We start from the raw sequence: 137,567 nt of genomic DNA, 5'->3' as shown, positions 1-137,567 counted from the left end.
ACTAGCACGTGGCAGAGTTGAGATTTAAATCAAGAATTGTGTGATTCCACCATACACAAAAATAAACTCAAAATGGATTAAAGACCTAAACGTAAGGCCAGACACTATAAAACTCTTAGAGGAAAACATAGGCAGAACACTCTATGACATACATCACAGCAAGATCCTTTTTGACCCACCTCCTAGAGAAATGGAAATAAAAACAAAAACAAATGGGACCTAATGAAACTTAGAAGCTTTTGCACAGCAAAGGAAACCATAAACAAGACGAAAAGACAACCCTCAGAATGGGAGAAAATATTTGTAAATGAAGCAACTGACAAAGGATTAATCTCCAAAATTTACAAGCAGCTCATGCAGCTCAATATCAAAAAAACAAACAACCCAATCCAAAAATGGGCAGAAGACCTAAACAGACATTTCTCCAAAGAAGATTTACAGATTGCCAACAAACACATGAAAGGATGCTCAACATCACTAATCATTAGAGAAGTGCAAGTCAGAACTACAATGAGGTATCACCTCACACCAGTCAGAATGGCCATCATCAAAAAATCAAGAAACAATAAATGCTGGAGAGGGTGTGGAGAAAAGGGAACCCTCTTGCCCTGTTGGTGGGAATGTAAATTGATACAGCCACTATGGAGAACAGTATGGAGGTTCCTTAAAAAACTAAAAATAGAACTACCATACGACCCAGCAATCCCCCTACTGGGCATATACCCTGAGAAAACCATAATTCAAAAAGAGTCATGTACCAAAATGTTCATTGCAGCTCTATTTGCAATAGCCAGGACATGGAAGCAACCTAAGTGTCCATCGACAGATGAATGGATAAAGAAGATGTGGCACATATATACAATGGAATATTACTCAGCCATGAAAAGAAATGAAATTGAGTTATTTGTAGTGAGGTGGATGGACCTAGAGTCTGTCTTACAGAGTGAAGTAAGTCAGAAAAAGAAAAACAAATACCGTATGCTGACACATACATATGGAATCTAAAAAAAAAATGGTTCTGAAGAACCTAGGGGCAGGACAGGAATAAAGACGCAGACGTAGAGAATGGACTTGAGGACACCGGGAGGGGGAAGGGTAAGCTGGGACGAAGTGAGAGAGTGGCATGGACATATATACACTACCAAATGTAAAATAGATAGCTAGTGGGAAGCAGCTGCATAGCACAGGGAGATCAGCTCAGTGCTCTGTGACCACGTAGAGAGGTGGGATAGGGAGGGTGGGAGGGAGATGCAAGAGGGAGGGGATATGGGGATATATGTATATGTATAGCTGATTCACTTTGTTATAAAGCAGAAACTAACACACCATTGTAAAGCAATTATACTCCAATAAAGATGTTAAAAAAAAAGAATTGTGTGATTCCAGAGGCCAAGCTTGTTGTTAAATCCTTTGGGGAGACCAGGTAAGATGGGTCCTGTCCTTAAAAGAGCTTCTAATCTGGTGGGAGGGGCAGGTAGGCCCACAAATTAGCATATGAAAGTTGTAGTAGGTATGACCTTTTCACCAGCTTGGAGGTACAAATGTCACTTCCCTGTAACCAAGTTAATTGCTCAAACAGCCACATACCCAAATTAGTAGCCAATCCAATATTGCACTCTCTCTCTCAAGCCCCTCCCCCAAATTGTATTCAAGAACCCAAGGGGCTTACTAGGTCTGAATCGGTCAGTCCTAAATGAAAGATAGACACATGACCATTACCACCTGCTCACTACTGAAATTAGTCACTGCAAGGGCTGGAATGGTGGCCTAAGATTACCACTCTTTATATTCCTGTAGCTGATTTGTACTCATGGACTCGGCCTTTGTCCCACAGGGAGTCCCCATGCCAAGATAGTTCCAGCCTCAGGCACGTACCGCCAAACCTGCTATGATCAGATATGGCCATAGCAGTATTTCTGGTTCCACATGTTATTGTAGAACCTGGCCATACCTCCCACCAAAAGGAGGAATCTAATTCTCCTCCCTTTGAGTGCGGGCCGACCTTAGTGATTTCCTCATATCAAATTGGATGCAGCAGAAGTGAGCTGCATGACTTTTGAGGTTAGGTCAGAAAAGGCAATGTGACTTCCACCTGGTTGCCTCACTAAGCTTGCCCTCAGAACCCAGGCACCATGCTGTGAGGAAGCCCGGGTCGCACGGAGAGGCCAAGTGTAGGTGTTCCACTGATGGTTCCAGCTATGATCTTGGCAGACAGCCAGCATCAACTGTCAGACATGCGACTGAGCCAGGCTTCAGGTCTTCCAGCCGAGGTGCAGTGGAGCAGCAACCCTCTGTCTCTGCTGAGCCGCGATGGAATTGACGACTCACAGAATCCATGAGCATAAATAAATGGCTGTTTTTCCGCTTCCAAGTTTGGGTATAATTTGTTTCGCCACCATTGCAACAGGAACCCCACATAACACCTGTGAGAGTTTCAGTCCTGGCATTGAGATAGCCAGTCCAGATACTCCCGACTTCGTTGTTCTCAAAGGCCTAGTCAAAGGTCACCCTGTAATCATTCTGACGCCTCCTGGGGAGAATTCCTCTGTTTCGCCTCTATTTTGATGTAATGTTTGTCATATTGTATTAAAGCTACTTGTGTCTGCCTCCCAGGTTGACTGTGAGCTGTCTTGGAGGACGGGCCCACGTTGTATTCTCTCTCTCCACTGGCACCTAATATGTGGCAAGGCTACCAGCTCCTTCTATACTCACCGCATGGGGCATAGACTCAAAATTCAACCCCTTTGTACAGTATCACATAACTTCAGTGTCTTTGTTTATATACACATGTATGTATCTTTTCTTTAAAAACAGTTCCTATATCTATCCATACAATGAAACATAATTCAGCCCTGGAAGGAATAAAATTCTGACACATGCTACCACGTGGATGAGCGTTGAAGACGTTAAGGTAAGTGAAATAAGCTGGACACAAAAGGACAAATGCTGTATGATTTTACTTATATGAGGCACCTAGAGTAGTCAGATTCATAGAGACAGAAAGTTGGATGGTGATTGTTGAGGGCTGCAGAGAAAGGAACGGGGGCTTAGTGTTTAATGAGGAGAGAGTTTCAGTTGGGGAAGATGAAAAGAGTCCTGTGGATGGATGGTTTTGATGGTAGCACAACAGTGTGAATGTATTTAATGACACTGAGCTGTATGCTTAAAAATGGTTAAGATGGTAAATTTTATATTATGTTAATTTTACAACTTAAAAAAAAGATTTCTATGTAGCCTGTTTTTTGAATATCACCAAGAAGATATGAGACCCATACCACAAATTTAGCCCTGGAAGAAGCAATAGAGATGCCTTCTGGGCAGTTTCATCTCTTCCTCGCAAGCCTTCCGTGAAAGAGCCACACGAGAGAAGTCACGTGCACACAGTGGGAGCCTCTTCCCTTTCCCATCATGTGCCGCTCAGAGCCTTTGGGTTAAAAGTTCAGCCTGTGATCATCCCCATGTGCTTCCCACTCCTGTGGCTGCAGCTCTGCCAACAGATTATAACTTGGCAGAGCTCATAAGGCACTCGTCTCACCCTCCACATGCTCTTCCTGGACATGGCAACACCAGTTTTGAAGTGGAGTGCCTAGTGTGCCTGACTCCTTGGCTTGAAGGAAAGAACACTGAACCAGGAGGTAGAAGGCCTGGATTCGTGTCCCAGGCCTGTGCCTCACCGCCTGTGTGACCTCACAAATCATTTTACAACCATGTTCCACTCTCTCTCTCCCCGAGTGACAAATGCATTCTGAATTATACACCCATAGAATGTGTGCTCGCCTACCCTTCTCCCTAGATGAAGACTATTAGTCATTCATTCTCACTGTGAATCAGTTTAATCAGATTGCAAGAGGGTGTTGGACAGTTTTGCCGTAGGGAGAAGGCAGGCCTAGAAGAGGTCACAAGGGAAGGCAGCAGAGAGGCCAAGGGGAGTCTTTGGTAAGCACCATGGCACTGACCTGGCTTCTAGCAATACAGAAGAGGAGTCAGGAGCCAGGAGTCTGCCAGTCAAGTTAAACTACCTTTGCAGTAATACAGGAATATATCATGAAAACAAAGGGGTACCTTTGTAAGGTAGAGGACTGGTACCCTCCCTAAACTGAGTTTGATGTGTTAAGGAGAGAAAGGGGAGGATCTGAGACCTCTCCCCTAGTTCTTGATTTTCTGAGATCACAGCTGTATCTCTTAGGATTGGGTTCAGCCTAAAACTAGTGGCTGAAAATACAGAAGTTTATTTCTCAAATAAAAGAACCTTAGAAGTAAGTCCAAGGGCTGGTGTGACAGCTTCATGGTCATAGGGACTAAGGCTCCCTTCAGCTTTCCACTCTGCCATCTCTAGGATAGACTCTTCATCCTTGTGGTCTAAAATGGCTGCTGGAGCTCCAGCCATCACACCATAGTTCCAAGCAGCAGAATAGAAGAAGAGAGGATGGTGCATATGCCACCTCCCTTCCAAGACTTCCCAGAACTTCCACCCATTACTTCAGCTTACTTGTTGACTATAACTTAACCGAGCTACAACCGAGTCTGACAAATGTCTTTTAGCTGAGAAGCAATATGCCAAGTGAAAAACTGGGATTCTCTTAATGTGAGAGAGAATTGGAGAGTGTATTTGGTAGGCAGCTAGGCCCTGCACCACAACAGCCTAAAAGGCAACAGCGGGCATGGTTACTAGGAAATCTAGTTCATTCAGCCACACATTCCCTTAGCATTTATTGAGGTGTCATAATGCAACAACCACTTTTACTTTAAAACTTTTAGCTCATTTTCATGTGTAGAAAGATACCAAATTTGTCTGTCCTATTCATTCAGCAAAATTTCCTGAATGCCAGCAAATGGCAGCATAGCACTGGAGAGGAAGAGATGAGTAAGATACAGCTTTTGTGCCTTCCCCTCACTTCATCACTACTGCTCCTGCTGCGTAGATTTGCACCGCCTACCCCGACTCTCCACTCTCATGTGCTGAAAACAGCTGTGACACCACCACCCCCCACCCCCGCTGCAGAAGGAGAAATATTGTGGGGGAAGAGAGGAGGTCATGACATTTTAGGCAACACTGAGAACCCAGAAAATATGGAATGCAGTGTGAATATCTATTGTTTCAAACTGAAGAGAGCTGTTTCCCTGAAAGGGAAAAAGTTAAATTTAGTACTAAGAATAGAGCAAGAGAAACATAGGCCCAGTGCCTTCAGCTGAGAAATGAATTTCATTAGAGTCACAGTTATTGTCTATTGTCCCCATTGGTTGTTCTAGTCGGGCTGAGATCTGATTTCCACTTCAATTCTCACAGTTGGCATTATTATTTCCCTTTGTGTAACTTTTGGGAAAAAATTCAATATGAATCAGATTTTGTTTTTAGTTCCCACCAAAGAGAGACTTTTCTTTTAATAGAATGAGAACAGACTCAGATCAAAATACATCACAATGGAATACCTTTTCAGAGTACTGTTGAGTCCTCTGCCTTTTATTGTTTCAGAGTCTGCAGTTGCACGACTGTTCTTGTCCTAATTTAGAACGGAGGGCACCTGCTGCCCAAACCGTTTGACTTTCTTTAGCTCAGCCTTCCTTTTTTAGTTTTTTTTCCCCCATGATATTTATGAACCCGAGATTTATTACTGGATGCTTCCCAGTCAAAGGAACATGCAAAACTCTCCAACTTCAAGGGACCACCCAATTTCCTGATTCCCAGTCTTTCTTGTTCTTACAAGTTTGGATCTTCAGCCTTCTCAGATTTGATCCATGAGTGATCACATCATCTTCCAAATTTTCTTCCTTTAAGTTACCCAGATTCTGTTTCTGACATTTGAAACCAAGATTTTTAAAAACTTGTCATAAAAACCACATAACATAAAATTTACCATCTTAACCATTTTAAAGTGTACAGTTTAGTAGTAGTAAATATAGTCACATTGATGTGAAAAAGATCTCAAGAACTTTTTCATCTTGCAAAACTAAAACTCTGTACTGTTGGGGAGGAAGAAATTTTCCTTTGCCCTCCTAGGTTTTTCTGGCTGGTCTAAGAATTAAATTGACATGAAAAAATTAATAGGAGAAAATCAAACAAAAGTTTAATAACATGTATACATGGGAGAGACCCAGGGAAACTAAGTCACTTCCCAAAACGGCCTAAGCCCTCACCTTGAATACCATCTTCAGCTAAAGACAAAAGAGCATGTTGGGGGTAGTGGTTTGGGACTTCAAAGGAGAGGAAGGCAATTCATAGTGAAGGTGGAACCATAAGCAAATGTTTCATAAACAATGTTTGCTGGGCCAGGCAGAGACAGTGGGGTACATAGTAGACTCTGATCTCTCTAGGCCCTGCTGAGTCTCCTTCATCACACCTCGCCCACGTTCTTTACAGAGATCTCTGGTGATAGCTCTATTTGGGGAGCAGGCCTTTTACCTAAATTCTTTTAGGCAGTTAGGCGGCAGGTCAGAGGTTCATTCCTGAGTCTTGGGCCTTGGTTGTTTTCAGCTCGAAATAATCCACATGCCGAAGAGACACATTTTGGGATGGCAAGTTTTGCTCCCCTATAATACCGATTAAACGACAACTCCCTGTTTCTCCCTCCCCACAACCCCTGGGAACCTCCATTCTGCTTTCTGTTTCTATGAATTTGACTAGATAGATACCTCATATAAATGAAATAATATAGTATTTGTCTTTAGTGACTGCCCTTATTTCACTTAGCATAATATCCTCGAGGTTCATCCACGTTGTAGCATGTGACAGGATTCCTTTTTAGCGCTAAATAATATTCCACTGTATGTATGTACCACATTTTGTTAATCTGTTCATACATCTATGGACATTTGGGTTGCTTCTGCCTCTGGGCTATTGTGAATAATGTTGCTATGAACCTGAGTGTACAGATATCTCTTTGAGACCTGCTTTCAGCCATTTTAGATAAATACTCAGAAGTGGGATTGCTGGATCATGTGGTAGTTCTATTTTTAACTTTTTGAGGAACTTCCATACTGTTTTTCTCTTTCAGTTTTAACCCAGAGATATGTAAATCTTAATCTCTTCGCAGATTCAGAAGTGTACATCAAGGAAATACCAATATTTTTGGCAGACACAGAAAAAAAAGGTGGAGCAGAATTTATATCAAATTGAAATGATCAAAATGAAATTGTAATGAAGTCACAGCAGTGAACGTTTCATTTCGAGATCAGACTTGAAAATGTATCTTCATTTTCAATCTGATTTTCACTTCTTTATACGATTTTTTACCTCCTCTCATTAAACCTCATTTTACTTTACTAGAATGAGTTCTCAGAGACAAAGAGGAGTTACAGATCACTTTTTTCCTCATCTAGCGCTGTTTAATTGTTAGGTGAAATAAAACTAGACAGAAACTAAAGCTCCCGCATGTGCATCATTACATAGATATTTTTATGGCTAAAGTTACATGAGCTTTTGGTCAGATGGAGGTAGCAATAAGTGTGATGTCAAGCACCTTTACACCAGATTTCTCTGATTGTCGTTAAAACACACACACACATGCAGGTCCCATCTCTTAAACAGTCTAACTTCGAACATTTTTGGCGTTCAAACTCAGCCTAAGTGGTGGTGAGCAAACCCAGCATGACAGATGCCAGCCGTGGAACTTTTCCTTTATACCCTTTTCTCCCAAACATCTGAAAGAATGGGAAAATTAAAAGGTGGTTTTTTGTTTTGTTTTTTTAATTTGGCCACACCGAGTGGCTTGCAGGATCTTAGTTCCCTGACCGGGGTTTGAACCTGCGCCCTCGGCAGTGAAAGTGTGGAGTCCTAACCACTGGACCCCCAGGGAATTCCCTAAAAGGTTTCTTTGATGCCCAGATTTCTTAGAGTAGAAACTCTCTGAGGATATACCTGCGGTGGAGGGTGCTAAGCTAAGGGGGATGGAATCAGAACTATGGATTCCATCTACCTCAAGAAATTCCCCGAGACTTCCCTGGTGGTTCAGTGGTTAAGACTCAGTGCTCCCAACGCAGGGGGCCCGGGTTGATCCCTGGTTAGGGAACTAGATCCCGCGTGCCCCAACTAAAGATCCCGCATGCCCATGTGGCAACTAAGATCCCGCGTGCTACATCTAAGACCCAGAGCAGCCAAATAAATAAATTTTTTTTTTTAAAGAAATTCCCTTCTTTCTCTGAGCAGCTGCCTTGCTTTCTAAGCAATTTTGAGGGTAGTGGTTCTTGCCCTTAACCACACATTTGAATCACCTGGGGTGATTTTTATTTTTTTTTATTTTTTTAATTTTTTTTGTTTACTTGTTTATTTATTGTTGGCTGTGTTGGGTCTTCGTTGCTGCGTGCGGGCTTTCTCTACTTGGCGAGCAGGGGCTACTCTTTGTTACTAAGCGCGGACTTCTCATTGCGGTGGCTTCTCTTGTTGCGGAGCACAGGCTCTAGGCGCGTGGGCTTCAGTAGTTGTGGCACACGGGCTCAGTAGCTGTGGCACACGGGCTTAGTTGCTCCGCGGCATGTGGGATCTTCCCAGACCAGGGCTCGAACCCGTGTCCCCTGCATTGGCAGACGGATTCTTAACCACTGCACCACCAGGGAAGTCCCTGGGGTGATTTTTAAATGTCCGATGTCCAGGCTGTACTCAGACCAATGACATCAGGTTCTCTGGGGCAGGCAAGCAGGGGGAACCCAGTCATCAGTATTTTGTAAGACTCCCCAAGGCTGGGAACCACTGTGCCAAAGAGAAAAAGCAGATTGCTACTGCTTTCCTCTCAGCACCATGATTTGTAAATTTACCATTTTTATTAAAACACAGCACACAAACTTTCATTTCAAAGTTGAAGTACCATATAATCTGTGATATTTACGGTCTGAAAAATATAAGAGCAAGTATCCTTCAAGGATTATTCTCTCTACAAGAAAGAACAAATGGCTAGCGGGTACATAGTGCAGGTCAGTATATCTCCAAATTAATTTCCATTAAAAATCATTTTTCTATCTTATGAATATTTTCCCTAACTGTGACTTATGTCTTATTTCTCACATTTGTATAGAACTTTATACTTTTCAAAGAGCTCCAGGTCTGCTCTTCCTTGGGGTGTCCACTTCTGGGTTCCCACACTATTTGCTTCTTGTGGTTCTAGTGAGTTTTGAATGCTTGTGACTCACTGGAATGTTTACCCTTTTAATTCTTTTTCACAGTCGGCCTCCTGGTCTCCTTCTACCTTTGATGTTAACTGGCTAACACTGTGGTTCATTTCCTGTTATTTGCAACTTTGGAATTAAAAGCATAAATAAAGTCAAAGAAATGAAAGGCCCAGGTCAGCTATCTTGTTAAGGGTCACAGCTGTGGTTCTGGAAGGTCCCAGTCCAACAACTGGCTTGTCCTCCCTCCCTCCATTCCCCAAATGTAGGCCTCTCCTGCAGAGACAGTTAGTAAGGTTGGCCAAAGGCACTCTCAGAAAATGTGTTATCTTCATGAACAGTTAGTTTTTTCTATGCTGAATCACATACTTTGTTGCTTGGGAAATGTATTTGATGAAATTCAAGTGGATAATTTGTCCAGTTTATTCAGCTTGTAAGGCCTTGTCTTTGAACATCCTTTATCCCTGAGATAACCAGGAATAACAAGGTGGTGCAAGTTTGCTTGTTGGTTGCGGGGGGGGGGGGGGGGGGCGTGGCGAAGAGGAGGCATTATGGGCCATTCGTTTTCTTATACAGAATTTGGAGTCAGAGGTACTTGCGTTCATTGCAATTTATAACTCAGTTCAAAATTCCAAGGTCATAAACTTGAACATCCACCTCACAGGTCAGGTGTGCAGATTAAATGAGATAATGTAAGTTCTGCACCATAAATGCTGTTTTTTAAGCAGCCACCTAGTGTGCTCAGTTATTAGAAAAACATTCTGGTTTTAGTATACTTTCTGTCACAAGAAAAGAATTGAACAAATCTTAACTACATTTCCTTGTTTCTCGGAAAAAAAACACAACAACATAACATGACCTGCTACCAAGCCATTTAGGACCTAGGTGGGGAGAAGAGCTACCCTCGTGGGGTAGATTCAAGAATATGAGGCAACCTATAAATGGGGAGGCTGCGGTTCATGGTGGAGCGTGAGCTAAGAGTTCAAGGGGAGGAGGAACATGTCAAACCCAGCGCTTGGCTCTGGCTCCCACAGGCCTCGGTGCATCTCACAGCAGGTGCTCCCCCAAGGCGAGGACGGTGGCAGCCAACAGCCCCCGGCTACAGCCTCTAGCCTGTGAACTAGTGGGAGCTGTGGAGCCCGGGTACACCCAGCCCTGAGCCAAGTCCTGGGGTGATGGGAGCTTCGAGAGGAGCGGGCATCCTGACTGATAATCTTACCAGGACACCGGGACCATGTAGGTGGAAGGGGAGTTCTGCTAATGAACAGGAGGAGGGAGATGGGGAGTGGGCTGGGCGAAAGCTAGAGCCTCTGCAGGCCATGATATTTGCACTTTTGATTTTTTTGCTTTCTAGACAGAAAACAAAAAATCTGGACCATTCCATAAAAAAAACCAGAAACCAAACAACCTTATATGTAGTCCCCCTGTATTGTCTACAGGATGCTATTGGTACATTAAGGTCACTGTCATACCAACGCCTATACAGACACTTCAAAAAATGTTCAGTATGGTACTAGCCTCTCTTCCCTGCCACTCAGCACAATTTCTCTATGATTTCTCACCACCCCTCTTTTTTTTTTCTTCTTGTTTTTTTTCTGCTTGCAAATCATGTGATTCTATTTTAAAATGCTGTCTCTTTCTCCTCATGTTCCTTATCCTGTAGACTTTTCACCATATCCTCTTTTGGACTTTTTCTCAAACAAAACACTAATAATGAAACACTTTGCAAAAAGTTGTTAGGATGTTTGTATGCAATGTATACTGAGAGAACTGGGGCTCTTACCCCTGGAGCCACCCCAGGGTTCCTGCTGAGAGTCCAGGTGGGAGAGTATAGATTGTGATGATGACAGGATTCTATTTTACAAGAAGAAAGAAGTTAGGTACGAATCCAACCGTATCAGCCACAAAAGCTTCAGAAATGATCTTCCATATAAAAGACTCACATGAAAAGATAATTTTTTTCAATCAGAACAAATAATCCCCTTCTAAACCTTTAAATAATCATGAAGACTTATTTGAGATTTTTCCTGGTTTATTTTCAGTACTCAAATAGTAAAGGCAAAGGTTTATCTGAGTTTTGAAGATACTGTTTCCTTAACAGGAAATGAAACTGCCAATGTTCCACAAAGCAGACAAAATGCATAATTTGATGAAGAAATCATGCTGATTCACCAGAAGAAAATGGTCTTAATCGTAATCAACTGAACATTTGTGTGCAAGTGTTTTTAAAATTAAGTTGCCTTAAAAAATCAAATTGCTCTATAGACAAAGTCATGTCCTGGTATGATTCACAATTTAAAATGCATTTTAAGAATTTCTGACTTACATGCTGATTAGGAAACGTGAACATCACAACCATTTAACACTTTGGGGTAGGGTGGTTGGAGTTGGGAGTGGAAAGAGAAGTCACTGGAAAATTTCAAGAGCAAAGCGATGTCAGGCCATGTATACTACCTTTTATTTTTTTGTGAGTCTACATTTTTTGGTGAACTGTTTATATTTTTGCTTTGACCCAACTAGAAAATTGCGTTGCTTTACACACTGTCAAAGTTTTGTTTTGTCTTAATAACTACTTTGTTAGCTGATTATTTAGTTTACCTTACAGTCTTCTAAATAACTTCTAAAATCATAGCTTGTAATTTTTCCGATATGTGATTTATCACTTTGCTCACCTTATACCCACGACTTTCTATAAGAGTAATCGGAAAGCAACATACTAGAATTCCCAGCCTGTCCTTTACCACTAAGAGTTTCCTTGTGACACGTCCCAGCCAATGAAATGTAGATGGAAGTGATTAGAGAAGGCTTTCTTTTTTTTTTTTTTTTGGAGATGGCTTTCTACAGAATTTTTTTAAAAAGGCCGAGCTGTTTAAGGACAGGTTGTGTATTTTACCCTCTGCCTTCCCCCTTTCCCTGCGCAGAAAGTGGACACATTGCTTGGAGGTGCCGGAAGTGACATTTAAGCTGATTGCTGAGGAAGAGTAGGAGTCTATAATTAGGTGAAGGGGAATGGAGATCTTCAAAGAAGGATGGTGCCCTGCCAAGAAATAATATAATACAGAATTTTTAAAGGATTGGATATTGGATGTGTCTATCTTGGAATCATTAAAAGCCTGCTCAGTGGGTGAGGGGCTATTCCAGCTCCAGTGGCAGAGTTAAGGCCACAGTTGGGTGAATAGAAACAACAAAGAGACAGTTTTCAACTTCAAGCTAGCTGAACTTTTTCACAAATGGAGCTTTCCAACAGTGCTTTGAGCTAGCATGTAGGGTAGTAACTTCCCCAGCACCGAATGTGTTCAAGCAGATGCTGACTGACGCCCACCCAGGAAGAGTAGAAGTGGGAGTCCTGTGTTCATGCAGTGATTGTACTATTTCAGTTTCGTTCAAGCATTTCTGGTCAAAAGAATTTTGAACAACTATGTACCCCTCCATGTATTTCATCTTTTAAAAATTTAATTTTCAAATTTTCTCTTGTACATTTTGAATTGACATTTTATATTTTTAAAATCATAGGTTAAATAGTTGCAAAGAACATGATTTCTGATGTACTGTACATTATGCACATACTTTAAATCTATTTTTATTGCTTTGAAATCTCAGCACAGCTCATTTAGCTCATTCAGTTAATGGAAAGTGCCTGCTGTACACCTAATGGCACAGCCAGTCCTCATTGTCAAACCAATCAGCCAAAGCAAACTAACTTTTAAAGAATTGTGCAAAATATTAACCCTCTCCCTGCTCACCAACCAATGGTGGACCTAAAACTGACATGATTCTTGCCGTTATGAGCTTCTGTTCTAATGAGAGAGACAGATCTTAAAGAATTTCACAGATAAACAGCAAGTCACAAATGGGAAGACTGCAATGAAGGAGGTGTTAGTGGAATGTATACTAGGAGGTGGTCTGGGAGGGCTTCCCTGAGGAAGTGACATTTAAGTGGAGAGTTGAGGAAGAGTAGGAGTTAATTAGGTGAAAGGGAATGGAAATCCTTAAAGAAAATCTGACTTTATTTTTCAATTCAAATAAATGTTAAATATTACCTCACTTCCACTTCTAATGCTTAGATAAAGCAGTTTGTCACCTGGATAAAATAAGTTGCCGTTCCTCTCAACTTGTTTTTTAACCAAATGATCTCTTTCTCAGATCTTGAGAGAGAAAACTGTCCCAAACGTCTAACGGAATTTACAGTCTCTTCTGGGATGTAATAAACAATCATGATAAAATGCTTGAGCCAGCAATCTCGTGGAAATTTATGGTCGTTTCCCCATCCCCCACCCCCCACCCCCCGCCCCTGCCCGGAGCCAACTGACTGCTGACACTCTTTAACCAGTAGTTCCTTTATTGTACCACTTAGATCTCTACCAAGAGAGACACTTTGAATTGGCTTGCTCAGGAGCCTCTTTCTTTGTGGAGTTTGAAATATAAACCTTGGTTTGTGCTCCTAAGCAATCTGAGAAGCTGGTGAAGGGGAGCAGAATATCCCTCCCCCCAAACATGCCTCTTTGGCATGACGATTATTTTAGGCTGATTATTTTTAAGAACTAGCAGACACAGGAGAAGCTCTGAAAATCGAGTAGAAATTACCCTTTTGTAAGAGACGTTTACACTTATAAGAGAAATATCCGTTTGTAAGGGTGTCTCCCTCTGTGTACCAGGAGAAAGAAAATGTCTACGTCTCTAGAACCTCTTATCAGTGGAGAAGACAACTTAAATCTGCCATACCCTTTACTGTTTACTGTGCTTTTTCTGGTAACCATCCGTAACTGGCTCTCCTCTCCCCTAACATCTTTCTTTTGTCTTTAGCTAGAGGTGGTATTGAAGGTGGTGCCTTGGGCCATTTTGGAGCATTAGTTTTCCTGGGTATACAGGAGGCATACATGTTGTTAAACTTCTGTTTGTTTATCTCCTGTTAATCTGTCTTTCATTATAGGGAGATCTCAGCCAAGAACCTAGAAGGGTAGAGAAAAAATTATTTTTCCTCCCTGACTCTGGCTTAACTCTCAGGGAACTTCCCTCAGGAGCTATACATTGCTGAATTATTCCTTGGTTTGGTGCCCAGAGGTTTTTACACTTTGAGGTAACACACTCTGCTAAGATTCAGGGTAGATGAGGGATACATCTTTTTGTATTCAAGTGCAAGGACTATTATGGACGGGGAGATGGTCAAGAGGAACCCTTGTTACCTCATGGGCACTGTCAGGCAGATTATTTCCAGAAAGAGTACATATGGAATTTGAGGTTTGGAAAGCAAGTTCCTAAATCTCAGTCACCTGGAAAGTTCTCATATACTTCAAATGGCAAGTATTTCCCAGTTTGAAGGCCTTGAACTAGTAGACTCCTCTGTGCTAGGGGCAGAGGGTTATATAAATGACTGTAGAGAGTGATTTATCAGAGGTCATGTCAAAAGATTATTCTTAGGGTTTGGGGACAGAGGCCCCTGCGGCAGCAGCCTGCATCTTGTCGAGTATCCTCAAAGCCCAGTCTTCTCAGTGGCTGCTTTGAGGACAGAGTGATTATTATTCAGTGGTTATTGTTGCAGAAAGATCATGTTGTGCTTTAGTTTCTGAAATGCAGGCCTTGATGAAGGAAACTAGAAAGAAACAAAAGTATTCTGTTTCTCCCCTAGGTGTTGGAGCATATGAAACCTAAGGGTTTGTTTTAAAAACGAAGTCTTAAACAATTAGCATTTGACCCAAAAGATGGTGTATTTTTCATTGGAAAAAATAATATTTTTAGTTTTGTCTTATCACTTGTAAATAAATTTTCATTTCCTGTCTCAATCCAAATCTCATTCTTTCCTACAAGCCATTACCAGGAAATACCTAGGTTTTAAAACATACACTTTGCTTTTTCCCACTGAGTTTTAACTAGAAAGAATAATAAACTTCATGAAATTCAAACCTAGGACAATACACCCAGAAAAATACTAACACAACAACCTGGGTTGCAAAACTTGTTTAGCAAGTTTCAGCTGGAGGTTAATTAAAACCTGCCTGGAAACCTCTTAAAACACAGACAGGAATGCAAACTACACACACCACCACCTAGATTCTTCCCTCTGGAACTTCCTCCTCCCCACTTCCCTGGATTTCGGTGGGAACATTTCCAGAGAGTTCCATCTGGTTGGACCCAGTGTCCATGACCAATAAGATTCTGCTTGTCCCATCCCAGGGGAGGAGCGGTAGGAGGGTGGGTAGGCAGCTCTCCCGCCCCCTTAGCAGTTATAACAAACAGCCTGCTACACCACTCCTTAAGCTTTTAGCTCCTCTGGGAGGTGGGGTGGGGACTGAGGGATTGTAAGAATTTCCTCCGCTGTTTCATGTTTTAAGTCAACATGTTTCAAGATACAGAGGAGTTAAGTGATGTTGTTCTGGACAAGACAAGAGAGCACAGAGAGAGCTCAGAGCAGAACAGGAAAAGGTAGAAATGCTGCCTGACGTTTGATCTGCCTGTAAGAGACTACTGAACTGGCCGAACGTTCTAGAATATTAGCTGTATATTCTTTCAGAAGTTCCTCAGGGTTACCGCTATTATTTCTTCTGTCCAGGCTTGTTTAGAGTGATTGTCAGCTAACACCCCATTGGTGGATAAGCATCTGCGAGATGTGCAGGAAACAAGGCCGGGGTGTAATTATAACATAATGCTGTAACAACATTGCACAAGGCTGCCTCAGTACTGTATGCCAGAGTACATCGCCACCATCTCACTGACAGGCATTTGGATGGTGATTAGTGTTGGATCATGTCCTGGAATCAGGCTTGAAGCCAGAGAAACTGGAAAATTATTTTTGTTTTTCAGTTCCTTGGAGGCCCGTGTGGAAAATTTAGGCGAGCAAATTTTTGTTTCTAGTAACAGAACTTGTATATAATTTGAGGAAGAGAAAGTGAAGTGGGGTGGTTCCTGAACCACTTGCCTTGCCTTGAAGCTGGTCCTCTGCGGAAGAGCCGCATTTTCTTGCAGAGCTGGCTGGGAAGCGTTGCGGCAGGAAGCAGTTGGTCTCAATCCCACCTTCCCCCTGGCTCCTCCACACCTAACGTAAGCACAGGCAAGACCTTTTCCAGGTGACAAAGAAACAGTCTGAGTCCCAAAGCACCACCAGTATTAATGACTCAAGGCCACTGTGTACAGTTAAATTAGACAGTGAGTTGTGGTTTGTGAGGTGTGTCTGGGGCCCAGCTGTCCAGTTCAAAGCTCAACCCCATTGCCTTCTGGTTGTATAACACAGAACAAGTTGCTTCACCCCCTACACCCTACCTGTCTCATACACAAAAGGATGGCTTTGTTTTAAGGATTAAATGACATAATCCATGTATAACATGTGGAATGTAGAAAGTGCCCTATAATTATCCGCTTTTTTTTTTTACTTTGTACATATACAAGGTATATAGTTCTTTTTATTAAAATAGAGACATAAAATTAAAAAGAAAAACACAGCAGGGTCCTCAGGAGGATCTTTTTTTTTTTTTAATCACTCATCAATTTTATACACTCCACTTTTTTTTTTCCCCAATTAAATTCTGACTCTCAAAGTGGATGCCTGTTACAGGTAAAGCATGACATTAAAGTTGATTCTCTCTTTCCGTTTCCCCCCAAAACTGGGGCTGGTTGATTCCATTTATTTAATGAATGTTTGTTGAATGCCAACTGCGTGCCATGCGTGGAATGAGGCCCTGAGGATATAAAGATTATGGGACACGTCCCTGCTCCTGGGATGTTGACAGTCAAGGAGGTCAAAGAGTGTGGATCAGCTGCTTTGAGAAGGGCCAGCTGTGTGGTAGAGAAAGCACACATTTGTGGAGGCACAGACCGGGTTGACAGCCTGGACCCACACCCCCTGCCGTGAATCCAAGTCGCTCAACCTCCCTAAGCTTCCATTTCCTCATCTTTGAAATGGGCCTGATTCAGTGGTGTGCTGAAGCCTGCTCCTACTGGCTTGGGAGAGCCTACTACTGTTAAATATTCGGGAATTTTGCAAGCCAGTTGTTGAAGCCTTTGGTAGCTTGAAATCAGCCTTGGTGGAAGTATTTACACGCTGTTAATCAGCAAATTCTACAAATCAAGGCTCCTCCCTAACCCCAGCTGGTTCACTGGCACACCACAGGAACATGTGGGGGGAGGAAAAACTTGACCTTTACCCTCTTGCGGTTTTTGGCTGGGCCTGAGAATTTAATTAATATAAAACAGACTAACAGGAGAAAAGCACACAAATTGATCAAATATGTTTTACAGTGACATGGGAGCCCTCATAAGGAAATGAACGCTCGAAGAGGTGGCAAACCTAAATGCTCTTCTAACAGATTGGACAAAGGGGCGATTGTGGAAAAGTAACTGAAATAGATGGGAGGCTAAAGGCAGACCTTGACTCCCAGTGGAAGAATATTTCTTTTTTCCTGGTACAGGGGAGGCATCTTTCACTTGGGAGTGTTATGTCCTGTTTTCAGAAGGAAAAGGGGAGATGAGAATGCTCTTCTTGGCATCTGCTGTTTTTCGAGTGCCTTTAGCTCAAAATAATCCTTATGCCAAAGTGGCATATTTTGGGGTGGCATATTCTGCCACTGTTGTTATGAAGATTAATGAAATAAAATCATGGTATCTACCACATAGTAGATGCTCAACATAGGGTTACTCTAAGTATATCATATAGAATATATATATATATATATATATATTTTTTTTTTTTTTTTTTTAAACTGTAGTACTTGTAGGCATGTGAAACCAGAAATGGGGAAACTGGAAACCATGGCTTTTTTTTTTTAATTTATTTATTTTATTTATTTATTTATTTTTGGCTGTGTTGGGTCTTCGTTTCTGTGCGAGGGCTTTCTCTAGTTGCGGCAAGCGGGGGCCACTCTTCATCGCGGTGCGCGGGCCTCTCACTATCGCGGCCTCTCTTGTTGGGAGCACAGAATCCAGACGCGCAGGCTCAGCAGTTGTGGCTCCCGGGCCTAGTTGCTCTGTGGCATGTGGGATCTTCCCAGACCAGGGCTCGAACCCACGTCCCCTGCATTGGCAGGCAGACTCTCAACCACTGCGCCACCAGGGAAGCCCCATATAGGATATATTAATCATGTACATCCTGCACTTCCGTATTCATAATCTCATTTGCAACTCTGAGGTAGTTTATTTTTAGTCCCGTAAATGAAGAAGAGCCAAGATCCAATTCAGTTTCCTTTGACTCCAAGTGGAGTGTTCTTTCCACCAGACCCAAACTGCCCCTGGACAGACCGTGTTGCTCTGCAAACAAGGATCATTGTCATTGTGGATTTAGCTGTTTTGTAACCACTTTTGTTGTTTTTGTTATTGATTCACTGAATGAAAGAAAGCGGGATACGCCCCGAGGTGGAAGAAGACAGCCCTGGGCCACAGCTGGTGGAAGGCTCCCTGAGCTAAGCTGGAGGTGAATGGCACCAGTCTGCTGTGCCCATGTTATTTATTGTCAGAACAGAGCTGTGAACACTGCTTGATCCCAGTAAATGTTGCTTCCCTGGAAATCTCAGAAGCTCGGAATTACCTAGCCATTGATGTCAGGTCTGGGGTAGGAAATGTACAAGATGAACCTGGGACATCTTAAAAGCGAGGAAGCTAACAAAGAAAGGCTTCTGCAGTCGTGTCGGAAGGACTCTGAAGCCAACTTGAAGAAGCTCTCACTGGACAATTAGAGCAATCCGAGCTTCAATCAGAAAAATGATGGCAGGAAATTAAGACACAGGAAATATTTAAAGTCCACGAGTTAATAAAGATACTTGGGGGGAAAAAACCGAATTGGGAGATGCTGGGGAAGCCAGTTCATTCTTTTGAAACCCAGTAAATAAAAAGAATCAAGCATGTATCCTGCCTTTGCTGGGTGAACTGTACTTCATGGTAACGAAATACAATATAGGAGAAAGTTCTCTTTATAGAAGTATTTTAGCTAAGAAATGAAGAAGGAATGATAGAGTGTCACAGTTTGAAACTCCTAATGAATCAGTGCACCTTGGTATTGACATCATCGGCTGCATCACAAAAAGAGACAACCAAACATTATATGCCTCTTGGTGGAAAAAAAACATATCTATGAAATATTCTTGCTGAAATATCAAGACTAAATCTGTCCAAATTGGGGCTTAATTGGTAAAGTCTTACCTCTGATGCCGTTGGCCTTTTTTTAACCAATCAGAAGCAGGCAGTATTGCATTATGGTCACAGCAGTGTTTCTCAAACTCTAGTAACACAGACTCCTTTTACAGGAAAGACTTCTCACAGTGGTGATTGAAATTATTCTTATTATATTTACTTACTGTAGACATACAACTAGATGTGAACATTTGATGTTCATAGCTCCTATACAACTGTGAAACCATATACATTTACAAGTCAAATCAGACAAAACTACCAAATGAATAAAATTTAAATGGGCAACACTGATTTAATGTGAGGGAAGATATTTTGCTGAAATGAAGTTGCTGCTTGCAAAGGAGCGTGGTACTGATGGCTGTTTCCGGTTGCAGCACCGTATGCAGTTGGTTGACACAATTCTCCCACCATTTTTCTCTAAAAACTCTCCAGGAGGTTCTCCCTCATGCAGCGTGATGTGACTTCACTTGTTCTTTGCTTGTTAATGATGTGGTGCCAAGGTGAGCAGCGTAAACACAGACTGAAATGGTTGTCCTCACAGTTGTGACTAGGATTCGGTTAAAAGGTGATTATCTACATCAGTGGCGATCAACCCTGCCTTCACTTTGGAATGCACATTAAGATATAATTAAAGATTCTATCCGAGTGGGGCGTTAGTATTTCTTAAAATCTTTCTAGGTGATTCTAATGTGCAGCCCGGACTAAGAACTACTGATTTCAATGATCTAGAAAATGCTTATACAGTTGGCCCTCCCTGATCTGTGAGTTCCATATCCGCAGATTCAAGTAACAGTGGATGGAAAATATTTGGAAAAAAAAAATTCCAGAGTCCCCCTCGGATACTGAGGGACAACTGTACTTATTATTCTTTAGAGTATAATCCAAAAGAAACACCAAATTCAGTCATTCTTATGGAGAATATGAGGTCCTCTGAGAATATGGCAGTGAACCCCCAGGGATTTGAGAAATTTTGTTTGGAGTTTGATTCCCAGGCCTAGTTGTGTGGCCTTAGGCAACTTAACCTCTCTGAGGGTTAGTTTCTCATTATAAAAAGAAACAAATAGTAGCATCTACCTCACACGATGTTTGTGAGAATTAGATGACATAATAACTATACAAAGTGCTAAATGCAATGCCTGGTTCCTGGTGAGTACTTACTAAACGTTAGCTCTTATTAACTATTATGTTGATAACCGCGTGGAAGCTACTAAAACATTTGCTGGGCAGATGCGAGCCACAAGAAAGAAAGGTGTTGGGGGAAGAGGGTGCTGGGAGAACCTTGCAAGGAAGGGCATTTGGTGGCCTTTGATAGATGAGGCATAAAAGGCAATGATGGTAGGGGTGGGATGGACTCAATAAGGGTGTGGGCCTGTCAGTCTGGGTTGTGGGTGACAGCTGACTAGCTTGAAGCCCAGACCGGCAGCACAAAGAAAAGGGATGAGAATAAAGCACAGAGTCACCCTGAGATGACAATCCACACGAAGAGATGATGAAGCAAGGAGACGAAGATGAGGCCGGTCTCGCAGACAGAATCCTGGGAGCGGACATGGCCACCTGCAGACTCTGAACAGGAGGCCTGGCCTGCCCAGAGCCACTTGCCTCAAGGAGCACAGGTAAGTGCCATCATTCTAGGCCCTGCTGGGGACTCACAGGACTGGGTAGAGTGGGTGTTAAGACATTAATAAATCATTAGATTTCTTCTGAATTGTTGCTTGTGCATTTCTGTGAAAAAGACTCCACTTTCTTTCCCTAGAAAGGCTGCCCAGTGGAATCTAAGCAGTTGATGACCTTGGGCTCTGGTTTGGAGCATGACAGAAGGTGCCTCTACTGTTGACCCTGTAATCAGATTGGCGGCAGGATGTCTTGTAAGCCTATGTGTGGATAAACCCAGCTACTTCCTGTTTTAATACTATCAAAATTTTTGATTTTATTATTCTTTAAGGGAGCTAATAAACTTAGCAGGTAAGTTATTTTTTTTAACTACACAGAGAAAACCCCAAAATATTCTTATGTAATAATTGGCAAGTTCTTAGGCCTGAAATACTGTTCTTCCCAAATGATTATGTCAGGCATAATATTTTAGTAAAATAGTAATTTCAAAGTTATTTTTACAGAGGTGTTGCTTACCTGGACTCCCCCTGCCCCCCTTTTCCAGGTTTATCATTGTTTATTATTTCCTTTCATATAATTTCCCCGGAACATGTTTTCTTACTTGCCTGGTGATTTCAAGCTTTATGCATTTGTTTTTATAGTTGTTTTTAAAGAGGTATCTTTGTAACAGAGTTGAACATTCAGTGGGCTGATGCTGTGGTGTTTCAGCTTCTAAATTTTAAACTCAAGGGACTTTTTTAAAGTGGATACAAAAACTTCCTAAAAGCTTTCATGGTGACAACACTGGGCCTTTAGGGCTAAGCTCTAAGAAGTATGAGAAAACAAAGAGTTACATTGTAACTCACTTGGTTAATCTAATTTATTCACATATTTAACCACAGTCAGCATGTAGTTGTTTTCCTCAAAGAGGCCCACTTTCCAAAACACAATTTTCAAAATGTCTTCTTTCCCCACAGAGCTCCTTGTGTTTAGTTAACCCTTTTTATGCTTGCCAGCGTTTGTCTCCTATAGTTACTAGCCTGTCTAGCAGGACTCTGCTTGAGAATGGACTCTATTTTCATGACATGCTCTCTGAGCTACCAATAAATCCCAAAGCACTCCTGTTAAACACAGTACAGGATCCTGCTTGTTTATATGGCTGCCTTCTAATTTAGGAAGCCACAAAAGACACTGAAACCAAGGGATGCAGGACAAATCACCCTTTGAGTGAGGAGCCCAGTATTTCTTTCCTGGAGAACACAGTAAGAAGATACAGAGTACTGCTTTTCAGTCATCTGACGATTTCTTTTGGAAAACATTAATCTTGGAAATCAGTACAGTGGTTAGTAACTACCATTTTCATTATTGTGGGAATTAGTGGGTTTAGGAATTTAGGTCAGTGTCATGAGTAATAAAGGAGTTCACCTATCTAAAACTGTCTCCTCCTCAGCCCTCTTTGAGAGTTTCATTTTCAGTCCTGGAGAAAGCTTCTGTTTACTTCTCCCCTAACCCCCAGCAGTTTTAAGCCCTCCTATTGTTTCTCCGCTTAGAAAACTATGTGTTAACAGTTATCAGAAACTTGCCCTCCAAATAGGATGCTAATTTCCCTGATTGGTACCTGTGTCCAACTCCAGCCTTTTAGTTTACAAAATTCCTTTAAAAATGTGGAAGTTTTGTTCCTGCCTAACTAGCAAAGTGATCTACTTTCTCTTCAGAATAGTATTTGTGTGTGGGATGAGGTTGTTGTGGGCAAGATGTTTTTTCCCCCAATTTCCAGTATTTCAGAATCCCATTTCCACCTCTTTTACTGGTGTAACAAATGGGCTTTTTCATTGTGGGCCTTAGTTTCTAAGCTCTTGAAAATTCTGTTGGGTTAAGTGTAGTGTCATCAATATAAAGTCATATTTTTATATGTTGCTACATGTAAAACCTTGGGATTCAACTGGCTTCTTTCTAGACATTGGGAATACCAGCACAACACAGCTCCTGACCATAAGACACTTTAAACTGGGTTAAAAGCTCTTTTTAAAAAACTGTCAACTTACCATGTTTCTTGGGCATTTTTACTTTGCACTCAACAGCAAGAAAAATGTCTAAGAAATAAAGGATCAGTAAAAATGCTTACACCAAACAATTAAATCAAAGGGTAGTTTATTAAAAAAGAATCAAAACAGAAACTCTAAGTACCAGTGTGTACATTGTACACATTGAAATGACTCACAAGAGTGGAGTTTTTTTCATAGACATTATCATACCACCTTGCTGTTCATTAAAGATGTTCAACAGAAGTCTGACTCCAACGTGCATACAAGGATTGCCATCTTAAACAGACCTTTCTTCAAACATGCAACAACGCCACTGGTAATAAAGCTTTGGAATGGGTGCTCATTCTATCATTTCACTACAAATAGGATAGAAAGCAAGGTAAGTTGAGAATTTATTCTAAAATAGAATGGAAGCTGTCATTGTCTACACCAGCACTCCTCACTCCTCTGCTGCCATTTTTAGCAAGTACTCCTTGTCGATCTTGAAGAGTCTCCATCCCTCTTCGCTGGACAGATCAGAAGCACCTCTTCTTTTGTAGAAGTTGATAGATGGTTCATTCCACTCTGCTACCAAGAAGTGCATGCTGCTGCAGCGACACTTCATCGCAACCTGTTACGCAGGAGAGGAAAACACAAACTCAGTGACATTTCACCTGCTTTCCAAGACCCAATTTTGATTCAGGCGTTAAAATAATCCAGTAACCCTTACAAATTTGGAAACCAAACACCAAGACATACCTGGCTTAGATTCTTCAGAATTTCTGATCCTATGCCAAAGCCTAAAAAAGAAAGAGAAGTACAATTTAAAAGGTCATTTTAAGGACTTCAAGCCCTGATTTCTCTTTAGAGCAGCCCCCCTGAACTCAACCATACCTCTATAATCACTCATCACGAAGAAGTCCTCAAGATACAACAGTTTGCCAATCCATGGGTCATAGGTAAAATAGTACATGGCAAAACCAACAATGCTGTGTCCTGTAATAAGAGTATCACATGAGTTATGGATGAAAAACAATCCGTCAAAGTTGTAGCTGCAAAATCAGAAGTCTATCATAAGTTTTTAAAAAACATACATGCATGTATTACAGAAATAAATAGCCAGTGGGCCGGACTGTCTCCTGACTTTTATGCTAGTGCAATCCAGGCCACTGTTGGATGATCTCACTGTTCTTAGAACATGTATTTGCAAAAAGCACACATTAGAGCTAGCTGAAGCCAGGCTAAAACTGTGGACTGGCCACTCTGCAATCTGCTGGATCTCACACTCAGGAAGTGAGAATGCTTTCATTACTTGCCAGAACGAAAGTGCTATGGTCTTAAAACTAAACACACACATTATTCACATCCTATTGATATACTGGTATCTTGACTTGGGATTAAGTCAGGTTTACACGGCAGTTCAGAATAGTTAAGTATTTGTAGTTTAGAAACTCTGCTTCCTTAAGGTCAGGACATCAGGCCAAAAGAGCAACGTTTAATTTCAGAACTTGCCTTCCAATTCACACATTTTCGATTTGTTCTCCCCAGTGTTTAAGCCGGAAGAAGTAGAGGTACCCAGGTGTGATGTAACATCCATATACCTCTGGAAAGTACCTCATCACTTACATTTTCTGCTCATTTTTTCTAGTATGAGGAAATGACCTCAGAAAAAACCTTAAGCACCCCCCACCGCCCCTGCCCAACAACTTCCCTCTTTAGCTCTGTCTTCTGCCCATTCAACAAGGACCAGGAAGGAAAAAACAACAACAAAGAAAAAACAAAGAAAAAAAGGAAAAAAGCATCTGACTCCTTCTTTACGGGTGTCTGTAATTCCAATTGGAGGCAAAGGTTTCAAATTAAACTTTCTAGCCATTTTATAGTCCTTTGCAAACAGGAAGTGAGTACAATGGAGCTTCTGATCTACCGTGTTTTAAGTGTGTGATAATAGGGCCTTACCTCATTTATCATGATCATCTACTTTATTGTGTAAAGGATCTTTTAGTTACCTCCCCGCCCATCCATGTACACGGAAGGGCCATGTACATGGCGAAGCTAGAGACTGTAACCTGAAGATTGGGACAAATTAAAGAAAAAAATGTAATTTAACACAAATACAAAAACGGTTACGTTAGGGTCAAACAAGAACCATTTACGAAACTGAATTACAACAAACGACTTTATACCTAACTTTTCCGGGTCTCCACAGCACTGATAACTTAAAGAGCTCTTCTAACCCGCCCTATTATTAAGTGCAGCACATCTATTTTCTTTTTCTCAGTAGTTTGAACACTGGCTGGCTAGTATTTCTGGCCAACTTCTCAGTAAGTAACTTCAGCCTGTGTTGTCAGTGCTTCTACAGAGCAGCCACTACGTCTTGCACAACACTCGGTCTCTCCGGCTTCTGGAAGGAGAGGGCGATTACCTTCTGGAGTCACGTGCTCCTTGGGCACTTCTGCAACCAGGCAGTGGTAGAAGGGGTGCTCTCCAAAACCATCCTCTAGCAGATCTGCAAGAAGAGGCAGCAGGGACAATGTTGGCCTCGATGAAGGTGGCAGGCACCGGACGCTCGTCCCCCGCCCCGCCACTAATGCGTTACCTTTTTCAGTTAATATTACTTGCTCTTCCATGTATTCGTATTTAGCCAGTTCCTGGGTTGATGTACACAAGAGAAAGGAAGACAAGCAGAAAATTAAGTGAGGCCCCGGCCCGGCCAGCTCGGGGGAATGGGGTGGGCTGGGCGGGGATTCATTCCCAGAGTCTCGCCCAGAGCGGCGCGGCCGGGCCGGGGCTGGGGGAGGCAGGCGGAGAGGGGGACCTACCGGGGACAAGGACCTCACCGCCCGCCGCAGGAAGAGCCCCTGCCTCCCGCTACCTTGATCAGCCGCAGAATGTCACTGCAGTCGGCGGCGGTGGCCGGGCGGATCACGAATTTAGCCATTTTCTTCTTTTGCTTTTCTTCCCTTTGCGGACCAAGCCCCTGTACTTGAACAGCAGGAGGAGGTGGTTCCTCATTCGTCTCCCGGGAGCGTCCTCTTCCCAGTCAGGATGGCACCATGACCCGGCGAACCTCGGCGAACAAAGTAAGAACACCACCTAACTAAAGCACCACCCGCTCGCTTCAGCCGCCCGGCTCCGCTTTTTAGTGCGAAGAAGCCCCGCCCGGGGCCGTGAGGCGGAGGCGCCTCGTCCAATGAGACGCCTCGCCCAATGAGGCCGCGGCGCCTCGTCCAATGAGGCCGCGGCCGCCCCCCCTCTTCCGGGCACCTCCCTCTCTTCCGGCCGCCCGAGTGAACCCGGCCCGCGCGGGCGGGGGAGCGGGCGGTGAGGCGCCTGGTGCGGCTCTCTAGCGGCGACCTCTAGCGGCGCTTGGTGGAGCCTTCCTGAAAGCCCGACCTCGGAGCCTAAGCGTCCCCTAGTAACCTTCGCAAAAAGGAAGAGAGGGGTTCCCCTTTTGGCCCTGGACCAGTGACTTTGCTGTTTCTTCCTTGGAGAGACCTGGCTTTGGGCGATGGGGGGATAAGGGGATTGGAGCAGTGGCTCTCGTAGGGTGGTCTGAGGGGCCCTGTGGGTCCGAAGATCCTTTCAAAACTAGTTTCATAGTAATGGTAGGATTTCGTTTCCCTTTCTTACTCTCACTGAAATTTTCCAGAGAACTGATGTGTGATGACGTCATCGCTCTCATGACTAAAGGAATGTGTGCTTGTATTGTGTTTTCTAGAATTTCCTAAGGTAAGCTACTTCGATTCCTCGATGATTTTTTCCCCCCTCTGCTGGTAATTTTTAGAGTTAACAGAATATCTTCTTTCTTACTTTTTTCCTTATTTTTTCTTAAATTTCTGACCTTCCTTGTGGAAACACTTTCCTTCTGCCTGAGGTACACTCCTTCATACTTCCATTTAGTGAAGGTCTGCTCTTGGAAAATTTTTGTTTTGCTTGTCTAAATATGTCTTTAAATTCATCTTAAAGTTCTTGAAGGATTTATTTCACTGTTAGCGAGTTTGAGGTTAGAAGTTCTTTTCTTTCAGCATATTGATGATATCTGACTATCTTCTGGCTTGCATTGCTGTTGAAAATTGTTATATTCCCTCCTTGCTCATTCCCTGTGCTTCTCCCCTCTCCCCTTTAAAACTTTTTATTTCGAACCAATTACAAATTTACAGGATGTGTGATGACATCATTGCTCTGGTGACTAAAGGAATGTGTGCTTGTGTGTTCTCATGTTTTCTAGAATTTTTGAAGGCAAGCTTTTCGGATTTTTCAATTATTTTTAAATGTCCTGAGAGTAAAATGTTTGAGAACAGTCGGATTAGAGTATAGCTCTTCCTGGATTATACCCAGTGGAACAAGTACTCAAGCCTCTTGCAGATAGAGGGTTTTTCTGTTTGTTTGTTTGTTTTTTTTTTTGGCTTTTTACAAACCACCTTCCCAGACAGGTCCTCTGAGGGCCCTACTTTGTCTGGCCTGCCTGGGTTCTGGAAGGAGTCAAAGAGAAAGCATAAAAGGGGCCTGCAGTGTTTTCAGTCTATAGGTTGGATTATCACCAGATGACTCCCCCAACGTTCAACAAGTAATTCTCTGCCTTTGCTCGCAATATCCTGTACGTAGAAAAGAAAGCAAAAGTAGCTCCTTCGTTACCCTTCCCACCCTCTGGGGGTATCATGCATAGTGAGTCATTGGGAGAATTTATGAAATGTGTTTCTCAAAGATCTTTAAAAATAGCATTGATTCTTGTCTGCCTAAAGCCACTTCAGGTAGTGTCTTTCCTGACACCATTGCACACAGATGACCATACATAGGCCCTTCCTGCCTCTGCTTTGTTCTGTTTTGTGGGAGGACCCAGGAGAGCTTGTTACAGAGTTACTGCTAACAGTAAGTAAGAACTAGGTGACTAAGCACTAATAATAGCTGCCTCCTTGAAGCAAAAACAAGGTCGTTTTCAATGTGGGCTGCTTAGGTTTTTAGAATAATGATTGTTTCATTAAAACACACTATAATTTTTTTCTATTTATTCTGTTTTTCCAGTTTAAGTTTCATGCTCTTATGCTTCACTTTGCCATTATGACATGGAGAGCCCATTCTGAAAGACAGGTGGCTAAAAAAAAGCTCATTGTGATTGTGTTTTTTGCACATGTAAAAACTTAGAACCCTAAGAAATGTGAATTTTCTTTATGAATCAAGTTAGGTTTTTCTATTGTCAGAAGTAGATAGATGCCATGGAGGACCAACATTACCCCCTCTTGATACTGGAATTTAAATTTAAAACTGCATAAAAAGGGGTTAACTCCCTAGCATTTGGAAAACTTTTATTTGGCTAATGAGTCAACAAATCAACAACTATTTATTGACTCTTATGCTAGGTACTTGGGGGTTATAAACGAGGACTAAGTTTTGAAACGAGCCCTCAGGGCATACAGTTTACTTTGCAGATATGTTTGTAGTTTACTACAACAGAATTTAATCTTTGTGAGAAAGATAATTCCTATAACTGAAGAGGTCTGAGTAGGGGGAGAGTAGGAGGAAAGGAAACAGCCAAGGGACATCGTGGGTGTTTTACATTCATTGACTCCTTTAATATCAACTGTCCTGTGAAATAGCTAATGTTAGCTCCATCTTTGCAACAGAGAAAACCAGAGGCTCAGAGGGCTACAAAATTGCAACAGCCAGGAAGTGGTAGAGCTAGGAAAGAAGGAATTCTGTTGATTTCCCTGCCAAAGTGAAGCTGTCCAACTTGCCCTATTAAACTATTATGGAAGGTGTCATAGTTTTTTTTTTTCTGTTTATAAAAATAATGCATATTGATTAAGAAAATATAAGTGCAGAAATACAAAAAGGGGGCTTCCCTGGTGGCGCAGTGGTTAAGAATCTGCCTGCCAATGCAGGGCACACGGGTTCGAGCCCTGGCCCAGGAAGATCCCACATGCCGTGGAGCAACTAAGCCCGTGCGCCACAACTACTGAGCCTGCGCTCTAGAGCCCGCGAGCCACAACTACTTAGCCCACGTGCCACAACTACTGAAGCCTGCACGCCTAGAGCCCATGCTCCGCAGCAAGAGAAGCCACGACAGTGAGAAGCCCGCGTGCCACAACGAAGAGCGGCCCCCACTCACTGCAACTAGAGAAAGCCCGTGTACAGCAACGAAGACCCAACACAGCCAAAAATAAATAAATAAATATATTAAAAAAAAAGAAATACAAAAAGTTAATAAAAATAATCCCTATTAGTAGGTTGATTTCCTTCCAGTCTTTTTTTCTATGTACATATACATGCAGGGCTGATATTCAGTTGGTATATACAGTGTAGTGGATTAAAATAACCACAAATTCATTGTAGCTCCTCCCATCAAGAGGTAGAATCTAGGACTTTGCTGGTGACGCAGTGGTTAAGAATCCGCCTGCCAATGCAGGGGACACGGGTTCGAGCCCTGGTCTGGTAAGATCCCACATGCCGCGGAGCAACTAAGCCTGTGCGCCACAACTACTGAGCCTGCGCTCTAGAGCCCTTGAGCCACAACTACTGAGCCCGTGTGCCACAACTACTGAAGCCTGTGCGCCTAGAGCCCATGCTCCACAACAAGAGAAGCCTCCACGATGAGAAGCCCACGCACTGCAATGAAGAGTAGGTCCCGCTTGCCGCAACTAGAGGAAGCCCGTGTGCAGCAACGAAGACCCAATGCAGCCAAAAACTAAATAGATAAATGAATAAATAGATAAATGAATAAATAAATAAATAAATAAGAGGTAGAATCTATTTCCCCACTCCTTGAATTTGGGCTGGCTTTGTGACTTGCCTTGACCAATAGAATACAGTAAAAGTGGTGGTGTACAACTCCTAAGCAAGACCCCAAGAGATCTTAAAGCTTCTGCTCACACCCTCTTGGAACACTGCTGCTGCCATATGAAGAAGCTTGAGCTAGCTTCCTTGAGGATGAAAGACCTCATGAGGAGATGCACAAGTGAGGCCAGATGCGTAAGCGATGCCACCTTGGACCATTCAGTCCCAATTGAGCTGTCAAATGATTGCAGCCACACAAGTGACCTTAGGCAAGACCAGCAGAAGAACCCCCTCGCTGATCCCAGTCCATGTTATCAACCCACAGCATCATGAGTCAATAGAATTGTTGTTTTAAGCCACTAAAATTTAGGGTTCTTTGTTACACAACAAAGGCTAACCGAAATCAGACGGCCATTTAGGTTGTTTACACCTGGCTTCCATTCTGATTGGTTGTAGTGTCCATTCCGACTGGTCTATGCTTTGCAATACTCATTTAAAAATATTTTAAAAATCACCTTGTGTGGGTTGTACGTATGTAATAACAAAATATTGGTATCATGTATCTATAATGTCTATCCTGCAGCATAGTGTAGTGGCTTCTTATCTACTACAGCTTTGGACTTAGATACTCCCCATCTGTGTGATTGTATCAATACTTAACCTTGTTAAGTCACCATTTCTTCATCTGTAATTAGTAAATAATAATAGTACCCTTCATATGGTTAATTGTTGTGAGTATTAAATGAAGTAATACATATAAAGTACCCAGTGGGAATTCCCTGGTGGTCCAGTGGTTAGGACTCTGCGCTCTCACTGCTGAGGGCCTGGGTTCAATCCCTGGTTGGGGAACTAAGATCCCACAAGCCTCGCAGTGTGGCAAAAAAAAAAAATACCCAGCATAGCACCTGGCATAATTGTTAGCATTATTACTATTAATAGTATAGAGTATTTCCCCATGTCACTAGGTATATTTAAATTAAAAAATATACATAATGGCTCCTTAGAGTTCCATTGTGAAATTTATTTTACCATTCTATTGTTGAAGATGCAGGGCTTTTTCCCAACGATAAATAATACTTTGTTTTGTTTTGTTAATAAATGTATTTATTTATTTATTTATTTATTTATTTATGGCTGCGTTGGGTCTTCGTTGCTGCGTGCGGGCTTTCTCTAGTTGTGGCAAGCGGGGGCTACTCTTTGTTGTGGTGCGCGGGCTCCTCATTGCGGTGCCTTCTCTTGTTGTGGAGCACAGGCTCTAGGCACGCGAGCTTCAGTAGTTATGGCTTGCGGGCTCAGTAGTTGTGGCGCACGGACTTAGTTGCTCCACAGCATGTGGGATCTTCCCGGACCAGGGATTGAACCCGTGTCCCTTGCATTGGCAGGTGGATTCTTAACCACTGCGCCACCAGGGAAGTCCCTAATACTTTGATAAACATCTTTTTACCTAAATTTTAGCCCAGGTTTCTGATTGTTTCCTTATGTATATTCCTAGAAGTGAAATTACTAGATGAGCAGAGATGTAATTTTGTTGATCTGGAGCCAAAGAAACACTCTAAAACTTCAGGTCCTCACTACATGAAAGTGTAATTTGAGATGACTCTCTAGGTGAGCTTGCTCTAGCTTGAATTATCTAAATTTTGATAACATCTGATAACATCTGGGTTCCACAGTTGTAATAGAATTTGAGTCTTTCTCAGAGGGTGGTTTTCTTGCTACATATCACAGATGGGTGATAACCTGTGAGAATGATCAATAAATAAATACAACCACCTCCAGGAAAACACCTGGTTTTGGGCCAAGATTTCCTTTCTTTTTTTTAATTTATTTTTTATTGAAGTATAGTTGAATTATGGGCCAAGATATTCTTTTCTTTTCTTTTCCTTACCTTACCTTACCTTACATTTCTTTTTGAGAAATTATAATTTAGGACATGGAAAGCTGTTTTATCTTTGGGGTAGACCATCAAAAGTGGAAGACTTCTGTTTATAAATGTAAAGTATTACATGACTTTAGGCTGCAATTAAAAGAGCCAGGTCAGCAATAAGTGAGGTGTTAATCAGGCCTCTTGTTTGCAAGTGATTGCCACATCTTACTCTTCCGCCATCTTGAAGGTCTCCATAGTCTTTATTTTAAAGTCTGTTTTGTCTGATATGAGAATTGCTACTCCAGCTTTCTTTTGATTTCCATTTGCATGGAATATCTTTTTCCATCCCCTCACTTTCAGTCTGTATGTGTCCCTGGGTCTGAAGTGGGTCTCTTGTAGACAGCATATATACAGGTCTTGTTTTTGTATCCATTCAGCCAGTCTGTGTCTTTTGGATGGGGCATTTAATCCATTTACATTCAAGGTAATTATTGATATGTATGTTCCTATTACCATTTTCTTAATTGTTTCGGGTTTGTTATTGTAGGTCTTTTCCTTCTCTTGTATTTCCTGCCTAGAGAAGTTCCTTTAGCATTTGTTGTAAAGCTGGCTTGGTGGTGCTGAATTCTCTTAGCTTTTGCTTGTCTGTAAAGGTTTTAATTTCTCCATCGAATCTGAATGAGATCCTTGCTGGGTAGAGTAATCTTGGTTGTAGGTTTTTCCCTTTCATCGCTTTAAATATGTCCTGCCACTCCCTTCTGGCTTGCAGAGTTTCTGCTGAAAGATCAGCTGTTTACCTTATGGGGATTCCCTTGTATGTTAATTGTTGCTTTTCCCTTGCTGCTTTTAATATTTTTTCTTTGTATTTAATTTTTGATAGTTTGATTAATATGTGTCTTGGCGTGTTTCTCCTTGGATTTATCCTGTATGGGACTCTCTGCGCTTCCTGGACTTGACTATTTCCTTTCCCATATTAGGGAAGTTTTCAACTATAATCTCTTCAAATATTTTCTCAGTCCCTTTCTTATTCTCTTCTTCTTCTGGGACCCCTATAATTTGAATGTTGGTGCGTTTAATGTTGTCCCAGAGGTCTCTGAGACTGTCCTCAATTCCTTTCATTCTTTTTTCTTATTCTGCTCTGCAGTAGTTATTTCCACTATTTTATCTTCCAGGTCACTTATCCGTTCTTCTGCCTCAGTTATTCTGCTATTGAGTCCTTCTAGAGAATTTTTAATTTCATTTATTGTGTTGTTCATCATTGCTTGTTTGCTCTTTAGTTCTTCTAGGTCCTTGTTAAACATTTCTTATATTTTCTCCATTCTACTTCCGAGATTTTGGATCATTTTTGCTATCATTACTCTGAATTCTTTTTCAAGTAGACTGCCTATTTCCTCTTCATTTGTTTGGTCTGGTGGGTTTTTACGTTGCTCCTTCATCTGCTGTGTGTTTGTCTGTCTTCTCATTTTGCTTAACCTACTGTGTTTGGGGTCTCCTTTTCGCAGGCTGCAGGTTGGTAGTTCCCGTTGTTTTTGGTGTCTGACGCCAGTGGCTAAGGTTGGTTCAGTGGGTTGTGTACACTTCCTGGTGGAGGGGGCTGGTGCCTGTGTTCTGGTGGATGAGGCTGGATCTTGTCTTTCTGGTGGGCAGGACCATGTCCGGTGGTGTGTTTTGGGGTGTCTGTGGCCTTATTATGATTTTAGGCAGCCTCTCTGCTAATGGATGGGGCTGTGTTCCTGTCTTGCTAGTTGTTTGGCATGGGGTGTCCAGCACTGTAGCTTGCTGGCCGTTGAGTGGAGCTGGGTCTTAGCGTTGAGATGGAGATCTCTGGGAGAGCTCTCGCTGTTTGATATTACATGGAGCTGGGAGGTCTCTGGTGGACCAATGTCCTGAACTCGGCTCTCCCACCTCAGAGGCTCAGGCCTGGCACCCAGCCAGAACACCAAGACCCTGTCAGCCACACGGCTGCTAGTGTTGGAGGGTCTCCTGCAGAGGCGGGGGGTGGCTGTGGCTCACCGTGGGGACAAGGACACTGGCAGCAGAAGTTCTGGGAAGTGCTCCTTGGCGTGAGCCTTCCCAGAGTCCGCCTTTAGCCCCACCAAAGAGCGGGGTAGGCTCCAGCTGTGTGATTTTGGACAAGGTTCTTGCATCTCAGTGTGCTTACCTGTCAGATGGAGTTAATAAGAATAATTTCCTCCTCCTAAGGTTGTGAATATTAAATGCTGCTGTAAAGCCCTTTGTAAAGTACTTAGAATACAGCACTTACCCTCTAAATGTTTACTCCTTTCTGTCTACTTGGTAGAATAAAGACTGTAACAATTTTTGGATTAGGAAGAATAACTGTGAATGGTCCAATGCAGAGAGAGAAGGATTTGTCCCTAAATCAGTTTTCTTCCTGCCTTTACACAGGGATCATTCTCTTATTCATTGACCTTTGTCATGAAGCTTCACCTTTCTCATGAATAATAAGTGTGCAATGATTCTGTTAACATTTGCCAACCAATGAGGGAACATTGCTCCAATGATCATAGAATCAGGAATCATCACAGAAGCTGGTAATCACAGAGGCTGGGTAATCAGTATTGTAATCCCTATTGTACTCTGCCTGGAGTTTTTTATCTGCCTAGCCAGACATCATGTGGACAAGGTCAAATCCAGAACACATTATGCAGGATAAATTATTTACAATCCTGTCTCTAAAAGTGGACCTCATCTGTGGCCTAATTAACATTCTAACTATAAACCACATGTGGAGATCTTTTTTAAAGAGGTAGGCTTAGTGAAAATAGGAGAAAATATTGAAAAAGCATTATGCAGAACATATTGATTCACACAACTTTTTTTTTTTCCCTTCTCCTTTTTACAGATATTTTAACGTTATACCAAATAGAGGGAAGTTATGCAGTTACAGTGCTTAGAATCTGGGCAAGACAGCAGATAGAACAATGTCCCAAACTTTCTTTCAGTATCTAGTCTCTGAATCCATGGTTAAAAACAAAAAGCTGTTAGAGAGCTGTGAATAGTGGTTAAGTACTCTTCATTTACCTTCAGCATTCTATAACAATGAAGCTCAATTTACAATTTTATAATTCTCTTACTCAGCTTTCCGAATGTTCCACATTTGTTGAAAACTACAAACAAACATATCCAAGAATCCCAGTGAATGCCAAGCAGCATAAACACAAAGAAAACCACATCAAGGCACTGCAGAATCAAATTTCTCAAAACTAGTGATACAGAGAAAATCTTAAGTCTAATCACTGGTTTCTCATCAAAAACAATGCAAACCAGAAGATGGTGGAACAACATCTTTAAAGCATTGGAAGAATGCTTTCAACCCAGAATTTTATATCCAGTGAAAATGTCATTCAAAGATGAAGGCAAAATAAAGACATTTCAGATAAGCTAAAGCCAAGAGCATTCATCACTAGTGACCTTGTACCACAAGGAATGCTAAAAGAAGTTCTTCAGGTTAAAGGAAAAGGATACCAGATGGACACAAGAATCTATGCAAAGGAATGAAGAGTACCAGAAATGGTAAATGTGTGGGTCATATAAAAGACATTTTACTTGTTTTTAATGTCTTTATTTTATTTTTATTTTTTTTAACATCTTTATTGGAGTATAATTGCTTTACAATGGTGTGTTAGTTTCTGCTTTATAACAAAGTGAATCAGTTATACATATACATATGTTCCCATATCTCTTCCCTCTTGCGTCTCCCTCCTTCCCACCCTCCCTATCCAACCCCTCTAGGTGGTCACAAAGCACTGAGCTGATCTCCCTGTGCTATGCGGCTGCTTCCCACTAGCTATCTGTTTTACGTTTGGTAGTGTATATATGTCCATGCCACTCTCTCACTTTGTCACAGCTTACCTTTCCCCCTCCCCGTATCCTCAAGTCCATTCTCTAGTAGGTCTGTGTCTTTGTTCCCGTCTTGCCCCTAGGTTCTTCAGGACCATTTTTTTTTTTTTTTTAGATTCCATATATATGTGTTAGGATACAGTATTTGTTTTTCGCTTTCTGACTTACATCACTCTGTATGACAGACTCTAGGTCCATCCACCTTACTACAAATAACTCAATTTCGTTTCCTTTTATGGCTGAGTAATATTCCATTGTATATATGTGCCACATCTTTATCCATTCGTCTGTTGATGGACACTTAGGTTGCTTCCATGTCCTGGCTATTGTAAATAGAGCTGCAATGAACATTTTGGTACATGACTCTTTTTGAATTATGGTGTTCTCAGGGTATATGCCCAGTAGTGGGATTGCTGGGTCATATGGTAGTTCTATTTTTAATTTTTTAGGGAACCTCCATACTGTTCTCCATAGTGGCTGTATCAATATACATTCCCACCAACAGTGCAAGAGGGTTCCCTTTTCTCCACACCCTCGCCAGCATTTATTGTTTCTAGATTTTTTGATGATGGCCATTCCGACCAATGTGAGATGATATCTCATTGTAGTTTTGATTTGCATTTCTCTAATGATTAATGATGTTGAGCATTCTTTCATGTGTTTGTTGGTGATCTGTATATCTTCTTTGGAGAAATGTCTATTTAGGTCTTCTGCCCATTTTTGGATTAGATTGTTTGTTTTTTTGATATTGAGCTGCATGAGCTGCTTGTAAATTTTGGAGATTAATCCTTTGTCAGTTGCTTCATTTGCAAATATTTTTTCCCATTCTGAGGGTTGTCTTTTCGTCTTGTTTTTAGTTTCCTTTGCTATGCAAAAGCTTTTAAGGTTAATTAAGTCCCATTTGTTTATTTCTGTTTTTATTTCCATTTCTCTAGGAGGTAGGTCAAAAAGGATCTTGCTGTAACTTATGTCATAGAGTGTTCTGCCTATGTTTTCCTCTAAGAGTTTGATAGTGTCTGGCCTTACATTTAGGTCTTTAATCCATTTTGAGTTTATTTTTGTGTATGGTGTTAGGGAGTGTTCTAATTTCATACTTTTACATGTAGCTGTCCATTTTTCCCAGCACCGCTTATTGAAGAGGCTGTCTTTTCTCCACTGTATATGCTTGCCTCCTTTATCAAAGATAAGGTGACCATATGTGTGTGGGTTTATCTCTGGGCTTTCTATCCTGTTCCATTGATCTATGTTTCTGTTTTTGTGCCAGTACCATACTGTCTTGATTACTGGAGCTTTGTAGTATAGTCTGAAGTCAGGGAGCCTGATTCCTCCAGCTCTGTTTCTCTTTCTCAAGATTGCTTTGGCTATTTGGGTTCTTTTGTGTTTCCATACAAATTGTGAAATTTTTTGTTCTAGTTCTGTGAAAAATGCCAGTGGTAGTTTGATAGGGATTGCACTGAATCTGTAGATTGCTTTGGGTAGTAGAGTCATTTTCACAATGTTGATTCTTCCAATCCAAGAGCACGGTATATCTCTTCATCTATTAGTATCATCTTTTAATGTCTTTAAAAGATACTTAACTACTTAAAGTAAGAATAACAACAGTATATTATGGGATTTATAACATTTGTAGAAGTAGAATTTATGAGCACAAGAGCACAAAGAATGGGGGAGATGGGATGGACGTATATTGTTATACAATTCTTACATTATATGTTAAATGCTATAACCTTTAAAGTAGACTGTGATAAGTTAAAGTTGTATATTGTAAAGCTCAGAGCAACCACTAAAGTTCTTAAAAAGGTATAACTAATAAGTCAATAGAGGAAATAAAATGGGTTCATAAAAAATAATCCAAGGGAAGACAGGAAAAGAGGAAAAAAGGAATAAAGAACAGACGGGACAAACAGGAAGTTTGGGGACTGCTGTTGTTTCTGATATCTTATACCTATCAGGTAAGAAATCACCAAAGGAAACACCTAAAACATCTTATACTTACCTCTCAAAAATGGAATGAAATAAAGAATAAAGAATAAGTAAGTAAGCATGATATCCAGATTCCCACAAATGGAATTCAGTAGCTTTTGTTGATAACATCAACTATATTCTGATTCATTCAGCATTGAAATCAGTTTCTGTTTATCATGATAAAAGAGATTATTTTGGTTCAGAAGTGCCAGCAACCTGGCACAACTTGGAAAGATTTGAAAGAAGGAACAGATCAGGCAAAGGAGTGTTGGGAAAGGAGACCTGAGGTGCTCAGTGCTGTCACATTGGGTAGTGGCATTAGAAATCAGTGCGATTAGGATAGGCTCTGAAAGTGAAATTTAAAATCGAGCAGAGATATTCAAATTGTATCCTAGGCCAGTTAATATTTGACTATAAACTGACTGACTGTATTAACATACCTAAAGAGAAAAGGTATATCTTATAACAACCTTAATCGTTGTATCAGTTAGGAATGCTTTTGACTACAACTAACAGAATAACCTACTTAGAGTAGCTTAAGCCATGAAAACTTAAAAAATTCAATTAGAAGACTGGAGGTAGCCAGTTTCAGGGCTAGTTCAGCAATTAACCATGTTACAGAGGAACTGGGCTTTTAAAACCCTTCCACTCTGCCAATTATTCTCAACTCATTTCTTGAACATAAAAGGGCTGCAGTAGCTCCAAGCATCATTTCCTCACATCAGCATCCTAAACAGGGAGGAAAGGTCAGGAGCTAAAATCTTTCTCTGGCTGAGGCTCTGTCTTTTTATCTGGAAAGCAATATCTTTACTAGAATACTCCAGAAGTCTTCCCTTTATGTCTTATTGGACAGTACTGGGTAATACGGCTACCCATGGCTGCAAGGGAGGCTGGGACAGTGAGTATTTGGCACACGGGAACAGATGCTATGTTTGGCCAAGATGAATTGTGATTCGTTCTTTGAGGTTGAGCACATTGCTGCCCCGAACAAAATTGGGATGCTCTTAGCAAGGAATTAGAAGGGAATGGCTGTAGTGTAGGCAACTAAAGGTATCTACTAGGATCAGTCCTGGAAGCATAGGAAAAGAATCTCAGATGCCAAAATTGGCGCCTCCTGCTCTGGCACTGTACTGGAACCAGAATACCCTGATGCAAGAACTCCAGTAGCTGAATCTTGAGATCAGTCTTTGCATACTGTGGAGATGGATACTTAATTTTCTCCTTATTCATTCATTTAATTGATTTTTATTGAATCAGGTGTTGTTATAGACGCTGGAATTTTAGCAGTGGAAAAATCAGACAAAAATATCCTCATGGCGCTTACATTCTAGTGAATGTGTCTTAGCTGAATGCAACTGATTCCTTGCTTATCAGTAAATTTTCTGATTACAACCGGGTTTCTCATGGCCCCCAAGCAGTCTCACATCTCATTATGAATTAATAAATTGATATTCTTATTTCACGTATCAGTCTCTTGGTTGATGTGAGTCTTCCTAAGGACATAGATTCACCTTTAGTGAAGTGACAACTCAAGTTTCTGACTTGCACATCTCAGGGCTAGTACCTGAACCATGGTAAATTCAACAGGGCATTTCAACCTTGTGAGCCATTGTGGAAGACAGAGAGCTACACAGCTTTCTCCAGTTAATAATCCAATAGTGCATGTTTTCCCTATTTGGAATGTTTAGGCTTATTCATATGTGTGAAAGGGATACAAGAAGGAAATATTAAATTATAAACATTGAAATTTATCAAAAAAAAAGAAGTCCTGACCTTGAAACTGTGATTTGTGCAATGTATTATGAATGAATTGGATTCAGATTCATCCTCAGGGGCTTCCCTAGTGGCGCAGCGGTTGAGAATCCGCCTGCCAATGCAGGGGACATGGGTTCGAGCCCTGGTCCGGGAAGATCCCACATGCCGTGGAGCAGCTAAGCCTGTGCGCCACAACTACTGAGCCTGTGTTCTAGAGCCCGCGAGCCACAACTACTGAGCCCACGTGCCACAACCACTGAAGCCTGCACGCTTAAAGCCCATGCTCTGTAACAAGAGAAGCCACCGCAATAAGAAGCCCGTGTGCAGCTACGAAGAACCAACACAGACAAAAAAAAAAAAAAAATTCATCCTCAGAGGATTCAAGGTTAAAAAAATTTCCTATTCATGGACATTTAGACTGTTTCCTTTTTTCCCTCCCTGCCATTTCAAACAATGCTATTATGAACATTCTTGTATATGTCCTTGAGTACAGGAGCAGTAATTTATAGGGTACTTGCCAAGGACTGGAATGCTGGGTCAAAGCATATAATATTTGGGTTCAACTTTATAAAATAGAGCCAAATTGTTCTCCAAAGTGATTCTGCCATTCACAACTTCTACTAGCAGTGAATGAGAGTTCTTAGCGCCCTCCATCCTCACCAACAGTTGGTAATTTCACTTCATGGTTTTTGCTTATCTGATGGGTATAAAATGGTATCTTATTGTGGTTTGAATTTTATTAATGTGATATTGATCTTTTCATATGTTTATTGGCCATATATTTTTTTCTTCTATTGAATTGCCAATTCAAGCAAGTTCAGAATTTTTATATTTTCATGGTGAATTTTTCCTATTCTCACGTTTGTGCCTCTTTATTTTTTTATTTTATTTTATTTTTTTTAAGTTTAATTTTATTTATTTATTTATTTATTTATGGCTGTGTTGGGTCTTCGTTTCTGTGCGAGGGCTTTCTCCAGTTGCGGCAAGCGGGGGCCACTCTTCATCGCGGTGCGCGGGCCTCTCACTATCGCGGCCTCTCTTGTTGCGGAGCACAGGCTCCAGACGCGCAGGCTCAGTAACTGTGGCTCACGGGCCCAGCCGCTCCGCGGCATGTGGGATCTTCCCAGACCAGGGCTCGAACCCGTGTCCCCTGCATTGGCAGGCAGACTCTCAACCGCTGTGCCACCAGGGAAGCCCGTGCCTCTTTATTTTTATAGTGGTTTTTTATTTAAAGTACATTTTTATGAAATAAATAGAGCTAATACAGCTTTTTTTAAAAATTAATAGCTACTTTATTTATTTATTTATTTATTTATTTAGCTGTGTTGGGTCTTCGTTTCGTGCGAGGGCTTTCTCTAGTTGCGGCAAGCGGGGGCCACTTTTCATCGTGGTGCGGGGGCCACTCTTCATCGCGGTGCGCGGCCCTCTATCGCGGCCCCTCCCGTTGCGGGGCACAGGCTCCAGACGCGCAGGCTCAGCAGTTGTGGCTCACGGGCCCAGTTGCTCCGTGGCATGTGGGATCTTCCCAGACCAGGGCTCGAACCCGTGTCCCCTGCATTAGCAGGCAGATTCTCAACCACTGCGCCACCAGGGAAGCCCCACAGCTTTTTTTGGGTAAGTATTTACCTGATATGTCTTTTCTCCCAATCTTGACTTTAACCTTACTGTATTATACCAAGAACAGGCAAGTAGGAATGGTCCACCCCAGTTACAGAAAATAAGGGCCCTGTAGCCCCAGTACCAGGTTGCATCTGGTTTTGAATTTCATGCTTGTTTCTGTCCCCTTATCACTTACTGTTTCCATGGTGGACAGGACCAAGGGGTGGATAAGGATGATATGTATGTAAGGATCTAGCCAATAAATGAGACAGACTCAGATCCACCTGAAAGGATCAAATTAAATAGTAATAAGTTCTGAATCTATTTTTGCCAAAACACAGTGGAAAGGAAAGAAGTAGAAATAGAGTTTCCTTATTTACTGGCTTGAGATAGAAAAGAGTCCTAGATTAGGAAAATTAACATTCAGATATAGGATTCTGAAATGACAAATTTCAAAACATTTTGTTTACAGTATGTTGGGGAGCCATTTGATGATAACACATCCATTAAGTTAGAACCATGTGTCATTACTTTATAATTTACTAAAGTAAAAATTAGATGTAGAATACATTTGTCCACATGGGGAAACAAACCAGAAAGGGAGAAATATTGGCTGAAGGCTTAGAAAATGCTGAATATGTACATGAGAGGGGAACTTGAGGATTATGATTTGAGGCCTTGTGATCATCTAGTTTTCAAGATGCCGTCTCATTTCCCAGTTTGGTTCCTCTGACTGTGCAGAATCCCCTGATTCCAGCAGCGATTGCTGTTGTACATGACTGGGATCATGAGTCTACTTCCTCAGATCTACCCGCATCATCAATTTTTCGGGGCAAGTCTGGGGTATAAGACTATGCTCTCTGGTGAAGGACACCATTCACTGCGCGTCTGGTAATAGCTATTTGGGAAATTCTTGCTAGCCATTTTGATTTTTGGGAAAGTTACTTAATGCCTGTAAACCCTGATTTTTCCTTATCTGTAAAATGGGAATAATGGGAATACCGATCTCCTATGGTTGTTGTGAGGATTAAACAAGATAATTGAGCAATAAGTTCTCAATAATATAATATTATCCTTACTGCTATTCCCTCTTTGTTCAACAAATATTTATTATATATTTTCAACATGTTAGGCAGTGAGGTAAGTATTCAATACATGGTAGCTATCATACTGCTATTTAGCCATTTCATCAATCCATATTATTATATAATTACAGGGTATCAGGCACTGTGCCAAGTTTAGGAGCCAGTAAATAAAGACAGAACCTTCAAGACTCTGGATAAGCTTTTCTCGTTCTACCAATGGGAATCCTCTTCTCCCTTATGAGTTCTTTGGAATTCTTCAATGATATCTTCTCTTCAGTGAAAGAGATCACTGTCAGATGCCTTCCTACAATGTGCCACGTTCTGGCTGACTATAGGATGGAAGAGGGGTATAAAGGATGTGAAAAGCCTTTGCCCCATATACGCAAGTGGCAGATAACCTGCTCCTGATGGCGCTTTTGCTTTTGCTTCTCCTTTCCTTTCCTTTTCCTATTCCTATCCCTTTCCCTTTCCCTTTCCTTTCCCAGAACCTAGTGTACTAGGGAAAAAGTTCTGCCGAAGTACCAGGGGAAAAACTCTACTGTAACAGGAGAAAAGAATATAGACACAAAGCAACACAGACCAGAAGAAAGTAGTGGACTTGTCTTTTTACAGCCCACAGGGGAAACGCAGCCCTTCAGACTTCTTCCACTCCATAGCCTTCAGCTGGGTGTCAGTCATCCAGTTCCTTCTGGATGAGACAGGCCAGGGGTTAGAAAAGGACTGAGGATTTCCTTGGGCTTGAATCCTGCAAGTAAGTAGAAGAGGGGAGGAAAGAAAGAGGCCCTTACCATGGTTACAAAAAATCAGACCTTTCCCACTGCCAACATTCATGTGCTTTCAGGCGTTGTAATGTTACAGAGTTGCTGTCTCTTTCCCTACTAAATGCCTACTTCTGTTAATCAGGCTTTCCTAGAAGGTGCCAGACCCCAAGAATAGGGATGAGAGAGGGAGGAAAAAATCCTTTATGGCAATAAGAAAAAAAGTCATTTTTAATTTAAAAACATCTCAAAGGGTTTAGATTAATGCATGGATAATAGATCGGTTAAATTAAATTTAGGATGCTGGGAGGCTAGCTTTTGAGGTTGACATTTACATGGTCCTCCCATATAATAAATCATCCTTTTTTTTTTTTTTTTTTTTTTTACTGTGATGGACTCAATCTTTAATTGGATGGATTGTGAATATGATCTATAATGTGGACCCTTTTGTTTTTATGTTATGCTCTTATGGAAGGTTCTTTAAACGCAATGCAGCTGGTTTTTGAAGGCTGGGTTGGGACTAAACCAGCCTTTGAAGGTGGGAGCATTGCTTACCATTCCTCTCCTTCCATTACTGCTTGAGAGCTGGTTTCCATCATCCAATCAGTTAAATCTTAACTAAATATTGAGAATTAACTTTGTGCCCAGACTCGAAATTTAAAAGATGACTCCTGCCTTCAAGAAGCTTACAATATCATTGGAGTTCCATGATGGACACTTTAAATAATTAAAGAAATAATACAAAGCAAAGTATAATTAAGTGATAAGTTGTCAGATACAGACTTAGTGAAATAGAAATGTAGAGAAAGTAAAAGTTAATGATTACAGGAGTCAGGAAATCCTCTTAGAAGAAGTAGGACTTCAGTTGGGCTCTGCGAATCCAGGAAGGGAGGAAATGAAGAGGGTACGACATGAACAGACCAGAGAAAGAAACCAGAAAGTTCAGAGCCTCACTCAGCTTCCTCATCTGGGAAATGAGTCAGGAAGCCAGACATGAGCCCCTCTGTGGCAGAGACTGTCGTTTTCCGTCTCGTGGCTCCAGCATCAAAGCAGTTTCTCTCATAGAGTAGGCACTTGATAGGTGTGTCTTGACTTGAACAAACATGACATATGAAGGCGATGGTTTGGAGATTTGTCTACCCGGGGCCAAAGTTCATGTTAGCAAGCAATGAATCTCCCTCAGGAATCTGGGGCTTGGCTCTGAACCATCCTGAGAGAGTCACATTACTTCTCCCTGGGCGTGGAACTAAGTCCTCTGAGAATGCAGTGAAACGGATGTCTTGCTTATGCAACTCATTTCCTCTGAGGACACATAACCCTGGTTGCCTCCAGCATAAGTTTCATCTGGGTTGGGGGTGATGGTGACATTGGCAGGTTACTTAGGGAACTTTCTTGCCAGGAGATGAGCAGCTGGGCCGTTGGTACATTGATACCTGGCCACCTTCCATGGATGCCTTTAATTAAAATGACATTTTATTTTTTTAACGATTTATTTATTATTATTATTTTATTATTTGATTTTATTTTTGGCTGCGTTGGGTCTTAGTTGTGGCGTGCGGGCTCTTCATTGCGGTGTGTGGGCTTCTCTCTAGTTGTGGCATGCAGGTTTTCTCTCTCTAGTTCTGGCGCGCGGGCTCCAGGGCGAGTGGGCTCTGTAGTTTGTGGCACATGGGCTCTCTCGTTGAGGTGCGTGAGCTCAGTAGTTGTGGTGCATGGGCTTAGTTGCCCCACGGCATGTGGGATCTTAGGTCCCTGACCAGGGATCGAGTCCACGTCCCCTGCATTGGAAGGCGGATTCTTTACCACTGGACCACCAGGAAGTCCCTAAAATGACATATTTTAATTAGCCAGGTATGTGTGATAATGTGAGACAGAAGAACAAACAAACACATTCCCATTTAATTATTTGGGAAGCGTTCTTAGCCTCTTTATAAAAAGTGTATTTATGAAACTGGAAAATTCAGTTTGGGTTATTTAGTCTCTTTTTCTCTAAGGGAAGAACTCTCAAATGTCATCTTCTCTTGTGGCTCTACAGGCCACTATCCTGTCTCCTCACCAAGACTCCTCCAACACTGCATACCAGCAGAATGCATTATTTATATTGCTTCCTCTGAGGTCTTATGGCACATTATTCATTGGAGCAGTTATCAGAGTGCATTTGATCACATTTCTGTTTTTTCCTCTCAGGGTGGTGGATTCCTGGAGGTCAGGAACTCTGTCTGTTTGATCTTTGTAACCTTAGCACCCAGCAAAGCACCTGGCCTATAGTAGGTGCTTAATAAATGGATTAAATTAATATATTGGCTCTACTGATTTTTAAAATAAATTTATTTATTTATTATATTTATTTTTGGCTGGGTTGGGTCTTCATTGCTGTGCGTGCGGGCTTTCTCTAGTTGCGGTGAGTGGGGGCTACTCTTCGTTGTGGTGCGCTGGCTTCTCATTGCGGTGGCCTCTTGCTGCAGAGCACAGGCTCTAGGCGCGTGGGCTTCAGTAGTTGTGGCACGCGAGCTCAGTAGTTGTGGCACACGGGCTTAGTTGCTCCGCGGCATGTGGGATCTTCCCGGACCAGGGCTCGAACCCGTGTCTCCTGCATTGGCAGGCGGATTCTTAACCACTGTGCCACCAGGGAAGCCCTCTATTGATTATTTTTTAAGAATTTAAGATAGAATTCATCAGAAAAATTCCTCCTATTCATTATCTTGACTTTCTCTGAGACTGTAAGAGCCTCTTGGCCAAGTAAAAGCCATCCCCAGAACTGGTTTGCAGGGGATTCTGAAATGATTTCTCTCCAAGAGCCTCCAGGAAAGAAAACAGACCTGCCAACACACCTTGATTGTAGCCCACTGAGTCGTGTGTCAGACATCTGACATCCAGAACTGTAAGATAATCAATCTGTGTTGTTTTAACCCACTAAGTTTGTGGTAATTTGTTACAGCAGCAATAGGAAGCTAATATAGTGGATGAGGAAAATACTGTCCAAATCACATTGTTCAGGAATAATTCACTCTTGCTGTATCAGGAGTATTTTGCATATTCCTCAGTTAATGTCATATTATATTGATTTGTTTCCGTGTTCTCGCTCTCGTAGGCTGTGTGCCTCTCCTGGTGCAAGACTGTGCTTTTTTCATCTCTGTATTCTTAGTCCCTCAAACATCATTGAATCTCTGTGTGTTTCTATGGTGACAAAGGATGAAGTAGGGAGGCACATGGGGCGGAGACCTGATGATGGTGGCGTCAGCATTAGGGAGGGGAAGTGCGAGAACTGGCGGGGACCGGATTGGCTGATGTTAGTTCTCAGTGGTGTGGGCTGGCGGGGCTGGAAGGCAGAGAATCTGCAGGTTCACTGCAGGCGTGACGAGGAAGCGCTCAAAGCAGCTTGGTTTCCGTGGGGCTCTCGGTCTGGGAATGATTGAACAGACTTATGAGTCTCCCGCATATGCCTCATCAGTAGTGAACCCCTCTCTGATTCCCTCCCACCCACTCCCTCACCCAGAGTGTTTCTCAACGCTTATAGTCCCAGACAGGAAGGCACAGACTTCAGTTAGAATTGGAGCAGCTCCAATCACTAAAGTATTCAATTTGGGCTTCCTGCAAGTGACACTGTTTCCCTAGTTTCCCAACACTAGATTTCAGTACCTTGAGGGGCCCCGAATGTGCCCTTTAATAGCAAAACCAAACTCTGGCAGGCTTGGCCTGAGACATTTATTCTAGTACATTAAAGCAGATTGCTCTCAGTGTGTGTGTGTGTGTGTGTGTGTGTGTGGTTAAAATTAAATACAAAATGGAGACTGGACTTGAGAATTCCCTGAGCAGACAAAACCATTTAAGCCAGTAAGCTCAACTAAATCTAGCTTATTTCATGGACATAAATGAAACTTAACCTAGGTTATTTCTTGTAAATGCCTCTGACAGTCGTAAAAAAAAAAAACAACCTTAAGTCATGGTCTTTAAAATGGTATGAGATAATCAGTTTTAACCAATCCCCTGCCATCTGGAACCCCCCATTGTAATAACCAGTCATTGTAAACATTAATAACTTTCTCATTTTCACTTTATAAGCCTTGCTGTAATTTAATGCCTGTGACCTTCATATCCATCTTTGAATCTGGAAGCTCCCAGTTCCTAACTGTTTTTATATACACAACAAACTCTTACTAAATACTACTTATTGATTTGGTGGTTTTGATTGTGTTATTTCTGGATTTTTGACAGTTTTCTGACATCAGAAGTGGGATCCAAAGAAGATCCTCAACAACTCTGAGGCCAGTGAGCAACCACGTGCTGGTACCCACTGGGCCCATTGAGCTCACCACTGTCTTGCCAACCTTGCAGTCAGCCTGAATGCTGCTCTCTTTGCATGTTGAGCTCTTGGAATTTATTGTGCATACCTGTATTCTGTTTGTTGAAGCTTCTTGGTAAGTCACCCTTCTGTCTGAAAGGGGAGAAACTTGTGATTCCCTGGGATTTAGGCAATGGTATGATTACTGAGCTCCTCACAGATTGTTTCAGGGAATCTAGAGGAAGAGATAGATAGGCTCCACCTCATCTAAATCTCATTCTCCTCTTCCCTTAAAAACTCTTGCTTCTTGTATGTATACCTACTATGGACCAGGATCTTGTGCCTTTCTGGCAAAATGGGTGAACTTTATAAAGGATAATTTGGAATTGTAGTGGCCACTTCGGGGAAACTTTAACGTAGATAAGATAGTCCACTTTACGGGGTGCCCTTGAAAAGAGGATTGCAAACCTCTCAGAGACGATGGAAGATACTCTTTGATTTGTATGCAGAAGTTTCTAAGAGACAAAGTGACTCTAAAAATAGCTTCTCTAAAAGAATCCTTACAGTGCGCGCATGTGTGCGCGCGCGCGCGCGCACACACACACACACACACACACACACACACACACACACACACACAATCTTCATTAAAAAACTTTGGCCATCTGAGCAGGTAACCTTAACTTAGTCTGTCGGCCAGCAGAAACACAATTTGGATCCAGATTCTTTTGAGTTTTGTATTATTATACCTGAGATATGGCTAAAATTAAAAAATGAAAACTATAAGACCTTTGTGTCTGTCTACATGTTTATGTATATCCATATATGTATGTATATTATATATATACATATATGATATTTTTTTTGGCCACCCCGTGCAGCTTGTGGGATCTTAGTTCCCCAACCAGGGGTTGGACCCGGGCCCTCGGCAGTGAAAGCCCCGAGTCCTAACCACTGGACCGCCAGGGAATTCCCATATATATATGATATTTTTTTAATAGATCTTTATTGGAGTATAATTACTTCACAATACTGTGTTAGTTTCTGTTGCACAACAAAGCAAATCAGCCATATGCATACACATGTCCCCATATCCCCTCCCCCTTGAGCCTCCCTCCCTTCCTCCCTATCCCACCCCTCTAGGTCATGGCAAAGCACTGAGCCGATCTCCCTGTGCTATGCAGCTGCTTCTCACCAGCCAACTATTTTACATTCGGTAGTGTATATATGTCGATGCTACTCTCACTTCGCCCCAGCTTCGCCCTCCCACCCCATGTCATCAAGTCCATTTTCTATGTCTGTCTCTTTATTCCTGCCCTGCAACTAGGTTCATCAGTACCATTTTTGCTTTTAGGTTCCATATATATGTGTTAGCATACGGTATTTGTTTTTCTCTTTCTGACTTACTTCGCTCTGTATGACAGACTCCAGGTCCATCCCCCTCACTACAAATAACTCAATTTCATTTCTTTTTATGGCTGAGTAATATTCCATTGTATTTATGTGCCACATCTTCTTTATCCATTCATCTGTTGATGGACACTTAGGTTGCTTCCATGTCCTGGCTATTGTAAATAGAGATGCAGTGAACATTGTGGTACATGACTCTTTTTGAATTATGGTTTTCTCAGGGTATGTGTCCAGTAGTGGGATTGCTGGGTCATATGGTAGTTCTATTTTTAGTTTTTTAATGAACCTCCATACTGTTTTCCATAGTGGTTGTATCAATTTACATTCCCACCAACAGTGCAGGAGGGTTCCCTTTTCACCACACCCTTTCCAGCATTTATTGTTTCTAGATTTTTTTTTTATAGATTTTTTGATAATGGGCATTCTGACTGGCGTGAGGTGATACCTCATTGTAGTTTTGATTTGCATGTCTCTAATAATTAGTGATGTGTAGCATCTTTTCATGTGCCTCTTGGCTATCTGTATGTCATCCTTGGTGAAATGTCTATTTAGGTCTTCTGCCCATTTTTTAACTGAATTGTTTGTTTTTTTGATATTGAGCTAGCTCCATGAGCTGTTTGTATATTTTGGAGATTAATCCTTTGTCTGTTGTTTCATTTGCAAATAGTTTCTCCCATTGTGAGGGTTGTCTTTTTGTCTTGTTTATGGTTTCCTTTGCTATGCAAAAGCTTTTAAGGTTAATTAAGTCCCATTTGTTTATTTTTGTTTTTATTTCCGTTACTTTAGGAGGTGGGTCAAAAAAGATCTTGCTGTGGTTTATGTCAAAGAGTGTTTTTCCTATGTTTTCCTCTAAGAGTTTTATAGTGTCTGGTCTTACATTTAAGTCTTTAATCCATTTGGAGTTTTTTTGGTGTATGGTGTTTGGTAGTGTTCTAATTTCATTCTTTTACATGTAGCTGTCCAGTTTTCCCAGCACCACTTATTGAAGAGGCTGTCTTTCTTCCATTGTATGTTCTTGCCTCCTTTGTCATAAATTAGGTGACCACATGTGCGTGGGTTTATCTCTGGGCATTCTGTCCTGTACCATTGATCTATATTTCTGTTTTTGTGCCTGTACCATATTGTCTTGATTACTGTAGCTTTGTGGTATAGTTTGAAGTCATGGAGCCTGATTCCTCCAGCTCTGTTTTTCTTTCTCAAGATTGCTTTGGATATTCGGGGTCTTTTGTGTTTTCATACAAATTGTAAAATTTTTTGTTCTAATTCTGTGAAGAATGGCATTGGTAGTTTGGTAGGGATTGTGTTGAATCTGTAGATTGCTTTGGGTAGTATAGTCATTTTCACAATATTGATTCTTCCAATCCAAGAACATGGTATATTTCTCCATCTGTTTATGTCATCTTTGATTTCTTTCATCAGTGTTTTATAGTTTTCTGAGTACAAGTCTTTCGCCTCCTTAGGCAGGTTTATTCCTAGGTATTTTATTCTTTTTGTTGTAATGGTTAATGGGAGTGTTTCCTTAATTTCTCTTTCTGATTTTTCGTTTTTGGTGTATAGGAGTGCCAGAGATTTCTGTGCATTAATTTTGTATCCTGCAACCTTACCAAATTCACTGATTAGTTCTAGTAGTTTTCTGGTGGCATCTTTAGGATTTTCTATGTATAGTATCATGTCATTGGCAAACAGTGACAGTTTTACTTCTTCTTTTCCAATTTGCATTCCTTTTATTTCTTTTTCTTCTCTGATTGCTGTGGCTAGGACTTCCAAAACGATGTTGAATAAGAGTGGCGAGTGTGGACATCCTTGTCTTGTTCCTGATCTTAGTGGAAATGCTTTCAGTTTTTCACCATTGAATATGATGCTTGCTGTGGGTTTGTCATATATTTCCTTTATTATGTTGAGGTAGGTTCCCTCTATGCCCATTTTCTGGAGAGTTTTTATCATAAATGGGTGTTGAATTTTGTCAAAAGCCTTTTCTGCATCTATTGAGATGATCATATGGTTTTTATTCCTTAATTTGTTAATGTGGTGTATCACATTGATTTGCATATATTGAAGAATCCTTGCATCCCTGGGATAAATCCCACTTGATCATGGCGTATGATCCTTTTAACGTGCTAACGTGCTGTTGGGTTCTTTTTTTTTTTTTTTTAATTTAAATATTTTATTTATCCCTTAACCAGAATTTATGAAAATTTTACTTTCTTTGTTTTACTAGAAGCAAACTCATCAGTAATATTTTCAAAATCAAGTTCTAGGGAAAAAAATGAACCTTTAAAAAGTACATTTAAAAAGAGTATGTAAAAATATTTGCAAATGAAGCAACTGACAAAGGATTAATCTCCAAAATTTACAAGCAGCTCATGCAGATCAATATCAAAAAACCAAACAACCCAATCTAAAAATGGGCAGAAGACCTAAAAAGACATTTCTCCAAAGAAGATATACAGATTGCCAACAAACACATGAAAGAATGCTCAACGTCATTAATCATTAGAGAAATGCAAATCAAAACTGCAATGAGATATCATCTCACACCAGTCAGAATGGCCATCATCAAAAATCTACAAACAATAAATGCTGGAGAGGGTGTGGAGAAAAGGGAACCCCCTGCACTGTTGGTGGGAATGTAAACTGACACAGCCACTATGGAGAACAGTATGGAGGTTCCTTGAAAAACTAAAAATAGAACTACCATATGACCCAACAATCCCACTACTGGGCATATACCCTGAGAAAACCATAATTCAAAAAGTGTCATGTACCACAATGTTCATTGCAGCTCTATTTACAATAGCCAGGACATGGAAGCAACCTAAGTGTCCATCAACAGATGAATGGATAAAGATGTGGCACATATATACAATGGAATATTACTCAGCCATAAAAAGAAACGAAATTGAGTTATTTGTAGTAAGGTGGATGGACCTAGAGTCTGTCATACAGAGTGAAGTAAGTCAGAAAGAGAAAAACAAATACCGTATGCTAACATATATATATGGAATCTAAAAAAAAAAAAGGTTCTGATGAACCTAGGGGCAGGACAGGAATAAAGACACAGACGTAGAGAATGAACTTGAGGACACAGGGAGGGGGAATGGTAAGCTGGGACGAAGTGAGAGAGTGGCATGGACATATATACACTCCCAAATGTAAAATAGATAGCTAGTAGGAAGCAGCCGCATAGCACAGGGAGATCAGCTCGGTGCTTTGTGTCCACGTAGAGGGGTGGGATAGGGAGGGTGGGAGGGAGATGCAATAGGGAGGGGATATGGGGATATATATGCACATGGCTGATTCACTTTGTTGTACAGCAGAAATTAACACACCATTGTAAAGCAATTATACTCCAATAAAGATGTAAAAAAAAAAAGTCTTATGTCTGATTTAGCATTTGACACAATAATGACAAAATAAAGATGTTAAAATGAAAAGTAAAAAGCAAGCTTAATAAAATTTTATAGAATTAATATTAAAAAATAATCTCTAGAGTAGGTATCATTCCTTGCCTAAGTGTAAGCAATGTAAGAAAATATTACAACTAAAAACATTAAATAATCCCCCCAGACTAGATTACCTCTGTAGAATTCAATAGAGAAATCCTGACAGAGATTGAAGTGTACAAAGATAAGGAAAAATTATTTTTCTTGTCACATGAAACCCAATCTCTCACTCACAAAAACGTTTACTCTTGTCGTTTTTGTCTACCAAGAGTTTAATAGAGTACAATGTTAATCTAACAAAGCATCTCACTCCAGAAACAGGGTTGACACTTAAAGAGGCAAGTAGAACGAAGGGCTGTCCTGCAGTGAACCACTTCCCAGGGGCCGCAGCACTCGGCTTCTTCAGGACAGTCTTCTCCATTTTTCACCTAGTTCTCAGGGCTCCTGGCTCTCTCTGTCTCCCTGGCAAGCCTGTCTGCCCTCAAGGCCATATCCAGTCTCTCCCTTGCTCCTTTCACTTTCCGAGACTGTCGGCGAATATCTGCATATGTTACTCGTTGCCTGCAGAGGGTCTGTGGGAGGAAGAGACCCAATCCTGGGATCATCTCTGCCCCGTCTGAAAACTGGGTAGTGATGGCTTCAGGGCTGGTGTGCAGAGACCTGGCACCAGCACGGCCCAGGGATTCATCTGCACCACGCAGGGCAATTACTCCGAAAATAATTGTGCTGTCCAACGTGCTGAAAAGTTCTCCTTCAGGGCTGTAGACCTGGAGCCCCTGCAGTCTCCTGAATGCACAGACTTGTTGGGGCTTCTCCAAGGTCCCCTCGCATTGACGGCGCCTGACCGCATTGTCAGGATGAGAAGTTATCTTTGTGACTGGCCTCCTGAAAACGCAGCTGGTCAGCCTCATAGGAAGTGCAGTTCCGTCACGATGTCTCTGCTTGGCCTTGGCTAAATGGTCTTGTCTTTTCTTCTCCAACGTCTCAAGCATCATATTTCTTTTGCGCTTCCCCAGAAGAGGCTGGCTTGGAAAACTGGTCCATTCAGGTTCCCCCATCTTTCGAGAGCTGTCCTCAGACCCACCCCTGAGATGCAGACAGCCTGTGTCTTGCTGGAAAGTGCAGTCCGTGCTGTTGGATTCTGTTTGCTAGTATTTTGTTCAGGATTTTTGCATCTATGTTCATCAGTGATATTGGTCTATAATTTTCTTTTTTTGTGATATCATTTACTGGTTTTGGTATCAGGGTGATGGTGGCTTTGTGGAATGAATTGCTCCCTCTGCAATTTTTTGGAAGATTTTGAGAATGATTGGTGTTAGCTCTTCTCTAAATGTTTGATAGAATTTACCTGTGAAGCCATCTAGTCCTGGACTTTTGTTTGTTGGAAGATTTTTAATTACGGTTTCAATTTCATTACTTGTGATAGGCCTGTTTATATTTTCTAATTCTTCCCTGTTCAGTCTTGGAAAATTGTACCTTTCCAAGCATTTGTCCATTTCTTCATGGTTGTCCATTTTATTGGCATATAGTTGCTTGTAGTAGTATCTTATAATCCTTTGTATTTCTGCAGTGTCAGTTGTGATTTCTCCTTTTTCATTTCTAATTTTATTGATTTGCATCCTCTCCCTTTTTTTCTTGATGAGTCTGGCTAAGGGTTTATCAATTTTGTTTATCTGCTCAAAGAACCAGCTTTTAGTTTTACTGATCTTTGCTATTGTTTTCTTTGTTTCTATTTCATTTATTTCTGCTCTGATCTTTATGATTTCTTTCCTTCTACTCACTTTGGGTTTTCTTTGTTCTTCTTTCTCTAGTTGTTTTAAGTGTAGGGTTAGATTGTTTATTTGAGATTTTTCTTGTTTCTTGAAGTGAGATTGTATTGCTATAAACTTCCCTCTTAGAACTGCTTTTGCTGTGTCACATAGGTTTTGGGTCGTGTGTTTTCATTGTCATTTGTTTCTATGTATTTTTTAATTTCTTCTTTGATTTCTTCAGTGATCTCTTGGTTATTTAGTAGTGCACTGTTTAGCCTCCGTGTATTTGTGTTTTTTACAGTTTTTTTCCTGTAATTGATTTCCAATCTAATAGCGTTGTGGTCAGAAAAGATGCTTGATATGATTTCAATATTCTTAAATTTTCCAAGACTTGATTTGTGACCCAAGATGTGATCTATCCTGGAGAATGTTCCATGTGCACTTGAGAAGAAAGTGTATTCTGCCACTTTTGGGTGGAATGTTCTATAAATGTCAGTTAGATCTATCTGGTCTATTGTATCATTTAAAGCTTGTGTTTCCTTATTTATTTTCTGTTTGGATATCTGTCCATTGGTGTAAGTGGGGTGTTAAAGTACCCTACTATTATTGTGTTACTGTCGATTTCTCCTTTCATGGTTGTTAGCATTTGCCTTATGTATTGAGGTGCTCTTATGTTGGGTGCATAAACATTTATAATTTTCATATCTTCTTCTTGGATTGATCCTTTGATCATTATGTAGTGTCCCTCCTTGTCTCTTGTAGCAGACTTTATTTTAAAGTCTATTTTATCTGATACGAGTATTGCTACTCCAGCTTTCTTTTGATTTCCATTTGTATGGAATATCTTTTTCCATCCCTTCACGTTCAGTTTGTATGTGTCCCTAGGTCTGAAGTGGGTCTCTTGTAGACAGCATATATATGGGTCTTGTTTTTGTATCCATTCAGCCAGTCTGTGTCTTTTCGTTGGGGCATTTAATCCATTTACATTCAAGGTTATTATCGATACGTATGTTCCTATTATCACTTTCTTAATTGTTTTGGGTTTATTTTTGTGGGTCTTTTCTTCTCTTGTGTTTCCCTCTTTGAGAAGTTTCTTTAGCATTTGCTGGAAAGCTGGTTTGGTGGTGCTGAATTCTCTTAGCTTTTGCTTGTCTGAAAAGCTTTTGACTTCTCCGTCGAATCTGAATGAGATCCTTGCTGGATAGAGTAATCTCGGTTGTAGGTTTTTCTCTTTCATCACTTTAAGTATATCCTGCCACTCCCTTCTGGCCTGTAGAGTTTCCACTGAAAAATCAGCTGATAACTTATGGGGATTCCTTTGTATGTTATTTTTTGTTTTTCCCTTGCTGCTTTTAATATTTTTTCTTTGAGTTTAATTTTTATTAGTTTGATTAGTATGTGTCTTGGTGTGTTTTTCCTAGGGTTTATCCTGTATGGGACTCTCTGCGCTTCCTGGACTTGATTGACTATTTTCTCTCCCATGTTAGGGGAGTTTTCAACTATAATCTCTTCAAATATTTTCTCAGGCCCTTTCTTTTTCTCCTCTTCTTTTGGGACCCCTATAATTCGAATGTTGGTACATTTATTGTTGTCCCAGAGGTCTCTGAGATTGTCTTCAATTCTTTTCATTCTTTTTTCTTTATTCTGCTCCTTGGCAGTTATTTCCACCATTTTGTTTTCCAGCTCACTTATTTGTTCTTCTGCCTCAGTTTTTCTGTTATTGATTCCTTCTAGTGTATTTTTCATTTCAGTCATTATGTTGTTCATCTCTCTTTGTTTGTTCTTTAGTTCTTCTAGATCTGTGTTAAACATTTCTTGCATTTTCTCAGTCTGTGCCTCCATTCTATTTCTGAGATTCTGGATCATCTTTACTATCATTACTCTGAATTCTTTTTCAGGTAGATTACCTATTTCCTCTTCATTTATTTGGTCTTCTAGGTTTTTACCTTGCTCCTTCATCTGTGATATATTTTTTTGCCATGTCTCTTTTTTTTTTTTTTTTTTTTGTGAGTGGGATTGTGTTCCTGTCTTACTGGTTGTTTGGCCTGAGGTTTCCAACTCTGGGTTTTGTAGGCTATTGGGTAGAGCTGGGTCTTGGTGCTGAGATGAGGAACTCCGTGAGACCTCACTCCGATGAATATTCCGTAGGGTCTGAGGTTCTCTGCTAGTCCAGTGGTTCGGACTCGGAGCTCCCACCACAGGAGCTTAGGCCCAACTCGGCTCATGAACCAAGATCCTGCAAGCCACCTGGGACGGCAAAAAAACAACAACAAAAAAACCAATAACAAAGTAAAATATAAAATTAGACTAGGAAACTAACAGATATGTTATGAAGAATATAAAAATAAAAATATAGATGAATCAACAACCAGAAAGTACTACAGTACCACAATAGTAAAAAAGAGGAGGAGGGGGAAAAAAAGGGGGGGAAAGGCCTTGGCTGTGGAGGGCAGGGCCTAAGCAAGGGCGAGGTTTGGGCGGTGGGCAGGGCCAATGCTCAGGACCCACAGGGCTGGAAAAGGCCCTGGGGGCTGTGGGGATTGGGGCTTAGGATCAAGGAACAGAAGGGGCCCAGGTGTGCCCCCCACCCCTGGTCTCAGAGGGCAGGGGACCTCACCTAGGAGCCCAGCAGGCTTCCTGGGCTCTAGTGGGTGGGGTAAACGCCCTCCTCTCCTGCTTCTCTGGTCTGGGAGGGCCCCTACTGCCTGCTTCTCCTGATCTCCCTGGCCTCCCTCCTATGCCCTCAAGAACCCACGTGGTCTGGAGGGGGCTTTGGAGGGCAGGGGATCGCCCTGGGAGCTCAGCAGGCTCCCCGGCCTGAGTTGGGAGGCAGTCGCCCTCTGCTCCTCTCCTGCTCTTCCTGGAGAGTCCCTCCCACCTGCCTCTCCTGATCTCCCCGGCCTCAGGGGCACTGATCCTGTCTGGCCTCCACTTCTCCTCCCCCCTCAGTCCCCCTACATCCTACTGGTTCACTTTGGGGTTCCTCCTGTCTCCTTGGGGGTCTCCCCACCAGCAGCCGGCAGGCGCCCTAGTTGTGGGGAGACGCTAACTCTACATCTTCCCACACTGCCATCTTGACTCCGTCCCTGATATTTTTAAAAGAATTCTACTTAGTTGGCTTAAAGAGAAATAAGTGCATGTATAAATTAAATATTCCTAAAACTCTCAGAAATGCAAACTCTAATCCAACTGTTTTCAAGTTCACATGATCAGGATAATCTTTGTTAAATAAAAGTTAGTTTAAGTTTGTTGGTTTAATAAAAACAGACGTGTCTTTGGAATTGTCAATATTAAATGTAATGCAAACATATAACTTTTTCTACCTTGGTTTATTTGTCGAATAAGCTCATGCTATCTCTATGTTACAAAATAACTTAAGATGATGGCTAGCTGTTTGATGGCTAATCTAAGCATAATTGTTAAAAACAAGTAATTTAAATAAATGTAAATAAAAGTTTATACTAAGCTAAACTAAATATTGAACATTTATTATCTAGGTCATTTCCAAATAAGATAATTTACTGAGACATTGATCACTAAACATAAATTTAAATTTATTTATTTTTCTTAATTTTTACAGAGACAAAGATATTTGGGTCTATTAATAAATATGTCTTTTGCCACATTAAAACCACATTAAATATATTGTACTATGAAAAACCTGTTTCTAAAAAGTATAAGTTTTTATAATTATGTATTTATAAATTTGCTAATTTACTATGGGGTGCTAATATATGATAGATAGTTCACTATTGCCTGCTTTGTAATTTTCACTGGAAAATAAAGATTACTCATAGTTAAAATTTATAATCAATATGTAAAAATAGAGCTACTAGAAACAATAAAGAGTGAAGGAAAACAACTTTGTATACAAAGAAAGGGAATAAAATTGGATTTAAAAAATATCAGTACAGATTTATTTCATTTCTTCATAAAAAACAACTCCATAAAATATCTGAATAAAAAAAGAACAAACAGTTTTCAGTAAGTGTTTGCATATTTTTTCTACATACTTTCTTCTCCCTTCAGATTCCAAAAACAGAGTAGAACTGAGACATTCTTAATTTTGTCACAGCTACATAGCCTTTAATTCTGTCAACAGAACTTCTATCCATTCTCCATAAAGCCCCTAAATATCTAGCATTAGGAAATTAATAAACTCATGGGTCTAAACCCGAGGATACAAACCCCTAACAAGTGCCAAAGCACTCATTCATTATTGGACTGGCTCTTCCGTTTCCTTGCTAAGGACGTAGAGGTGTGTTCTACATCCTGAAAATAATAGACTGAGTTTACATGGCATGGATACAAGCAATAGTTACTGCACAAGTGAATAGGACACAAAACCACCTGAGCTGGTTGTTTAGTGTATTGTAGGGCGAGGAGCTGATGTCTGGTTTTCTCTTTCCCTCTAACTCTTCTCTTTGACAACCAACAGCACATGAACATTATTTGTCAGACTATTCTGCCCTGCAGTTTTTCACTTTGATTCAAAGAAATGAAAACTGACATTGCTCTCCCTCACATTGATTGGAAGAAATCAGTATAATAGTGAAAATATTGCTGATTCTAGGGATATGGAACATCAAAGTGATCCTTATTATGAGGTTTGAACTTGTAATTTTTAAAAATTGAAGGATAGTTGATTTACAATAAAATGTATTTTCATATGAGGAGTATGCAAGGAATATAGGATGTGTTTTTGTTAAGGAGAAAGAGAGTAATGTGTAAAATAAAATGACTTTTTTTTTTTTTCAGAAGAAGAAAGGAAAAAGAAGAAGGCAAAACCTAAATGGATATAGAAAGATGCAAAAGGTTTGTGGAAGAGAAATTTTATGTTGTGAGGTCACAGCTGGCTAAAATTGAATAGATTTATTTACAAGGATTTTTAAAATGAGCTCAGTAATGTACTGATACAAAACTAGAGTTTAATTTTCTCTCTGTTAAAATCACAAAATTTCTTAGGCTATTGGTCTGTTCTTAATAAAATATTATAAAAGGTTTTTCTTTACCTTTAATGTAATCTGCCTAGGAAACAAGGATTCTGTGTCATGGGAAATATTTCCTGTGTTCCACATTGTCTTTATCAGATCTTTGATTAATTAGGAAAACTGAGTCTTTTCAATTTTAAGAGCTAGGGTTTTTTACAACTATATAACTTTCTATATTTGCCTTTGAAATCTTTCAGTTATCACTTTGGTGAACAGATAACTAAGTATTATGTCATAGTGACTTACACTCCTAACTGATCAAGGGTTTCAAATCTTTTGACATTTTTAACAAACTTCCCCAAATCAAATTCTGAATGAAGTCTTTTTGATCTCAAACTAACTTTGGAATTTTCCAGAGGGCCCCTGGAAGTTCTGAAAAAATTTGCTCTTTCTCCTTACAAAAGAGAAATCTCAGTTTATTTAGGCTTATTTGATATTAAATTACATGGCAAACATTGTCAAATAAAAAGTAATGTTTGACCTTCTTAGGTTATATTTACATAGTATATATTATTAATATGTGTTCTAGAAATTATATGAAATTCCTAAAAACCTGATATGTCCTTGTATAATGTTATCAGTCAAAATTCCAGTTATTATTTTATAATATTGTATGTCACAAAATAATAATTTGGGCATCATTTTTTGGTGAATTCTCACTAGATCTTTAACCATGGATGTTTTTAAGTCTTTTGTCACAGTTATTGTTTTACTCTTGATTCCTCTCTGAAAGCATTTGTAATCATCTACAGGCAAAATGCTTCATCTTCAAAGAGATTTATGGAAAAGATATTAACAAGTACTCTAGAATACAGGTTTCTGATAACTTTAAGATCATAACACCGAACTGGGTAAGAATTTCTAAGACTCTGCTGGAAAAGTGATTGATTCATAAAGCTACTAACCCAAGATGAAGCAAAACAAAAATTAATTACAGGAGACTGAATGAACTGATGAAGATGATTATAACTTTTATGACTTCATTTTAAATATTGCTGGTTGTTTAATGTTTTGTTTTCCAGATTTAAAGGACTCCTTTTGCTTCTCTCTTTTAAGCTATTAATATTTATAACTTGACAGCAATTTGAGAAAGTATACTTTTGTAAACAAAAGTTGAAACATTTATCTTTTTCTCCCTACCTAATCCCTCCAGAATTCAGAAACTCTTATTAAATACTCCTCTTTTCATGACAATATATGTATTTATATAAACTCAATAAGAATTTGTTCTTCTTGTAGCAGGACACAATTAAACAAGTCCTTAGCTTGGCTTCTTAGCCTAAAGAGACTTTAAAGGTCTAATCTGAAATTCCTTATTACCAGACAATTTTAAAGAACTAAAGTTGACTTTATGGAGCCAGTAAAGCCCCTTGGATATTACCAAGGCTTTGACCAAAATGTCATATTTGAGAATCTGCATAGAATTACTATTCTTACTACATTTATGTAAATAATCTATCCAAGTTTAATAAGATGACTTATAAACAAATTAGTTTCACTATAAATATCTTTGATAAAAGTGGGATGAGGGGCTTCCCTGGTGGTGCAGTGGTTGAGAATCTGCCTGCTAATGCAGGGGACACGGGTTCGAGCCCTGGTCTGGGAAGATCCCACATGCCACGGAGCAGCTAGGCCCGTGAGCCACAGCTACTGAGCCTGCGCGTCTGGAGCCCGTGCTTCACAACAAGAGAGGCCACGATAGTGAGAGGCCCGTGCACCGCGATGAAGAGTGGCCCCCGCTTGCCACAACTAGAGAAAGCCTTCGCACAGAAACGAAGACCCAACACAGCCAAAAAATAAATAAATAAAATAAATTAAAAATAAATAAATAAATGTTTAAAAAAAAAAAGTGGGATGACTATGGAAAAAATTGTTTCACTAGAAAACTATGGTTATCGTGGTATCTCTCCTACCAGGTAAGTATAGAAAAGTATGGTGTATTCGTTATCAAATTCATCAGGATTAGATAACCTGAAGAACTCAGTGATCTAACTTCCCACGTCTATGATGATGATGCAGCTGTTGGTAACAGCAACTACATGACCCTCCATCCTGTTGACTCAACTATTGGAAACAATGAATGTGTGATTCTTTAGCCTGGCTGTATCAACAGTGGTTACCAAGAGTAATGCTAAACTAGTTGGTCACACTCTTAGCTTGCTGAGATAATGACCGGAAAGGGGGGGAATTGCTAAACATAAATACAAAAGGGAGACCAAACCTGAGGGTTCCCTGGACAGACAAAACCATGTAAGCCATGGAAGCAAAACTAAGTCTAGATTATTTCATGAACATAAGCAAAACTTAGGTTATTTCTTATAAATGCCTCTGACAGTCATAATAAAACTTAAGTCATCTTCCTAAAAATGGTATGGGAGAATCACTTTTAACCAATCTCCTGCCATCTGGAACCCCCATTGTAATAATGAGTCATTGTAAACGTTAATAACTTTCTCATTTTCACTTTATAAACTATCCTTTAATTTCATGCCCATGAGCTTCATATCAGTCTTTGAATTTGGAAGCTCCCAGTTTGAGAGCTAAATACTATTTATTGATTTGGTGGTTTTAGTTGTGCTATTTTTGACAGTATCTATATATCTATATCTATGTCTTTATCTATACCTATACCTCCTCAGGGAGATATATATATCTCCTCAGGGAATTTTTACAGGAACTGCTAGGGCCAGGGTGAGGGAGATGGAGGAGCCTGAGCAATACCCGGGGAATAATTGTGGGTTATAGTAGGAACTGGAGTCAAGGAAGAAATGGCCACTTTGAAGAGCCTTTTTAGGAGTAAAACAAGGATCTTTCTTCTCTCCAGGCTTGGTTTTTGCATCTCCACAGACGAGGCCAGACAGAAGCCATATGTGGTGTCCTGTGCAGCGTGCTAATGAGTTACCTATATAAACAGAACAAAGCAGTCTAGCAATCCCATAAAGATCACATATAACGATAAACCAGCTAGAATAATGTCACTGTTTCTGAAGATAAAGTCAACTAATACTTTTTTTTTAAAATTAATTAATTTATTTATTTATGGCTGTGCTGGGTCTTCGTTTCTGCACGAGGGCTTTCTCCAGTTGTGGCAAGCGTGGGCCACTCTTCATCGCGGTGCGCGGGCCTCCCACTATCGCGGCCTCTCTTGTTGCGGAGCACAGGCTCCAGACGCGCAGGCTCAGTAACTGTGGCTCACGGGCCTAGTTGCTCCACGGCATGTGGGATCTTCCCAGACCAGGGCTCGAACCCGTGTCCCCTGCATTAGCAGGCAGACTCTCAACCACTGCACCACCAGGGAAGCCCAAGTCAACTAGTACTAATGGCACCATCCTGTCTTTGTGTGGCCCCATCTCCAAATAGCACAAGATACAAATTTATACCCGAAAACATGTTATGTAAATTCAAACAACCAGCATGATTTTAATGTCTATAAAATACACAAATCCTCATTGTAAAGTCAATTTTGAAAGCTTGTGGGCACTCTGAAGCATGTGCTTTTGCAGAGATAGTGAAGTATGTTGATAGCTTTGTTCCCTCTATGGCAATGCATCCTGGTGCAGCTGTAATTGTATCAGAGGTACTTGCTGATTTTCCTTGGGCTGAGGAATGGCAGGGTTGGCTCCTACGCTGGCCCAGCTGAATGGGCTGCCTTGGGGTCTGAAGGGAGGCTCTATTTCCCAGCTGGGATGGTAGCAGTTGGGGTGGTGTGAAAAAAATGATGGAAAGTGGGTGGGCAAGAGAATGGAGAGAAATAGGATGCAGAGGGAGGAACGAATGGAAGAGAACTGAATTTGTTGGAGAAAGTGTATGAAGTGGGAAGGAGGGTGGCCGTGACAAGGTGAAGAATGATCAGAAGATTAGGCGTGGGTAGGAGAGTTGCCCACTGAAATTTTACCTTTTAAGTCCTATTTTATTGAAAGAGACATCTTTATTGAAGAGGACACCCTGAAATGAAGATGTCCTATCCTGAAGAGACCCTCTGATCCCATGTCACTAATAGTATGACATGTTTTACATGTTTGCCATTTTTAAGCAAGAGGAAATTGTTAGAGGAAAAAGAGCATTGCTAAAAACATAAAACCTTTCAACACTTGAATTTGATGAGCAGTCATAAAGGTGGAGCTGAGGAAAGGTAAGGAAAGTGATAAAAAATTACCACTGTTTTGAAATTGCCTAGCCTGGGTTTTACTTCTGTTGGAACAAGTGGGTATAATACTAAGCATTTTCATGTAACAGCTCACTAGTCTTTCAGGTTTAGGGGGAAAATCACCTTTCCATTGTTTCCTCCTCCCCCTCACAACTTTATTCTAGATCCTTTTGTATAATCTCTAGTCTGGGAAATAAGCTATTTTTTAAAAAGTGGTTTCTCTATCCTAATGAAATAATAGCATGAATCAATTTGTTTGAAAGTTGATGACATAGTTTTCCAAGAACATTTTCTACCTGAATTAGATATCCAAAAATATCTATGGTTTAGCAGCCCAAGGATGCTTGCTAGATACTTTTCACTCTTAATACTAGGTTGAACTGATAACGTATTGTTAGGTTTTGTTATTTGATATTATTCTTCTACTTGTAATAATAATGACATTGATAATGTCTTATGTATCTGTCAGTGTATGATGAGGCGTCTTTGATTTTTTTTTTAAATTTATTTATTTATTTTTATTTTTGGCTGTGTTGGGTCTTCGCTTCTGTGTTAGGGCCCTCCCCAGTTGCGGTAAGCGGGGGCCACTCTTCATCACGGTGCGCGGGCCTCTCACTATCGCGGCCTCTCTTGTTGCAGAGCACAGGCTCCAGACGCGCAGGCTCAGTAATTGTGGCTCACGGGCCCAGCCGCTCCACGGCATGTGGGATCTTCCCAGACCAGGGCTCGAACCCGTGTCCCCTGCATTAGCAGGCAGACTCTCAACCACTGCGCCACCAGGGAAGCCCGCGTCTTTGATTTTAATGATACATTTGATACCATTTCTGTTACCCTGAGACCATTTCAGAATAGAACGGAGAAAAACAACAAACAGGTGGGGTGGAGAATCTGTTATTCAGGACAGTGATTCTCACCACCATACAACTGTTGCATGTTTCCTGGCCTGATTTTGTGACCACTTTCCTTTCTATCCCTGCTGTCCAAAATTTGGTATAGCATATACCACACTTACAACCCCACTACCACCACACACACAGAAATCAGGGTTGCTAAGCTGTTTTAAGAATTTTACGCATGCTGCCAATTGAGATAATTGTAGACATGTGGTTGAATGCTGGGCTGGCTGGGTTTTAGCAGGGGTTCCCTGAGCTTAGAACTAAGGTAAGTGGACTAAGTGATGAGATCATTTTTTTTCTCTTTAAATAACATCTGGGACTTCCCTGGTGGTGCAGTGGTTAAGAATCGCCTGCCAATGCAGGGGACACGGGTTTGAGCCCTGGTCTGGGAAGATCCCACGTGCCGCAGAGCAACTAAGCCCGTGTGTCACAACTACTGAACCTGCACTCTAGAGCCCGTGTGCCACAACTACTGAGCCCGTGTGCCACAACTACTGAGCCCACGTGCAACAACTACTGAAGCCCGTGCACCTAGAGCCCGTGCTCCGCAACAAGAGAAACCACTGCAATGAGAAGTCCCTGCTCGCTGCAACTAGAGAAAGCCCGCATGCAGCAACGAAGACCCAACACAGCCAAAAAGAAAATATAAAATAAATAAATAAATAACATCTGCAGTGGGACATCTGTGGGGTTGGTTGCTCTGTACTCCTTTTCTAAGGAGTGCTCTACATCCCCCTCTGAGAGGCTACTTATGGAAATAGCCATACTAGTAGATCGTGACCTGTCCATCGGCCTGGGTAAGGAGGTTCCTGGTAAGTCAAATGGGCCAATCACATCACCTTGCCCTGCTGCCACAGTTGACCAGTCCAGGGGTGTGTATCTGATCCCACCTGGGCCAATGAATCTCTTTTCAGGACTTTTTGTATTTGGGATACAGATTTTTGGGTCAGTCTCCAAGCATGTGGATGTGTCTGTGACTGTAAAATGTAAAATTCAGGAGCTGCTTTGGCCATGTGGAGGAAGCCATTATTCAGAGAAAAAAGAATGAAGCCAGTATGCAAAGTAAAGCAAAGATAAGTGATGGAGAAGAGGCATCTTCATGGCATTGAGTCCCTGGTTCTAGCTGTTCCAGCCCAATTGACACTGTTTATACCCTGATTATACACTGATGAGAATGTGTCTGGCTGGAGGTGACTTGATTGCACAAAATTACAAGCTACCCCTACCTATCATTACACCATCTACGTAACCTAAAAAATTCTCTTGAACTTAATTTTTTCCCCTGAACCTACTATTGCCTCAACCGAAAGTTCAAGTAAAAACCAACCAAAAAGTATAATTCGATAAAATATTTATTGCACTGTGTTAGGTGTGGTAGAGTATAAGGAAGTATTGGTACCAAACCAAACCTGGGTCTGCTCACCTGACTCATGGTAAAGCCAATCTACTGACACCGGGTTGTGGTGAAGGATAGTGTTTACTGCAAGGCGCCCAAAGTGGGGTCAAGCAACAAGATAGGGCAGCTCATGCTCAAAAGGCCCGAACTCCCTGATGGCTTTCAGGGAAGGGCTTTTAAAGGCCACATTACAGGTGAGGATTGTAGGGGGCCTGATCAGCTTGTGGACATTCTTCTGATTGGTTGGCGGTGAGGTAACAGGGTGGAATTTTGGGAGTTAAACGTCATCAACCTTCTGGTTCCAGCTGGTCTGGGGTCTATGTGCTTGTGGGCAGCATGCAGTAAACTTCTCCCACCTGGTGGGGGCTTCAGTATCTGCAAAACAAATCAAGGATGTGGCTCAGGATATTATCTATAGCTCTTGAGGAGGCGCTAAAGGTCCTTGACTTTGCTTTATGGCTAAATTATTATTATTTTGTCTTGCTTGACTGTTTTTCCTTTGTTTCTGTATCTTCTCACTTCTCTGATTAAATTTGCTTCATAGAACTTGGGGAAGGCCTAGGAGGCTAAAGCTTTTCTATAAACGAGAGGCAGGAGATATGGTGGGGGAGGGGGGAATCTGTACCTGGGAAGGCCCTGTAGGGTCCTGCTCGGTTTCAGTACAGCTGCCACAAAACAAAACAAAACCGTCACTGAAAAGGTATGGACAACATGAATAAAAAGGAAGGTGAGATCCCTGCAGGCCAAAAGGAGAGTCTTCTGGATGTGGGACTGATAAAAGCAGGGAAAGTTAGGTGGAGAGGAAAGAGAAAGCCAAAGACCGTGCTCCATTTGTAATTCATAAAGTGATTTTTAAAAAAAGCCAGCTTAATTAAAATAGACAAATTTTTAGTAAGCATGGGGTATCAGAAAAAGCATACGATATCAACCCTGCCTTTTAGGAAATTACCATCTTCAAGGACAAAGCAAGACGGGCATGTATTCTGGAAAGATCCCCCCTCATTACCTTATTTTATTTCCTCCTTAGACCGCTTTATCACGTTTGAAACGATATAATTTGCTAACTTGCTTGCTGACTTGTTTTCCTTCCCTATAACGTAAGCCCCCTAAGGGCAGGGAGTTTTGTCTGTTTTGTTGCATCTCCAGAATCTACAGCGTCTTGCGCACTGCAAACAGCTGAATAAGAATTCGTTGAATGAAATGGAAAATCAGATTCTAGGGTAAAAATCATCTTAACTTTTTGGCCTTGAATCTCTCTGGGCGGGCCAAGATCTCCAACTGTCAAACACTAGGGGGCAGACCGAAATTAGGAGAGGAAAAATTTTTTCCCCTTCGGGTAAAGGTTTTCAACCTTTGCTTACGTTAGCATCACCTGGGGCGCCTTTAGACATCCTGAAGACCAGGCTGCACCCTTAATTCAGAATCTCCATAGGGTGGGGCCCAGGCATCGGTATTTTGGAAAGCTGCCCAGAAGATTCCAACGTGCAGCTAAGGGCCGACCGGGAGCCAGGGCTTGGGGGTGAAGGTCGCGCAGCCTTCAGCGAAGCGGGATAACGGAGACAAGCTCCAAGGATGCGGCTGCACCTAGCCTCTAGTCACACCCCAGCGGTGCCGCCTGATGCATTTAATCAACAATGGGGGAGAGAGACTAACTCCAGCTTCTCGCCAAAGAGTGGGCCTTCATGCGCGGCGCGGCCCCGCCCCCGGGCAACGAGGCCCCGCCCCCGCCCGCGGCCGCGCTGCAAGGGTGCGGTCCTGGGGAGCAAGGTCTAGTCCGGATCCCGCGATCCCTCTCCCGCCTTCCATTGCCCCAACTTCCCTCCGCCGACCGGCGCGCGGGTCCCGGGTCTGTGGTCACGTGTGCGGCGGCGGGCAAGCGCCATGAGGCGGGCGGCGCTGCGGTAGGTAGCCGGGGGCCTGGCGGGGCGCGGGCCGGGGGGCGCCCATGCCCGCCCTCCGCGCTGCTAGCTGGCCCGGGCGGAAGGAGCGGGCCGCGGAGGGCGAAACTAGTGCCGGGGCTTTTGGGCAGAAAATAGGGCCGGGTGGGGAAGGGCGGCTGCCTACCGCGACCCCGCCGGCCTAGGGTGGGGCCCCGCGCCCCCCACCTTCGCGTGTTCTGGCCCGGAGTTTGATGTTAAAAGCGAAGCGGCCCTTTAAGGGAGGAAGTTGGGCGTTCCCTGAAATTCCTATCTCTTTGCTCATCAGGGGGGTGGTTTGGAGTTAGCCCCTTGTCGGAAAGCTAGTACTTAGGGTTGCACGTTCCTTTTCCGGCCCTCTGCCCTCCTTTGCAGAGCGTTTTAAAGGTTGAGTGCTTGACTGACTTGGACTCTGACTTAAGTGTGTTGTAATGTGGGTAGAGATTGCAGGGCGCCTTTTGGGCTTTCATGACCGCAGGACTGTGTGACCAGGGCCCCTGGTGCTGATTGCACTTTACTTTTACCGAGCAGCAAGGCCTGTAAGGCTAGGTGGGGGAGTGGTTTTGATTGGGCCCCTTTGACAAGGAGGATGCCTTTTTGGGTAAGTCATCATCCCAGCTTGTCCAGTTAAGGCGTAGGGCTTTAGACTCCAGGGCATGTCTGGCTCTCCCCCAACCCCCTTCACCGGAGCACTCCAGCTGTTCCAAGTTCTTTCTGCCTGGTTGGGTCCCAGGGGGCTCACCCCTGTTGCAGCTTCTGAATTCATCCCGCTATAGGTATGCCAGCCCCCCTGGTGTGGCCCACAGTGGTTCCGAGTGACAGTGATCCCCAGCAGTTCTCTTGGGGGCCCTGGATCTCTCTCATTGTCCCTGTGGACCTTGCTCTCAGTTGAAAAAGGTTCTCTGCGTCTCTCTGTCTCTCTCATTCTCTTATTTACTTTGTTATACTGTTTGAAGATGGGTTGAAGGTCATTACAAGAAGAGCCACAGTTGGATTTAGCTTGCATTGGACATGATGTGACAGGCCTTCTACAAGCTCCAGGGTTTTGTTCATGTGTCTTCTCCGAGGAAACCTTCCTTGGAAGTCCTCTGTCTTTGCCCTGAACTCCTTATAAACCTGTGGCTCATTTCCTTTGAGTCCTGTTGAACCTTAAGCAGGTATTCCATTAGTGTCTAGTGACAGAAAGAGTACATAAATGAATACAGACTGTCTGACATGATTAGGTTATTTGACTGGTGGGCAATCTTTGTACTTCTTTTTTCCCCCAACTCACAAAAGAGTCATCTGAATTTGTTTAGTCTCTAAATTGAGGCATTTCCCCAGAGTGGAGGGCATATGAGTGGCATTGCCTGTTTTGGTACTGAAAACTCTTCCCGGACACCCACCCTAAGCTTGGAACCCAAAACAGCTAAGACACTTACGATCACACCTTCATGCGACTTTTGTGACTCACTTGGCTAGCCATGGAGAGGTTGGGCTCCTTGGTCTCCTTTTATTGGAAAGGTTGAATCATGGAGTCCTAGGGCCTGACTGTAGAGGCCTCTTGACAGTTTCTTCTAAAGGCTTAGAGGATTTGCTGTAGGTGAAACTCCTGAGGGCTTATCAGGGAATAAGCCATTAACCCTGAGGTACTGAGGTGTTAAGCAGTGATTGAACCATTCTCCTGCTCCCTCCACCTCAGTGTTGCATATATAAAGGGAAGTAGCCTGAGACTGTGAAAAGAGCAGTTTCCTTACATGTATGGTGTGTATGAGGTGGGGAGGGATTAGAAGAACTGGGCTCTATCCAGTGTGCCAGTTGACAGGCAGGGGAAAAGTCATCTAATTCCTTTGGGCCTCAGTTTTTTCAGAAGGTTGGTCTGAATCACAATTTTTTAAATCTAGGGGCCCATGGGGGTGTCAAAAGGGAGTGGTCTGTGAACCAGCTGAAATAGTATATACCATTTTCTGTATCAATAAAAATGTATTCCCCCCCAACAACTACTGGGCATGAGGGTCCACAGGTTTCATCTGATTATCAGTAGGGATTATATCAAATTGTAGTGAAAAGTTACAATAAGCCAAATGTTCACAAGAGAATAGAAGTTTATTATACCAGTATATGATTAGTATAATCAACGATTTTATTGTTTTTAAATATATATTTTTTTAATAAATTTATATATTTATTTATTTATTTTTGGCACATTGGGTCTTCGTTGCTGTGCGTGGGTTTTCTCTAGTTGCGGCAAGCAGGGGCTACTCTTTGTTGCTGTGCGTGGGCTTCTCATTGCAGTGGCTTCTCTTGTTGCGGAGCACCGGCTCTAGGCGCGCGGGCTTCAGTAGTTGTGGCTCACGGGCTCCAGTAGTTGTGGCTCACGGGCTCAGTAGTTGTGGCTTATGGGCTTTAGTAGTTGAGGCATGCGGGCTCTAGAGCACAGGCTCAGTAGTTGTGGCGCACAGGCTTAGCTGCTCCATGGCATATGGGATCTTCCCGGACCAGGGCTCGAACCCGTGTCCCCTGCATTGGCAGGCGGATTCCCAGCCACTGTGCCACCAGGGAAGCCCTAATCAATGATTTTAAAAAAAGCACTCACATTAGGCCTTTGCTGTGTTACAGGGATATGTTTTCAAATTTATTATGGCAGTATGCAACCAACAGGGCTGCAGGACCACAGTTTTCCAAATAATTTGGCCCAAGTGTTTCTCTGTATTCATCAACTCCCTCTTTACTATCTCCGTTTGAGTCTCCATTCAGAGATGGTCCGTTATAGTGCCTGGCTTATTTCCAAATTTCTGGTCATTTTTGACTTTTAGGGGAGACTTTGGAGAAGCATGCCTTTCTAGAATAGAGTTTTTTTTTTTAAGTATTTTTTTTTGGCTGCGTTGGGTCTTCGTTGCTGCACACAGGCTTTCTTTAGTTGCTGTGAGAGGGGGCTACTCTTCGTTGTGGTGGGATCTTCCTGGACCAGGGCTCAAACCCGCGTCCCCTGCATTGGCAGGCGGATTCTTAACCACTGTGCCACCAGGGGAGTCCCCATGGTCAGGCTCTTAACCTCTGTATACTACACTGCTTTTCACTCAGGCAGGATGGGATGATTTTCATCACTTTTCAGAAAATGCTGCTTCTTAAGGAACAAAACAGAAATGCTTGTATATATGTGTATTTACCCAAATATGTGAGATCAGTTTTACAGCTCCTGTTAGTTTGTGATGAGTATTCACAATATTTAGCCATTCAGAGTCAGATCTCATTTCTTATATTGAGATCATCTACTGCAACTATTATTATTGCTAATTAATGTATCGAGGGCATTATTTTTCTGCTCTTTCAGCTAATAGTAGCAATGGAAGATTTTAGCTTTTTCCAGTGTGCTTTTTAAAACCTGATATATTCAGTTGCAGAACGATAGTTTCTGAGATGGCAGAAGGAAGGACCACATGCTCTTGTTTCCTTCAGTGAGGGATTTGAACCTACAGAAAATACATAAAATGAAATAGTGAAAAAGAAAAAAGTTTAACTCATGTTCTGAGAAAATGCAAATTAGAAGGTCAAGAACAAGAAGACTGAAATATTAATTCACATATAAAAGTACATAAATGGAAAATTTATTGTGAAAAAATAAACCACAACTATGTAAGATAGAGGCTTGTTAGCTGTGTGACTGGAGAATAAACACAAAACCAAAACCCCAAATGCTTTAGGAAGTATTCCAGTCTTAGTGAACCAGCAGGGATTGTATCAGGGCCAGTGTGATGAGTGGCTGGCTAAGGAGTTGAATTAGCCAGTGAGCATGTGCTGCTATTTTTGTGTTCTTTGCAGTTAGAGTAGTTGACTTGGTGAAAGGACCAGGATTTGTTCTAGTAGGACAAGTATCAAAACTACTTGTAGATGTTACCAAATATTTTTACTCAGAGACTCTTCCTGAATGCTGTAATTCAGAAGAGAAATCTATAATAAATTTGGGCTCTAAAGAAAATTTAAAGTATGCTTTTTAAAAATAGGTTAGTCATCATTGGACCTGGCATTAGGTAGTAAGAATTTACTAGTCACTTGAGCTAGAATGAGTAAGAGTATCTGGGGTTCTCTACCTTTTCAATGCCTTGCCTTCTTCCACTGTGCTCTCAACAGATCAGTTTGTCAGTCCCTGATACTATACGTGTGTTATCCCTGATAGGATAGTGTGTGGTTAGGAGTCAACAGTTAAGCAATAGTGAGCCAAAATCAAGTTAAACAACTTATTTTGGGAGAACAGTTTCGGCGCATTGGGGTAAATAGCTTTGACTTTATTCCATTGGGGAGTAGGAAATTTCTGCCTAGGTCCAATAAATACTCTCTTTGAGTAACCCTGGAAAGGGTTAATTCTGTTTTCAAAGTTGATTGACTTATAATTGGGTTTAGCTTATTTATTGAGGAAGTATGGTATGACAATGAAATAAATGTTCATAATTAGTTTACTCAGCTGTTTACCAAATTGATTCTGGGTTTCTGAAGCTAATAAGAATAAATCCATTAAACCTGGTTGATATCTTTTATTTATTTTGTAGATCATTACCTAATTCGTCTCTGCTCTCAAGAAATGTTTACTCTTATTGGAGAGATGATTTACGGAGTAGCCTCATGTGCAAATATACATACGCTTGAGAAACATGTACAGACCCTATAAGACAGTATTTACTAAGGATGTGGGATGGCTGAGTGCTCTGGAGGAGGCACAGGTCTTTGGGGTTGCCAGGGAAGAAGTCATGGAACCTTCTCGAAGCGTGTTTCATCTTGTTTTGTAGGCTTTGTACCCTGAGCAAAGGGCTGCTTGCTCCCAGCAGAGGACTGACTCAAGGATCTCAGAATCCCGAGAAACAGAGAGTCTTCCACATTCATGAAGGCAAGCATGGGTGTTTACCTTTTAGGCCTATGTGGGGGGAAAACCCTGTTTTATTTACGAAGCATGTAGATAGACAGTTTAGGGCAAATGAGGCATACTAAAGGTAGATCTTTCATAAACTTCTCACTTAGAAAATGACCAGGATAGCTTTGGGTAGAAATCACATACAGTACTTGAGCTTTGGTTCCTGGGAGCCTTGGGGACTGAGCTCTTTTAGTTAAATGATTTCTGCTTCCTTTGTGTAGGTACTGAAGTGGAAGGCATGGAAAAAAGAGATCTAATGCATAAGCAAGAGACAGGCCCTTCAGTTGTACCAACTAAACGCTCCTAGTCCGTAGTTTTGTTAGAGGGACCCTGTTAATTGAAGTTAATTTCAGTAACTAATCCATATGCAAACTATGGATGTCTTTGTCAATGTAGGAATATTCATTATCATGAAAACTGGGACTTGTTTAAAGGATCCAAATAAATATATATGTATATATATAATTTAAAATTCTGCTTTGTTTCTTGGCCCTCAACACCTGCCTTTCTTCTTACACTGATTATGAACTAGTAATAATCATTTTATGTCACTGAGCATCAGTAGTCTGTGTACTACTTGGGATACTTTCTGTCCATTCTTTTATTCAAGGAGCTCAGGAGGAAAAAAAATCAGAAATAAGACTAATTTACTAATGGATATTTTTGGTGCAGTACTACTCTATGATTTCATTGTAATTAGAGTTTGCACCTAATTTATGGTATATAACAATTGTGGGTTTTTTTTTTTTCCTTTGGCCGTGGCTTGCAGGATCTTAGCTCCTTGACCAGGGATTGAACCCTGGCCCTGGCAGTGAAAGTGCCAAGTCCTAACCACTGGACCACCAGGGAATTCCCTATAACAATTGATAGAAAAATCAACCACTTTTTCATGAAAATTAAGATGTATGTTCATCTAACCATATTTGGTTTTGATCAAATATTTAGTTGTTGAAGGACCAAGGATTGCTATAGTTAATTTTCTGTAACCCGAATATGTATTTTAAAATGCTAGAAAAAAACACATGAACTCAAAACATTATTTAAAATCCTATAGATTTATTTTTTAGTATTGACTTACTACTGCTTATCTAATTTATTTCCCCTTTATCCATATAGCATGTTCACCAATACATGTGAATCATGGTGTGTGTGGTAATTAGTATCAATTTTTTTTTGTAAGTGCTTAAATTTTTTTTTCGCACTAATTCATTCTTGCACTTTTGGGCAATGGGCATTAACTAAACTTAAACTGCTTTTTTTTGCCTTGCCTTTTTTGCTTCATTTTTCTTGCCTCAACTTTTCTAACATTTAGGGTAGTATAAATATATGAGAAATCAATTAGAGTGAGATTCAAATTTTGATATTAGTCTTAGTCCCACTGCCTATAAGAAGATAGGCAGGGATTCTGTTCATAATATCTCCATCATAAAGGGACTCCTGCCAACACTGATACAGCCCCAGCAGATGAATAATTGGAGTTATCCTTTTTTGCTTATTTATATAAATCCCAGTGATTGACACAAGGATATTCTTTTCTGCACTAAGGAGACAATAGTTGTTTCAAGTTTTCGGGAAGCAAAGGCCTGATCCCTTCCCTGAGCTGTTTGTTTTGTGGCATTAAATGGAAATTCATGGATCTTTGAAGCTTTTGAGTGCATGAATCGCTTTTCGTAGTTCGTTGCCATAATCCATTTCTCACTTTCTTTGTTTCATGGAATGACCTCTTTATTTTTGTTTCAGTTCGAGATAAGTTGCGGGAGATAGTAGGAGCATCCACAAACTGGAGGTACGTGCTCTGTGTTTATTCGTTCTTCTATCCCTAAGCGGTGTGCTAGGCTGTGTTTAGGCTCAGTTGATGGTCCCACTGTAGGAATGGGGGGAACCCTTTGTTCAGAAATGGGTTGAGAATTTTTTTTACTTGGGGGAGAAGATCAACATTCCAACATACTCATCAGTTGATGCTTTGTTGTCGTAAAATCATGTAATTTACACGTACTCTGCATTTTTCAAAGTGTATTCAGGAGTATTACCTCACTGATTCTCAGTGAAACTTGTGACGTGCTTATGACATATGTTCCTATTCCTTTTTTGCACATGATGAGATTGAAACTCAGACATTGAGTGATTGAGTACCAGGTTTGGGACTTGAACCCAAGTTTCCTGGTTTTTCTATTTCATGCACCCTGACTCCTTTACTGCTTCTTGTTAGATCACAATTAACCAGGCCTCCCATACAATCTTTCTCTTTTCTCTTAGTATTTCCCTGCTGTAAAATAGGATAATATCCCTCTTGGTGCATAGAATTTTGAGGCTAAAATGAGATAAAAAGAAAAAGCACAATAACAGTAATCTATTTGGTATAAAAATTATCTAATGACTTCTTTTTTTTTTTTTAACAAATTAGACTTTTTTTTTAAAAGATCAAATTTATAGAGAGAATGTTTTGCTTATCTCTTTTAAATTTTATTTATTTATTTATTTATTTATGGCTGTGTTGGGTCTTCGTTTCTGTGCGAGGGCTTTCTCCAGTTGTGGCAAGTGGGGACCACTCTTCATCGCAGTGCACGGGCCTCTCACTATCGCGGCCTCTCTTGTTGCGGAGCACAGGCTCCAGACGCGCAGGCTCAGTAATTGTGGCTCACGGGCCCAGCCGCTCCGCGGCATGTGGGATCCTCCGGGACCAGGGCTCGAACCCGTGTCTCCGGCATTGGCAGGCGGATTCTTAACCACTGCGCCACCAGGGAAGCCCCCTAATGACTTCTTTTTATCTCTTTATATGAAAAATTTCAGTTTTCTGAAAAGTAGAAGAAATGAATACCTTTGTTCCCACTATCTGAATTGGATACTTATGAACATTTTTCCAGATTTGCCAATATACATATACTGGCTAAACTATAAAGGTATCATGACACTTCAGCTCCAGTTATATTCCAATACATCTCTAATAAATAAATATATTTTCCTATGTAACAAAATCAGCAGTCATGCATCTCCAACAAATAAGATATTCTCTTACATAATGAAATTGGCAGTAATTACCTAATAGCATATTATTTACCCATATTCAGAATTCCTCAATTGTTCCCCGCATATCTTTTATAGCTTTTTAAAAAAAATCAAGATCTGGTAAACAATTGCATATTGCATTTCGTGGTTATGACTCTTTAGTCTCCCCTAATCTAGGATAATAGTTATCCCTCCCTTCTTTTCTTTTTCCTCATGAGCTTGATTTTAAAGAGGCCAAGCCATGTGTCTTGTTGAATGTTCCACATTGTGGATTTACCTGGTGCCATTTAACTTGTTCGTCAGTTCCCTCCCTATATTTTTGTAGGCTACACTTTTCTGGCAATAATACTTCATAAGTAAAGCTTAGAAAGACAGCTTAATTAGTGATATTGTCAACATTTTAGCTCCCTATCCCCTTGTCTCTCTCTTTTCTTCCACCTTAATCGTCTCTTCTTTTTCTTCCCTTTCTGTCTCCTTTTCATGTTCTCTTCCTCTTTACCTTTTGCTCTGCCTTCCAAACTTCTTTTGGATATACTCCATTTTTCCTCCTCTGTCTCTCTTTCCTGAAATTGAAGGCAGAGAGAGAGAGAGCTGGGGCACAGAGAATACGAGACTTGTCAAGGTGAGAAACGGGAATATGGAGTTCAGTGGCTATGTTGTTCTTTAGTGTAGATATATATATACGTACATATATTTACACTCTATTATGTCCATTTCTGTATTTTTAATTTCATTTCAAAGATTCTATTCTTTGAATACACTTTTTGATGAGGGTGAATATATAGTTCATTTGGATATATCTATATCACTTATAAGTGTATTTTTCTTATCTACTAGCCTGAGAAATTTTTGATTTCACCAAGTGGCAGGTAGGAAGGGAGGGAAGGAAAAGGAGATGAGGTAGGTCCAGACCTGCTCTTTCCTCTTTTGATGGTGTCTGACTGACCTGTACGTCACTGGAGTTGGGGGATAGCACTGTCCTATGTTTTATGAAGCTTGTGTCCTTTCTTCTCAGAGACCACGTGAAAGCAATGGAGGAAAGAAAATTACTTCATAGTTTTTTGGCTACGTCACAGAAAGGACTGCCACCTAGGAGAATGAAAGACAGTTACATTGAAGTTCTCTTACCTTTGGGCAGTCAGCCTGAATTACGAGAGAAATATTTGACTGTTCAAAACACTGTAAGGTAACACGGCACTATTTCTGTTTGTGTCATTTGTTTTTATTTTATTTCCTTTCTTTATTACAACTTTGAGATATAATTCACACATCATACTGTTCACTTATTTAAAGTGTGTGATTCTCTGGTTTTTCGTATATTTAGAGAGTTGTGCTACCATCACCATAATCAATTTTAGTAGATATTTATCACCCCATAGTGTTATTTTTTTTAAAGGGTGATCATTATGATTTCATTTCATCACAGTTTTCTTTATTTCACAGGTTTGGCAGGATTCTTGAGGATCTTGACAGCTTAGGAGGTACTGATATTTTAGTATTTTTAAACTGGTACTTACAGTAATACATTGAATCCTCTGGCTGGAAAGGGTCTTTTTATTCTTTAACTTGCACAGATGGAGATATTCTAAACGAGCAGAAAAAGAAGGGCATCTACTACTTCTGAATTGTCATAATTATTTAAGTAAATTTACCGAAAAGTTGCAGAGTACAAAGAGTTGTTCTCCCCTGAATCATGTGAGAGTATGTTGCTGACACGATGCACATCACCCCCAAATATTTTCACGTGTATTTCCTACAAACAAGGACATTCTCCTTCATAACCACAATATAACCCTCAAAATCAATAACTTAACACTGATATTTAGACAGTCTAATCCTCAGACCCCATTCAACTTTGGCCAGAGGTCCTTTATAGCAGAAGGATCCAGTTCTGGATCCAGTTCTGAATCACATGTTGCATTTAGTTGTTGTGTCAGGGATAGTTCCTCAGTCTTTCCCTGACTTTAATGACCTTGATACTTTTGAAGGTTATGGGCCAGTTCTTTTGTGGAATTTCTCTCAATTCGGGTATGTTTGATGCTTCCCCAAAGTTAGATTTGGGACATGCATCTTTGGCAGGAGTGTCCACAGAAGGTGGACTGTGTTTTTATTGCATCTTAGCAGGTAGTGCATAATTCTAATTTGTCCCATTACTGTGATGTTAACTTTGATTCCTTGATGAAGGTGGTGTCTTCCAGGCTTCTTTGCTGTAAAGTTACTCTTTTCCCCTTTGTAATTAATAAGTACCTTGTAGGGAGGTACTTTGAGACCTTGTAAATATCCCATTCTTCATTAGACTTTTATCAATTACTTTAAAATCAGTATGGACTCAGGGATTCCTATTTTACTGAATGGATTATAATATATTTCTATCATCTGTTTTGATGCTCAACTTGTCCCAGGACTGCCCTTCATTCTTCTTGCTGGCTTCTGTGGATTTTTTTTGGCTGTGTCCCCATCATTCTTTGAGCACTTCCTCACTTTCTGGCGGAACATTTCTAGGCTCATTTGTACTTTCCCTGCCCTAGTCCTGGAATCAGCCAAATCTCTGAGGAGCCCTGATTCTTTTTAATGAGAATGATATTTAGAAACCAAGATCTGGGTGCTGGGAGTTGTCATTGTTGCTGGGGTATCACTATTCCTCTGTGCTTTCAGTGGATGAGCTGGGGAATATATGCACGTACATGTACATTTACATCTATACATGCCTGCCTGTATGTGTATTCCTTCCTTCCTTCCTCTCTCCCTCCCTCCTTTCCTTCCTCCCTCCCTGTCTCTCCCTCCTTATCTGTCTACCTACCTACCTGTCTGTCTGTCTGTCTATCTATAGGAACCCTGGGTTCATACTGATAGTTCCAATTCTAATTCAACCACAGGTTCATTCTTAATTCCTCCCTTTTCTCATTTGTAATTCCCTTCTCCAGCTGGCTCCATTATCTGTAGTACATTTACTTATTTGATCAGTTCCCCTGTATGTAGCCAATTTCATATTGCCGCCACCCCGAAATCCTCATGGACGCTCCCCTCACCTCAGTGGGATTCTGCTCCATCCCAGGTCCCCCTCGTCATTGTGCTCGGGGCTGCGGCATGCTGGGCCATCTCGCTCATTGCCTCCCTGCATGTCTTCCTGACCCCTCTTGGGCTTTAGCACCCGACTCTGGGCTATCTATCTTGCTTGCTCCTATGTAATGGCTTTTGGACTGAACTGTTGGGAAAGGGTTTAAAAAAAGGCTCTAATAATCTTTAAAATAGAGACACAAATCCATTGTTAGGCTTACGGCTAGCTACGTTTTTCTTCAGATTAAATAAACCTGCTTTAAAATTCTTATTGGCCTTTTAAAAAAAAATCACACACACACAGAGACACACACACACAGACACACACACAGACACAGACACACACACACACACACACACACACACACACTTGACTTTGGTTTACTTAGGTGTCCCTAAATATACACACTCCCCTGCCACTACCCTGTTTTTCTTCATCACCTCCTGTTGATGGCCAGGCCCTTTCACCTGTTCACTTGATTCTATTCCTTCCATTTCTTCAAGGAACTTGCCTTATCACGTAACCTGAAGATATGTCCCTCATATCTCAAGCCTTTTCTCAACCTCGCTTTTCCCTTAACTTCTAAACATATTCAAGGCTCTTGCATCTTACAATGAAAAATAGGTAAAATCTCCTTCCCTTATAACACTCTCCAGTTTTCTTTCTCTCTCACTGTAGAGCTAACTTTGTGTTCTGGCTTCTGCTCCTCCGTGTCATTGAGCTGATTGTGCCAGACTCTCCACTGTCCCCCTTACTGTGTGATCTCGTGGGTGCTTCTCAGGGTTTACCTGACGCCTTTGAAGCTCCTAATGATGTCAAACTCACCCTTGGGCTTTGGTGACATTTCCTCCTGCCTCTCAGGCTGCTACTTCCCAGTCTCCTTTGTGGATTCCTCTTTCTCTGTTGATCCTTTAAATGTCACTTATCTTCAGGGTTTTGTCTTCTGCCCTTTTTGTTGTTGGGATCTGCACTTTCTCTATAAATAATCTTCAATCCCAGTGCTTCAGTTGCTCTCAGTATGTGGAATACTTAAGAAGCTACATTTCCTGGCCTGCTTTGTGAGTTGCAGACCAGTTTGTCCTCCTGCCTACTGGCCATCTTCATTTGGATGTGCCATGGACTTCTCAAATTCAACATGTTGAAAACAGTCCATTCTGCTCTCCCTGTGCTGTATTCTCTTTCTCAGTGAATGGTACACCATCTTCACTCATGCAAGTTAGAAACCTGAGTTAATTCAAGTCTTGTCAAGCCTGCCTTCTTCTTAGCTCTTGCATCTTTTCTCTTGTCTTCATTTCCACTAATGCTGTGGAAGGTCAAACACTTAGGATTTCTTTTCTGGGTACCACAAGTTTTTTGAATGGAGTTTCTTGCCTTTTGCCCCTCATCTCCCCAGTACATCCTTCAGCAGGTGCATGGATGAAAGGGTTTATTGTTACTCAACAAATAATTATTGAGCACAGACCCTGTCCTGAGGGTTGATGATAAAAAATTTGTTCTTAATAAATTTATTTATTCTTTTTTTTTTTTGGCTGCGTTGGGTCTTCGTTGCTGCGCACGGGCTTCCTCTAGTTGCAGCGAGCAGGGGCTACTCTTTGTTGAGGTGTGCGGGCTTCCCATTGGGGTGGCTTGTCTTTGTTGAGGAGCATGGGCTCTAGGCGTGTGGGCTTCAGTAGTTGTGGCACGCAGGCTCAGTAGTTGTGGCTCACAGGCTCTAGAGTGCAGGCTCAGTAGTTGTGGCGCACGGGCTTAGTTGCTCCATGGCATGTGGGATCTTCCCAGACCGGGGCTCGAACCCGTGTCCCCTGCTTTGGCAGGAGGATGCTTAACCACTGTGCCACCAGGGAAGTCCCGATGATACAAATTTGAATGAATCATAGGGCAAGCAGGGAGACCACTAAAGAAGTACAGTACGATTTTAAATGAGTTGATATTTGTAAGGTACATAGAACCATGCTTCGCACCTTTAAATGCTTGTTAAAATATGGAAAGTACACAGATAACCACAGGGTGGTGTAGGAGCTGAGGGTGATATAGGGAAGGAGGGAGAACTCTGAGCCAAATAATAGCTTCATGATTAGGAAAGAGTCAAGAGGAAAACAGGTAGCTGAGCCCTTGTGATTTGTTTCTCTTTTTTGAAGATGTCTGATGCTGTCAGACTCATGTGCTGGGGTCTTTTTCTGATTTAGGCACCGTGCCTCTGTTGAGTAGTAATAAGCCACCTGGCGGGCCTGGGCTTTGGGCTTCAGTTTCCTCACCAAATCTAAAATTGAACAGACAGTCAGAGTAGAGGATTCCCAGATCTCTTCAATGTATAAAAAAGTGTTTGGTTCTAGGAAAAGACCATAGTGGAATATGGAGGATTAGGTCTTCAAAACCAGACAAGACTTTTTATGGATTTCAGGGAGTAAATTGCGAATGTTAAAAAATAATTTTGCTTTTCCTTTATTTGGTTCTCTTCTATTTTCCTACAGTTCTTATTTGCTACATGCACAACAAAATTCATTCAGCTAAGATGTCTCCTTTATCGATAGTTACAGCCCTGGTGGACAGGATTGGTAAGTGATATTATTTTCTAGACATACTTAGAATTTTTAGTAATTACAAAATATTATTGAGATTAGAGGAAATGTTTTCCTTTTATGGGGGAATTTTTATGTATATATGTGCATATGAAAATGTCTAGATTGCAATATACCAAGATATTTATTATAATTATCTTTGGGTAGAAGAGTTTTGCATGATTCCAGTTTTATTTTTTATATTCTTTGCATTGTCTAATTTTTCAAAAATTATTTTTGAAAAATTATTTTTAGTTTTGAAGACAAAAAGGAAATATAGTGGAATTTGCCAAAATTTCAAATGAAATTATCCATTTACAGTACAGAACATTTGGAGTATGGTTTGGGCTCAGGTTGATTTTTCTGTTTTGTAGATATGTGTAAGAAATGCTTAAGCCCAGAACAGGACATCAAGTTCAGTGGCCATGTTAGTTGGGTTGGGAAGACGTCCATGGAAGTGAAGATGCATATGTTCCAGGTGTGTCTGCGCCCGAAGACTGCCCCCTTGTTCCAATACAACCAGCTAGTGTCGGTGAAAGAAAATCTTATTCGCCTGTCTATCCATAGACAGATATATAGTTCACCCATTTATAGAAAAACAATTCAAGTTCATGTCATATAGATGGTGTGTTATTAATATCCTCCTCCTGGACAAAGACTGACACGTAATTTGGTGTTTATGCTTACTGTTTATTACTTTGAAATCATATACAGCTCCATGTTAAGGTACTTGTTTCTAGTTTTGCCCCAGAGAATTTCCCTACAGTTTGAGTTCTGTTAAGCATGAATGGAATTGGTGACTGTTAGTTTCCTAGGGCTGCTGTAGCAAAGTACCACAAACCATGTGGCTTAAGACAACAGAAATTAATTGTCTTAACAATTGGGAGGCTAGAAATCCAAAATCAAGGTCTCAGTAGGACCATGCTCTCTCTAAAACCTGTAGGGGAGAAGCCTTCCATGCTTTCTTCCTAGCTTCTAGTGGTTTGCTGGCCCTTTGGCATTCCTTGGCTTGTAGTTGTAACACTTCAATCTGTTCCTTCTTCATCACATAGCATTTTTCTCTTGTGTGTCTGTGTCTCTTCTCTTCTCTTCTCTTCTTTTATTTATTTATTTATTTATTTATCGGCTGCATTTGGTCTTTGTTGCTGCACGTGGGCTTTCTCTAGTTGGGGCGAGCAGGGGGCTACTCTTCGTTGCAGTGCGTGGGCTTCTCATTGTGGTGGCTTCTCTTGTTGCAGAGCATGGGCTCTAGGCGTGCGGGCTTCAATAGTTGCAGCATGTGGGCTCAGTAGATATGGCACGCAGGCCCCTAGAGTGCGCGGGCTTCAGTAGTTGTGGTGCGTGGGCTCAGTAGTTGCAGCACATGGGCTCAGTAGCTGTGGCTTGCGAGCTCTAGAGCACAGGCTCAGTAGTTGTGGCGCACGGGCTTAGTTGCTCTGCGGCATGTGGGATCTTCCTGGACCAGGAATCGAACCCGTGTCCCCTGCATTGGCAGGCGGATTCTTAACCCCTGCGCCACCAGGGGAGTCCTCTTCTCTTCTTATAAGGACATCAGTGATACTGGATTAAGGGCCCACCTACTCCAGTGTGACCTCATCTTACCTGATTACATCTGCAGCAACCCTATGTCCAAATAAAGTAATGTGCACAGGTACTGAGGGTTAGGACGTCAACGTATCTTGTTGGGGGACACAGTTCAACCCATAACAGTCACTGAGATTACTACAGCAGTTAGGAACAGCCTCTCTAATGAGCAAAGCTCAGAATAGCTATTATAAAGAAATGAAGAAATTTGTCAAGAAAAAGTACCTCAAAGAGGATAATAGTACAGAAATCAAATAATTCAGAGTATGTTCAAGATTTCATTGTGAAAACTTACTTCAGAGTGACTTATTCAGTTATGTCAGGGTATTCAGTGGATCTGTCATTCAGATACATTTTTTTCTGTTATGGAATTATGAAGCATTTCACGTTTTGGAAAAAGTCTGAAGGTTGCTCTGTAGTATTTAAAATTATTTGTCAAAATAGGTAAGTAGTTTTTTATTTGATGCTGTATGTAAACAGTTGAATTTTTTAACTTCCATGTTGCTGTAACTGACGGTAATACTGCTTTTAAAGCAAATATTGTAAAGTTGTTGCTCTGATTTGTTCGCACCCTTTTTTAATCTTCATGGTTGATGCACGGTGGATTCCTGGCATAAGACCTGCTTTCTAAGGAATCTTGGACAAATAGGTTGAAAAAGAGATACAGGAATTATTGGGAAGAGAGAGCCAATGAAAATCAGTGTCAGAGAAGTACAGACTTTTGTTTTAAATTTGCATTTCTCATTGGCCATTTTGATTAATAACTCACGGCTTGAGTGATCCTTTATTCCAGAGAGGGAGCGTGGCAATAGGTACCCTGCCTCTGGTTTGGCTGAAATGTAAGTTCAAATCCCAGCTCTGCTGCTTATTAGCCATGTGACTGTGGGCAAATTTCTTGCCTTCTCTGAGATGCTGTTTTGTTATCACAGTAACCGCTAATCAAATGTTGCCAATTATATAACTTTATCATCATTACTATGGAGGTGGTCCCAGATCTCTTCTAGGCTTGACCGTCAGACCTGCCTTTTGGGGTTCCTGTTAGATCTCTCTTCCGAGTGTGCTCTCGCTACCTCAAGTCCAGTGTGTTCCAAACTGAGTGCATCAGCTTCCTTTCCGATCCTGACCCTCCTCCGGTTTCCCCTTTGCCACCCTCCCGTTTCTCCAAGCTCCAAACCTTTGTGAAAGCTTTAATTTTTTTTCCCTTTCCTGTGCAGCCTTTTGCCAAGTCTTGTGAATTCATCACCCACAGCTACTCACCAGAGTCCTTTCTTCCCCTTCCCGTTGGTCTCTGTGTTTCATTCAAGCCCTCACTGCCTCTTGTGTGAGTATCTTAGCTATCTTTTAATTACTCTGCCTGCCTGTAGTCTGCTCTCTCTCTGTTAATTTTACACATTTCTTCCAGATAGATCTTCCAAAGCCGATCTTCAATCACATCTCTTCCCTTCTCAAAACCCTTCCATGACCATTATCTGTGGATCAAAGTCTAAATTGCTTTGACTAGTTAGGATCTAAGGTGCTCCATAAACTAGCACCAACCTACCTTTGCAGCTGTATTCCCTCCAACTTACCATTCACACACCTTCTTGGAGCGCACAGCTGGAGACCTTGAGTGTCCTGAGTAGAGAGTTGTTCACCTTGCATCCCCGATGCTCAGCACTAGTGGATGTTCATTGTAATACACTGGAACGTGAGCAGTAGGTGAGCGGATGAGCATCCTCGCGCACACTTTTCCCTTTGCCGGGATTCCTTGGGCTCTGGCTCTGCATATCCATATTCCACCTGTGCTTCTGGGTCACTTCATACTCGAAGCCTTCCCTGATCTTTTCAGCTCATAGTACCTGTTCCTTCCCCACGCCTCCTTCCCTCTGACCTTCTCTCCTGGTACCTGCTGTCCTCTGCCCTGCAGAGCTGCGTATGAACGTCTTTTCTCTTCCACTCGACTCTGTGCGCCTCAACAACAGGATCCGGGTGTGAGTCACCTCGCCCACTTCCTGACGGCGTTCATTTAACGTTGACTTAGCAGTGATTTATGGAGTGCCCCATCTGTGCTCGGTGTACAGCAGTGAGCAAAACAGAAAGTTCCATTCTCTTGGAGTTCACACTCTAGTAGTGCTCAATAGTTAGCTGCCTCAGTTCATTCGATGGCAGTTGGCAGCCATTGATCTGGTATCTGCTGTCTGCCAGTCTTTGTGTCAATTGCTGGGAAACAAATGAGAATAAAAATGGTCTTTGTCCTCAAGGAGCTCCCGGTGCAGTAGGGAGACAGACACATAAGTAAATGATTATGATATAGTAAATTATTACGCACTGTTTCTCAACAGGGACACTATTGACATTGTATGTGAGAAAATTCTTTGTTCTGCAGGACCGTCCCCTGCCTTGTGAGCTGTTTAGCTCTTTGGTTACCCCTCGCTGTGCTAGTGATGTCCCCCAGCTCATGTGACAACCATCACCAGTACTGCACATTTCCAGATGCCTTCTGGGGGGTGACATCTTCCTCACTTATGTTGAGAACCGCTGTCAAGAGAGGACTTTGTTTTCACTTAGGTGGCAAACAAAGGAGGGAGTGATGAACTCTGCCTGGGGAGTAGGGCTGGGGCCGGGGAGGGGAGGAGCATCTTGAGGAATGTGGCCCTGAGGAAGGCATCTGGCAGAGGCGTGGAGGGGAGGCGGTCAGGTGACAAAATGGGACATTTCCGAACCTCCAAGTTGTTAGCTGTGGCTAGAGAAAGGAGTGCAGGCATGCCGGGAGTGTTTGGTGAACAACTAGAGTGGAATCTGGGCTCCGTGGTGGAGGCTTTGCATAGAATGCCAGCAGGCGTAGACCAGATGCTGGGGTAAAGGAGGACCTCTTGCAAGGTTTGAGCAGGACAGGGACATAGTAAGGTTGGTGAGACTCTTCCGAAATTCGAGGGGGAAGGCTCATAACGGCCTGAACAGGTAGTGGTGTTGAGGACTAGTGGTGGGTTTGTTGAGGATGGAACCAACTGTACCCTCAGGTTATGATATGACTTGATGATATGACTCTCCTGGAAGTACAGACTTATAGGGGAAAAAAAAATACCTTAAAATCTCCATGGCCTCTGCACTGTAAATATTTAGCTTAATCCACAGAATTCTCATTGATCTTACCCCTTCTTGGAAGCCCCTGTGCCAGGCTAAGGAAACAAACACATCCTGGTAGTTGGCACACTCAAGTTCCCTGAAAATACAAATGTCTGGGAGAGCGATGGGAGGTCCGCCTGGCTGTGTGTGCCTTTGGGAGGACAGGTAGGCCTGGAGAAAGCCAGCGTTCTGCAAGACGTGGGACACTTAAATGATGGTGATGCACGAGGTCCCCCGTGACCCTGGCCCTTGGGTCCCAGTCACTCACAGCTCCAAGGCCCATAGTTTCTGCCCATCCCAGCACTTCTCGCACTGTGCACTGTTTGGGTTTTTGGGTGTCTCTCTCCTCCGCTAGACCACAGACTCTTTGCTCTTGCTGCCTTTTCCCCCCTAGAGCCCAGTTGTGTGCCTGGCATCTCAGCAGATGGTGGTTAATGAAAGCACTCGTCCTCTTTTGCTCATTTCAGCCTTTCCCGAAGGCTGTGATATCAGTTAGGATTGTAGTAGGTCTTCCCAGTAAATGCATTTCTTACATCTGCATTTTCTTTCCTTTGTTCTCTAGTTACACGACAATGAATTTTCCCCTGTTTTGGATGCGACATTTGTAATGGTGGCTCGTGATTCGGAAAACAAAGGGTAATTGCGTTTTTTTCCTAATTCTTTATTCTGAAAAATATCAAAGATACATAAATTGAAGAGAAGACTTTAATAAATTTCTATGATACCATCACCTAGACTTAAGAGTTTTAAAATTTTGCCATATTTGCTTCTTCTGTTTTTTTTTAAAGTATATTATTTTCTTTATAATATTTTAAAGCAAATCCCAGACATAATGACATTTCACCTCTAAATACTTCAGTGTAGGGCACTGCTTTAAAAATGAGGCTATTTCCTTAAATAACCACATTACCATTAGCACACCTAACAAAAATAATAGTAAGTCCTTAATATATTCTAATAGTTCATATTCACTTTTTCCCAAATATCTTTAACGACTTATTCAAATCAGGATCCAAACAAGGTCCACATATTACATTTGATTTGTACGTCTCTTAAGTCTGTTTTTTTTTAACAGCTTTATTGAGATATAATTCACATCCCATACAATTCACCCATTGAAAGTGTACAATTTAATGACTTTTAGTATATTCATAGAATTGTGCAGTCTCTTCAGTCTGTTTTAATCTGGAATGGTTGTGTGTCCCCACTGTCCCCTTATCCTTTCATATCATTAACTGGTTGAAAGCCCAAATTGATCGTGCTCTACAGTGTCCCACTTTCTGGATTTGTCTCATTGCTTCCTCGTGGTATTTTTTTTTTTTAACTTGTTTCACTATCCCTAGTATTTTCTGTAAATTGAAGTTAGGTCTAAACCTTGATTAGATTCGAGTTCAGCGTATTTGGTGAGAGCACTTCGTAGGTGATGACGTCTCTGTATCTCATAGTGTATCATGTCAGGAGGTATAGATTGTCCCACTCATAGTAATGCTGAGATTAGTGTGTGGGTTCAAGTAGCGACACACTTTAATTTTTGCCTTGTGTAGTTCAGTTTATCCTCTTATGATCAGCAATAATCTACAGGTGTACAAGGTGTATCCAATGTATCCAATCTTATGAATAGCTAGTTTCCCATCAGTCTTCCTCCAGTACTTTTAATGTCCTTTGCTGATCATTGCTTTTATCATTTTCATTAGGGGATGTAAAATGATTCTCAAATTCTATCATTACTTTCTGTATTTATTAGCTGGAGATCTGTAAAGAAGAGTTTTCCCTTATCAACTAGGGCAATTTGGTTTGTAAAGGAAAGTTAGGATCAGTGTTTCATTCTTGCTTTTATTTACACATTTACTAGCTAGTGATGACATAGTTTTTCTACTATTTTGCTTTTTAAAAAAGTATCATTGTCTGTTCATGGATTTTAATATAGTAAATATGTTTTAATAAATTGCAGCCATTGTTCTTCCTGTTTCTCGGAGTGAACATCTTTAGTCAGTGGGAACTCCTTTAAGCTGGCTGCTGTGATAAGCTATTTTGACATTTCCTCGTTAGTCTTTGATAACTTCCTGCTCTGGTACAATGAGATGTCTTGGACTCATCCTGTACGTTTTCTGTCCCAGGGCTGGAATCAGCCATTTTTCCAAGGAGTCCTCAGGTTCCTTTTAGTGGGAAACTGGTATTTAGACACCAAAATCTGGGTACTAGAACTATACGTTGTTACCAGTTTGTCATGTTTCTAGGCCTTTTCAGTAGACAGGGCTTGGATGTATGTTAAAAAGCAAACAAAAAACCTCATAAATTTATACTGTCATTTCCAAGTCCAGTTTAACTGTACAGACTTTAACACTTTATCTTTTTTCTCTTACATTGGATTCTTGGTTCCCTAATGCCAGTTACACCCAAGGCATTCAGACTGGAAAAAACTGTTTAATTATGTGTGTGGGAGTAGGGTTGGGGGGAACATTACAGGATTGCTGTTTGTACAGGACGGAGTCTAAAGGCCTATGGGAAGTCTAATTTGTTTTAGAAACTTGGGTTAGGAGTCTGCAATGAGAAATCTCTTCTGCTGCATGGAAAGCTGACTTGGAAACCCGAGTTAAGATCAAAAAACCCCTTGGTGACTGTGATCCGAGCAAAGAATCCACCCATCTTCTCTAGCTCCTCTCACCAGCTCCAGCTGACCTGCTGCTCCTAGGGGCTGCCCTGGGGCTCCTTTTCCAGCACTGAGGGCATTACTTAAAGCTTCTCTCCCAGCTGATGCATTCTAATTTTCCAAGCTGCCATTTCTGTACTTTTGTTTCCATTTTTCTTTCATCCAACCTTTGGATTCTACCACAGTGAAGTACTATCCCTTTCTCAGTGTTTTATTTTGGAAAATTTCACATCTACGGAAATGTAGAAAGAATAATGCAATGAGCACCCATATGCCCTTCACCTAAATTCTCGAATTAACATTTTACCACATTTGCCTTACTCTTGTCCTTTCTCAATAAATACAAACATATATACTTTTTCCCCTGGAATTGTTTCAAAGTAAGTTTGAGACTACTTTACCCTAATTCAGCATGTATCTCCTAAGAATAAGGCCGTTCTCCTACATAACCTCAGTGCCTTTATTATAGCCAAGACATTTAACGGTGATACAATTATATTATCTAATATATGATTCATATTCAAACTTTGCCAATTGTCCCTAAAATATTCTTTATAACCTTTTCCCCTGAGTCAGCGTCTGATTAAGGACCATATATTATATGCGGTAATCATGTTTCTTTAAATAATTCCCCTTAAAATAATACCCCTGCCACTTTCTGTCTTTTAAGACATTGACTTTTTACAATTTTTTATTGAAGTATAGTTGATTTACAATGTTGTGTTAGTTTCAGGTGTACAGCAAAGTGATTCAGTTACATATCTATATCTGTATCTATATCTGTACCTATATTCTTTTTCAGATTCTTTTCCCATATAGGTTATTACAAAATATTGAGTATAGTTCCTTGTGTTATACAGTAGGTCCTCGTTGGTTATTTATTTTATATATAGCAGCGTGTATATTTTAATCCCAAACTCCCAGTTTATCCCCCCCCCCAGTTTCCCCTGTGGTAACCAGAAGTTTGTATTCTATGTCTGTGAGTCTATTTCTGTTTTGTAAATAAGTTCATTTGTATCATTTTTTTTTAGATACCACATATAAGTGATATCATATGATGTTTGTCTTTCTCTGTCTGGCTTACTTTACTTAGTATGATAATCTCTAGTTGCATCTATGTTGCTGCAAATGGCATTATTTCATTCTTTTTTATGGCTGAATAATATTCCATTTTGTATATATACCACATCTTCGTTATCCATTCATCTGTCGATGGACTCTTAGGTTGCTTCCATGTCTTGGTTATTGTAAATAGTGCTGCAGTGAACATTGGGGTGCATGTATCTTTTCAAATTATGGTTTTCTCCAGATATATGCCGAGTAGTGGAATTGCTGGATAATATGGTAGCTCTATTTTTAGTTTTTTAAGGAACTCCCATACTGTTTTCCATAGTGGCTGTACCAATTTACATTCCCACCAACAGTGTAGGAGGGTTCCCTTTTCTCCACACCCTCTCCAGCATTTATTATTATTATTATTTTAAAATATTTATTTATTTATTATTTACTTATCTTGGCTGCACCAGGTCTTAGTTGCGACATGCGTGATCTTTAGTTGTGGCATGCGGACTTCTTAGTTGTGGCATGCATGCGGGCTCTAGTTCCCCGACCAGGGATCGAACCTGGGCCCCCTGCATTGGGAGCTCGGAGTCTTACCCACTGGACCACCAGGGAAGTCCCTCCAGCATTTATTATTTGTAGACTTTTTGATGATGGCCGTTCTGACTGGTGTGAGGTGATTTCTCATTGTAGTTTTGATTTGCATTTCTCTAATAATTAGTGATGTGGAGCATCTTTTTATGTGCCTTTTGGCCATCTGTATGTCTTCTTTGGAAAAATGTCTATTTAGATCTTCTGCCCATTTTTTATCGGGTTGTTTGTTTTTTTGATATTGAGTTGTATGAGCTGTTTGTATATTTTGGAGATTAATGCCTTGTCAGTTGCATCATTTGCAAATATTTTCTCCCATTCTGAGGGTTATCTTTTCATTTCGTTTATGGTTTCCCTTGCTGTGCAAAAGCTTTGAAGTTTAATTAGGTCCCATTTGTTTATTTTTGTGTTTATTTCCATTACTCTAGGAGACAGATCCAAAAAGATATTGCTGTGAGTTATGTCAAAGAGTATCCTGCCTATGTTTTCCTCTAGGAGTTTTATAGTATTTGGTCTTACATTTAGGTCTTTAATCCACTTTGAGTTTATTTTTGTGTATGGTGTTAGAGAATGTTCTAATTTCATTTTTTTACATGTAGCTGTCCAGTTTTCCCAGCACCACTTATTGAAGAGACTGTCTTTTCTCCATGTATATTCTTTGCCTCCTTTGTGATAGATTAACTGACCATAGGTGCATGGGTTTATTTTTGGGCCTTCTATCCTGTACCATTGATCTATATTTCTGTTTTTGTGCCAGTACCATACTGTTTTGATGACTAGTTTTGTAGTATAGTCTGAAGTCAGGGAGCCTGATTCCTCCAGCTCCGTTTTTCTTTCTCAAGATTGCTTTGGCTATTTGGGATCTTTTGTGTTTCCATACAAGTTTAAGAATTTTTTGTTCTAGTTTTGTGAAAAATGCCATTGGTAGTTTGATAGGGATTGAATTGAATCTGTAGATTGCCTTGGGAAGGCATTGACATTTTTGAAGAGTCCAGGCTGGTTGTCTTACAGAATGTTCTACAACCTATATTTGACTGTTTCCTCGTAATTAGAATCAGGTGAAACATTTTGGCAAGTGGCCATATCCTTTTACAACGTGAACTTTCTAGTGTGTAGATAAGTCTGTAACCAGAAGACTCCCCTAATTGTTCAGAGTTCTTATGTGAAGCAGTCAGTAAGTGTTACCCAAAATGAACACCTTCAGTTTTTATTAGGTAATGGCACGTCTTAAAATTTTTCTTTTCTTTTCTTCTCTTTAGGCCGGCATTTGTTAATCCACTCACCCTTGAAAGCCCAGAGGAAGAAGAGCTCTTTAGACAAGGAGAATGTATATTAATTTGTTCATAATAAGATACAATTTAAAAAGCACATTAACTGTACTACAGAGGAGATTATTTAAGAGTATGCATGGACTCCTCATACCAATAAAGTGTTCACAGAGTCCATACTTTGAACGGTTTTTATTGATGATACAATATTAAGTGAAGTAATTTGTTTTCTCACATTTAATGAAATGGGAAATGTATCTTAATGAGATAACTGCTGGTTGGGGCTGTAGGTCAAGGTGATTATAAGTGGTCTCACACTGAGCAGACATGATTTCCATCTGAAAGCAAAAAATCACTGAAAGTGTTATGTAGCCTCAGCAGCCTTCTCTGGGGTAGATGTGCAATTTCCAGTGGGCTTTTCGAAATCTGGAAATACTGTGTTTATAGGGTCCGAGGCAGCCCCGGTCAGCAACCCAGTGCTGTAGTGTGGCCCTCCTGATCATAGCTCCTTATTGTCTCCTGTTCCAGTGAACAAGGGGACAAGGGTCGCCTTCAGCTCCATGTCATTACTGAAAATGGCTCCCACTGCTGAGGAGAGGACAACCATACATGAGATGTTTCTTAACACGCTGGATCCAAAGTAAGTTAGGATAGTGAGATTCCTGGTTGGGAAAGCATCTAGACCTTGGCCTTCTCCAGAGCTACACTTGCTTGAACATATTGGGCGTTGTTTGCAAATATTTTACTTTTCAGCAGCAAAACCATGGCATTGACAGGGTTTACTCAATCTCCATTTGTACAGGACTATAAGTTTTCGAAGTCGAGTTTTGCCTCCTAATGCAGTGTGGATGGAGAATTCAAAACTGAAGAGCTTGGATATTTGCCACCCTCAGGTATTGGAATTTAGTGAAAAATCTTCTAAACAGGATAACTTGGACTCATGACACTCATCTAAGAGTTGACATGCCTTCAAACTGACCTCTGTTCTATGGCATTGTGAATTCCTTTGTTCTACAGATTTGGGTGGTCACAGGGCTTGTATTTATTAATATTTATTTTATGCCCTATAGGAGCGGAACATTTTCAATCGAATCTTTGGTGGTTTCCTTATGAGGAGAGCGTATGAACTTGGATGGGCTACTGCTTGTAACTTCGGGTGAGTTGGGTTTAAGGTAGTCTTAACTCCTGAGAAGCCGCTTATACTGCCTCACTCAGTGAAACATTTTGGACCCATCTGGATGTGTTTGGGAATATATTGTGTTTTTAAATAAATGCCACACTGGTACCAGGTGGGTTTGATCTTCATTTTAGAAGGCTCTTGCTCTGATGTTGTCACTTAGTACATTAAATGCCTGCTGAGAAAAGGGGTGATGATACACAGAAGGGAAAAGATGATTTAGGTACTGATCTGGTCACAGTGTCATCTCTTACCATCTGGTATGGTTATTCCCTCCTTCTCTAGGTTTATTCTTTGATCATTTAAAGTTTGCTTCAGCTGATTGTCAGGAAAAAACTAGAGATCATCTGAATTTTGCAGTTGACCCCAAGTACTGTGTTTTCCCAATAGTGGTTCCCGACCATTTATAGTCACCGTGGATGATATCATGTTTCAGAAACCTGTTGAGGTTGGATCATTGCTGTTTCTTTCTTCGCAGGTAGGTGTGCGATGAGAGATGAAATACAATTTTTATTATTTGGGCCTAGAAGAGAGGTTTTTATATTCTAAAGCCACCGTTTCTCTTATGACTGCTTTCTTCACCCTTCCTAATGCAATTAACTAACTATTGTGTCCATAATCGCTTAGGTTTGCTTTACTCAGGGAAATTACATTCAAGTCAGAGTACACAGTGAGGTGGCCTCTCTACAGGATAAAGAGCATATGACCACCAATGTCTTTCATTTCACGTTCATGTCGGAAAAAGAAGTGCCCTTGGTTTTCCCCAGAACATATGGAGGTAAGTGGCAAATGACTGCTTGTCCCTAACGAGGGGAACTTTTAAAGACATTTCTCTCCTTTTAAATTGTTGTAGGAAGTACTCTGATGCCCATCAGCCCTAGAGCATGTCTTTAGGGGATTGTGCTTTTGAGACTCTACAGCCCTGAAGGCCGGGATGCCTCATGGCGTTCAGGTGGCCATTGCTGCTCTGCCTGCCTGGCTGTTGTCTGAAGGGCCAGTGTCAGCTGCAGGCAGCCACTGGTGGTCAGGACCAGTCCAGCCAAAGGGCCGGAGTCGAGGCACTCCCTGGCCCAGCAGCGCATGCCTGGTGCCGGTTTTGAATTTTCATTGCTGTCCCAGTGTTCCCAAGTAGTTTTGTGTTTGTATAGTGATTTTCTTAGGTGCTGTATGTGTCTCCAGAGCTCTCTCTCTTATGTTCCAGAGTCCATGTTGTATTTAGATGGGCAGCGGCATTTCAGCTCCATGAGTGCACCAGTGACCTTGAAAAAGGACTACCTCATCAAGCCCTAGGAAGACCGCGTTTGTTGAAGGCCAGTGCCCCACAGTGACACAGTGTCTGATGAAGGCCTGAGCAAGTATATTGCTCTTAGTGTTTATTCTCATCCTCCATAGCGAAGAAGGATGTATTCAGCTTTTAGGTTGATCAGAAAAGTAGAATGAGAGAATGGCTGGCTGGGTGGGGCAGAGGGGGAAAGAATTATTGAATAATAAATACTTTCAAGACAGTTTAAATTGTGAACCTACCACGTTTCCTCCTGTCTACTCAGGAAATGAGGGCTGAATGCCTTTTTATGTGAGTGGACACATTCTTTTCTTACACATATTGCAACCATCAATCTACATGGTTTCCTGCCAGGGCATTTGGAGGGCATTCTTTAAACCTGACCTTTACTGCAATTCCCCTGTATTATTTAAATCCCATCAACCCTATGTGATTCCTTTGTATTTTTGCCTCCTTCTATTTTCCAGCTTTTGTTGTTAGCAGAGGGTAGATGAAAAGTTGTAGTGAAGGGATTCAACAAAAGACACAGCATTTGTAAGGATTTGTGGGAAGCTTTAGATCTGAAACCATACCAAGGAAACACAAAAGACCCCGAATAGCCAAAGCAATCTTGAGAAAGAAAAATGGAGCTGGAGGAATCAAGCTCCCCGACTTCAAACTATACTACAAAGCTACAGTGATCAAGATGGTATGGTACTGGCACAAAAATAGAAATGTAGATCAATGGAACAGGATAGAAAGCCCAGAGATAAACCCACGCACATATGGTCACCTTATCTTTGATAAAGGAGGCAAGAATATACAGTGGAGAAGACAGTCTCTTCAATAAGTGGTGCTGGGAAAACTGGACAGCTACATGTAAAAGTATGAAATTAGAACACTGCCTAACACCATACACAAAAATAAACTCAAAATGGATTAAAGACCTAAATGTAAGGCCAGACACTATCAAACTCTTAGAGGAAAACATAGGCAGAACACTCTATGACATAAATCACAGCAAGATCCTTTTTCACCCACCTCATAGAGAAATGGAAATAAAAACAAAAGTAAACAAATGGGACCTAATGAAACTTAAAAGCTTTTGCACAGCAAAGGAAACCATAAACAAGACGAAAAGACAAGCTTCAGAATGGGAGAAAATATTTGCAAATGAAACAATGGACAAAGGATTAATCTCCAAAATATACAAATGGCTCATGGAGCTCAATATCAAAAAAACAAACAACCGAATTAAAAAATGGGTGGAAGACCTAAATAGACATTTCACCAAAGAAGACATACAGATGGCCAAGAGGCACATGAAAAGATGCTCAACATCACTAATTATTAGAGAAATGCAAATCAAAACTACAATGAGGTATCACCTCACACCGGTCAGAATGCCCATTATCAAAAAATCTAGAAACAGTAAATGCTGGAGAGAGTGTGGTGAAAAGGGAACCCTCCCGCACTGTTGGTGGGAATGTAAATTGATACAGTCACTATGGAGAACAGTATGGAGGTTCCTTAAAAAACTAAAAATAGAACTACCATATGACCCAGCAATCCCACTCCTGGGCATATACCCTGAGAAAACCATAATTCAAAAAGAGACATGTACCACAATGTTCATTGCAGCACTATTTACAACAGCCAGGACATGGAAGCAACCTAAGTGTCCATCGACAGATGAATGGATAAGGAAGATGTGGCACATATATACAATGGAATATTACTCAGCCATAAAAAGAAACGAAATTGAGTTATTTGTAGTGAGGTGGATGGACCTAGAGACTGTCATACGGAATGAAGTAAGTCAGAAAGAGAAAAACAAATACAGTATGCTAACACATATATATGGAATCTAAAAACAAAAATGGTACTGATGAACCTAGTGGCAGGACAGGAATAAAGATGCTTTATACAGAATGGACTTGACACTGGCGGGTGGGGGGAAGGGGAAGCTGGGGCGTAGTGAGAGTAGCATTGACACATATACACTAAATATATAGCTAGGGGGAAGCAGCCGCATAGCACAGGGAGACCAGCTCGGTGCTTTGTGATGACCTAGAGGGGTGGGATAGGGAGGGTGGGAGGGAGGCTCAAGAGGGAGGGGATATGGGGATATATGTATACATATAGCTGATTCACTTTGTTATACAGCAGAAACTAACACACCATTGTAAAGCAATTATACTCCAATAAAGATGTATCAAAAAAAAAAAAAAAAGGAACCATGCCAAGAGGAGGTGTTCACAGATGGTGAACAGAGGAGACACAGGACCAAGTGTTCATTCTTCCATTCACCTGACAGCTCTTCAGCACACTCTGCTAGGGGCTGGGCAGCATATATCTGGTTAAAAAACATGAACAGTAATAATAATTACAGATGCTTATGCTCACAGAGCACTTGCCACGTGCTAGATAGGCACTCTCTTAAGCACTTGACGTGTTTACTTCTTCCACCAACACTATGAGGTAGGTTCTGTAACCCGCTCGTAGGGTTTGGCCACTCAGGAATCTGAAGCACAGAGAGGTTAATAATTTGCTCAGGCTCCCCCAGCTAGTAGATGGTGGTGCTGGGATTCACACTACCTGGTTCTGAAGTAAACAGTAAAGCTGGGAATGTATTGATAGCAAGGGAGGCCGTACCCAATGTCACACTGCCACCTAGGAACCCAAAGGGACGTATTCCCACGAGTCTGCAGCCAAGACCCAGTTTCTCCTTTGATGGGATGGGAAGTTGATCAAGTTCAGAAGAGAGAGAAACCAGGCTGCACAGAGGGAAAAAATTCATCTCTGAAAAGGTCCTCCCAGGAAAGAAACAGTCTTGAGTGTGGGTTCTAGAACAGCGGTCACAAACTTGGCTCTGCCTCAGAATTGGCTGGAGTGCTTTTAAAAAAATTTGTATTAATTTAATGTTTATTGAAACCACAGTTAATATGAGTGAGCACTTCTGGCATAAATAGTCACGGGAACAAACAACTACTCTGGAGGCGTGCAGCTGGACTCGTGGCACCCAGCGTGTGCTGCACCGTAAGCTTGCTAGCATCAGTCCTCGTCCCCCTCACTGTACTTACTAGCATCCTGAGCTTCACCTGGCCCTTCAGTACAGCATTTTGCAGATGTGCCTGTAACCCGGTGAGGTCCCTGAGCTGCCTCGCAGGAAGGGACGGCCCTGGGGAGTTGTGTGAACGTGCTAAGCGGAGTTCAGTTAAGAGACCTACTGCATGCTGGTGTATAGATTGTACGTTATGCATTTAATCACTTATTGCTGTACACGGAAGCTTTTGCAAGAACTTTTCTCGCTGTTGTAAGAAATGTTTCAGTAAATATCCTAAAACTAAAACATTTAATCCTTAAACTATTTCCTTTGGAAAATTGTTGATAAGTGATCTGTAGGTCAAAATCGTACGCACACATTCAAGGCTTTGAATAGTTCACGTAACCCTCCAGAGCAGTTGTACACATGCACTTAACTCGTTAGCAATTTCCCTGAACTTGGCTGAATTTTATCCTTTACTTTTTTTTTTTAATTTGTTTTATTTATTTTTGGCTGCGTTGGGTGTTTGTTGCTGCGTGCAGGCTTTTTCTGGTTGTGGTGGCGGGGGCTAATCTTTGTTGCACTGTGCGGGCTTCTCATCATGGTGGCTTCTCTTGTTGCAGAGCACAGCTAGGCTCTAGGCGCGTGGGCTTCAGTAGTTGTGGCACGTGGACTCAGTAGTTGTGGCACACGGGCTCAGTAGTTGTGGCACACGGGCTTCAGTAGTTGCGGCACACGGGCTCAGTAGTTGTGGCTTGTGGGCTCTAGAGTGCAGGCTCAGTAGTTGTGGCACACGGGCTTAGTTGCTCTGCGGCATGTGGGATCTTCCTGGACCAGGGCTCGGACCCGTGTCCCCTGCACTGGCAGGCGGATTCTTAACCACTGCACTACCAAGGAAGCCCTTATCCTTTACTTTTAAAAACATCTTTGCCATTTCAGTAGGTGAAAAATGACATTCATTAATTGCCTTTCTTTGAATTCTATTGAGACTGAACTCTTAAAAATTGCTTATTGTCTTTTTAGTTAAATTACTTGTTCAAGTAATTTTGAATATCAGATTTTTAAATCAAAATATGTTTTCTACCAGTAAAAGTTTTTATAAGAGCTAGAGATTTTTATTTTTAATACCGGACTTTGAGAAGATGAGATGAAGGAAACTCCGAGGGATATACAGTAGGTTGTCGATGTTTAGTGTTTTGTCCCTCTTCTTTAAGGAATAGTGGGCTTTTAACCAGTACCAGCACTGCTACTTGTCTAGCACAGAACTTCCTAATGTGGGTTGGACTTAGTTTTGTATTGAATAGTCCATGCTGAGATACCCCATTTTACATCAGGCATTTATTACCAAGTTCTTAGTTTTTGCTTAGGTAGTTCTTCACTGGGCAGTCTTCAAGGATGGTGTCTTTATTTTTGGTTGCTTTAGAAGAGTTCACTTCACGCTAGTATGCTCTGCACTGTGTTCTGTGTGCCCATGTGGTGCTGTGGCCCCATTTCTCGTGGTAACCCGAGTATTCTACATGTCTACGTGTTCCCTTTGCTACCGGCATTCTCTATACCGTCTGCTCTTTCTCCTCTCTTTGAATAGAGCCAGTAGCTTGAGTCCTGAAAAACTGAAGTTTGCCCTCCACCCCCACCCCAGGGAGTTCAACATTTTATTTTTCTTTTCAATGAATTTGGGCAGAGAAAAAGGCCTTTCATCTTTCAAAAGACACATTTGATTCTGTAGGGTCTCAACCATAAGAGACAAGGATGGCTGAAATATTTTGGGCATTTGTTTTAATTTGCTCTTAGAGAAAAACTTTTGCTGCAGTTGTGATTGACTCTCTAAATTGACTTGTGAATGTTTTCTGTCCCTCCCTGGGCAACAAATAATGAACTACTTTAAAATAGATAACAAGAAAGAGGAATTAAAAATAGGGATTTGGCAAGTTCAAAAACGGATTTAAGGGGCTTCCCTGGTGGCGCAGTGGTTAAGAATCCGCCTGCCAATGCAGGGGACACGAGTTTGAGCCCTGGTCTGGGAGGATCCCACATGCTGCAGAGCAACTAAGCCCGTTCGCCACAATTACTGAGCCTGCGCGTCTGGAGCCTGTGCTCCGCAACAAGAGAGGCCGCGACAGTGAGAGGCCCCCGCTCGCCGCAACTAGAGAAAGCCCTCGCACAGAAACGAAGACCCAACACAGCCAAAAATGGATAAATAAATAAATAAAATAGCATTAAAAAAAACCCAACGGATTTAAGGACCCCTGACCAGTCACGTTGCTTCTCGTAAAACTGTTGTATCATGGGATTATTTTGATCTAAGGGGATCAATCTGAGGTGGATTTGGGGTCCTTTGGTCCAGCGGGTGGCTTTCGGGCAGGCAGTGTGACATGGGAGGAGTGCTGCTGGCCCGAATGCTGGCTCTTAGGCACCTCTGAGGTCTCACCTATGTCTGCAGCCAGCTAGTTCAGGGCATAGCGTGGAGGATTCATCTCTTTGGGTTCTGTTTCCTCCTCCATAAAAGGAGAGGCAGCTTTCTCATTCCAGAGTTTCCTGATTTAGGCCTACTTCCCTTCACTTGATTTTCTGTTTGGTTAGAGAAATATGTTAATGACTATATTGCACATAATTAAAAAAAATCAAGTTCCAGTTAAGATGTGTATGCTAAAAAAAAAAAGGAGCTTCAGAATAAAACAGGACCTTCTCAAAACCATTCAGTAAGCCAGAGGCATTGATGAAGTAATACCTCAGGGAAAGGATTGTAGTAACAAAACAAAGGGTAGGATATTTTTGTTTTTTTGTCACAGAAATTGTGTACCTTTAATAGAGGGAATAGTATGGCTAAAACAAATGAACAGTACCATAATGGAAGGAAAATTACATGACAGGGTATTGATATGCCAGGCATTTACTGTATTTTATTTATACACACACACACATATATAAATTTAAATTTATATTTTATATGTATGTATTTGTTAGAAAAAAAGTGACCCATTAGTAGGTCATGAAATTTAGTGGGTTGTGGCCAACATTACAAAAATAAAAGAATACATTACCCATAGTAATGGTAAGTATTGTGTGAAACTTGTTATGCATGTGCATGATGCACATGCACATTTATGGGTGTGCTAGGTCACAGTGTCAAATATACATCTAAATGGGTCATGGTCATTAATGGAAGGGGTTCTCTCAGCACACATTAACATGCTTCTTTGAGTTGTACTTAGTTTTGATTGGTTTGAATTTAGAAGTTTTTTTTCCATTTTTTTTCCTCTAAATTAGATTGGTTTAAAAACAAAAAACAAAAATCGTTTGAGTTAGTTGTTGCTCTTTTAGTTTATCCTGACAGGGTGCCTCAGGACAAGGGGATTTCTGTGTGCTGGGAGCCATCTCATGGCCTTTGGGTTACAGTGCAACATAACTCCCTTTGATAGAAAACTTGCAAATCCTTTTTCTGATGTCCTGGCTGAGCTGCACAAATGGCCAGAACTTGAAGTTAACAAACCCAGGCCTGCAGATTCAATTCTTACCTTCTATCCTTGGCCACACTCTGGACCCCTGAATCTAGCCAATCAACTCTATAGTATGTGCCATCTCCCAGTAGATGATCACGAGAGAGGAAGACCAGTCAACGCTTTGTCTCTTGAGGCTGGGTCACAAGCACTGCCTTTTTATTTTATTTTTTTTTATTTTAAATTTATTTTATTTTTGGCTGCATTGGGTCTTCATTGCTGTGCGCGGGCTTTCTCTAGTTGCGGAGAGCGGGGGGGCTACTTTTTGTTGTGGTGCACGGGCTTCTCACTGCAGTGGCTTCTCTTGTTGTGGAGCAAGGGCTCAGTAGTTGTGGCAGGTGGGCTCAGTAGTTGTGGCTCACGGGCTCTAGAGCACAGGCTCAGTAGTTGTGGTGCACAGGCTTAGTTGCTCCACAGCATGTGGGATCTTCCCGGACCAGGGCTTGAACCCATGTCCTCTGCATTGGCAGGCGGATTCTTAACCACTGTGCCACCAGGGAAGCCCCAAGCACTGCCTTTTTGTATAAGGACAGTACACTGGCAGGGGACACGGCCTTCAGTGGTCGAATAGCAAATGGGCTTACTCCTCCCCTCCTGTGACACATTCCCTCATCCCTATATTTCCTTGTCGTCGCTCATGCTGGCCTTGGAGCCAACACAGGTGTCAGCATTTTTAGCATTTATTCACTGTATTGCTCTTTTTACATGCCGACTTTGGGGAACTGTGGGCTTCTTGAGGGAAGGGATTGTGTCGTATCTTTTTATCTGTATTGTGTAGCAAAGTACATTGCATATGTGCAGGTCGTTAATAACTTCCATATGAACGAATGTGTGATTTAGGTGAATTTTGGTGTTTGACTTGACTTTTTGTTAATTTAAAAAATTTAAGCTTAAGGCTCAGGAAGGTGGATCTTTAAAAATTTTTTTTTAGGATTTTACTTGTGTACAACATTATGCCCAAATTGTGTTATTACGTTAATAATGGAATTGCTAAAAGTTGCTTTGCTGTCTAAGACTAAATACACAGTAGCTATGATATTTTATTTCCTTTTAAAAGCTAAGTAAAAAATTTAATGATTTTATAGACGTGTGTATGTATATGTATGTATATGTGTATGTATATGCATGTATATACACAAACATATTAATATTTATACACCCCCCCCCCGCACACACTGGCATGGAGACCTTTATGGACCTATTTACCTGAAATACACATTTCTTCACATTCATATGTTAAGAATTCTACTCAAAGATACTTCAGTGACATAATATCAGAATTCATGGGTAACAAAATACAAGGATGCATTCCATGGTATCATATGGGGGGGGTTAGGGTATAAAAATATCATTAATAAAATAGTGGTTAATGTATTTAAGAACAAAATATAAAACCTGGAAGTCTACTGACATAGAAAGTGTAGGGTATAGGATTAGATGTGCCCTTGGATATAGAAGAAATGATGGGAGTGGGGAATGATTCCTTTCATGAGATTCTGGGGACTAAGAATTCCCCGAAAGAGCAGTCCACTACGATCATTGTAAAGGTCAGAACACTGGCTAGGCTTAATCGGGGAATATTCAACAGAAAGTCAGAAATTTGAGGGAGAAGCAGGGAATCACAGATGTTATTCATATATATGTAAGTGCACTGAATAGACATTGCCTAGTGTGTTTCATAGAGACTTCGGGCCACCTCTTGACCTGTTATTTTGGATAAGCTTCTACTGTAATGGCATGGTCTGTCCTCCTGTTGCACAGGTAGCTACTAAACTATACTGGTCTCCTTTCCATAATCTGTTGGCAACTGTACCTAGAGAAGGGTTTCTCAACCTCACTACTATTGACAACTTGGACCAGATAATTGTGTTGTATGTCCTGTGCATTGTAGGATGTCTAGCAGCATCCTTGACATCTACCCACTAGATGCCAGTAGCATTCCCATAGTTGACAACCAAAAACATCTCCAGACATTACTATGTCCCTTGGGAAAATTGTGCCCAGTTGAGAACCACTGCTGTAGATTATGGTAGGTCAGCATGTTTGGGAGTTGGTCTCTTGTAGCTCATCCTGGTCAGGCCTGGGCCCATCCTCTCCAGCAGGGCAGGGGACTGTTCTTTTGGAACACTCTTTCTAGCCTTCTGTAAATGGCCACATGAGATCATCTTTAGGGTATACTTCTGGGCCTGTGGACTTTCAGAAGTCAGCTGTTTGAAGGGATAAAAGGCACCGAGGAGTGCATTTATAGGCTATTAACATTACCCAGTTAATATGAAAAGTGGTGAGTCAGGATGTATTTTCACTTATTTGTAGGTACCTGGAAATTATATTATTAGGACCTGCTTGTAATCAAATACTAAGCTCTTTGAGGGCAGAAATTTGTCTTTGGTCACTGATATATGCCAGGTGTTTAGAGTAGGTGATCAATAGTTCCTGAAAGTTGAATGAAAACATTAATGACTGGCTTTTTTGAATGGATCCAAAGATAGCTGTCTTCCTTGTAAACATACCTAAAATGAACATGAGGCTAGAAAAGCTCCAAAGAATGGAAACTATTAATCAAGAAGATACAAGCTTATTCCATGAGTAAAAAATTTTGTACTTTTCAGATTGGAAAGAGGAAACCTGAGAACAAGATTCCAATTGTATTGCAAGTACTGATTGACAAGATTATCACAAACCTGTCTGAACACCAAAGTAGTAGCAATCGTCAACTTTACTAATAGTTGGCTTCTAAAATGTTGACTGTAAGTTAGCACTTAGAACGTACTTTGCTATAGCAAAGGGTTATAAATGGCAGTTGGATTCCCGTGTCCATGTCCGAATGCCTGTCACTAATCCCCTGCCGTTTATGACAGAACTCAGAGCGTCAGCCAGGACGCCAGGGATATCCCCAACTCTAGGACGGCCTCCCCTGGGGCGAGGGGCTTTTTGCGAGTGTTGAGAGGGGATTAGCCTGGAAGACAGGACGAGGCAGATGCTCTCGGGTCCCAGTTCCCTTAAACTACGTGGCATGTATATAAGTAATTATAGTAAAGCCATTGCCATACTGGGGTGACAAAGTACCACTGGAGTTCAGCTTTATATGTGGTCATTTGTGAATAGCTGGCTACATATACTTAGGGATTCAACTTATGTTAAACTAAATATCATTTTTTTTTTTTTGGCTGCACCACGCGGCTTGCAGGATCTTAGTTCCCTGACCAGGGATTGAACCTGGGGCACGACAGTGAAAGCCCGGAATCCTAACCACCAGGCCACCAGGGAACTCCCATTGTTAATGTAAACATGTAAGTTGTTACTTATAAATTTAGTACAAGCTGTAAATGTAAATTTAGAAAAAAGGAGGAACCAAGGGGCTTTATGTTGTATACAGAGTCTGGGGTCCACCGTCCCTACCAGATGCTATAGAAGGTGACTGTGCTCACAACCTATTCTTTCCTGCCACCTGCAAAGGTACAGAGAGGTGAGCCACAGTGGAGTGGTAACAGCCCCGAAACTAGAAATTAGCCTGTCTGGGTTCAAAGACTGAGTCTACCTTTGCTAGCTAGCTGTTTCCTTATCTGTAAAATAAAGAATTCAAAGAGTTGCTGTGAGAATTAAGTGAAATAATGCACCTAACCTCCTAACACAATGCCTGGTAGATGGCATGTACTCCATAAATGTTAGTTACTACTCTTGTTACTAGTTTGAGTCAGTCTGACATTTTTGTATTTTGGAAAGATAGAGAATAACTGCCTACCTTTTGGCATCAGTGTCTACCAAACACTAAATATCTTTGGACCCTGACATGGATTTTTATATTATTCAAGAAATTACTACTGCAACACAATGTGGTAATAAAACAGTGAACTTTACTGAGAAGTTTCAAGCATCATGACCTGAGGAAGTATTCTTCAGTTCAGTTTATCAAAATATTTGAGCTTTCCAGCTGGATCTGGAATTATCTGTTAAAGAAAAAAAGCAAATTATTCATTTTAAAAGCCAAAGTATATCAACAGTAGTCTGACATTAGTTGCTTATCTCTTGACTAAAGGTAAAGATTATTTTGTGTACCAAATTATATCATATATATTTAGGAAAAACTGGATTTGTCCTGCTAATCTCAGCTATCCCAGAAGGCAGATAATTTGCTAGTAAATTAACATCTGTACTCAAGCACCCTCAAATTTACTTACAGCTCTTCTCTTTGCCACCAGGCTTTCATGGCATCTTCAGGTATGGTCTAATTAAATCAAACATGTTAAGAGAGCATGGCTACAGATGTTAATGTATTTTAAAAATCATCTGCTGATGAAGTGATGGTATGCTACAACCTGAAAAGGGGGCAGTGGGTCCAAATGGATTGCTTGGAGGTCCAGAACTGTAACCTTTTAATCTCAAACCGCAAAGTGAAAGAAGTACTCTAAAAACAACATGAGTGCCTATTTAGTGAATGGACAAATGCTCTGGAAGAAAAAGTGTTCCCTCCTAGAGCATTACAGCCTTAGAAACCTCCTAGGTTTCTCATTTCTCACATTAACTGTTACTTGCTAGTTACAGGTAAAGTACATCTATCCCTATATAAAAATATAACCTTGTAATTTATTGTAATCAGCTTATGATAGTTCTATATGCATTTTCTTCAGCATAAAATAAATGTTACCTAATTTCAGGCATCACTCCAGGAGTATTTTGTCTTTGCCAATATATAATCTCTCTGCATTCCAATTCAATTCAAGAGTACTTATGGCATAACCACTGGGTGCCAACAGTGTGCTGCACAGTGGGGGATCCAGTGGTAACCACCGAAGTCCCCGCCTTGGAGGCTTGTACAAGCACGTGGGGACGATGTACGTGTACATAACTGCTTTTGATGCAACACACAAAACTAGGACACAGGCTCTGTGACTCAACAGAGTCTGAGATGGCATCAGGGAAGGCCTCAGAGTGGAAGTAGCATTTAAGTTGGTCTTGAAAGAAGAATTTGGAGAATTTAGGGAAGGGGAGAGAGGTACTCCAGGCTACAGAAAGAAAGACCTGAGCAAAGGCACAAAAGCGTGACAGAGTAGGGCTTAGTTTGGGGAAAGATGAGTCACGTGATTTGGTGGGAGCACAGCATGTGTGCATGTGTATGCGCGTGCGTGAATCATGGGAAGACGACCAGGGAGAGGCAGTGGAAAGAGAGAACGCAGAAGCTTGAAGGCTGTGCCCGAGCATGAGGACTTTGTACTGCAGAGCCACTAAGAGGTTCCGGTCTGCAGAATGACATGCGTTGGAGAGGAGAGAAACTGAGGTCGGGGAGACAAATCAGGAGGCCTGTGCAATGGAGATGAAAAGTTCATCTATCTTCAAAGAAATGCCACCACCAAACCTTTTCTGATCCTACATCCCCCTCTCCAGCTCTTTTCTTTCCTTCTTCCCTTCACAGCTGTAGTTCTTGAACTAGTTCATACTTCATCTCCTTTTCCTCATCCTACCCTTGCCCTATCCTCAAACCACCTGCTGCCCTCCCTGTGGTCATGAGGGACTCCACATTGCTCAGTCAACTCATGGGACTCCAATCCTCCGTGCACTGGGACACTGGCGTCCTCTCCCATTCCCACAGCTCAGCGTTCTGCCCGCGCCAGCCCCTTCTGCTCCCCCACCGCGCTGAGCCGCTTCCGGCCTCAGGGCCTCTGCCCCTGCTGCTCTTTCTGCACAGCTCCATGCATGACTGGCTCCCTTTCTTCACTCACGTTTCAGCTCAAATCTCATCTGAGAAGTCTTTCCTGACCACTTTATCCCCATCCCAGGCACTGTCCCACCGACTCCCATCAACCTGTTTCTAAAAGCATTCGCCACAACTAAAATTAGAACGTAACTCTGAGGGCTGGGACATTGGCTATGGTGTTCACTAGTAAGTATCATCTGGCTATCATCCAAGTTCGAAAAGTTGCCATATAGCAGGTGCTCAAGGAATGTCTGTTGAATGAATGCCCATAAAAACGGAGTAGAATGGTGGTTGCCAGGGGCTGGGGCTGGGCGAAATGGGGAGACGCTGGTCAAAGGGTAGAAGCCTTCAGTCTTAGGATGAATAAGTTCTGGGGAGCAGATGCACAGCACGGTTAACTATAGTTAATACTGTTGGTATACTTGAAATTTGCTAGAAGAGTAGATCTTAAGCCTTCTCACGCCACACAAAAAAGGCTAACTGTGAGATGATGGATTTGTTAATTAATCTCATTGTTTTCAACTATAATCTCTTCAAATATTTTCTCAGACCCTTTCTTCTTCTCTTCTTCTTCTGGGACCCCTATAATTCAAACGTTGGTGTGTTTAATGTTGTCCCAGAGGTCTCTGAGACTGTCCTCAGTTCTTTTCATTCTTTCTTCTTTCTTCTGCTCTGCAGTAGTTATTTCCACTATTTTATCTTTCAGGTCACTTATCCGTTCTTCTGCCTCAGTTATTCTGCTACTGATTCCTTCTAGAGAATTTTTAATTTCATTTATTGTGTTGTTCATCATTGTTTGTTTGCTCTTTAGTTCTTCTTGGTCCTTGTTAAACATTTCTTGTATTTTCTCCATTCGACTTCCAAGATTTTGGATCATCTTTACTGTCATTACTCTGAATTCTTTTTCAGGTAGACTGCCTATTTCCTCTTCATTTGTTAGGTCTGGTGGGTTTTTGCCTTGCTCCTTCATCTGCTGTGTGTTTCTCTGTCTTCTCATTTTGCTTAACTTAATGTGTTTGGGGTCTCCTTTTCACAGGCTGCAGGTTCGTAGTTCCCATTGTTTTTGGTGTCTGCCCCCAGTAAGCCAGATTTTCTTAAAAGCTTTTAATATACACTGAAGGTTTTGCTTGTGACTGTTTTCTTTGCCCTGAATTGATTCTACCACGTCTCCATTGTTTCCCCCCCCTTTTTTTAATGGTATCTTTCTCTGTATACTTGGCTTTAAAATTCACAGCGCCAGGTCCCATATTCTGCTTTCCCAGTTTCAGCTACTCTCCATACAGTCCAAAGAATGCCTGTAGTCTTATGAGTTCTGCCTAGCAATGTTTACTTCATTTACAAAATCAAGGCAGTTCTATTACAAGGAAAGATTATCCTAGGGTTGGCTTTTTTTTTTTTTTCCCCCAGCCATCCTCTTAACAGAAAAATAAGTTTGACGTACTGTTTCACTACCGGGTTTCCATCCTGCAGGGCAGACTGAAAGAAACAAAAATTGGCAAAAGACAGTTTTAAAACAGAGTTCAGTTCTCTTTAGCAGCCCTTGTGTTTTCTTTTTCCAAATGAAACTGAAAATAGAGCCTATATTAATGAGAACATTGCTACGGGACACTTGACTTCTGTTAGCTTATTGGCTTGCAGCAAGAAATTTTAGTCATGGAGCTTATCAGCAGGCAGCTAATCTATTTTCACTTTTGTCAATTACGTTTAGTTACATTTACAATAGAAGAAACCAAATTGAGAGTTCCTCTAATACAGTTGGAAAGTTTGGGAATCTGGTAAACTGAAAGGTCTGGGTACAGCAAAAATTCCTTGAATGTACATTCCCTTAAGCTTATCTGCTATGTCCTGCAGTATTTTGTACTGATGCCATGGTTCACTGTTTGTCAAAAGAGACTTTAACATTATTTGGAAGGTAGGATTTCCCCTTGATTTAGAGTGCACCCTGACTCAGGCACTGAGTTACACTTTTGAAAGGAATATGTAACATGTGTTCTATTTTAAGACGATCTGACCTTTTCCATTTGGCTACTACAAAAACTTGAAGTGAAAGGATGAAATGACAGATTACCAGTGTGCTACTGAATAACCTTAAGGATTTCTGAATTACTTTGAGGAAAAAAAGCTAAATCAAATAATGTAAACATGCAAATAAAACCTACGTTACTAGATACTGCCCGATTGGCTGGTGCATTTTAAGTTTATAGAAACATAATTTGAAAAATTACAGTAGCAGAAACTTCTCTGAGCTTAACCAAAAGGACTATGAAAATAATATTTTGTCCATCCTATTCAGTAAGTAGAATATATTAGTGATATTTTGTTAAAAGCACTTTAAATTATAATTTGATCTGCTTAAAAGACCTAATAATCTGAAAACAATCAGAAGACTTTGGAACCATGAAAATTACTTGTAAGATAAGAAACCAAACCAATTATGCTAGTATCTCTCAAACTAAAAAATCAAGAGGCTATGATGGTTAGAAGGGAAGGGCACCTTCTCCATGTTTGTCGGTGTACTGGAATGCTTGAACCAAACGCAGTGTCTCATCCACAGATCTACCCACAGGAAGGTCATTCAGAGTAATCTGTCTTAGGATTCCTTTGTCATCAATAATGAAGAGACCTCTGTAAAACATAAGAATGGTAAAGGTGAGGACATTTGTTCTCAGTCAAGAAAAATATTAGTTAACGTGAATCCCTGTACTGCTCACACAGAAGGATGTTATACAGAACCAAAAACACTACTTACCTACTTGATGGGTATGCACATGCACACACCCCCATACCCACACTTATCTACTGTATATTTTGGGATTATCACTGTTAAACGGTAGCTTTAATAATTTGTTTTTGTCTGTGAAATGTACTGTAGTATTATCAGTTGAATCTTGACGTGTACTAGGTTTGGGATTGTACTGTAAATGAAATGATTAAACTACCTAGCAAAGCCTTCCTTTGGGTGAAGGAGTGATCCATGTTTCTTATCACTGGCTGTTTAGAATGTCTTTGTATTTCCTTTTTCAGTGGTGGAAAAAGACAAAGTCACCAATATGAAGTTGCCTTTCCTTCTGAATCTTTCTATATGTGATTCACTACTAAGGCCTGGGGAATAATGAGATAGTTCGACCTAAAAGACCTGCTATTGAGATAGGGGTGGCACTGTAAGAGTTAAAATATACTAGAGATAAAAATTGTCAAAGGATTTTACTATCTATTTATTTCAGTCAATATGGATTTCAACCCAATCCTTACTTTGGATTAGAAAAGGATCTCGGGTACTAGGGCTAATTGCTTGTGTACAAGTATTAAAATAATGATGAGATATATATATTTAGTAGAAATACATGGCATTACATATCTAGTACATGAAATCTTATTCCATAATCATGTTAAACATCACTGAAGTGTTCCTGCTCATTCTATAACACCTTTTTTGAATGAGCAACTCAACATCTGAACTAACTAGGGCTCAATCTCCTTAGACCAGATCAACTTGGCCAAACTCAGGCAAAATTGTTAATTACTACTCATACGGGTATTCTTTCATGTACTACTTTTACAGTTGAAAATTCTCATCAAAGGTGATCAAGTCTGTTCTGAAGTAAGTGACCCTGATCGGAAATTTTGACCTTGCCTCTGTAAGGCACATCATACCAACACACACCACACAAAAACAAATCTGCCTTTTCTTTGGTAGCAAATTGTAGCTTCTGTTTTCTGTTCTGATTTTGTGAACTGCTTCTTTGGTAGACTATGAGACGAAGGCATTTGCCATACTTGGTGTAATATGTATATATGTCTCTTCCACAGAGCAGAGGCAGGTCATTCTTACAAAAAGCACGAAATTAAAATGGCAACAGACATCTCAATACCAGCCCCAGAAGCTAAAGGTATCAGGGCAATGCTTTCAAATGTCCACAGGAAAATGCCTTTCAATCTAGAATTCTACACCCAGCCACATTATTAATCAAGCATGAGAGCAGAATAAAAACATTTTCAGACACAGAAGGCCCTCAAGCATTTTACCTTCCAATGACCTTGTATTAGGAAGCTATGAGGATGTGCTTCCCCATAACAAAGGATTACATAAAGAAGGCAGGCAGGCATGGGAGCCAGAAAATTGGGTATCTAATAGAGAAGAGGTGAAGGAAAGTCCCAGGATGCTGGTGCATAAAGTGCTAGGACAACAGCTATGCAGCAGGCCTAGCGAGCCATCAGTCTGACTGGAAGCAGGAGGATGGAGGAAAAAAACTGACAGAGGAAAAATGCAGCACTTAGAGGGGTTACAATCCAGGTGTGGAATTTAGGAATAATTAGTGATGGATATATAGACAACTAAGGGAATGAAAGAAATGAAGTAGTTTATTAGCTACAAGAAAATTAAAAAATTTGCCAGAGGGGAAGGCTATCTTCAGCACACTACACTTAAAAGCTTAGCAGTGAACAATATTTATATAAACACTGAATATTGACTTAATCTGAAATTGTGACACATCATACTGGGAAAATTAATTTGGGGATGATGTAAGAAAGATAAAGTCCTATTTACCATGAAAAATAATACCAAAATTGATATATCCAGGAGATGTATTATATAAGATACTGTTTAGAAATATGGAGTCAAATAATGCAAGCAGTAGCTAAAGGGCTGAAAGTAGCTTCCTCCATGAAGCAGGGCTAGGAGTAAGGAGAGGACTGTTTAAGAAAATGTGACTTTTAAAAACTATGTGCATATATTACTTTGATGAAAATAAAAAATTAAAAAAACAAACTATTGGTTCAAATCACATAAAATAGCTAATATTAGATAATTTTACTTGGTTAATGTTCAAATAATTCTAAATTTTAAAAGTGCCTCAATCTTTTTAGTGGCATATTTACTCTTTGGGAGTTAACTTAGTAATAAACTCTAGGCAGAAACCATTACAGACTTGGCAAGTACCAAAAAAAAAAGAAAAAAAAAAAGAGAAAGGAACTTGGTAGTGACACATGATACAATATGGATGAACCTTTTTTGAAAACATTATGCTAAGTGAAAGAGGCTAGTCATAAAAGAGCAGATACTGTAGGATTCCATTTATATGAAATGTCCAGAATAGGCAACTAGAAAGACATAAAGTAGATTAGTGGTTGTGTAGGGCTAGGGGAGGGGGACTGGGTGAAATGGGAAGTGACTGCTAATGGGGATGGGATTTCTTTTTGGAGCAATGAAAATGTTCTAAAATTGATTGTGGTGATGGTTGTACAACTCTGTGAATATGCTAAAAACCACTGAATTGTATGCTTTAAATGGGTGAGTTGTATGGTATGTGAATTATATCTCAATAAAGCTGTTATATGAAAGCCACAGGATTATAAAATACTGACACCTTCACATAAAACATTAAAAAAACTTAGCACTGCAAAGCAAATCAACAATATATAAGAAAATTAAAACTGTTTCAAGCTGAAGTTGCCCTTTTTTCAAAGAATTCTATCAGTATTTATTAACTCAAGTAACTCAATGAGGGTTGTTGGGTAAAATATTTCCTTAATTGTTCCTACTCCAAAGACACGGGTTTGCTAAATACTATGATACTTGTATTTAGAAAAACCATTACTAGAGTCAGTTTGGAAAAGAGGAGAAAGAAATGGAGAAACAATTTGGGGACCTGGGTTCACGTCTGGGCTCTGCAATTAACTATAGTAACTTTGGCTAAGTCCATGGAACTCTGAATCTGTTTTTTATGTAAAATGACAGGGTTGGTCAAATACCTCTAAATAATCTTCTGGCTCTAACAGTCTATGACACTCACATAGCTTAAGTTGGGCACTTACCAATTATTTTTAATGGTATCTACAACATTTTTGCAAATAGAGCAAATATTTCTTGATCAAACCTTGTACCTTCTAACTCCATTTCAAGGAGGATTACAAATATATTCATATTTGTCATAATGTAAAACCACTGAAAGGTACCTAAGAGTGTGGCCCGAGTCTTCCAGATATACGCCATAGTCCTTTGAGATCTGATGGTTCAAATCTGAAAGAAGTGGAATGCTTATCAGCTCAATTCCTCCTTGTCTTCGATCGGTATTAATCCTGTAACAGAAAATTTACCTTTCAGGGTTAAGTAAATGGCATATATTAAAACAGCACTCTTTCTTTGCATATGCACACAAACATACAACACACATTCTCTAACAAAGACAGGCTAATATACATTCTATTTTTCTTGCCTCTCCCTCCCTTTAACAATATATTCATATCCTTTAAACACTAAATATGGAGATACACATCACATTTTTAATGTACAGACATCATATATGTTACTAATCTCTACTGACAGTCATTTAAACTGATTCCATTTTTTTTGCTTTATAAACACTGCTGGAAAATCCTGATAATTCTCAACTTTGTATACTTGTCTGATTAATTCCTAGAAGTGTAACTATGGATCAAAGGATATGCACTGTAATAAGCATAACCTTAGAATTGTGATTGCAAGACAAAGCCTTGTGAGATAAGCAGGATACAACTGGATGGCATTTTAATATTCTGAGAGACAAGAAATGCAAAGTCCACTTGAAGCAGCAAGGAAGTTAGCTGTAATCTCAGACTCATCAGTCTTCAGATTTAAGTATTCTGCAACTTGAACCTGGGGGATGTGGGTTGGGGCCCTCATGGTAGGACACTGACGTAGCTGTTAGGAAACAGGGAACTGTTGCTCCAGATGTTTGCAGCCCCAGTTCTGACATCCAGGTAGAAATCTCTGGTTGATATGAAACCTATCCAGCTGAGAATGTATCCCGCAAAATTCCTTGGGAAAGCAATCCCAAATTATTTGGGATGACATAACTTTCTCCTTAGTGGATTTGTGTTTTAATCCTGCAAAGATTTAGAATTACTAAAGAAATGAAGCAAATTAAACCCATAGTTTTAATATTTTTATATTTAGAAATAATCAGTATATATTTGTATACTAAATTATTTATAATGTTTAAGAGATTTGGCATGTTAAAATAACAGATTCACTTTATGATTCCAATTCAAAATGTGTAATCTGAAATTTTAGTTTATAACTAGTAAAGAAACATTTTAAAAGGACTTAAGACACATTTATTTATTAGATTTGCAAGAATTACTTAAGTTCTTGGGAAAATTTGTCTGAAAATTGAGATGCTTAAATATATTAAATATATAACTGCATCTTAGAATAGTTAAGAGAATCAAATACTTAAGGAAATGTAAATTAAATTTAAATTGTAGCTCCTGAACCAATTAAAATTTTACTTACATATATACACATACATATATGTGTGTATGTATAATTTACATTTATAATTATAATTTATACACATTTACAGTTATATATACAAATATATATTCATGTATATGTATATATATTTATATACATAATTGTAAATGGAGAAAAACCTGTTTTGACTTTGTTACTTTAATGAATTGAATGTTAAATTTTAAACGCAAAATAATTCTGAACAATCTTTATTGTGCAAAAATTTTGTGAACAAAATTATGGATGCTATTAAAAACTCACATTAGGGACTTCCCTGGTGGCTCAGTGGCTAAGAATCCACCTGCCAATGCAGGGGACATGGGTTTGAGCCCTGGTCCGGGAAGATCCCACATGCCACAGAGCAACTAAGCCTGTGCTCCACAACTACTGAGCCTGAGCTCTAGAGCCCATGAGCCACAACTACTGAGCCTGCGTGCTGCAACTACTGAAGCCCGCGAGCCTACAGCCCGTGCTCCGCAACAAGAGACGCCACCGCAGTGCGAAGCCTGCGCACCACAACGAAGAGTAGCCCCCGCTCGCCGCAACCAGAGAAAGCCCGCGCTCAGCAACGAAGACCCAATGCAGCCAAAAATAAATAAATAAATTTATAAAACAAAACAAAACTCACATCAACATGAACATTTCAATGTTTGAAACATGTTGCCTAACTGCTCTCCAGAAATGCTGAATCAACTGTGTTTGTGTAAGTACCATTTCTTCACACCTTTGTCAACATTAGATGAAATTCTTAAATATTTGAACTCTTGGCCAGACAGAGGAAAAAAATGGCATCTCTTGTCATTTTATTGTAAATTCTCTGCAATTAATTAGGCGGAGCATCTTTTCATGTTTAATGAATTTTAAAAAATTATTTAAAGCATTAATTTAAAAAATCATTGCTTCTTAAAAAGTAATTATAAAAGCTATTTTGAGTTTGACTTAATACTAGACAACTGTGTAACATAGAGACATGGTATTTTAGATTTTATTTCTCCAGATTAAGGTTACCCAATTTATGATAATAAAGTAATCATACAATTCAGTGGTTTTTGCTATGGATATTACATCTTTTGAATTTAACTTTTTTTCCCAAAATTTGAAATGTCCTATAAAATCCTTAAGCATTTTTACTGTACCTTCATTGAACTAGCAGCTCTCAGATAAATTTATTCCTGAACTGTCTGATAAATAACTATATTCCTGTCATACAAGTACCATGCGCTAACCGATTGTGCCACTGGAGCTCCTCTATATTCCTGTCATGTTAAGAGTTGTCTGCAGGCCCGCGCACCGCGATGAAGAGTGGCCCCCGCTTGCCAGAACTAGAGAAAGCCCTCGCACAGAAACGAAGACCCAACACAGCCAGAAATGAATAAATAAATAAATAAATTTAAAAAAAAAAAAAAAGAGTTGTCTGCCCATAATTTAAGAGTATGTCCATTCTTTTCCCTACAAATATTAAGTTTAAGATACTGACCACGCCAAATGGGTAAACTGTGAATCAACAGAGCATGCTACCACTTCAGTGTTTATCGATCTGAATTCCTCAATTCTATCACCAAAGGCGATGATTTCAGTTGGACACACAAAAGTGCTGAAAGTTAAAAAAAAAAAAATTATTCTCAAAATACACATATACTTAGTTTCAAATGATTTTGTTTTTATAAACACCTTTAGTATATAAAAACACACATTAAGAACAATTTTATATATGAAGCTTCTCAAGGTGTAGTCTAAAAAAATGGTTATTTGATCAAATCTTATTTAATTTAAAAAGTATATTATAGAGTTCCCAATTACATCTTGATAAACTTTACTTTTATAACTTAATGGATCAGTGGTCAACCAATGTTCCCTTCTCCCTTATGGCAGCATCCCCCATTTTATTAGCTTTTATTCAATAATACTTTATATAGTGCTTTATAGCTTTCAAAGGATCAATACAAATTTTACATTGTTTCACTATTTTTTTTTAACCTTCCTATGCCAACCCTATGAGCTAGATGCATCTACCTCTATTTTGGAGATGAGAAAATACTCTCCCACCCCCCTCCCTTTCTTGATAAGGTCCTCTTCTACTTACTACCTCGTCTCCCAGTCCTGTTGTCAGAAGGGCACATTTAGAGAATATTACCTTAGGGTAGTATTTTTCAAGCAGTGATAGGGACTCCTTAAGCCAATTTATTGAGTTCCAACCAACATTTAAAAAAAGTGAAATAGAAAATATGATCACACATAGTAAGGGTAAGTTATAAAGCATATACATGTATATATAAGTGCATATATATGTGTCTATTCAGGAGTGATATTAAAAATATTTAACCACCTTAACTCAAGGTTGGCTTTAGCTCTCTCTGGAGGTTTCTGAAAGGGACTAGGTGGGAGGGGCAACTTGGGGAGGGGGTTGGTATGGAAGTTGTTCAGTATTTTAAGGAGCATGACTATATCAGTGCATACAGACTAAGTATTACCTTGTATGTATAAGTGTATTGGGCGGCAATGAAAAATGTATTTCCTACTGTGTGTCATCATCAAGAAAGTTTGAAAAACAGACTTACAGGACAACAAGTTCCTACCACAGCCCAATAGAGGCTTTTCAAATGTTTCAGTTGTTTGAGTGGAGGACTGCCATATGCAAGAAGACAATTCTAATCCAGATTATGTCCCTGGAAACCTGGCCTATGACATGTATTTTTAATATTTTCCAAAAGGTAAGAATGATCAGCCCCTGCCCTCCTTCCTATTATTCCAAGAAATGCCACCTAGAGACATACTGGCCCAACTTAAAATTTCGGCAGAAAACTGAAATTCTGCAGAATCTCGGCAGAATTCCGACTTTCTTCCTTGCAGACTGTGGCAAATGTCCCAGGATTCTTCCTTCTCTAACCAGGCCCAGTCTGGCAGGCATTACACAGAAACAACAGAAAGAAGCTCTCTCAGCTCCCTGCCCCAGAAGACCACTGCTAACATCATGCTCTAATTAGATATATCTTATTCATTATGGAGTTTTAAATAACACTGGAGAAATAGCATATTTGTCTATGTTATACTAATTTCAAAATTCAGGTTTAGCATCAAATATATTTAATATATGTGTTGCTTTTCAGCTTTACAGCATGAATTTAGAAGGCCTATCATTTTATATATATTAAAATTTCTACTTCTGGTTTCTCTTTGAAGTTAAGTTATATAATACATTTTAGCTAGTCAAGCCATAGTACAAGTTGATTAGAAAGAAGCAAGTTCTTACTAATTTAAAAGATTATATATTATGCAGATTCATGATTTGTTTTAGCCTCAATGTACAAATTTTTATGAGAATTCTATTTGGATTTAGAGTAGGGGGTCAGCAAACTTCAGTTCACAGTCCAAATCTAGCCTATCTTATTTTTTGTAAATAAACTTTCAATGGAGCACAACACTCATTCATTATTGTCTATGTCTGTTTTGTGCTTCAAAGGCAAAAGTGAGTAGTTGCAATGAAGATCACTTTGAGACTAAAATATTTACTATCTGGCCCTGTACAGAAAAACTTTGCTGACCCGTGGCCTAGAGACAACCTAAAGATATGAGCTTAAGTATATCCTCCCTGCAAGTTTAAAATATATTTACTTAGTTCTAGATTACTCCTAATGTAAAAATGACCTTAATATACAGTGGCAAAGACAGAAGAATCTTCTATTTACTTTTGTAACCAAAAAATATATTCAAACAAAAAAGATAAAAGTTGGGATAACTCTCTTTGGTATCTTTTCACTTTCATGGAATTTGAAAAACACTCAAAGTTAAATCCTCAATGTGACTAAAGTTCCAAGAGTATTTACTTTGAGTCAACTTTCTATCTACAAAAGTGCTCACTGCCAGAGTTAAAGTAAGAGAACTACCCCCATAACCATAATTTATATTAATAGGTATTATTCCTTAAGCATATCCAGTATTTTCAGGAAAATGTTCCAAGTCACAGAAAAGCAACAGATGTAGCAAAGAATAAAAATAGTAAAACCATAGTTAAACGGCATCACCAGAGAAAAAGGCTTATAAACATTCAAGTTAACAAACAGATTTGTGGCATAAGTCTTGCTATTAAATGCTTTCTAAAATATTCTCAGTCCATTTTCTTGCCTTACTAAGTATAGCTTAATGAATATAAATGTGGCTTTCCTCTAATGACTACATTATGATAACACAATCATGTAGATATAAGTACCGGGGTCAATGGGTTATGATTCTGAAATATATTCAAGATGTTACCTTCTTGAAAAAACTCATCTCAGTTTTCCCTTTAAGAACAAGTGCTAAATAAAATAATTTCTAACTATTTGATGTTGTTGAATAATGATTGATAATGACTGAGGTTTTACTAGCTGCTATGTACATGTATTACTTACAAATCAAGTGGGTAGAAGAAAAAAACCAGGTATTTCCCACGATAATCAGTTAACTTCAGCTCCTTAAATTCTCCATTTATCACAGCTGTTCCTTCCCAATAAGGTGCTGGCTTGGAAACTAAGAAAGAAAAATATATGATGTTCTTTAACAATGAGAAGGTTGGTGGGAACACAGAAGGACATTTTTAGGAAATCACTAAAAATCAAGGCTTCAGAATCTTTGGACCTCTTTAGCAGTCTGGTGATGCTGATGGACTTCTCAGAATAGTGTTACTGAATGCATAAAATATTTAGAATTGCAAAGGAAACCAATTACATTGAAATGCAATTATCAAAACTATCAAAAAACAAACTGGTGATAATATTAAGATTTGTGTCATTTTATTAACACTTTAAAACTGCAAGATCTAGCAGTGATCTAGTAACTACCCAAGATTATGATGAGTGTAAATGATGTTTCAGGATACTTGCAACAACCATAATGTGGCATGAAAATATCTGTGACTCTACTGGAGACAAGTACAAGCAAGTACTGCTGAAGCTAAGGTGGTTTGTTGCTGATGTTCATAATGGAAAGAAATGCCAAATTTCAGTGGGAGGTTAGGGAAAATAAAGATTTTTTTCCTATTCGTGTTCACAGACCCCCTACATTCCATCCCTTCACTAAACCCTACTGGATACTTCACTATAGCCCCTCCAAGTTAATCAACTTCCTACTTTCAAATATTTAGACTTTTGGTTCGCTAATGGCAGTATTCCAGATGTACTAATTTAAATGCTTGTCCAATTTCTCACATACACATGGAGGACCTGCTGCTACATTCAAGGAAAAGGAAATCTGCAAATATACCAGGACAGAAGTGTAAAATCCCAGAGCATGGGATAATTTTCCAGGGCTCTGAAAGAGGAGACCCCTCTTGAACAGGTTTCAAGTGACCTAATGGAAATTGAATAGTTCATGCTGCTCTCTTGTAAGGGCATGCTGTAAGTCTAGCCAACACGCTTTGATAATAATGTACCTTGATCTTCTGTTAACACATTCAGATAGCACTTAAACTTTCAGAACCATTACATACATTAAAGTCAATACTTGCTTCCAAGTTTGACTAAGGTTCCTAGAAAGTAAGGTTTAATAGCCAGCATTTATTGTATTTTGTATAATATCCAGCATTTTGGGTAACTGAAAATAGAGACAAACTTAAGATTAATTTCTCTGTGAAGTTAATATATAACACATGGTTCCTTATCTTGAGCCAGAAATATCTTGATCTGATTTGGTAAAGGCCAGGAGGGAGAATTAGATAGCAGAAGGATACAGAACTATATATGCTTTATATACATTACTTAAAATGCTACTCAAGTGTGAGGTTGTAATTGTAACAATGTGTTGCAGGGACTTCCCTGGTGGTCCAGTGGTTAAGACTCCCTAGTCAGGGAACTAAGATCCCACATGCCCTGTGGTGTGGCGTGGCCAAATAAATAAAATTAAATAAAATAAATCTTCTATAATAAATTGACTATAATTTAAAAAAATAATGTGTTACAATGATAGTCCTTAATGATTTTAGCATATTGGGAAAACCAATAAAACTGAAAAATTCTGTTCTGAAAATCTTGATTTTGGCAATTTTGGGTTCTTTTTTTCTTTTTCTTTTTTCTTTTTTACACACTGATAGAATACTTTATTGTTATTATTTGGCTTAGCAAATCGGTAAAGATTTGTTAAATGATAACACAATGTTGGCAAGGTGGTGGAAAGGCAGGCCCTCGTATCCTGGATATGGCTTGCTTGCTTGCTTTTTTTTTTTTTCCTTGGGAAATTTTGGGTTCTTGATTTAAGAACTGCAGTGTTCAAAAAAAAACAAAACTGTCATCAGTTTATAGAGCAAAAAGAATGCAGTTTGCTAAGATCTATAAATGGAATTCCCAAAGCAACCCCTTGCATGTATTAAAAAACAAACAAAAATTGTCCCGAATATAAATCATATAATTAATAAAGCAAATGCAGAGCAGTATAAAGAAGAATATTTAAATCCCCTCTCCCCATAACCCCCATCAATTTAACTACTGTTAACATTTTGATGTCTTTCCTTCCAGTCTTTTTTAAACACACAAATTTGGATCACGTTGTGCCCCACTTTTTAAAAAAGGAAGCAGTAGATCATGAAGTTTTTCATGTTATTAAAAATTATTTGAAAGTATGAACTTAATAGTGCCATAATATTCCATTTTATGAGTGAAAAGTCCTTGTAATTTTAATTCTAGATGAGCCTGCACATGAGAGAAATATAGCAAATACCTAAAACTTGAAAAGGTTTGCTGGTAGAGGAAAATCTATTATTACTACTATTTTTTGCTTCCATGTGCAGACTTGGATGGGATTTGTTATGGAAAATATAGGTAATGCCAATAAACACTTAACTGGCTGACATATTTCAAAATATCTTCCCAGGCAAGTAAAACCAATGGGACTTGGAAATACGATTTTAAAAGTGCAACACTAGCTTTTTTAAAAACAAAAATCTAAAGATAACTTTCAGTAGGAAAGAACTGCAGATGTTTAAGGAGGCGAAAGAGTTTTTCTCATTTATCACTCCCACTCCATCCTAAGGCATAACAACATCCAATTTAACACTGGGGATTCGTAATTGTGAAGCACTACTTTTTTTCACTGAACCTGGGCAAGGAGCATTCTGTAACTGTACCACAAAAGCCAAATGGTCAGTAGGAAAAGCAAGTTACTTAAAAGCGAGTAAGGGACAGTCTTTATCCTTTAGCCCCTAGCCACTTTTTTTGGGCTAATCTTAACATCCAGATGCAGCAGGCCACAACTTTCTCAGTATCTACTTAGTCTGACGTGTCCTTCCTGAAAGTGGCCATTAGTTGTGTACACTGGACAGAAATGCAAATAATCAAAAGCCAAATTGGCAGGACACAAATTTGCCACGAGGTTTATCATCAACCCAAATGCATTACTTCTAACCTCCCTTTTCCCATTTCCCTACAAAGAGCCTCCAAAGTACACCCTGTAACAAGTTCCTCATTTCTGAGAAACACAAAGGATACCCATTAACTACACAGGTCTTTGGGAAGGTGGCTTTTAATAATCTTCTTTCTAAGATGCAACAACAATCAAAGAAAAAAGAAAAATGAAACGTTTGCCCTCTTGAGCATTTTGTTTAGCCACTTTTCTGTTTAATCAAACTTTCTGTGAATCATTATTCAACTTATCAATGCATTCTTCCCCGAAATCGCAGAACAGACGCGATGTGCTGCAGGCTCTGCGATGTTTGAGGAAGTGTTTCAGTTTGCACAACATCCTCGTTGCCTGCAAGCCCAGGACCAGGGCCACCCTCTTTCCCTCATCTGTGGCTTCTGGGGTAACCACTACTTCTTCCAAAATCTGATTAGTGGAACCCATCCCTTTCTTCACACCTGGCACCCCCTTCCATCCCCCCCCACCCCCCAAGGAGAGAGCCAGGCTCTCCCCGGGACCGGAGGCAGCCCAGGGGGTGCCGCCCAAGCCAGGCCCCCGGGTAGCCACCGTAACCAGGGTACACGTGTCTCCTGATCCTCCCCATCTCCCGCCTCCCTCTGCCACCGGTCACCCCGCCTTGGCGGGGCACCACCTACTCTTGGCTTTGCTGAGGTGCAGGGAGTGGTCGGCGACTGAAACCCGGGACGCCTCCCCCGGGTACACTTGTCCACCCGCGTATAAGTGGCACTCCTCTTCGCGGGTTCGGGGCCTCTCCTCCGCCTCCAAGCCCCACAGAGCTTCGGCCGGCAGCAGCAACAGCAGCAGCGGCAGCAGCAGTGGCAGCAGCAGTAGCTTTCGGCTCCGGTCAGGGGCCGAAGTCGTCGCGGGTAGCGGCGGCCGCGGCGCCTCCATGACCACGCAAGGGTAGTCGCACGTCCCTTGGCTCGAGAGCTACTTCTCCCACCTCCTGGCAGTTACAACCGCGCGCCCGACGCCCGCGGGAGCCGAAGCGCGGCCTCGCGAGAGCTGCCCCGCCTCCTCACTCCCCCGCCTCCTCCCCGCTCCCCCTGTCCCTCGCTTCCCGGGCTCCCCCCGCCCCCGCCCCGCCACGTGGGCGTCAGCCCCGCCTGCTCAGCTCCTCCAGGCGTTTGCGCATGCGCCCTGGGGCGGGCCAAGGCTGGGAGCTTAGCCTAACTCTGCAGAGTGGCGTCGCCCGTGACTGGTGTCGTGTGCTCCCGCCCTTGCGCTGGGCTAGACATCCTTTTACGTCATCTCTTCCACAAAGCCTCGCCACCGCACACCATCCCCGCAAAAAAGTGAGACGAACTTTTCTGCCTCTGAACGGCTTGCACTTTATACTTCTAACAGTACTTGTTTCTTCCTTGAAGTGGTCTGTGTGAACGGCGCCATGACTCCCCGCCCTTAGTTGCAGCCCTTTTAAGTCCTGGGAGAATTTGGAGAAGAAAGGCCTAACCATTTACTTTCCTTCAGCAGGCAAGGCAAACAGGCAGTTTGGTGACTTAAGCCTGTCTCAAAGGTGTCTTTTTTTTTTTTTAAAGACTTGAAAAGTTCCCAGAAAACCGAACTTTGTTCCAGCACAGAATAGTTCCATCTTCTGACAATTACTCCATCACTTTACAGGGGTCTTCAGCAGCCTTTATGCCCCCAGGGTCCCTTCTGTCCTCCTGTGAGTTCTTGTCATCTTTCTGAATCCCACGAAAGCCATCCAACAGTTTGTCTTTCCTCTGTTAGACCGTCAGCTCCCTGGGGTCAAAATCGATGTGGAATTCATCTTTGTTTCCCAAGGCACCTAGCGCAAGGTTAGCGCCTGCCCTTGTAAGCCCTTGATTTTGTAAATAACACCTAATGTTCCCGACAGCCATAGTTTCAAGTTGCTTTCACATGTTTTATCCTTACTCCTTGTGACAACCCTTTCCAAACTCATCCCTCACCCTAGTCCTGCCCATTATAGGACCCGGAAGAGTTTGATGGGCTTGGGGCCCGAAGGCCCTTGGCTCCAGCCTCCGTCGCCCCCTCCCGAGACTCTCCACCCCACAGGCGTTTGTGCCTGTGCCCTGGGGGCAGGCCCAGGATGCCCAGCGACGCCCAACTCAGTATAGCATTTTGTGGCGTCGATGGCGACAGGTCTCGTGCTCCCGCCCCTCTTCCCATTCGCCCTCAGCAATGTTTTAGGGCCTCCTCATCCTTCCAGGCTCATCTCTTCCACATAACTTCGCCGGAGACTGGTCTCCCGCCATTGCTGTGATAGGCTTCCCGCCATTGCCGGTGACTGGTCGTGCGGTCGCAGCACTGTTTTAGACCCTCTCATCCTTCCCCCCACTCTCCTACAGAGCCTCACTACCGCACACCATCCCCCCCCAAACCACCCCCCCCCCCGCCCCCCGAAGCTGAAAGTAACCCTTCTGCCTCTGAATGGCTTGCATTTTATACCTTTAACAGATACTTATTCTCCTTTTCCTGCAGTGAGCTGGGCGAACGGTGCCATGACTCAGGTTGTAGTCCTTTTAAGTACTGGGAAGACTTAGAGAAGAAAGGTCTAACCTGAAAAGCAATATCTTGAGACCATTTATTGTCTTCCAGAGGGAAAGAAGCTCAAGCAGGAAAGTCACAGTTTGGTGACTTCAGGCTGTCTCAAGATGTGTATTATTTTTTTAAAATCAAGACTTGATAAGTTCCCACAAAACCCTTTCTCCCAGGCATGGTATTGTTCCATCTTCTGACAATTACCCCATCACTCACCCATTTGCTAAGATGGCAGATGAGAACTGAGGGGAGAAACACAACACACACCAGAAAGACGGAAGCCATTGGCAGCCTTTATGCCCCCAGGGTCCCTTCTATTTTCCTGTGAGCTCTTGTCATCTTTCTGAATCCCACAGAAGCCATCCTAACAGTTTCTTTCCTCTATTAGACTGTCTGCTCCTTGGGGTCAAAATCGATGTCGAATTCATCTTTGTTTCCCAAAGCACCTGGCACAAGGTGAGCATTTGCTGTTGTAAACACTTGATTTTGTAAATAACACCTAATGTTCCTGATAGCCTGTCGTAGTTTCAGGTTGTTTTCACATATTATATCCTTATTCTTTGTGGAAACCCTTTGAGACAGATAGGAAACCTGCCCTTTACAAACTCATCCCTCACCCCAGTCCTGCCCATCACATGCTCTGCTTTTTGTTTCCTGACCTCTGTTTCCTATGGGCAAAGGAGGAAGCCACCTCTCTTTTGCTGAGGGGGGTAGGCAGGGGGTGAGGGAAGCATGTCCTTACCTATAGCATTGTCTGTCAATTCTTCACTTTCCATGGTACTGTAGATAGGAGTCCTCGGGTGAGGTGGATCTCGCACCTCCCATTCTTCTCCTTCTCTGGCCTCCAGCTCCACGTGGAAGGGGAATGGGGCCTAGGGGATTTGGGACTGAGTCCCAGAGATTCGGCTCAGGCCTATGCCCTGAGGTCGTCTTCGGTGATCCATGTTGATCGTTGGACAAACGGCCACAAAGCCTCAGTGAATTCTAGGCCCTGAGCTGGGTCTCTTAGTTTAGGAACTGGGAGAGGAAACTCGGGGAGAGTGTTATTTCCTGACACCTCTGCCCTGGGCTGAGCTGAGGTGCCCCAGCTGGCAGCAAGGGCTGCCCAGCAAGTGGGCCCCAGTGAACCTCCTGCCCACTGGAGAGTGGCCAGGCAGGCCAGCTCCCAGGCACAAACTGCACTCCTCACTGGAATCCTTTGGCAGCTGACATTCTGGGTGGCAGTTGCTCTGAATCCTTCTGTCCAATGATACTCCTCGTGTGCCTGCCTCACGCCGGTAGACATTGTGCTGTCACAGTGGCAGTCACAGGGAGGTTCGGGGCGGGGCCCTGCCCCCAAGACACTCACCATCCAGCTGGAGTCAGCTGCCCGTATTAATAACACAAAACCATCAGACACAGGGCGGTGGTTCTGTGTGTATAGAAACACCTGAGGAGCTTAAAAACATTTGAGTGTATGGACCAGGCCCCAGAAATGATGATTTAAGTGATGTTTGCGGGGCAGGGTGGGGGCAGTCTCAAGCGTCTGTGCTTTCACAAATGATGTGTCTGGTTAAGAACCACCGCTGATAGAGGTTAAGAGCACAAGTTGTGGACGCAGCTGTTTCTAGGTTCCAGTCTGAGCTCTGCCACCTACTGGCCTTATGGCCTGGGGAAATTAATTTAACTTCTCTGAGCCTTAGTTTCAGCTGCAGATGGGAGTCATTAATACCTTCCCCATGTTGTGAGACTGAAATGATATGAGTTTCATGATATAAGTGTAAAAGCTAACTTGGAGTGTGGGCCAGACTTAGGGACTCACTTCTAATGCATATGACAGGAGGAATGCTTTGTGACTTCTGACTCAAGGTCAGAAAAAAGATAGTATCTGTCTGTCTTTATTTACATTACTCATTCTGCGGGAAGACTTATTGTCCAAAACTTTTTTTTGAGATAAAATTCACAAAACATGTAATTTATCATTTAAAAATATATAATAAATTCAGTGGTTGTTAGTATTGTCACAATGTTGTGCTTTGTGCTTACCACTACCTAATTCCAGAACATTTCCATCACCCCAAAAAAGAAACCTCATTTCTGTTAGTGGTTAATTCCTCCTTTCCCCCAGCCCCTGGCTATGACTAATCTATTTTTTGTCGTATAGATTTGCCTATTTTGGACATTTCATATCAATAGAATCATATAACATATGTCCTTTCATGTCTGGTTTCTTTTACTTAAGTATAATGTTTTCAGGGTTCATCTCTGTTGTAGCATGTATTGGTACTTCATTCCTTTTTTTCTTGTGATAAAATATACATAACATCATACTTACTATTTTAACCATTTTAAAAATCTATTTATTTATTTTCATTTATTTATTTTTTTAGCTGCGGCATGCGGGATCTTATTTCCCCGACCAGGGAACGAACCCGTGCCCCCTGCATTGGGAGTGCGGAGTCTTAACCACTGGACCGCCAGGGAAGTCTGAAAGCATCTCTTTAAATGCACGTTAAATTAAGAGTTAACCTGCAAAATTTCAAAACAAATACCATCGTCCCTCAGTATCTGTGGCGGGTTGGTTCCAGGACCCGCCCCCAAATGCCAAAATCCAGGGATGCTCAAGTCCCATAGTGGGCCCTGTAGCCATGGTTCCACACCATGTGTAGCACGTATTTATTTATTTATGTACTTTAAAATTTTTTAAAATTTTTAAAATTTTTTATTTTTTAATGGATCTTTATTGTAGTATAATTGCTTCACAATACTGTGTTAGTTTCTGTTGTACACCAAAGTGAATCAGCCATATGCATGCACATGTCCCCATATCTCCTCCCTATTGCATCTCCCTCCCACCCTCCCTATCCCACCCCTCTAGGTGGTCACAAAGCACCGAGCTGATCTCCCTGTGCTATGCGGCTGCTTCCCACTAGCTATCGGTTTTACATTTGGTAGTGTATATATGTCCATGCCACTCTCTCACTTCTTCCCAGCTTACCCGTCCCCCTCCCTGTGTCCTCAAGTCCATTCTCTACGTCTGCATCTTTATTCCTGTCCTGCCCCTAGGTTCTTCAGGACCTTTTTTTTTTTTCTTAGATTCCATATATATGTGTTAGCATATGGTATTTGTTTTTCTCTTTCTGACTTCACTCTGTACGACAGACTCTCTAGGTCCATCCACCTCACTACAAATAACTCAATTTCGTTTCTTTTTAAATTTTTTAACATCTTTATTGGAGTATAATTGCTTTACAGTATTGTGTTAGTTTCTGTTATATAACAAAGTGAATCAGCTATACGTATACGTATATCCCCATATCCCCTCCCTCTTGCATCTCCCTCCCACCCTCCTTATCCGACCCCTCTAGGTGGTCACAAAGCACCGAGCTGATCTCCCTGTTCCATACAGCTGCTGCCCACTAGCTATCTATTTTACATATGGTAGTGTATATATGTCCATGCCACTCTCTCACTTCGTCCCAGCTTACCCTTCCCCCTCCCCATGTCCTCAAGTCCATTCTCGACGTCTGCATCTTTATTCTTGTCCTGCCCCTAGGTTCATCAGAACCATTTTTAAAATTTAGATTCCATATATATGTGTTAGCATACAGTATTTGTTTTTCTCTTTCTGACTTCACTCTGTATGACAGACTCTAGGCCCAACCACCTCACTACAAATAACTCAATTTTGTTTCTTTTTATGGCTGAGTAATATTCCATTGTATATATGTGCCACATCTTCTTTATCCATTCATCTGTCAATGGACATTTAGGTTGCTTCCATGTCCTGGCTATTGTAAACAGTGCTGCAATGAACATTGTGGTACATGTCTGCTTTAGAATTATGGTGTTCTCAGGGTATATGCCCAGTAGTGGGATTGCTGGGTCATATGGTAGTTCTATTTTTAGTTTTTTAAGGAACCTCCATAGTGTTTTCCATAGTGGTTATATCCCACCAACAGTGCAGGAGGGTTCCCTTTTCACCACACCCTCTCCAGCATTTATTGTTTGTAGATTTTTTGATAATGGCCATTCTGACTGACGTGAGGTGATACCTCATTGTAGTTTTGATTTGCATTTCTCTAATAATTAGTGATGTTGAGCATCTTTTCATATGCCTCTTGGCCATCTGTATGTCTTCCTTGGTGAAATGTCTATTTAGGTCTTCCACCCATTTTTTAACTGGATTGTTTGTTTTTCTGATATTGAGCTAGCTCCATGAGCCGTTTGTATATTTTGGAGATTAATCCTTTGTCTGTTGCTTCATTTGCAAATATTTTCTCCCATTCTGAGGGTTGTCTTTTCGTCTTGTTTATGGTTTCCTTTGCTGTGCAAAAGCTTTTAAGTCCCATTTGTTTATTTTTGTTTTTATTTCCGTTTCTCTAGGAGGTGGGTCAAAAAGGATCTTGCTGTGATTTATGTCATAGATTGTTCTGCCTATGTTTTCCTCTAAGAGTTTTATAGTGTCTGGCCTTACATTTGGGTGTTTAATCCATTTTGAGTTTATTTTCATGTATAGTGTTAGGGAGGGTTCTAATTTCATTCTTTTACATGTAGCTGTCCATTTTTCCCAGCACCACTTACTGAAGAGGCTGTCTTTTCTCCTTTGTATATTCTTGCCTCCTTTATCAAAAATAAGGTGACCATATGTGTGTGGATTTATCTCTGGGCATTCTATCCTGTACCATGGATCTATATTTCTGTTTTTGTGCCAGTACCATACTGTCTTTTTTTTTTGGCTGCGTTGGGTCTTCATTGCTGCGTGCGGGCTTTCTCTAGTTGTGGCGAGTGGGCGCTACTCTTGGTTGTGGTGCGCGGCCTTCTCATTGCGGTGGCTTCTCTCATTGTGGAGCACAGGCTCTAGGCGTGTGGGCTTCAGTAGTTGTGGCACACGAGCTCAGTAGTTGTGGCTTGCGGGCTCTAGAGCACAGGCTCAGTAGTTGTGGCACACGGGCTTAGTTGCTCCGCGGCGTGTGGGATCTTCCTGGACCAGGGCTCGAACCCGTGTCCCCTGAATTGGCAGGCAGGTTCTTAACCACTGCACCACCAGGGAAGCCCCCGTACTGTCTTGATTAATGTAGCTTTGTGGTATAGTCTGAAGTCCAGGAGCCGATTCCTCCAGCTCCGTTTTTCATTCTCAAGATTGCTTTGGCTATTTGGGGTCTTTTGTGTTTCCATACAAATAGTGAAATTTTTTGTTCTAGTTCTGTGAAAAATGCATTGGTAGTTTGATAGGGATTACACTGAATCTGTAGATTGCTTTGGGTAGTATAGTCGTTTTCACAACATTGATTCTTCCAATCCAAGAACATGGTATCTCTCTCCATCTGTTTGTATCATCTTCAATTTCGTTCTTCAGTGTCATAGTTTTCAGCATACAGAACTTTTTTCTCCCTAGGTAGGTTTGTGCCTAGGTATTTTATTCTTTTTGTTGCAGTGGTTAATGGGAGTGTTTCCTTCATTTCTCTTTCAGATTTTTCTTCATTAATATATAGGAATGCAAGGGATTTCTGTGCATTCATTTTGTATCGTGCAACGTTACCAAATCCGTGGATTAGCTCTAGTAGTTTTCTGGTGGCATCTTTAGGATTCTCTATGTACAGTATCATGTCATCTGCTAACAGTGACAGTTTTACTTCTTCTTTTCCAATTTGTATTCCTTTCATTTCTTTTTCTTCTCTGATTGCCATGGCTAGGACTTCCAGAACTATGTTGAATAAGAGTTGCGAGATTGGATATCCTTGTCTTGTTCCTGATCTTAGTGGAAATGCTTTCAGTTTTTCACCATTGAGTATGATGCTTGCTGTGGGTTTGTCATATATGGCCTTTATTATGTTGAGATAGGTTCCCTCTGTGCCCATTTTCTGGAGAGTTTTTATTATAAATGGGTGTTGAATTTTGTCAAGCATTTTCTGCATCTGTTGAGATGATCATATGGTTTTTATTCCTTAATTTTTTAAAGTGGTGTATCATATTGATTGATTTGCATATATTGAAGAATCCTTGCATCCCTGGGATAAATTCCACTTGATCATGGTGTATGATCCTTTTAATGTGTTGCTGGATTCTGCTTACTAGTGTTTTGTTCAGGATTTTTGCATGTGTGTTCATTAGTGATATTGATCTATAATTTTCTTTTTTTGTGATATCTTTTTTTGGTTGTGGTATCAGGGTGATGGTGGCTTTTTAGAATGAATTTGGGAGTGTTTCTCCCTCTGCAATTTTTTGGAAGAGTTTGAGAAGGATCAGTGTTAGCTGTTCTCTCAGTGTTTGATAGAATTAGCTGTGAAGCCATCTGGTCCTGGACTTTTGTTTGTTGGGAGATTTTTAATTATGGTTTCAATTTCATTACTTGTGATAGGTCTGTTTATATTTTCTAATTTTTCCCAGTTCACTCTTGGAAAATTGTACCTTTCCAAGCATTTGTCCATTTCTTCATGATTGTCCATTTTATTGGCATATAGTTGTTTGTAGTAGTCTCTTATAATCCTTCGTATTTCTGTGGTGTCAGTTGTGATTTCTCCTTTTTCATTTCTAATTTTATTGATTTGCATCCTCTCCCTTTTTTTCTTCATGAGTCTGGCTAAGGGTTTATCAGTTTTGTTTATCTTCTCAAAGAACCAGCTTTTAGTTTTCATTGATCCTTGCTATTGTTTTCTTCGTTTCTATTTCATTTATTTCTTCTCTGATCTTTATGATTTCTTTCCTTCTACTGACTTTGGGTTTTCTTTGTTCTTTTTTCTCTAGTAGTTTTAAGTGTAGGGTTAGATTGTTTATTTGAGATTTTTCTTGTTTCTTGAGGTGAGATTGAATTGCTATAAACATCCCTCTTGGAACTGCTTTTGCTGCGCCCCATAAGTTTTGGATCGTTGTGTTTTCATTGTCATTTGTTTCTATGTATTTTTTTATTTTTTCTTTGATTTCTTCAGTGATCTCTTGGTTATTTAGTAGTGCACCGTTTAACCTCAATGTATTTGTGTTTTTTACAGTTTTTTTCCTGTAATCAATTTCCGATCTCATAGTGTTGTGGTTAGAAAAGATGCCTGATACGATTTCAGTTTTCTTAAATTTTCCAAGGCTTGATTTGTGACCCAAGATGTGCTCTATCCTGGAGAATGTTCCGTGTGCACTTGAGAAGAAAGTGTGTTCTGCCACTTTTGGGTGGAATGTTCTATAAATATCAATTAAATCTATCTGATCTATTGTGTCATTTAAAGCTTGTGTTTCCTTATTTATTTTCTGTTTGGATGATCTGTCCATTGCTGTAAGTGGGGTGTTAAAGTTCCCCACTATTATTGTGTTACTGTCAATTTCTCCTTTCATGGTTGTTAGAATTTGCCTTATGTATTGAGGTGCTTCTATTTTGGGTGTGTAAACATTTATAATTGTTATATCTTCTTCTTGGATTGATCCTTTGATCAATCCTATGTAGTGTCCCTCCTTATCTCTTGTAGCAGTCTTTATTTTAAAGTCTATTTTATCTGATATGAGTATTGCTACTCCAGCTTTCTTTTGATATCCATTTGCATGGAATATCTTTTTCCATCCTTTCACTTTCAGTCACTAAGTATCCCTAGGTCTGAAGTGGGTCTCTTGTAGACAGCATATATATGGGTCTTGTTTTTGTATCCATTCAACCAGTCTGTGTGTACGTTGGGGCATTTAATCCATTTACACTCAAGGTTATTATCGATATGTATGTTCCTATTACCATTTTCTTAATTGTTTTGGGTTTGTTTTTGTGCGTCTTTTTCTTCTCTTGTGTTTCCCGCCTAGAGAAGTTCCTATAGCATTTGTTGTAGAGCTGGTTTGGTGGTGCTGAATTCTCTTAGCTTTTGCTTGTCAGAAAAGCTTTTGACTTCTCCATCGAATTTGAATGAAATCCTTGCTGGGTAGAGTAATCTTGGTTGTAGGTTTTTCTCTTTCATCACTTTAAGTATATCATACCACTCCCTTCTGGCCTGCAGAGTTTCTGCTGAAAAATCAGCTGATAACCTTATGGGGCTTCCTTTGTATGTTATTTTTTGTTTTTCCCTTGCTGCTTTTAATATTTTTTCTTTGAACATAATTTTTGTTAGTTTGATTAATATGTGTCTTGGTGTGTTTTTCCTAGGGTTTATCCTGTATGGGACTCTCTGTGCTTCCTGGACTTGGTTGACCATTTCCTTTCCCATGTTAGGGAAGTTTTTGACTATAATCTCTTCAAATCTTTTCTCAGACCCTTTCTTTTTCTCTTATTCTTCTGGGACCCCTATAATTCGAATGTTGGTGCATTTAGTGTTGTCCCAGAGGTCTCTGAGATTGTCTTCAATTCTTTTCATTCTTTTTTCTTTATTCTGCTCCTCAGCAGTTACTTCCACCATTTTGTCTTCCAGCTCACTTGTTCTTTCTTCTGCCTCAGTTATTCTTTTATTGATTCCTTCTAGTGTATTTTTTTTTTATCTGTGTACACAATTGTTTATTTTTCTACTTGGCACTATAACAACACCATTTATTTTTTATTTATTTTTATTTATTTTTTTAGTTATTTCTGAGATACATATTTTAAAGTAATAACTAGGATTATGACTTATAACATTATACCAGAACATATAAAATTTTTAGAAATTTCATGTAATGTCTGAAACGTTTATATTAACATATTTCCATACAAATAACCCAATGAATGTTTAGTATTAGTTGTTTTGTTTGTTTGTTTTTTTATACTGCAGGTTCTTATTAGTCATCAATTTCATACACATCAGTGTATACATGTCCATCCCAATCGCCCAATTCAGCATACCACCATCCCCACCCCACCGCAGTCTTCCCCCCTTGGTGTCCATGTGTCTGTTCTCTACATCTGTGTCTCAACTTCTGCCCTGCAAACCGGTTCATCTGTACCATTTTTCTAGGTTCCAGATACATGCGTTAATATACGATATTTGTTTTTCTCTTTCTGACTTACTTCACTCTGTATGACAGTCTCTAGATCCATCCACGTCTCAACAAATGACTCAATTTCGTTCCTTTTTATGGCTGAGTAATATTCCATTGTATATATGTACCACAACTTCCTTATCCATTCGTCTGTCGATGGGCATTTAGGTTGCTTCCATGACCTGGCTATTGTAAATAGTGCTGCAATGAACATTGGGGTGCATGTGTCTTTTTGAATGATGGTTCTCTCTGGGTATATGCCCAGTAGTGGGATTGCTGGGTCATATGGTAATTCTATTTTTAGTTTTTTAAGGAACCTCCATACTGTTCTCCATAGTGGCTGTATCAATTTACATTCCCACCAACAGTGCAAGAGGGTTCCCTTTTCTCCACACCCTCTCCAGCATTTGTTGTTTGTTGATTTTCTGATGATGCCCATTCTAACTGGTGTGAGGTGATACCTCATTGTAGTTTTGATTTGCATTTCTCTAATAATTAGTGATGTTGAGCATCTTTTCACATGCTTCATGGCCGTCTGTATGTCTTCTTTGGAGAAATGTCTATTTAGGTCTGCCCATTTTTGGATTGGGTTGTTTGTTTCTTTAATATTGAGCTGAATGAGCTGTTTATATATTTTAGAGGTTAATCCTTTGTCCGTTGATTCGTTTGCAAATATTTTCTCCCATTCTGAGGGTTGTCTTTTCGTCTTGTTTATGGTTTCCTTTGCTGTGCAAAAGCTTTGAAGTTTCATTAGGTCCCATTTGTTTATTTTTGTTTTTATTTCCATTACTCTAGGAGGTGGATCAAAAAAGATCTTGCTGTGATTTATGTCAAAGAGTGTTCTTCCTATGTTTTCCTCTAAGAGTTTTATAGTGTCCGGTCTTACATTTAGGTCTCTAATCCATTTTGAGTTTATATTTGTGTATGGTGTTAGGGAGTATTCTAATTTCATTCTATTACATGTAGCTGTCCAGTTTTCCCAGCACCACTTATTGAAGAGATTGTCTTTTCTCCATTGTTTATCTTTGCCTTCTTTGTCATAGATTAGTTGACCATAGGTGCGTGGGTTTATCTCTGGGCTTTCTATCTTGTTGCATTGATCTATGTTTCTGTTTTTGTGCCAGTACCATATTGTCTTGATTACTGTAGCTTTGTAGTATAGTCTGAAGTCAGGGAGTCTGATTCCTTCAGCTCCGTTTTTTTCCCTCAAGACTGCTTTGGCTATTCGGGGTCTTTTGTGTCTCCATACAAATTTTAAGATGATTTGTTCTAGCTCCGTAAAAAATGCCATTGGTAATTTGATAGGGATTGCATTGAATCTGTAGATTGCTTTGGGTAGTATAGTCATTTTCACAATGTTGATTCTTCCAATCCAAGAACATGGTATATCTGTCCATCTGTTGGTACCATCTTTAATTTCTTTCATCAGTGTCTTATAGTTTTCTGCATACAGGTCTTTTTTCTCCCTAGGTAGGTTTATTCCTAGGTATTTTATTCTTTTTGTTGCAATGGTAAATGGGAGTGTTTCTTTAATTTCTCTTTCAGATTTTTCATCATTAGTGTATAGGAATGCAAGAGATTTCTGTGCATTAATTTTGTATCCTGCAAGTTTACCATATTCATTAATTAGCTCTAGCAGTTTTCTGGTGGCAGTTTTAGGATTCTCTATGTATAGTATCATGTCATCTGCAAACAGTGACAGTTTTACTTCTTCTTTTCCAATTTGGATTCCTTTTATTTCTTTTTCTTCTCTGATTGCCGTGGCTAGGACTTCCAGAACTATGTTGAATAATAGTGGTGAGAGTGGACATCCTTGTCTCATTCCTGATCTTAGAGGAAATGCTTTCAGTTTTTCACCGTTGAGAATGATGTTTGCTGTGGGTTTGTCATATATGGCCTTTATTATGTTGAGGTAGGTTCCCTCTATGCCCACTTTCTGGAGAGTTTTTATCATAAATGGGTGTTGAATTTTGTCAAAAGCTTTTTCTGCATCTATTGAGATGATCATACGGCTTTTATTCTTCAATTTGTTAATATGGTGTACCACACTGATTGATTTGCGTATATTGAAGAATCCTTGCATCCCTGGGATAAATCCCACTTGATTGTGGTGTATGATCCTTTTAATGTGTTGTTGGATTCTGTTTGCTAGTATTTTGTTGAGGATTTTTGCATCTATATTCATCAGTGATATTGGTCTGTAATTTTCTTTTTTTGTCGTATCTTTGTCTGGTTTTGGTATCAGGGTGATGGTGGCCTCATAGAATGAGTTTGGGAGTGTTCCTTCCTCTGCAATTTTTTGGAAGAGTTTGAGAAGGATGGGTGTTAGCTCTTCTCTAAATGTTTGATAGAATTCGCCTGTGAAGCCATCTGGGCCTGGACTTTTGTTGGTTGGAAGATTTTTAATCACAGTTTCAATCTCATTACTTGTGATTGTTCTGTTCATATTTTCTGTTTCTTCCTGGTTCAGTCTTGGAAGGTTATACCTTTCTAAGAATTTGTCCATTTCTGCCAGGTTGTCCTTTTTATTGGCATATAGTTGCTTGTAGTAGTCTCTTAGGATGCTTTGTATTTCTGCGGTGTCTGTTGTAACTTCTCCTTTTTCATTTCTGATTTTATTGATTTGAGTCCTCTCCCTCTTTTTCTTGATGAGTTTGGCTAATGGCTTATCAATTTTGTTTATCTTCTCAAAGAACCAGCTTTTAGTTTTATTGATCTTTGCTATTGTTTTCTTTGTTTCTATTTCATTTATTTCCGCTCTGATCTTTATGATTTCTTTCCTTCGGCTAACTTTGGGTTTTGTTTGTTCTTCTTTCTCTAGTTTCTTTAGGTTTAAGGTTAGATTGTTAACTTGAGATTTTTCTTGTTTCTTTAGGTAGGCTTGTATAGCTATAAACTTCCCTCTTAGAACTGCTTTTGCTGCATCCCATAGGTTTTGGGTCGTCGTGTTTTCATTGTCATTTGTTTCTAGGTATTTTTTGATTTCCTCTTTGATTTCTTCAGTGATCTCTTGGTTATTTAGTAACGTATTGTTTAGCCTCCATGTGTTTGTGTTTTTTACGTTTTTTTTCCTGTAATTCATTTCTAATCTCATAGCATTGTGGTCAGAAAAGATGCTTGATATGATTTCAATTTTCTTAAATTTACTGAGGCTTGATTTGTGACCCAAGATGTGATCTATCCTGGAGAATGTTCTGTGTGCACTTGAGAAGAACGTGTAATCTGCTGTTTTTGGATGGAATGTCCTATAAATATCAATTAAGTCTATCTAGTCTATTGTGTCATTTAAAGCTTCTGTTTCCTTATTTATTTTCATTTTGGATGATCTGTCCATTGGTGTAAGTGAGGTGTTAAAGTTCCCCACTATTATTGTGTTACTGTCAATTTCCTCTTTTATAGCTGTTAGCAGTTGCCTTATGTATTGAGGTGCTTCTATGTTGGGTGCATATATATTTATAATTGTTATATCTTCTTCTTGGATTGATCCCTTGATCATTATGTAGTGTCCTTCCTTGTCTCTTGTAACATTCTTTATTTTAAAGTCTATTTTATCTGATATGAGTATAGCTACTCCAGCTTTCTTTTGATTTCCATTTGCATGGAATATCTTTTTCCATCCCCTCACTTTCAGTCTGTATGTGTCCGGCCTAAAGTGGGTCTCTTGTAGACAGCATATATATGGGTCTTGTTTTTGTATCCATTCAGCAAGCCTGTGTCTTTTGGTTGGAGCATTTAATCCATTCACGTTTAAGGTAATTATCGATATGTATGTTCCTATGACCATTTCCTTAATTGTTTTGAGTTTGTTTTTGTAGGTCCTTTTCTTCTCTTGTGTTTCCCACTTAGAGAAGTTCCTTTAGCATTTGTTGTAGAGCTGGTTTGGTGGTGCTGAATTCTGTTAGCTTTTGCTTGTCTGTAATGCTTTTGATTTCTCCATCAAATCTAAATGAGATCCTTGTTGGGTAGAGTAATCTTGGTTGTAGGTTATTCCGTTTCATCACTTGAAGTATATCATGCCACTCCCTTCTGGCTTGTAGCGTTTCTGCTGAGAAATCAGCTGTTAACCTTATGGGAGTTCCCTTGTATGTTATTTGTCGTTTTTTCCTTGCTGCTTTCAATAATTTTTCTTTGTCTTTAATTTTTGCCACTTTGATTACTATGTGTCTCGGCATGTTTCTCCTTGGGTTTATCCTGTATGGGACTCTCTGAGCTTCCTGGACTTGGGTGGGTATTTCCTTTCCCATGTTAGGGAAGTTTTCGACTATAATCTCTTCAAATATTTTCTCTGGTCCTTTCTCTCTCTCTTCTCCTTCTGGGACCCCTATAATGCGAATGTTGTTGCGTTTAATGTTGTCCCAGAGGTCTCTTAGGCTGTCTTCATTTCTTTTCATTCTTTTTTCTTTATTCTCTTCCGCAGCAGTGAATTCCACCATTCTGTCCTCCAGGTCACTTTTCCGTTCTTCTGCCTCAGTTTTTCTGCTATTGATTCCTTCTAGTGTAGTTTTCATTTCAGTTATTGTATTGGTCATCTCTGTTTGTTTGTTCTTTAATTCTTCTAGGTCTTTTTAAATCATTTCTTGCATCTTCTCAATCTTTGCCTCCATTCTTTTTCCGAGGTCCTGGATCATCTTCACTATCTATTCTGAATTCTTTTTCTGGAAGTTTGCCTATCTTCACTTCATTTAGTTGTTTTTCTGGGGTTTTTTCTTGTTCCTTCATCTGGTATATAGCCCTCTGCCTTTTCATCTTGTCTATCTTTCTGTAAATGTGGTTTTTGTTCCGCAGGCTGCAGGATTGTAGTTTTTCTTCCTTCTGCTGTCTGCCCTCTGGTGGTTGAGGCTATCTAAGAGGCTTGATGGGAGGCTCTGGTGGTGGGTAGAGCTGACTGTTGCTGTGGCGGCCAGAGCTCCTTAAAACTTTAATCCACTTGACTGTTGATAGGTGGGGCTGGGTTCCCTCCCTGTTGGTTGTTTTGCCTGAGGCAACCCAACACTGGAGCCTACCTGGGCTCTTTGGTGGGGCTAATGGCAGACTCTGGGAGGGCTCACACCAAGGAGTACTTCCCAGAACCTCCGCTGCCAGTGTCCTTGTCCCCACGGTGAAACAGAGCCAGCCCCCGCCTCTGCAGGAGACCCTCCAACACTAGCAGGTAGGTCTGGTTCAGTCTCCCCTGGGGTCACTGCTCCTTCCCCCGGATCCTGATGCGCACACTATTCCGTGTGCGCCCTCCAAGAGTGGGGTCTCTGTTTCCCCCAGTCCTGTCAAAGTCCTGCAATCAATTCCCACTAGGCTTCAAAGTCCGATTCTCTATGAATTCCTCCTCCCGTTGCCGGACCCCCAGGTTGGGAAGCCTGACGTGGGGCTCAGAACCTTCACTCCAGTGGGTGGACTTCTGTGGTATAAGTGTTCACCAGTCTGTGAGTCACCCACCCAGCTGTTATGGGATTTGATTTTACTCTGATTGCTCCCCTCCTACTGTCTCACTGTGGCTTCGCCTCTGTCCTCAGACGTGGGATATCCTCCTTGGTGAAGTCCAGTGTCTTCCTGTCGATGATTATCCAGCAGCCAGTTGTGATTCTGGTGCTCTCACAAGGGGGAGTGAGAGCACGTCCTTCTACTCCGCCATCTTGGTTAATCTCAACCTTTCTAGTGTATTTTTATTTCAGTTATTGTGTTGTTCATCTCTGTTTGTTTGTTCTTTTGTTCTTCTAGATCTTTGTTAAACATTCCTTATATTTTCTCAGTCTGTGCCTCCATTCTATTTCCGAGATTCTGGATCATCTTTACTATCATTCCTCTGAAGTCTTTTTCAGGTAGAGTGCCTATTTCCTCTTCGTTTATTCGATCTTGTAGGTTTTTACCACTCCTTCATCTGTGACATATTTTTTTGCTTTCTCATCTTTTTTTTTTTTATGAGCAGGATTGTGTTCCTGTCTTACTGGTTGTTTGGCCTGAGGCTCCCAACACTGGAGTTCGTAGGCTGTTGGGTAGAGCTGGGTCTTGGTGCTGAGATGAGGACCTCCGTGAGACCTCACTCCGATGAATATTCCCTGGGGTCTGAGGTTCTCTGTTAGCCCAGTGGTTCGGACTCAGAGCTCCCACCACGGGATCCTCGGCCCGACCCCTGGCTCATGAACCAAGATCCCGCAAGCCACATGGGGTGGCAAAAAAAAAAAGAGAGAGAACAATAACAAACTAAAAAATAAAATTAGACTAGGAAACTAACAGATATGTTAGAAAGAATATAAAAAAAATATAGATGAATCAACAACTGGAAGGTACAACAGTACCACAATAGTAAAAAAGAGGAGGAAAGAAAAGAAAAAAAAAGGGG

General features: G+C 40.8%; 4 protein-coding genes and 1 long non-coding RNA gene across 10 annotated transcripts; 1 reads left to right on the top strand and 4 right to left on the bottom strand.

Moving 5' to 3' along the window:
• Positions 1-22,933: 22,933 nt before the first annotated feature.
• Positions 22,934-25,947, bottom strand: SAT1 (spermidine/spermine N1-acetyltransferase 1). The gene is made up of 6 exons (XM_059911379.1): positions 25,696-25,947; positions 25,420-25,471; positions 25,246-25,329; positions 23,718-23,819; positions 23,583-23,623; positions 22,934-23,454 (listed from the first exon to the last, which is right to left on the bottom strand). The coding sequence occupies exons 1-6, from the start codon at positions 25,759-25,761 to the stop codon at positions 23,284-23,286; spliced, it is 516 nt and encodes a 171-aa protein (XP_059767362.1). The 5' UTR covers positions 25,762-25,947; the 3' UTR covers positions 22,934-23,283.
• A 250-nt stretch (positions 25,948-26,197) lies between these two features.
• On the top strand, positions 26,198-104,112 carry ACOT9 (acyl-CoA thioesterase 9). Of its 6 annotated transcripts, XR_009500353.1 has the most exons (20): positions 26,198-26,552; positions 34,558-34,992; positions 46,697-46,899; positions 58,126-58,182; positions 71,477-71,574; positions 73,339-73,384; positions 75,620-75,790; positions 76,048-76,085; positions 80,134-80,217; positions 80,595-80,698; positions 85,472-85,545; positions 90,469-90,536; positions 91,006-91,117; positions 91,280-91,370; positions 91,548-91,633; positions 92,045-92,132; positions 92,282-92,432; positions 92,856-94,729; positions 102,646-102,748; positions 103,658-104,112. XR_009500353.1 is itself a non-coding variant. In XM_059911714.1 (17 exons), exons 3-17 carry the CDS (start codon positions 58,160-58,162, stop codon positions 92,942-92,944), a joined length of 1,323 nt encoding a protein of 440 aa, XP_059767697.1. In that variant the 5' UTR covers positions 26,198-26,552; positions 34,558-34,992; positions 58,126-58,159; the 3' UTR covers positions 92,945-93,169. The 6 variants fall into 6 exon arrangements, 4 of the variants coding, with proteins under 4 accessions (XP_059767697.1, XP_059767698.1, XP_059767700.1 ...); XR_009500352.1 differs by having other exon boundaries at positions 102,646-104,112; XM_059911714.1 differs by lacking the exons at positions 46,697-46,899; positions 102,646-102,748; positions 103,658-104,112 and having other exon boundaries at positions 92,856-93,169.
• Positions 52,045-52,674, bottom strand: LOC132357900 (methyl-CpG-binding domain protein 3-like 2B). The gene has a single exon (XM_059911723.1). It carries the CDS (start codon positions 52,672-52,674, stop codon positions 52,045-52,047), a length of 630 nt encoding a protein of 209 aa, XP_059767706.1.
• LOC132357896 (uncharacterized) lies at positions 74,320-75,687 on the bottom strand. The gene is made up of 3 exons (XR_009500354.1): positions 75,551-75,687; positions 75,104-75,167; positions 74,320-74,392 (listed from the first exon to the last, which is right to left on the bottom strand). It is a non-coding gene; the product is annotated as an uncharacterized LOC132357896 (long non-coding RNA).
• Positions 103,291-120,825, bottom strand: PRDX4 (peroxiredoxin 4). The gene is made up of 7 exons (XM_059911719.1): positions 120,448-120,825; positions 116,815-116,932; positions 113,904-114,020; positions 111,109-111,231; positions 107,645-107,775; positions 106,592-106,626; positions 103,291-103,405 (listed from the first exon to the last, which is right to left on the bottom strand). Exons 1-7 carry the CDS (start codon positions 120,701-120,703, stop codon positions 103,355-103,357), a joined length of 831 nt encoding a protein of 276 aa, XP_059767702.1. The 5' UTR covers positions 120,704-120,825; the 3' UTR covers positions 103,291-103,354.
• Positions 120,826-137,567: the final 16,742 nt, after the last annotated feature.

Source organism: Balaenoptera ricei, chromosome X (genome assembly GCF_028023285.1).
Source record: "Balaenoptera ricei isolate mBalRic1 chromosome X, mBalRic1.hap2, whole genome shotgun sequence".
NCBI lineage: Eukaryota > Metazoa > Chordata > Mammalia > Artiodactyla > Balaenopteridae > Balaenoptera > Balaenoptera ricei.
The sequence above is the reverse complement of the archived record's forward strand: the minus strand, read 5'-3'. Positions and strand labels throughout refer to the sequence as shown.

What these genes read in the sequence shown, in the direction of transcription:
- SAT1 (XM_059911379.1), bottom strand. Translation starts at nt 25,761, where the DNA reads ATGGCTAAATTCGTGATCCGCCCGGCCACCGCCGCCGACTGCAGTGAC. An exon ending in ACATTCTGCGGCTGATCAAG is followed by an intron (nt 25,472 to 25,695) that starts GTAGCGGGAGGC and finishes ACATCAACCCAG; the next exon opens with GAACTGGCTAAATACGAATA. An exon ending in CGTGATGAGTGATTATAGAG is followed by an intron (nt 23,624 to 23,717) that starts GTATGGTTGAGT and finishes TTTCTTTTTTAG; the next exon opens with GCTTTGGCATAGGATCAGAA.
- LOC132357900 (XM_059911723.1), bottom strand. Translation starts at nt 52,674, where the DNA reads ATGGGGGAACCTGAATGGACCAGTTTTCCAAGCCAGCCTCTTCTGGGG.
- ACOT9 (XM_059911714.1), top strand. Translation starts at nt 58,160, where the DNA reads ATGGATATAGAAAGATGCAAAAG. An exon ending in TGGATATTTGCCACCCTCAG is followed by an intron (nt 91,371 to 91,547) that starts GTATTGGAATTT and finishes TATGCCCTATAG; the next exon opens with GAGCGGAACATTTTCAATCG. An exon ending in GCTACTGCTTGTAACTTCGG is followed by an intron (nt 91,634 to 92,044) that starts GTGAGTTGGGTT and finishes TTTTCCCAATAG; the next exon opens with TGGTTCCCGACCATTTATAG.
- PRDX4 (XM_059911719.1), bottom strand. Translation starts at nt 120,703, where the DNA reads ATGGAGGCGCCGCGGCCGCCGCTACCCGCGACGACTTCGGCCCCTGAC. An exon ending in GACTCGGGCCACACTCTTAG is followed by an intron (nt 107,776 to 111,108) that starts GTACCTTTCAGT and finishes TATGTTTTACAG; the next exon opens with AGGTCTCTTCATTATTGATG. An exon ending in CACCGACAAACATGGAGAAG is followed by an intron (nt 106,627 to 107,644) that starts GTGCCCTTCCCT and finishes TGTTTCTTTCAG; the next exon opens with TCTGCCCTGCAGGATGGAAA.